General features: G+C 40.8%; 1 protein-coding gene across 1 annotated transcript; it reads right to left on the minus strand.

Moving 5' to 3' along the window:
* Positions 1-21,067: 21,067 nt before the first annotated feature.
* On the minus strand, positions 21,068-115,967 carry COL6A5 (collagen type VI alpha 5 chain). The gene is given in 40 exon segments (XM_090284944.1): positions 21,068-21,101; positions 24,964-25,203; positions 25,902-25,998; positions 27,924-28,613; positions 46,937-47,145; positions 52,428-52,518; positions 55,213-55,872; positions 56,393-56,486; positions 60,053-60,540; positions 61,454-61,465; positions 64,898-64,934; positions 65,049-65,084; positions 67,834-67,896; positions 68,955-69,017; positions 70,402-70,437; positions 70,559-70,609; positions 72,884-72,946; positions 74,533-74,595; positions 75,626-75,688; positions 77,101-77,163; positions 77,583-77,618; positions 81,233-81,286; positions 81,694-81,759; positions 82,408-82,470; positions 84,298-84,351; positions 84,440-84,484; positions 84,590-84,616; positions 84,959-85,030; positions 86,789-86,842; positions 89,100-89,192; positions 89,735-89,877; positions 91,839-91,920; positions 92,033-92,373; positions 94,063-94,638; positions 97,422-97,997; positions 100,246-100,800; positions 103,219-103,779; positions 108,585-109,217; positions 113,705-114,304; positions 115,901-115,967. Coding segments are annotated over 40 exon segments (7,851 nt in total).
* Positions 115,968-144,179: the final 28,212 nt, after the last annotated feature.

The raw sequence follows: 144,179 nt of genomic DNA on the forward strand, positions 1-144,179 counted from the left end.
CCGAAGCAGGAACATATCTGGTGCATTTGAGCAAAGAAAAGAGGCCAGTGTGACTGAAACAGGGCAAGTAAAGGGAGGAGTAGGAGGATGTAAAATCAGAGAGGTAATGGGAAGGGGGGCAGGTCATGGGGAGCAAAGGAGGGTTTTGAGCAGAGGGGGTAACATGATATATGTCATAGAGGATAATAGACTATATGAGGTCAATGATTGAGAGTGATTCCTGGAAAATAGCTGATATTTAAGGGATGAACAGAAGAAAAGGTTGTTCAGGGCAGTGGGAATATAGCTGAAAGGTCATATCCAGGTGAACTTAAGGATATCAAGACCTTAAGACTCTCCAGGACATGGTGACTAGTTGTGAAAGAGTGGCCAGCAAAGCAAGAGGAGACCAGGGAAGAATCTGTCTTGAAGCCAAGGGAGGACAGCTGTGCAGGAAGAGAATCATGAATGAGCCAGGGGTCACAGAGAGGTCAGGAAAAATAAGGCTCGGGGAGCATTTTTGGATTTGGCAATGCAGAGAGCTCCATGGTGGTGGCTACAGCAATCGGTTGGAGGATGTGGGAACCAAAACTCAGTGGCCCATTGAGTGAATGGGAGATGAAGGAGTTGCAGGAGAACAGACTCTTTCAAGAACTATAGCAGAGAAAGAAAAATCAGGGTTGGAACTTCACCAAGGCCTGGTATTGAGGGGATGTTCATCTTATTGATGATAGCAGAGATTTCTTTCTTGGAGACAAGTGGAGGGGAACTTCTGTGCTCAATAAATAGACCAGAAATGGGAAAAGGAACATGCAGATGTCCACACTGCAGGAGTTCTGAGTTTGCAGTTCATAAGGGCACACTAAATAGGCTTATAGCTTACAGTTGGAAAGTGGGGAGAATTATAGGACAATCTCTAATTGTACCTCAGAGATTCTAAAGTAGTACAGTAAAACCCATAGTCGAGTAAGTAGATTTGGATCTATCATCATTGGCGATTGGTTCTTGTCCCCTACCATCTTCATGCCCAGACAAGGACAGGCTCAAGTTCTTATCATGGATGGCAGAGAGGGAGAGAGGCCAGTTAGGGAATGACTGGTTGTCACTGAGGAACTTGCCAGTTACATGGTCAGTTGTAAGCAGTATAAACTTCACTATCTTTGCTTTCACGTCCTCTGACACCTTAAAGAATGTCCAGAAACATTGGTTTTCATTCATCTTGTACTAATGTAATCCAGAATTTTATACAATTGATTTTCAGTCTCAGCTTACCGTACTGTGGCAGGTGTTTACTGGGGTGATTACCTAGGGTGTGTGTTGAATCAGTCAAAGAGATATCTTTTTTCAAGCCCTGGGAGTTTGATTCAGCTGTGACATCAGAGTAAAGGAAGACTTCCCCCCACTCATTCAAATAAATGTTAAAAAGCTGGAGACACTGAGCCAGATGCTCTCATTGTGAGATTTACTCACAATTCTATAAGAGGTCAATTCACTCTTAGAGGTCATTAGGATGTAATTAGAATTCAGCGGACATTTTCAAAATCCTCTTCTCAAGACTGAATGGTATGTACTTCATCTTTAAAGACACAGAAAACAAATGAAGCTCATAGTGAAGTGAAATTTCTCTCATCCTCTGTTAGGAAACCCTCTAGCTCCTATAATTGAGCGAACCATAATCCTCCAAGGATGTCAAGGGAGAGGCAGCTGGACTTTGTGAATCTGACCACTGACCCCAAGATTTATCTTGTTTGTGGGAACTTTTCCTCATAGATATTGTTATCACTCCCAAGTATTTCACCTCAACCTGCTGGCCCCAGAGGAGACTCACAAGCTTTCCCCTAATTTTTTGTTCACAGTCAAGAAAGACCAAGACAGCCCTAAAGGACTGTCTAAAAACTCAGGCAAAATAACAGAGAAATAATAACAGCAACAACAGCAGCAGCAGCAGCAGCGGCAGCAGCAATGACAGCAAATAGTCAATGCCATGAGGTAGGTATGTTTCACAGAAGAGGAAACGGGCACAGAAACTCATGGATGCTGCCCCAGCTTAGTTACATGACTACTAATTACTGAACCCAAGGTTGAAAGTCAGGAAATGAACCGTGAAGTGAACATGGGGATAATACACAACCAACCAAACCATCTGATGCACAAGGTATAGGTGGCCGATTACATTTCTAAAAATGGTTGCAGCAATATCTCTCGTGTTTCTGTCTCTGCAATTTGATGAAATATAATTTCATTGTCTTCTCTGTGCTAGGCATGGAAGTGGTGCTATTGTGCTCTCCCACTCCCACTCAGAAGCAGACCCCTGAGGCAAAGATTCATGTGCAAGTAGTTTATTTGGGAGGTGATCCTAGAAAACACTGCAGAAAAAGCGAGATAGGAAAGGGAAGGCTGCCAATGGAAGAATGTTCTCAAGCAAGTGACCACTGTGGACATCTGGGGCTCAGTTCCCCAGGGGTCTTCTGGGAAACAGTGCAGAACATGCCTCAGTTATGTACCCACCAAATCCCTATGACTTGCTGGCTGAGAGGTGCTCTTAGAAGGATGAATGCTCTGGTCCATCTGTCTTGCCCTGGGAACTAGTAGGGCAGCCATCAGTATATTGGATTGAGAACAGGGGACTGGTGGGGGAGGAGGTGCAGTCAGCACTGATATCTGCTGCAGAGTCTGTGCGCCTGGGTCAGCCTTTCAACTCAGAGAAGAGCAGAACAGCAACAGCAAAGAAAATTAAGATGTGATGAAGGCTCACATTACCCAACATGAGTAACTCTTCTTAGTTTGTGTGCAGACATGCTCCCACACTGGCTCCTGGCACCTTCCTCTCTGTTTCTGCCTGCCTCAAATTGTTCTCCCATTTGGTCCCCATCTGCCCCTGCCAGTCTGCTGCATCTCATGGTGGAAGTGGGCAAACACCTATCAGCCTGCACAGATGTCACTTTAGAAGCATTTACATCTCTGTTTGGGAAACAGATGTGGAAGAAGGACCTCTGCGTTGTTCAAAGAGGCCGCCATGTACTTTGTGCAACAAAGCATGTCAGAGGTTGTTAACTCTAGCTACTGATATGTTTAGTGGGAAATTATTGGAAAAGCACACATCTAAAGCTAGTTAAGAATGTGATTATCCTTTATCTGACCGGAATTGTTCTTCCTGGTTACATGTGAAATCACTCAGTTTGTTGACTGAGTGCCCAACCCAGATGACCAAATGTATCCAAATTGGAAATTATCTAAAAGCTTTGAGAAAGGTCTAAACTCATAATCTGAGTGCATTAATATGTATGTATTTTCTTTTCACAAAGAGGCTGATTTATCTACCATAGTGCATTTGCAAAGGTTTTTTATTTTTGAAATGAAAACACTGATGATTTTGTTCTATTTAAATTTTACGACATGATTCTGAGGTCCTCAAGCATCTGTGAAGAAATCCCTCAAGAAGATAGATACATGATACTCTTTGGAAGCAAACTTTGTGTGAGGTTTCTTATCCCTTTTCAATTATGAGTTTAAGCTAGGGCAAACTGTGTTTTTATAAAGTGACCCACAAATACTGAATTTTCCAAGGCTACAGTTTCACATTAGTAATAATAAATTTTAGATTTCAGGCTTAAATACTGAATAGCCAGGAAGTTTAATATCTCAATCTGCAGGCATATCTTTGAACCATTATTTAAGGACACATAGACAACAGCTGTAATGCGTGATGTAGACAGCATTGCTGATTGTATTGGAAAGCTGTGTCCCCATGTATGTTCACATTCACGTTGAATTTTATTATTATTTTTAAAACCCTCACCCAAGGATATGTTTTTACTGATTTTAGGGGTTGGGGGGATAAACATCAATGTGAGAGGGAAACATCAGTTGGTTTCCTTCTATATGTGACCTGACCAGGGATCAAACCTGCAACCTTTTGGTACAGGGGATGATGCTCCAGCCAACTGACTTCCCCAGTCAGGACTCACCTTGTATTTTTTTTAAGAGGCAAGTAAAAAGCATTGTTAAATTTGGAAGGAAGCTTGTTGTGGTAGGCACATAGTAAAAAGAGTTCAGATAAGTTTTACTAAAATATTGTCTTGAGTTTTTCATGGAGTTCGGGGTGTACACTCTGCTATGAAAAACTTTTACTCAGCCAGAATAGATCCTGTTATTTAAAGTGCCTGAACTAAAGCCTAATTTAGGCATCTGGAGAAGTAGCCCATCTCTGTTGTAAAAAATAAGAAGAAAGTTTGGATTTTCAAAAGAGTGCTTCATTGCTTTAAGAACAATTAACCGTAGGTTTTTTTGGCGTAAATTTTGACTCTTTTGATGTAAAGTATAAATAGCAAACCTATGTTTCTATTAGTACTCTAATAATAGATTGGAATAAGACCAATAAGAAAGTTAATAAATTAAAAACTTCAGTAAACATTTTTTATGGAAGCAAGAGCAATTGACATTACTACAAATGGTAATTTTTCTGTAAGAAAGATTATTGAACGAATATGGAAAACATTTTAGTTTTTTTAAAATTTATTTCAGAAAAGCCCTTTTAAGGAAAAATTTGCATTCCTCCCCTCCCCCCCCCCAAAGTCTCACAAAACTCACCCCATCTTGGATATATTTCTATTCCGAGACCTCATGTTGGACTTTGTTATTAAGCATTATGTGCCTGGGTCAGTGTGTGATACAGTGTTCTTGGATAGAGTGTTCTTCTCCCACGCCTTTCCCTCAAAGCTTTGAAGAATTTTAGATTAATTGTGATTTATCATCTGCCCTCTGGGATCCATGGTGCAGAATTATACATATTCATACACATGCACCAACACACATACATATATATGCAAAGAGTTATATATTCATTCTTCCAATTTGCTGAAGCTGCAGTTTCTGGAGGCAAAAGCGAGAATTCTTCTGTACAGTAGTTGTAAGAGTGATGGAAAAATAGTTAAGGCGATGCATGAAGTCAAAATTTTCCTAAAGGCATGCAATACTCAGTAAATGCATCCAAAGTTCAAAGATTTATTTCCTATGACGTAGGCTTGGGTTTTATCTGGTCAGCATTTTCCTGAGAGCAGGGCCTTGGAGTAATAGCTCCTCTTAATGATGACTCTGGGAACAGAACTTGCTTGCAGAACTCCCTTCCCTCCTGCACACTATGTTCTCACCTTTTTAGCTGATCTCTTCAAGTTAAAACCTGGGAGAGAGGAGGAAATTATACAGGTACATTTTTTCCTGTTGAAATTGTGAACTCTTAAATTCTGAGCTGGGAGTAATCTTCTGTTCCTGGGAAAGAATTCTAAGACATATTTCTTCATTTATTGTTACTAAGGTTCAGAGCAGTTTCTGTTGCTATTGTTGCTAAGAAAACACTGTGCAAAGGTGGAAAATCCATGATTCCCACTCTAACATTTTTGAGGAGTGGATTATTTAATGGGGGGGGTATTAATTAGCAATCAGAAGTATATATCATGGCATTATTTCCATGTTTCCAGGAGCGAAGCTTTTTCTATAGTGGTGCTTAGAATAACAGATAATTAACTTAAAAATACTTTAAATTTATCGAGTCCAACCTCTTTCTTTTTTGCCTGAGGTAATGGGAGTGCAGAGAGAACAGGCAAGGTCACAGCAGTTGGTGGTAGAGCTGAGCCTCAAACTATTATCCCCCTGACCTCTTCTCTATGACCTGCTGCTTCTTACTCAGAGACTTGTTATGCTTTGAAATATACAACCCACAATTGCCTCCCATTCCATGACAGAGTTAGACTGGTTATTATTGCCTTTCTCTCTGTGGGTAGACTTCTCTGTCCTTGGGAAATAAGAAAGCCAGGGCTTGAAGTTCAAAGATATGGCTATTTACTTTTCTCACAAGGAGTGGGAGTGCCTGCACTCAGCTCAGGAAGATTTGTATTGAGATAGAGTGTTGGAGAATTATAACAGCCTGATCTCACTGGGACTCCCTGTTCTGAGCCAGATGTGATCTCCTTATTGGAGCAGGGGAGGAAGCCCTGGATTGTTAAAAGGAAGGAGACAAAAGAATGGTGCCCAGATTGGGAGTTAAGAAGAGAAATCAAGAATTTATCTCCAAAGGAGGACAGTTATGAAATTAAATCATCGCAACCCAAGATGACAAAAAGACCCATAAGCTCTAATACTAAGTGTATGAGGGTTAGAAATAATAGTGAAATCAAATGCTACTTGGAGAGACAACAGGATGGACATTTCAGATCAGTGGTAATAACCTCCGAAGAAAGGTCTGTCTCCGTTTAGTACACAGTTGATAGAGAACCTCAATAATTCACACTGGAGTGAAGGCATGAATCCGAGGAATGTAAGGAAGCCTCCAGGTACCAATCAGACCACATTCAACATGAACGCAGCCCTAATAGGAGAAAGACTCCAAATGTGGAGAATGTGGGAAAGCATCAGAGAATTCATGAAAGAAGGAAAATTAATGAACACAAGAAACATGCCTTTATTTGTGACTCTGAAATTACTCAACTTCAGAGCATTAATACTGGTGAGAAACTTCATAAATGTAAGGAATGTGGGAAAACTGTTCATTCTTGCTTACAATTTATTAAACATCAAAGGATCCATACTGGTGAAAAACACTATAAATGTAGGCGTGTGAAAGGCCTTTCCATCTACCTCACAATATGATTTACAGCAGAGAATGCATACAAATGAGAAATACTACGAACGTTAGGGAATGTGGAAAAGCCTTCACCTGTCCCTCACACCTTTTCCACATCAGAGAATCCATACTGGTGAGAAACCCTATACAGTCAAGGATGTGGTAAAGCTTTTTGTTATGACACACAAAATAGTCTTCATCAAATCATACTGGTGAAAGACATGATGAATGTAAGGAAAGTGGGGAGGCATAAAGTTGTGCCTCACAACTGAGTCGACGTCAAAGAATTTACACTGGTAAGAAACCGCGTAAATGTAAGCAAGGCTGGAAAACACCTATCTCTGAGTCACATCTTCTTTGACGTCAGAGATCAGTGCTTGTCAATGGTCAGTGTTCGTACTGGTAAGAAACAATACAAATGTAAGGAATGTGCGAAGTCCGCTTGTCATGGCTCAGAACTTACTCAACATCAGTGAGCTCCCACTGTTGAGAGACCCCATACATGTAAGGACGGTGAGAAGCCTTGTATTCAAAGGTCAAAATTTACTGGTCACAAGAGAAGTCATAGAGGCGAAAAACCCTATGAATGTAAAGAATGTTGGAAGGCCTTTGGTTGTGACTCAGAACTTAGTCAATGTCAAAAACTCCATACAGGACAGAGGAATCAATGAAGATATATGGGGAGGTTCAGAATTTAATTGACACTTGGAATTCCTACCAGTAAAACAGAAACAAACAAAAACTTCTCTGACGATAAAAAATGTGGGAAAGCATTTGAGAATAACAATTTCATACTGTGGATGTAAAAGTTTTATTTAAGATATAGAATTTATTTGTCATTTGTTACTTATGAGAAAACTTACAAATGTTGGGAAGTGAGAGACTTTGTGTTTCAGAATTCATTTGACATCGGAATTCAATTGGTAAAAAAGTGAAAACTCCATGAATGTCAGGAGAGTGGGAAGGCTTAGGATGACAGCGAATGTGTTAAAGACATTAATCATTTAAACCTTTCTCAACATCAGCATCATTAGCCCTTAGGGGAGATCAGAGGATTCATAATATAAATGGCATATATATGGACCACCTTTGTTCTTGTACATGGTGATAATGTTGGCGTCTCTCATATCCTGGGGGATGTAACCCTCCTTCCAGCAGAGACAGAGTAGATGGTGGAGCGGCTGTAGCAGGACTGGTTTCCCGCTCTTTAGGATTTCTGGAGGGATTCCGTCGCTTCCTGGTGCTTTCCCGCAAGCGAGGCGGTCGATGGCTTTGCCGAGCTCTGCCGCAGTAGGTGGGGTGTCTAGCTCCTCCATGACTGGTAGGTCTGGGATGGCGTTAAGAGCAGTGTCTGTTACGGTGTTCCTCGTCGCGTACAGCTCGAGGTAGTGCTCGGTCCACCGCCACATTTGCTGTTCCTGGTCAGTGATGACCTCACCTGTCTTGGACTTAAGGGGGGCGATCTTGGAGGGGATTGGGCCTGTTGCCTTCTTGATACCCTCATACATTCCTTGTGCGTTGCCTATATCGGCGGCTTCCTGGATGGTTCTGCACAGGTTTAGCCAATAGGTGTTGGCACAGTGGCAGGCGGTCTTCTGGACTTTGTTCCTGGCAGCCCGTAGAGCTTGAAGTGTACTGGGAGTGGGCGTGGCCTTGTAAGCCAGTAGGGCCTTCCTCTTAGCCTCGATCACGGGTTCCATTTCTTCCCAGTGAGCCTCGTACTAGTCAGCGTTCTTCCGCTCTTTCTTCCCGTAAGCAATAATGGCGGAGTTGTATATGGCGTCGCGGAGACGTGGCCAATTGGATTCGATAATGTCATCTGCCGCCATTCCCTCGCCGAGTGCATCTTCCATCCTGTTGATGAATTACTGGGTCTTAACTGGGTTGCTGGCACAACTGGTGTTGATGCAAGAACAAAGGAGACCGCAGCGACTGCAACAACTACCGGGGCATCTCTCTCCTCAGCATCGTCGGCAAAGTATTCGCCCGGGTCGCTCTTGCCCGCCTGCAGACCCTTGCTTCCCGCGTCTACCCAGAGTCCCAGTGTGGCTTCAGAGCTGGCCGATCAACAGTGGACATGATCTTCTCCCTACGCCAGCTGCAGGAGAAGTGTCACGAGCAGCATAAACCACTCTACCTCGCCTTTATTGACCTCACGAAGGCGTTTGATCTGGTCAGTCGAAGCGGACTCTTCAGCTTGCTACGGAAGATTGGCTGTCCACCACATCTGCTTGCTGTGGTCATGTCCTTTCACGACAACATGCACAGCACGGTGTCCTACAACGGCGCAACCTCTGAGGCCTTCCCAGTCAGCAGCGGAGTAAAGCAGGGCTGCGTCCTCGCGCCTACGCTGTTCGGAATCTTCTTCTCCATGCTCCTCCAATACGCCTTTAAGGACTGCAGCGAGGGTGTCTTCATTCACACCAGATCCGATGGCAAGCTCTACAACCTGGCCCGTCTACGAGCCAAGACCAAAGTCAAAGAGGTGCTCATCCGTGAGATGCTCTTCACCGACGACGCAGCCTTGACATCACACTCCAAAGAGGGACTCCAGCAGCTAGTCACTTGCCTTTCCCACGCATGCAAGGAGTTCGGACTAGCCATCAGCCTGACGAAGACGAACGTTATGGCTCAAGGCACGGGGACTCCCCCATGCATCACCATCGACAGATACACCCTGGAGGTTGTCAACGACTTCACTTACCTCGGGTCCACCATCTCGAGCTCTCTGTCAGTTGACTTGGAGGTCAACCGGAGAATCGCCAGGGCAGCCACAGTTATGGCCAAACTGAACCGGCGAGTGTGGAACAATTCCAGCCTCACTGAGAAAACCAGACTGCGCATCTACCAAGCCTGCGTGCTCAGCACTCTCCTCTATGGCAGCAAGACGTGGACCACCTACGCAAGGCACGAAAGGAAACTCAACAGCTTCCACATGAGGTGCCTGCGACGCGTCCTGCATGTCGCCTGGCAGGATAAGGTCCCCAACACCGAGGTGCTGAAGCGAGCCAACATGAGCAGTTTGCATGCAGTTCTTAGTGAGAGACGCCTCAGGTGGCTCGGCCATGTCAAAAGAATGGATGCAGGCCGTATTCCCAAAGACCTCCTCTACGGCGAGCTAGCAGAAGGCCAGAGGATGACAGGGCGCCCAAAACTGCGGTTCAAAGACATCTGCAAAAAGGACATGACACAATGCTCCATCAATCTCAACACATGGGAAGTTCAAGCAGACGACCGCCTAGCCTGGAGGCTCGTGGTCAGGCAAGGTGCGTCACGCACAGAGGCTGCGCACAACGAGGAGGCGGTCCAGAAAAGATCGAGGTGGAAGCAGCGTCAACAGCAGCAACAACAGCCATCTGCCTTCACCTGTAACAAGTGCGGCAGGGATTGTCACTCCCGAGTCGGACTGCACAGCCTTTCTCGGCGGTGCAGATAGACTCTCAGGAAGCTACGCCATCGTCTCTCGAGACGGACGGCTGCCGATATGGGCCACCAATTTGCTTTAGCTAAGAAGTTATTCATTTAATAATTCATACTTGAGGAAGGCTACATTAATGTTAAAATTGTAGCTAATTCTTCTGTCTTGCCCAAATCTTGTTAATACTTGCAAGCTCATTTTTTAAAATGAACTTGAACTGAATAAGAATGGGAAAGTATTTAACAAATGTTTAGTCTCTATTTTCCTTCTCCACTACAACTCAGTTCTTATAGGGCAAATTACTTAACTATATCTAACTTTTCTCTTTTATAAATTATTCATAGCAGTACTCTATTTCTTAGCATTGTGAAAATTAAATAATTACAAGTCTATCCCTTAGAACAGTATCGATTGTATTCAAAATGTGATAGATACAAGCTGTTTTTATTATTGCTTTTCTTTATTTTCATAGTTGTATATTATTAGAAATTATACAAAAGGAAGGCCTTATGTGTTCAGTGACTATATGAACACCTTACATGTCTTTCTTTGTTGAATGTTAGGTAATTCCTCTGGAGAAAAATTAAAAACTGAAACTTAAAAAACAAAAACAAAATACACAACCCAACTAGTGTGCCTTTCCTAGGTAATCTCCCTCCATGTTTCCTATGGTTGAGTCCTTACTGGGAAATTACCTACCTTACCATAAAGAAATTCATAACCCATAAAAGTATAGATTTTATTATTTACTTTAAAGATCACAAGTTACAACTAGGCTTCTATGTTTTTACACATTTTGTCCACTAACCCACAGGGTGAACATTGGGATTCTTCTAACAGAAACAACTGGTTCTCCTCTTTCTTCGCTGTCTCAGGAAGAATAAGGTTCAATTTCTTTGGTAAGTGAGAGTGTCGGACAACAGGTTATTCCACCAAAGATGTGTGTTCTACCTTCCACAGTGTGAACTTGTTACTGGGAAACTAAAAACCACAATTTCCAGACTCCTTTGCATCCATATGTGGATATATGACTAGTTTTGGCCAATACAAATTCAAGTGAAGGTGATGAGTTATTTCCAGACCAGAGAGCTTACGAAACAAATTTTCCTTCCCCACTAACTTTCTCCCTTACTCTTTCCTCATAGAGTAACTGAAGCCATAAGAGGAGGATGGAATCAGATAGAAGGAGGAAGCATGCCTCCTTGAAGCCTCAAAATTACCCAGAAGGCTGCTGGCTAACCACGGCATCAATATTGGACTATGAATGCAAAACAAACTTCTAATGTGTTACACTCTATCAGTTTTCAACTTTGCAACAAGCCATTCCAAAACTTAGAGGCTTAAAATAACAGTAATCATTTATTTTACAGTAGTCCCTTTCTATATCGCGGTTCACTTATCGTGGCCTCACTGTATCGTGGGATTTTTAAAAATATTATATTTAATCTTTTATCCCAAAGTTTTCACTATATTGCTGGACTTTGCAGTACTGTATACATATGTTGTTAAAGTTATGTAGGTTTAAGAGTGTAGAATATGTTTAAGAACATAAGTAGTGTTTATAAAAGTGTGGAAAAGGTTAATAAGGGATTGGGAAAGGTTAATAAGGGACTGGGAATGGTTTATAAGTGTGTGGGAAGGGTTTATAAAGCCTTAAAATATATATAAATATGAAAATAAATGTAAGGTTCCTACTTCGTGGATTTTCACCTATCGCGGGGGGTGGGGGGGTCTAGAACGTAATACCCGCGATAAGTGAGGGAATACTGTACTCACAAAACTAATTTGGATAGGGCTCTGTAAGGACAGTCGTCCCTTGCTTCACATGGCATACGCTGTGACAGAGCCCCTGGAGCACCTATTTCAAGATGGGCCAGTCATGTGATTTGTAAGAGTGCTGGGTGTCAACCAAGAACTCAGCTGGGGCTGAGGGATGCAGGCCTCCAGTTTCTCTCCATTCTGGTCTTTCTCACCACTAGATGCTTGCCTTTCTCAAGGCATAGTGATTCTAAGAGCAAATGTCCCAGGAGACAGATTATAGAAGTTGACACTTTTTTAAAAGTTTGAGACCCAAAACTGACACCATATTTCTTATACCATAATTTATTGATCAAATAGTCATAGATCCCAGAATCGAGCTCACAGGACATAGATCTTACTTTTCAGTGGAAAGCATGTCAAAGAATTTTACAGCCCTGTTTTAAAATCATCCCTTAAAACACTGTGATTTTGGGATGTTTATGGTAAGGCAACTAATTGCTGCATTGAGAGAGAAGAAAAAGTGTCACTTTCTTAACAGTCTTACATGTTTCAATTTGTAGGCCAGCAACCAACAAACAACAATAAAACATGTAGAGAGGGGCCTTTAGCTTTTATGAATTACAAAATGAAGAGATATTTAGGAGTTTACAGTCTGTAAAGTCCTACTGAGTTTAGCTTTAAAATGTGTATGGTTCTTGACTTTTTTCAGTCTGACTTAGTTTGCTTAGCATGATACTCTCAAGGTCCATCCACGTTGTTACAAATGGCAGTATTTCATCTTTTCTTATGGCTGAGTGGTATTCCATTGTATGTATGTACAAAGCAACAAATGAACAAATAAGAAAAACAAACAAAAACTCATAGACACAGAAAATGTTATGGTAGTTATCAGAGGGAAGAGGGTTGGGGGGAGCAAAGAGTAAAGGGGGTCAACTATATGATGACAGAAGAAGATTTGACTTTGGATCGTGGGCACATAATGCCAACATACAGATGATGTATCATAAAATTGTACGCTTGAAACCTATATAATCTTATTAACCAATGTCACCTCAATACATTTAACTTAAAAAATAATAGAGATGGTTAGCATATAGTTTAGTTTATGCTTAGAGATGCTGTTTAAACACCCTTTGGAAATTATTATGGTACTAAATGATGGCTCTGAAAATTGACATATAAAAGGATAAAAATGTACTTGCAGATCTCTTGTAAGTCAAAAAACAAATCAAAACAAATAAACAAAAATACTATAGGATAAAGGGAAATAAGGAATGTGAATAGATGGTTTGCAGAAGAGAAATTAATAGCTGATACAGAAAGACGCTGTCATAGTCATTTCATAGGTTAGCTGCCCAAGATCCACTTTCTCTTGGTAACAACACTCTGATTTCCCTTGAGAAGTAATCACTTTCCTTCTAGCTGTGGTTCAGCGGTTGTGGTTGTAATGAGGGCACTGCCCATTCCCAGCCTGAGGTCAAGGTTGGGCATGTGGCTCAAACTAACTAGGTCAGCTGGAACTTGAATCTAATGAGAGAAATAGAAATCAAAACTATTCAGGTTCCATTTTGTTTCTGTGATGGTGTCCTGAGCCAACGCAATCCAAAGATGTCCTTCTATGCTGGTTCCATTGCTGGGGCACCTGCTTCCTCACCTCCAGAAATCCCAGTGTCTTATGCATTCTAACTCTCTTTTTCCAGCTCCCACTAATTCTGTTGGCTTTTTTTTTTAAGTATATTTTATTGATCATATTGTTACAATAGTTCCAATTTTTTCCCCTTGCTCCCCTCCGCCCAGCACCACCCCTCCCCAACAATCCCCTCTCCAAGTCCATGCCCATGGGTCATACATACAAGCTCTCCCGCCTCACCCTTTCATATATTCTTCTTCTTCTTTTTTAAAAATAATTAATTAATTAGTTAAATATTTTAATAAAAAATAACAAACCCTCCCTCTCAGACTTAAGACCCTTTACAATCTTATAAAGGACAATGGACAAAGGTCTTGAGCTCCTCTAGCTGCTTCAAGCTGGACATGGTCATCGTCCTACCTACCCGTGGGTCAAGAAATACCTAATAAGAGTAGGGATGTGGAGGGGAGGGTGGCCTTCCCACAAGGGGAAGGATCGTGCAGACTCCAGGTTGCTTGGCTGTCTCTGGACAATGGCGTGCTTGGTTTAACAGGCTGGCATCCTTGTTGTATTCTGGGGGCAACAGGGTTAAAGGACATCATTCAATCCATAACCACTAGATGACAAAAGACAGGTATTAATTTTTCAATGTCCCACATTAGGGAAAAGAAGGGCTTCTTTGGAGGAAGGTATGTCAGGTACATATCACCTGTACAAAACCCTTTTGCCCATTATACTTAGTTTGGACTGAGGGAAATATTTTAGGTTTCCCCCCTTTCAGGCCTCTGGGCTCTTTCTGTCCAAGCCATTAGGATAGAAAAGAGAAACTAGTTTTAAAGTGAAGCCCACAGACCACCCCGTTCTTCACCAACCCAGCCACTTAGTTCAGCCAAACCATTGAGTCTCAGGAGGCAGCGATGCAGACAGGATTAAGTGAGGTCTATACGTACAGACAATCACTCAGGTAATGAGATCGTAGGCTTATGCCCTTTGAAAACAGAAAACACGTGTTAATTTATGTAACATAACCCACATACAAGTCTCTAAATCTGTAGGACTGTCTTATTGGAAAGACATCCAGTTGCACGGCATTTGACATTCTTCTTGCCTGTAAATTAAACATCTTTGATAATGCCACAGACATAGTTTAACCTTCAAATGAAAACAAATTTTAAATGAAAAGAAACTTTAAAGACAGTTAGTTGCACTACTTTATAGTCTACCACTGGGCATTGTGATCTTCTTTGAATCGTGATTTTTCTCCCTAAGATTATCCTCCTCGTCATTAAAGGGACTGCATTAACTCCATTTCTAATTTATCCTGTTCATTTGCATAAACACAACAAGAGCAGCAAATGATCACTTATGATCTTTAGTTCTGCTTTGCTGGAACTTACGCAAGGAACATTTAGGGTGACCTTCAGTCTCCCCTTCAAGGCACAGAAGCAGATCCACATACCTGGCATTCAGCCTTGCCTGTAAACACCTGTCTTTTCCAGGTCCTCCTGGTTTTCCAGTGTGCCTTAAGGTCCCATCTAGCCATCTTTCAGGAAAACAACCTTCATTCCTTCCCTGGAAAGATTGCTATGGACCGCTCATCCATCCAAGGTACCAAGCCTTTTATCTCGTGGACTTTTATTACCTTTGAAAGTCAGTCCCAGTTGCTCAGGGCTTTTTGGTAACAACCAGATCCCAATCATGTCTCCTTTAGGCATGACATTCCAGTCAAAGTCTTAGTTAAAAAAGAAAAAAAAAAAAAAACCTCTATTAACAACTGGTCTTATTAGTTTTACGCAAAGAAAGTTAGGTCATTACTTACTTCTTTAGAATGTCAAATTCTGGAGGGATCAGATAGGGAGAAAAATATACAGTGTGAAGGAAAATCCTGTCCTTCTAATATTCACTGAACTTGCATTTCTATTCTTTATATTTTTATTTTCCCCCCACTAAAAATTTTTCTGTTTGTTTGTTTTTCCATTACAGTTGTCTCACTTTTTCCCCCCTCTTGCTTCCCTGCACCCTGCCCCCCTCTTCTTCCACATTCAGTCTCCACCCAGTTGTCCATGTCCATGGGTCATTTATACATGTTCTTTGACTAGACCCTTCCCCTTCTTACCCCTTCTCTCCCTCCCATCTCCCCCTTTGTTACTGTTAGTTTATTCCTTGTTTACATACCTCTGGTTCAATATTGCTCATTTGTTTGTGTTGCTCATTAGTTTCCTGTAACAGGTGATAGCATAAGGTAATTTTCTTTTGTTGCCTGGCTTATTTCGCTAAGCATAATTCTCGCTAGTTCCAATCATGTTGTTGCAAATGGTAGAAGTTCCTTCTTTCCTTCAGTACTTATTCATTGTCATTTTCCCCCTTTGTACTCGTGTTCCTCTCTGTCTCTCTCTGTTTCTTCATTTTCTTAAAGCAGACCCTTTAGCATCTCTTGCAATGCTGGTTTGGTGGAGATGTATTCTTTTAGCCTTCTTTTGTCTTGGAAACTCCTTATTTCACCTTCCATTTTGAATGAGAGCCTTGCTGGGTAGAGTATTGTTGGTTGTAGGTCTTGGTTTTTCATTGCTTGGAATATATTTTGCCATTCCCTTCTGGCTTGTAGTGTTTCTGCTGAGAAATCTGATGATAGCCTTATTGGAGCTCCCTTGTATGTTATTAGTTGTTTCTCTCTTGCTGCTTTTAGAATTCTCTCTTTGTCTTGGAATGTTGGCATTTTAATTATGATGTGTCTTGAAGTGGGCCTGTTGGGGTTCATCTTCATTGGGACCCTCTGTGCTTCCTGGACTTGCATGATTCTTTCTCTCCTCATGTTAGGGAAGTTTTCTGTCATTAGTTTTTCAAAGAGGTTTTCTATCCCTTGCTCTTCTTCTTCTCCTTCTGGAATTCCTATGATATGGATATTATTACGTTTCATGTTGTCCTGCAGCTGTCTTAGAGCCTCTTCAGTCTTGTTCAGTCTTTTTTCATTTTGTTGCACTGTCTGTGAGTTTTTGTCTACATTGTCCTCTAGCTTCTGTTGGCTTTTGATATCATTCCTCTGCCTTCCTCTTGATTTAATCCACCCAGAATTGTTTGTGTAGTTTGCAATGAAAGAATGCCGGCTTGTAGAAATGTTCACCCACAACAGTTGTGAAATAAATATATATAGTAAAGCAATGAGATATGATTTCACTTTTTAAGCTGGTAAAGTCTAAAAATGAATGGTATGACCCAGTTTTGCTCAGGTTTATGACTTTGATCATAGTTGCTGGTGAAAATGTAAATTGGTATAATCTTTCTAGAAGGTGAGGCTGTATAGGTTAAAAAAACTTAGAATGCACACATACTTTGATTGAGTCATAAAAATTTTGTATAAACACCTAGCTGCTAGGGTATTTATTAAAGTGTTGTTTGTAATTGGGAAAAATTAGAAACAGTATGTATTACTGTGGTGACTATATAGTGTGTCATCCAAAAAGAAACACTTTTCAGAGTGAAAGAGAGCACTATTAATAATTATTCCAAGATAAAAGTCAGAAACCAAGGCTGCTTCAGGTAAATAGGAATGATCATAATCACCTTACACACCGATAATCAGGGGGTAGTACCATAAGTGTACATGTAAACAACAGCATTCAGTTGAACTATTAGAAATGCTTGTATATTAAAATCCTACATTTATTTGAACCAGTTTCTGGAACTTTGTATCACTCAATAGATTCATCTATGTCTTTTTGTACCCAATTAAAACAATTATGGCTTCGTGGTATATTTTAACATATGATAAAGCAAATCACCTGCTATTAGAATTTTAAAAACTTCTTCCAGATGAAGTTTATAACAATTTTCTCAAGTTCTATGCCCACCCTCCTCAACATGTTAAATTTTAAACTTTAAAGTGGGAGAAATGACATATTTACATATCCTGTCTTTTAGGAATATAGGGTGTATCTGCTTTATTTCATATTGCTAGTGGAATTTCATAGTTCCTCTACATTTCTTATTATGTTTATGCCTCAGTATTTTACATTGTTGTTATCATAAAATGGTTCCCTCATTCGTTGGCAGCCATCCGTCTCGAGAGACGATGGTGTAGCTTTTTAAGAGTCTATCTGCACCGCCGAGAATGGCTGTGCAGTCCGACTCGGGAGTGACACAGTATCTGTCTCCTCCCGTGTTGAATCGACATCTTGCGATGACGCTGGAGTGTCCCCTCCAGTGAAGCTGAAGCTACAGAGCCTGGGCAGGGTGATATGGAGGGTCTGCTGTTGCCCATGCAGCAGACCCCCCCTCTCTTCGCAGCTGAAGGGTCCAAGGGAAAGACGGAGTCAATACAGCTTGGCTTCAGGTGCGCCGCAGGAGTTGCCGGTGTTGACTACAACGTCAAACCGCCTTAGGGACTCCGGCTCCGGATTTTCTGTTGGGGTTTACTCCCTTAGCCTTTCCCCTGAAGAGGTATGCCACAAGGCAGCGGAGGTTTTTTGGAATCAGAGTTTTCCTTCTCTGATGTGCCCTGACTGGAAGATCGAACCAGTGACACTTAGCTAGCAGGCCGATGCTCAATCCACTGAGCCAAACCAGCCAGGGTAAATTTTAAATAGTAATTCTATCAAAACAAAAGATAAACATTTTTATTGGAAATGCATTTCTATCATGAGATGGGTAGTACTTCCCCCTATTATTTTTACTTATTATTATTTATTTTTAGAGTGAGGGAAAGTTTAATATCAATTCTATTAATAGATAGTCTCACAGATTTAAGCACTGACAAATATTGCTTACTATAGACAGGTAGTTTTTGAAGGAATTTTATTATAGCAATGTCTAACAATTCTTTGACTCCTTTCTCAATTATGTGTGAAAAAGTACCCAGTAGCCTTTCAGAAAGTTTTACCATTTTGGGGAAATATAACAAAAAATGCTTTACCATCCTCATCAAGTGGCTATAAATTATACCAATTACTCTTTCACTTAGAGACACAGGTTCAACTTGAGAAATAAAATGGAGTTGTAAAAATATAATAGTGTTAACTTAAGCATACTTGATATTGCTATCTTTCTTAATAAAATAATATTTTTATAGTCTGTTTTATGTATTTTTTTCTTCGGAACTTGAAGCTGCAACTTAACTCATTTGCTTTATGGGACATATCCCCCATATTGCTTAATTGGCAGAACTAGTCCTTATTGTAAAACCAGTCAACACCTCTGCCTTAGAAAGAGTCTGATTTCATCTTCCAACTGAAATTAGCATGTTACTGAGGGTCTCTGTGATGATGTCTTACTTATGATTCCATTCCAAGCTATGGAGGTGATTAAGGCTCTTGCTAAGATTTTTGGTGCCTCATGAAACTGCTTGCTTTCCACCAGCATTTCTCTTATGTGCTTTTTGCCTTATACTCGTGGAATTCTCACTCAGGGGAGATACATTCTTTGGCAAGAGTTGAGAAATAGAGAGGAGAACAGGCCAGATTACTAAGTGAAATTTATCATCAGTCTTATCATCCTTATTCTATAATATATTTGAGTTTATAACATTCAAAAATGAATTCAAGTACCCCATTTCCAGGGACATACTTCTTTCTTAACAGAAACATGTACATGATGGGAAAGACCTGAAGTCTTAGCTGACTTAAAGGCCGACTACAGATCCAATATCTAAACTGACTCCTTGTTTGACAATAGGCCTCCACTCCCACCTCTCACCTCCCTACATCTGGGCTAAGTACCATAATTAGATTCAGAATAATTGAAAAACGGGCCAGTATTTGTATGATGTGGGGCGAGGGGTATAGACAAGAGGATACAGGAAAGGAGACCCTCCATGAGTCCTCATATACATAGACTCCTTTAAGATTAGTTTTTGGAAATCCATGCACTGGAAAGTCTTTGTGGAACCCCTAGTGCATGCCAGTATTAATAGCCCTGGCTTTGCCCAAACTCCTCATTATTCCAATAAGAAAGTTGAGGGCAATCTGATGACTTCTGGACATCACATAATTAATGACAGAACCAAAACCAGCATCTGGATCTCCTCACTCCCAGTCTGGCATGCTTTCCACCATGGGCATCAGCTCTAATACATCATTTGTCATCATCACTGTTGTTGTCATCATCATCATCATTTTAAATAATAGCTAACATTTACTAAGCTTTTATTCTATTCGAAGTGTTGTTGGAAGCACTTTACATTGATTTACTGTTCACATTAGCCTGTGACGTAGACTCTATTATTATCTCCATTTTACAGATGATGAAATGGAAGCTCAGAGAAGCAAAGTGATGTGCCCAAAGTCACATAACCAGTAACTGCAGAAATAGGATTTGCATACATGTCTGACCCTTGGATCCACTCTTGCAACTATTCAAAATGGTTTCTATAAAACATGAGCCCATAAGATGCTCCCTGGTACAAGATTCTGCAGTCAGAGTGGTTTGACTGCAGTCCGTCTCTCAGAATGAAATGTACATTAGCTCATCAAAGGAACTGAGATGTCTTGTAAAAAGGACACATACTTATCAGTGTTTTACAGGAAAATGATATTTTCCCAAATACCTATTAATATCAAGATAAGCTCCCACATTAAAGAAGACTAATTTAGCTCGATATCTATAACACTTGGTTGGTAATTCTCAAACTCTAGCCTGCATCAAAATCATCTAGAGGACCCAAACCCCAGTGATTACTATTTTGATTCAGTAGGTCTTTGGTGGGATCCAAGAATTTATATTTCTTTCTTTTTCTATTCACTATCTATGGTTTTAATTAAGTTAATGAAGCTAGAGAGAAAATCAGAACTAATTTTCTTATCTGATAGCTTAGTGTAAGTTGTCTTTACATTTATATCCATCTTTCTTTAAAAAAACAAACAAAAGGCTTTTTTGAAGGATGTCACTGATGGACATGTTTATACATGTTTGACAGATATACATTATTCCCAACATAGTACTTTCTAGTTTCTGATACTTATTTACAAAAGCTCTTGGTATTTGTAGGAAATATCTTTTCATTTACATAGTAGAATTTTACAGACATCCTTTAAATTTAATACATTTTTGACTATGTGAGTAAGAATCTGTATTTCCAAATAATCCCTAGATGGTGCTAATTTTGCTGGTACAGGGACCACATTTTGAGAAATAATGAACTTGATGTTGTAAAAATAAAGATTAAGGAACAAGCCCTGGATTGGCATAATGGGAAAATAAATACAGCTGCACTTTTAAAAATCCACATTGAAATCTTACAAATGTACATTATAATAACCAAGCAGAAAATCTTCATGTTAAGTTGATGGATAAAGTAAAAATATTAGAAAAATTAGCAGGTGAAAAGAAAAGCACATTATCTTTCAGAAAATAAAAGATAAGCAAGGCGATATAAAGGCTTATAATTCTTCACAATGTATTTTTATTTTAAATTGTCAAATAAATTACCAGACTTAGATTATTTCTATAGAAATAACACTAGTTGATTATATGCCAGGCATAGTGTGTATTCTGAGTTTCTTATGTACCATCTCCAATCTTTCAATTACCAAGAGACAGGTCTTATTATCACCTTTTCATGGACTAACTTTAAGGTGAACTTGTGTTCTATAAACATAATTATAGAGTATGAATCATTGTGACAAAAGAGTAGTGGATTAGATAATGGTGAATTCTTTGGTAAAACAATTCAGATGTCTGTAGCTTCCATTTTCTTATCCGTAAAAAGATACAGTAAAACTCACTGATTTCTAAAGCCATTCCAGTTTTCAAATTCTAACCTTCCATGATTCCAAGAAAAAAAATCACACTGACATTTTCTGAAGAGACTGACTGCCTTCATGGAGCAGAGCTAGCCAAATGTCACCAAATGTCACTCTCCAAGGGAAATGATTTAAGACATCATCTACTAAAAGATGTATGATATATCAATAGAAAAATGGAGGGAAGTTTTGGAGGAAAGAAATTATAAAGGATGATAATAAACAAGAAAAGTATTAGTAATGCTCACTTGATAGTAATTCTTTTGATTCTACCAATCTTATCATTTCAGCAGCAAACCACCTTGAGATAGCTCAGAGGACTAATTCAATCAGGGTTTATAGCAATTTTCCAAACTGTATGCACACTGGAATTACCTGTAGGGCTTCAAAAAAAAATGGATGCCTCTGTCTCAGCCCCAGAGAATGTGATTTAATTGATGTGCTGTATGGGCTTAGTGATGGAATTGTCAACAAATATCCAGGTAATTATAATGTATTAAAAAGTTTGGGAAATGCTGATTTATGGGGATCTTTCTTGTGATTATATTGTTGATAATGTCTTGTGCTATGGACTGAATTATGCCTCTACCCCCAATTCTTATGCTGAAGCCCTAACCCCCATGTGACTGTAGTGGAGGTAGGGCCTCTGAGGAGGTGATTAAGGTTAAATGATATCATAAGAATGGATCCCTGACTTAATAAAAATGGTGCCATTATGAAAAAGGAAGAGACAGCAGGATTCTTCACCATGAAGGACACAGCAAGAAAGTGGCTATCTGCAAGCCATGAAGAGAGCTCTCACTAGGAACCAAATTGACGCATGCCCTGATCTTGAACTTTCCAGGATCCAGAACTGTGAGAAAATAAATTACTATTGTTTAAACCACCCAGTCTATAGCATTCATTATGGAAGCCTGAGCTGCTGAAGACATCGACTCTTATACCCATCTGCTTTGTCTCTGATCTACCCCAATTACTTCCTATAGTGTCGGGAAAGCACACTGAATGAGGAGTGGCCAGACTGGGTCAAGTCCCAGCAATGCACTAAACCTCTCTGAGCTTCAGTTTCTCTATCTGCATATGAAGGATATCAATTCCTATCTCCCACACAGGGTTTTGGAGGGAACCCAGTGAGATCATGTGTATGAAATTACCTTACAAACAGAATAGCTCTGTACATGGGTAAGCTACATCTGGTTCCTGCCACTTTCTCTTACTCAATCAGCCACACTTCCAATCCCCTACTTTAGCGGTCCCCAACCTTTTTGGCACCAGGGACCGGTTTTGTGGAAGACAAATTTTCCACCATGGATGGGAAGGGTAGAGAAGAGGAACTCAAGCAGTAATTTGAGCAAAGCTCTGCTCACTCAACCACCACTTACCTCCTGCTGGGCAGCCTGGTTCCTAACAGGCCATGGACCGCTACCAGTCTGTGGCCCTGGGGTTGGGGACCCTTGCCCTACTTGATTTCTGACTTGAGTCCCTTCCTCAGTTTTCTCACCCTTCCAGTCCCCAGTCATTTGACCTCCCTCAATCCAATTCCCTGGTTGTCCATTGTAATTCTCATTTAGAATATGTCTGTTGGCAACACATTCTCTTAATTTTCCTTTAGCTGAGAATGTCTTCATTTTGCTTTCATTTCAGAGGGCTATTTTCACTGGATATAAAATTCTGTTCATAGTTCTTTTCTTTCAGCACTAAAATATATATCTATATATCTATATCTATATCTATATCTATACCTACAGTTTTACTGTCTTCTAGCCCCCATGGTTTCCAATAAAAATCAACAGTCATTTGCATATTTGATCTCTTCTTTTGTAACATGTAGTTTTTCTCTAATTGTTTCAATATTTTTCTTTATTTTTTTGTTTTCAGCATTTTATGTGTCCGAGTGGGGTTTTCTTTGAGTTTTAAAGTCTGTAGTTATATCTTTTACCAATTGGTAATGTTTGGCCATTATTTCCTCAAATACTTTTTTTTCCTGAATGACTCTTTCTTTCTACTTTCCCTCTACAATGCTAATGAAACAAATGTTAGACCTTTAGATACTGTTCCACAAGTTTCCAAGGCTCTGTTTATTCTTTAAAGTCTCTTCTCTCTTTGGATTATATGATTAGTCTGTCTTTAAGTTCATGATTCTTTCCTATGTCATCTTCACCCTGCTATTGAACCCTCCCAATGAATTTTTAAATTTCAGATATTGTATTTTTTTTTTTACTTCTACAATTTCCTTTTGATTCTTTACTGTTATCTCAGTTTGTCTTCTGAGGATGTCTATCTCTCTGTTAAATTCAGGTTGTTTATTTTTATCTCATGGAGATTAAATAGCTGGTTTAATGTCTTTGATAATTCCAACATCTGAGTTAGCTTGTGGTTGGCATCAGTATATTGTCTTTTCCTTTGAAAATAGTTCACATATCCTGGTTCACTGTAAGCTGCATAATTTTGGATTCTGTTCTGAATGTTTTGAATACTATGTTGTAGAGACTCTAAGTCCTATTATAATTCCCTATAGAATTTGTTAAAAATTTAAGTAGGCAATCAACCAGGTAGGTTCAGAATGCAGGTGCTGTCTCATGTCTGTGGGCTGTGGTTTCAATCTTAGTTTATCATTCAAAGCCTTTGCTATCCTGTTTTGGATCTTTCCCTACCATGTACAACTTAAGGGAGAGCACATGACTCCTTCAGAGTTCCTATAATTAGAATTAGAGGATTCCCTTCTCAAGTTCTCTTCTCTCTTAGGTTACCCCCACATGCTGACCAACAGGGCCTCTCTTCCTGGCTCCTCTGGCCAGAAAAGTGATTTCTCTTCCACTTTAGCTGTCTGGCTTTTCACTCAGCTCCAAACTATGCTCACCTCCAGAGCAAAACCATGAGAGGAAAAGGGAAAAAACTGGGAATTCCTTCTACCATCTTAGACAAATAGGGGCCCCTGTTCCTAGTCCTTTTGCCCAGAGATATGGGGTCACAACCAAGTTTTGCTGGGGTCTGCCCTCAGCACAAAGCTCCAAAAGAAAAAAGAGAGCGGGAAACTCATACCCCTTCACAATGTATCTGCTTTCGTGTACTTTGCAGAGTTCTCAGGTATAACAGTTGCATTTTGTGTTTTGTCCAGAGTTTTCAGGTGTAATTGATCTGGGGAAGAAAGAGGCAGCATGAGCCTACTCTATTTTAGGATGGAAGTGGGCCGCCCTTGAGCCTACTATAGCTCTCTGTTCTCCATCTTCTATTTCCTCTTTGACTGTAGGTCCATAACCATTTCCTCGTGCAGCCTAAGAAGCCGCCCTCAGCCACCACAGGGATCTCAGAACCACAGCAGCCTTGCTGTCTCCAGACACCACCGAGGCTGGGGCTCAGTCAGGAGCCTGCATCTCTGGCCAGGAAAGCCCTGGTTGATAACTTAGAAGGAAGACTCTGTATGTTCAAAAGCTGGAGGCTCATTGCACAGCTTCTCTTTACCTCCATCCTGCAAAGGGTGTAGGGCGCCTCCTTCTTACTCAGCACCCATGGTCCTTGCTCATGCTCCTCTCACATCTCCATTCCCTGACCCCAACCAAGCATTTTTACTTATTCTAGTTCTAATTTTGTCAACACCACTGACTCCCTTTTTGCCTTTCTGGAGTTTTATCTCTTTTGCTTCCTTATTTGGGGGGACCCCTTATAGCCCTAGATAATAAGCATCTCTATTCTATCATCTCTACCTGTCAGTGAGTTTTCATTGTTCATCTTCTGCCAGGGAAAAATCTCAACAAACAAAAAAAGTACTTCAGGGTCTTCAGTTCTATTGTATCCAAGGTTACCATTTTTTTTTCCTTTTCTTTAATCTCATTGTTTATCATTTGCTGGAGCTGTAATTTCTTCTGAATATGCCTCTTCCTCATCTTTCACAGTCAGTTCCCCAGTTAAAAAGAGCTTGTATAACTTCTGGATCAAATAAGTGGTGGTCCCAGAACCATTACTATGATCGCTCCCTAATACAAAGACGTGCTACTCCTGGGAACCAAATTCACCAAGCAGCTCAGTGTTCTCTGTCTCTATTTCATATACCCCAGGAATAAAGCTGAAGTGACAGAGAAAAAAGATGAGAAGACATTAGCCAAGTCCTAAATGTCAATACAGCCAGATAATACAAATAGAAATCAATTTTAGGCATGTGATTGGAATGGTCCAAATGCAGTGTGTGGATGAAATTTTACTGGGGTAATTTTTTAATATTCTGAAGGAAGTTAGACATTTATATCTGTGGTTGAGGATTCCAAACCAACATTATTTTCATCACTGAATTTTTATTGAGTGCTTGGAGTATAACTTTGCAAAATCAAACTTAAAATACTCCTGCCAGCCTTCATATGGGTTCTGTTTATTAAACAGCAAATGTTTTTGCTGCTTTTGTGAACTTTTCTTTTTCATGTTTTGATCAAACCTTGATATGATAATTTTTCTACTTGGTGTACTGAATATCAGAGTGGTGTTATAGGGTTACTAGTAACATATTTTAAGGGCCTCTTTTTTGTGTGAAAGCAAAAGAAATGGAAACATGGTTCTTGCTAATATGGGTCATATTTGATCTTCTATTAATACCAGATCTATGCTGTCATCACAAACCAGGAGCATTTAACACAGACACACATGCAAACATGCATACAACCCACAAACAAACTTCTTGCATCCTGAAAACTGAAACACCATTTATTTCTAATTATTTTCTTTAGGATTTTCAGCTGCAGTGTTACCCAAACTGTGAACTTGTCAACTTACAGTACAGTGGTTTCTGTGCCAGCGGTCTCTGGGTTGGGAGAGGTGACATTCACACACTTGGGTCTCAGATCTGCAGGAGGATAGTTATTGATGGCACCTGGAGAGGGAATGAGCTGATTAATCTAAATCTTACCCTTCCACACTCTGTTACTCAAAGTCAGTTCATCTCTTCCTGCAGTTGGATGAGTTTTCAAGGACAAATTAATTTTACAAAGGATTCAGCAAAGTGGGCATTCTCTGACAAAGTAATATCTCATTGGAAAAGTCAAGAAGATGCAGCGGTGATTGAGTCAAAAATTCTCATGTTCTGTATGACACAGGCTTGTGATATAATCCAAGGACATCTCTTAATCTCTCCTATCATCTGTTTTTCTCCCTATAAAAGGAGGATCTTTCTAGAAGACACCATTAACAATTGAAATTGCCTGGCCTATTTATCTTGGGGTTGGAAGAAGGCACCATATTTTGCAAGTGATAAGCCTGCTACTAAATATAAATCCTGAGTGCCAAGATTCCTGGGACTTTCCAAGTATCAGAAAATCTGCATCCCTGAGCTTCCCTTGTAAATGTGCAGGAGCTGCAGATGCACATACAACGTGGCCTCAGACCCACTCCTAACCCCCAGCACAGGCCAGCACTGGCTTGCTGCTGCAAGCTCTTAGGTATGCTACTGTCCTATACGCGAGTCTAAAATGACAGCATGTACACAGAGGCTGGGGTAGCCACTCTTGAAGCCTTACTGTGAAGACGCCGTTAACTCTCTTGCCTGGCTATGCCCAAGCCCACTGTCTGGGACAGAGGCTCTAGAAGAGAGTTGTGCCCATGGCTTATAAGAAATCAAGTCAGAGCCAAAGGTAATTTATAATGACAAGATAAAATAAAAGTCCTTGGAGTAGGTGGAAGGTGGTTGGTAGTGGAATATTATTTATTACAGCAGTGTCTCTTGTTAAGGGTTTAGGAATTGAAGTATAGTTTAATGAACAAGAGCACAAATCTTGGGTCAGAATGCATGGAGTTGGGTCTAGAATTTGCCAACTATTGACTATGAACGTCTCAGCAATTTATTTAATGTCTCTGAACCTTAGTTTTCAAACATGTAAAATGGGGATACTGATATTGTTCTTTGAGGGTAATACTAAGGGTACATTCCATTGAAAGAACATTGTACATAGTAAACACTCACAGGTTAGGGTTCAAAGACACTTTTTACTCATTTAGGGCTTTTATAACAAACATATTGATAATGTAGCAGTAAAGTTCAAGGTCGGTAAGACCTGAGATTTTTCTCTGTGGTTTTCTTACTGCCTCTTACTCATGTCTTAAAGTCCACCACTCCTGACTGAAGTGAGAATCATGTTACTAAGACACTTGGAGGTTGTACACAGAGACATTAAATGTATTACAAAAGCAATAGAAGGAAGCAGCCCAAGTGCCTGTCAGTAGATGAGCGGATAAAAAAGCTGTGGTACATTTACACAATAGGATACTATATGTCCATAAAAAAGAAGGAAATTTTACCTTTTGTGACAGCAGAAGTGAAGATTATTATGCGAAGTGAAATAAGTCAGTCAGGGAAAGACAAGTACCATATGATTTCACTTATATGTGGAATCTAATGAACAAAATAAACTCACAAACTAAATAGAAACAGACTCACAGATATGGAAAACAGACCAACAACTGTCAGAGGAGAGGGGGTTGGAGGGCTGGGTACAAAAAGGTAAAGAAATTAAACAAACAAACAAACAAACAAACAAACAAATAAATAAATAAACCTCAGAGGCAGACAACAGTAGGGGGAGGTAGGAAAAGGTAAGCCGGAGATAAATGGTGATGGAAGGAGACTTGACCTGGAGTGGTGCACACACAATACAATATACAGATGATGTATTACAGAATTGTACACCTGAAACCTACATAATTTTATTAAACAATGTCACCCCAATAAATTCAATAAAAATAAATAATAGATAAATAATGTAAAAAAAAAAGCAATAGAAGAGAAAAAGTTTAATGACTTACATCTGATTGAATAGACAAATGGCTTGACAAACTTGATGACATAGTTCAAGTCTGGTTTGTGGGTTCAGCCAAGCTGGACTAAGTGATTATTCAGTGGGTGGCTGGCTAATTCTTCTAATTCCTTCTCATTGTATACAGGACCAAATGAAAACACAAATATGGAGTAGCCCTGGCACTTGGCTCTCGGGGATACATTTCTTAAGACTTCTTTATCTAAGGGGTTCGTGTTTCCAGCAGATACAACAAAGACAACTTTGTTTTTCCGCAGGTTGGGAGTTCCTACAAAGACATTGTCAATCGTCCGCTAGAGGACATGGCCAACAAAAACATTTCCATTGAGCTGTTGAGGAGAGTCTTGGAGATGATGTTTCATTTGGTATATACTGTTATAAGTAACTCAATCAGATTCCAGATAGACAGGGCATTCTTCTGTGTTGGTCATATAGCCTGGAGGAGAGTAGGTCAGGATTGCCACTCTATCTCCTAATGTGGAAGTCAGTGGATCTGAGGCAATGTGAAAGTGATCAAGCACTGAGGTTATGAAAGCTTTCACTTCCTTAAACTAATCATTTCCTATTCTGTGGGAGGCATCAATGAGGAAAGCTACATCCATGTAAAACTCTTGAAGAGAAGCACCTCCAGGTTTGTTGGTAAGGCCTACTTCTTCTTTTCTGCTGTGGTTTTCATGTCCTGTGACAAAATAACTCAAATCACTCCTTTTAGTAGAAGGCTAAACTCAGAACTCCTAGCCAAGGAAGACACAGCATGGGGGTGCCATGCTTCACTCCCACCCATGGCAGACATCACCAATCAATTTCAGCACTTGTTCCCAGATTCACTCTCCATTTATGTCTTCATACAGTGCATGGAGAACCATTACCATTTCACAGGTGTCACCTGAAAAGAACAAACTTATTTGCTACCCCATCCCAGACCTTTGTCATAGGCCTATCAACACACTTAGTTAAAACACAAGAAAAAGCATTTCATAAGTGTCCTGGTAGAAGAGAAATGGTTGACTTACCACGTTGGTGAAATACTTCTTCACACATGCCCATGCTGGAAATATTACTGTCTTTTACTCAGTTTTCTCTTTATATATGAGGAAAATCTCAATTATTTTCCAAAGCACCCAACAGAACTATTTTCTAAAGAGGTGTATTTCACCTAAAAAAATCTCTAAATATAGTTTCTCTACCTACTTATAGGATTAATATGAGACTCTATGAAGCTAAATGTAGATGTTTATTTCTTGAAAACTAAAATTTAGGGAAACATAAGGTTGTGATTATTTTACTTTGAGTCTAAGTTCATCTTATTTAAAGCGACTGGCCCTTCAAAAATACTTTCCTTCAAGAAAACCTGGCAGAAGTGTGAAGAAAATGTACCCGTTGCTCGTAACAATGCTGTGCATTTTCTGGAAATGTCACCAAGCCAAATTCCCTTCTTCAAACTTATGGAAGAATTTCCTGAGAATGGCAGAGGAGAAAGGGCTGGCTCACTTTATTATTGACAAAGCTTGGAAGAAATGAGAAATTTCCAGATAAATTTCCAGGGAAACACCCCCAGAGATTAGCCTAAGTTTGGCCAAGATTTAAGCCACAATGCCAAGTACAGTCCAGTAACTTTAGGGAGAAGCAGGGTGGAAAGGAAATTTAGGGAGAAGAAAGAATCTACAGGACCTAAGCCATTTGGATAAGGATTAAGTATGCTGTTAAGTAGCTATGCTGACTTTCATTGCATTTGTGGGAAACCTCAACATATTCATGAGTTATCCAGCAATAAGCCTTGAAATTTATCCATGGGCCAAAAGTAGCCATGTGGTCTCTCTAGGTAAGCCACATGTACAACCAAGGCTCTGTTATGTGTATGTTTCTTTCCACATGGGTATGGTAGATATTTTTCAAGTTAACCTTTTCAATAAGACATCTCACAAGGTTGATAATGCTGTATTTTTCACTTTTACACTTTCTGAGTATTTAATTGTACATTCAATTCACTTCAGGTCTTATGCTTAGCTCTATGCATGTCTTCTGTCATTTAATCCTCCATGCAGCACTATGAGGGTGGAATTATCATCATTCCCATTTTATAGATGAACAAGCTGAGGCTTGAAGAGGGTAAATGACTTGGCCAAGAAATGACAGCTTGGTAGAAGGGGCAGGATTTGGACACCTTCAGAAGAACTGGTCATCAGATATGAGGGTAGAGTAGATACATGAAGAAGCATATTACAACCTCACCAAAGGCCCTGGAATCTGGTTTGAAGAATGAGTATCTTGGTCAATAGTTGTTACTTCTTATTGAAACCACTAGAGGAAGTTTTCTTCCAAAAGTAGGCAATTTATATGAATTAAGTAAAATTTGTAATTTTTTTCTTCCCTAGGCATTGTAGAGCAGTGGCTCTTAGCAGAAACTGTGGAGTTTGTGTGAGTCCTGTCTGCCATTTGTTAGCTCTGTTGCCCTGAGACTCCTCCTTACCTGTTTTGTTACCTAAAAAATAGTAGTAATATGCAACCTTATAATGTTTTTGAGAGAATTAAATAAAGTTTGCACAGTGCCTAGCATATCCCAAGTAGTTAAAATATATAATTTTAGAGGGCACGAAACAAATAGGAAAGTCTCAGACATCTGAATATCCTGCCCATGATACTATATTTTGCAAATCAGAATTTCCATAAGAAAAAATACAAAGTCAACTGGTATTAGTGGAACACAACTTCTACACACATGTACAAGTGCACACGTGTTCTCAGAAATGAGAAAGCTCATTCTATTGTGTTTACACATGCTTAATTGCAGAGGAGTTGGCAATAATTTACATAGCTCTCCACTTAACACTGCCATCCCAGGCCTCTCCTCTTTTCTGTCTGGCAAAGTCACCAGTCAAGCTCTAAGCTGGGGCAGCAAGGTAGGCAGATACAAGAATGTGTGTCTGACTGCATGTCATTGATTTTATGCCAAAGGGAAATAAAGACACATTTAAACACTTGTTTTATTGTATGATGTCCTAGTTCCACCATTTGCCTGAAGAAGTAGGAGTTACTATTTTGAAACAGATTTCATTCTTGCCCCCCCAAACTTAAAATAAATGTCTTTCTTGATCTAGACTTTTCTAGGTGGCACTGAAGTCTGTAAGACTTGCCCTAGCCATCTCCTTCACACTCTGAAACAACAGTTTGCAGGAGGTACCAGCATATAGAGAAAAAGTGAGTATGCCAGGAGTTATTTACACCCAATACCTTGATTTGAACTTTGGTTTTTATGGTGTTATTCTGTGCTTTGGCCTCTGAATGAATTTATAAGCAAGGATATTTTAAAAATGAAATTTAAAAATTGTACCACCAGAATTATTCTAAAGTAACTCTCCCAAACTATTTTCACATTTGGCAATTGACTATATTTTCTCATTTTTAAATGCTGCCAATGCCATCACCAGGCAACATGGTGTATAGTTAAAAGTTAGCATTTTTGTGTGGTGGGCATGGGTTTGAATCCTAGCTCTGCCACTTACAAGCTGTGTGACTTTGCTTGCTGTTCTTAACTTTCAAGTCTGTAAAATATAAAATGTAATAATAATAATAATAATAATAATAGATTTGGGGGTAAAGATTAAATGAAATAGTGCATATAAAGTGCTTACCAATATGCCTGGCACATAGTTGCACTAAATAAGCAGTAGCTTCTGTGGTTACTATTATTCCTCATGTGTCGTTCAATCATCAAGCAAGACATTGAAGGCAATCCTTTGAGAACTGGACTGTGTGGAATTGATATTGGCCCCTGAAGCACCCCGCCTGTACTTTTTATTGAACTGAGTACTTTCTAGTTTGTATTAGATACTTTCTTGTACATACAAAATATACTTTTGTCAGAATACAAGCTCCTTGAAAACAGGGCCTCTAATTCTTTTGAAACAAGCAATAACAACAAAAAACTTCTCTAACCCCCCAAAGAGACTAACTTATGGTTTAACTCAGAATAGGAGTCGAATACATATTTCCTACATAAAAGGGTACTGGAATAATCATAGGAAAGCCCATGTAATAAGTGCTCACTGAGGTCTGCCTCTGTCACCTCCACCACCACAGTCACTACCATCCCACTCTCCCATCTCTGTTACTACACTATCACCACCACAAATACCTCCCCAGCACTACCATTACCACCATCATCACCACGCACCCTCATATCCCTACTTCTGTCTCCATCATCAATAATATCACTGCTGCCAACATCTCTACAACCTACCTCTACCACCACCATCAGCAGCAGCAAACATCTTCACCATCATTGTCTCTGCTACCATGGTGACCAGCGCCAACATTATCATCACTATCACCCCTACCACCACCAGTATCACTGCAATCACCAAATTACTACTTCAAGTATCCACGTTTTATCCATTAGGAAGTGGTCTACATGATTAAATGTCTCAAAGTCTAGAACATGGCTTTATTAATTGCAACAAATGATTGCACAAGACATGCAGAAGCAAGTTCAGTGTATATTTGAATTCAAATAGTCCACATATTTTGAATTCTCTGTTCACATGAGTCTTGCCCACATGTGAAACCTTCAAAGAAGACAACCAAAACTACAATAATGATACAATAAAATCCTCAAAAATAAAAAATAGAAAGATCATATGATGCAGCAATTCTACTTCTGGGTATTCATCCAGAGAAAACAGTAATGCTAACTCAAAAAAAAAAAAAAATTCTGCATCTCCATGTTTGTTGCAACATTATTCACAATAGCCAAGATATGAAAACAGTAAATGTTCATATTCATCCATAAAAAAATGCAGTCTTGTCACTTGTAACAACATGGATGGACCTCGTAGGCATTATGCTAAGTGAAATAAGTCAGACAGAGAACAAATTCTGTATGATCTTCCTTATATGTGAAATCTAAATTTAAAAAAAAAAAGGTCATAGATATAGAGAACAGAGTGGTGGTTGCAAGAGGTAGGGGGTGGAGGAAGGAGAAGTGGGCAAAGAGGGTCATCAGGTTAAATAAATGAATAAAAGCATATGTACATACATACATACATACACAAATATGAGGTCTGTCCTGAAGGTATCCAGCCATGTAATATGAAAAATAAAGACATCTATTGAAGAAAATTTAAGAAACATTGTACATAGGACAATGATGCCTCATTCCCCTTTAAAATAGGTACCTTGGAACCCCACACAGTTCTCCCAATTTCCATGAGCTTCCCCATCATACATTCCTGAATCTCATCAATGGTCTGAAATCTCTTCCCTTTCAAAGGTGATTTTAGTTTTCAGAAAAGCCAGAAGTCACAGGGCACCAAATCTGGGCTGTAGGGAGGCTGAGCAACCAGGGTGATTTGATGTTTCACAAAAAAATACATGAGATGTGATGCATGAGTGGGCACATTGTTGTGATGAAGCTACCAATCACCAGTTGCCCATAGCTGTGGCCTTCTGAATCATCTGAATAGTTTCCGTGGAGGAATGTTCAAGCTTAACACAAAATTTGATCAGATTCGTTACTTTACTCTCTCAGTCATTTTGAATGCAATGGCCACACAGCATGCATGCTCACTCAACGGCATCTACTGCCCCCACTGACTAGTACAGTGAAGTCATTGTTCATGCATGCACATTCCAGTCCACTCTCCTTGGCTGCCAGGTTACACTGATGTCATGCAAACTGTTCTTGTTATATTAACAATGGTTGGACTTTTTCTGGACAAATCTTGTACATAAACAAATAAGGTGCATTAATGAGCAACAACAAACCAAAAAGAACCTAACCCAAACAATAAAGGACTATTAAGATAATAAAATTTAACTATGAGTTTTGATATAAGAATAAAACAAGTAATTCATAGTCATAATATTTTCAGAATTTTATGTCACATATGAAGCCAATTAAATCTGAGCAGCGTGTCAGGAGTACGTGGGTGAGAGGGAAAGAAAAAAGGGCCCAGCAGTGTTTGGGGTATCTGGGTAATAATGTATTTTGAGTCTGAATTAAACTGTATCTTTGTGACAGTTTTTTAGGACCTTCCAAGTTTTTCATGGTTTCCCTAAATATGGTATCCAGCACTAAAAAATAATCTGTCATTTATCTTACCACAAGGTAATCTAGGCAGCAGCAGAAGCCCAGATAAACCTAGTTTTCATGATTCCCGTGATTTTAACAGCCATTTATAGAATGAAAACAGTGTTTATTATTAAATTAGAATTATATCATAAAATCTATACACTATAAATATGTAATAATTCTAGAATGACCGTGTGACTCCAGTTGTTACAAATAAAATCAGGGTTATAAATGCTCACTATATTGAGGAGTCAATACTTTCAGAGGCTCGGGGTCAAATGGGGCAAAGGTAGTGATTTCTATGAGCCCTTCTCCCAGTGCTAATTCCATGTTTTTTAAAGGTAGAAATATATAAGAATGAGATAACAAAATGGCACTTTCATTAAAAACTTTAGGTGATATTTCTATCAACATCTCATTTTTTAAATTAGCAAGCACAGAAGTGTTCCTGAAATGGAATCATAGAGAAAAATCCTAAGACACCTCCCCCCAATCCCAATATCATAAATTCCCGAGCAAAAGTAAATGCAACAACTCAGTCCACACTTTATTTTTTTTTATTTTTAAATATGTTTTATTGATTATACTGTTACAGTTATCCCAATTTCCCTTCCCTCTGCTCCCCTCCACCTGGTGGCCCCCCTCCCTCCAGTTGTCAATCCCCTTTTAGTCTATGTCCATTGTTTGTGCATAGAGTTCTTCTCAACCTCTTCCTGTCTACTCCATTCCCTCCTACTATGCTTCTTAATTCCTGTACCATCTCCCTCCCTTACCCCTTTACCCCTTCCTGCTGATCTCCCCTCAATATGTTCCCCATACCCATAGTTCTTTTTCCATTCTCGTTACCTATTTAGTTTGCTTTGTTTTAATTCCCTAGCTTCTGTTTTTGGTTCTTGTGATGCAGTTTTCATTTTAATGTTCATAGTTTTGATCCTCATATAATAGTGGTTTGGATCTAATAAACTCTTTCAGTTTTATTTTGTCCTGGAAACACTTTCTCTACCCTTCTATTCTGAATGACATTGCTGGATAGAGTATTTGTGGTTGTAGGTTTTAGATTTTCATTACTTCGAATATTTCTTGCCAGTCCCTTCTTGCCTGCAAAGTCTCCCTTGAGAAGTCAGCTGATAGTCTAATCGGGACCCCTTTGTACATGATCTTTTTCTTCTTTCTTGCTGCTTTTAAGATTCTCTCTTTATACTTTCACTTTTGACAATTTGATTATAATGTGTCTTGGAGTGGTTCTCCCTGGGTCCAGTTTTTCTGGAACTCTCTGTGTTTCCTGGACCTGTAAGTCTGTTTCCTTCCCCAAGTTTGGGAAGTTCTGCTTTATTATATTTTCACTTAATTTTTCAATTTCTAGTTCTTCTTCTTCGCCCTCTGGCAATCCTATAATTTGTATGTTCAGTCTCTTATAGCTGTCCCAGAGGTTTCTTATCCTCTTCTCACTTTCCTTGTTTTCTGTTTCCTCTTTCCGCACTGGTTGACTGTTTATTCCTTCTCTATGTTCTGGTTTGTTGATTTGAACTCTGGATTTTATTTCCTCACCACTTGTCTCGTATGTGCTTTTGTTATTTTCAGTATGAGTGGTTTTCAATCCTTTCTTGTCTTTTTCCAAATCTTTTGTTAATTCTGTAAGCCACCTGATAACAATAGCTCTGAACTGAGCCTCTGACAGGTTTCTTATTTGTTCATCTGTCAGTTTCTTCATCTGTTGCCTGGTGAGCTGCGCCACCGGGATTTCTATAGTTGTCTGCCCCATTTTGACAGATTAGCGTTTTGCTTTGCTTCTTGGGCCGGCTATAGGGGGCAGTGCCTGTGTACTCATCACTACCCAGTGACCCGTGGTGATCCAGCAACCTTTTTCACCGCGCTGTGGTGCTTTGTCGTCACTACCCAGCGGCCGGTGGCAATCCACAACCTATTTCGCGGCGCCATGGTGCTTTGTGTGGGGGCGGGGGTCCAAGATGGATTCCTGCCATTATTCTCCACTGGGAGACCTGTGGCAATGGGGTGGCTGCTTTTCCCAGCGTTGGGGTTGCAAGCTGCTGCGGCTTGACTGCAGCCAGGATTGTTGTCCCTGCCGCTGTCCCTGGTGCTACCACAAATGGCATCGCCCACTTTTGCTCTTCCTACCTGCCCAAAGGGCGCCGCTGGTTTATAACTTTGCACCTTGGGCTTCCGTGTAGTTTTATTTTCTGGAATTTCTAGTTATCTTTTGTTTTGAGGTAGTTGTATTCCTCTCTAGTTGTAGAGGGAGACCGAGCATGTCCGTCTAAGCCTCCATCTTGGCTGGAAGTCTCAGTCCACACTTTAAAATGAACAGGACACTCAGTTTATTTCCCAAAAAGCTTCAAGATAGTTGAGAATTCCTAGATAGTTCCTGAAACATGATTAAAGTTTAGACAATTCCATTGCTGACCTCCTCTTCCAAATGTGTACTGATGATATGGAAGCAGAACATTTAGCTGACGTTCCATGGGTGACTCAGAAGCCAATTCTGCTGCATTTAATTCCAGTACAGATTTAAATTTAGCAGAAGTTAAGCTATATATTCAAGTTCACTATGTGACAGCAAAATTAGAAGCAAGCTACGTGTTCAACAAGAAGTAAATAGTTAAATACATGCATTTATTAAAAGTAACATTATAACGACACAGAAAAATCAGTATGGAGCTTGAAGCAATATGTAAATATATGACAATAATATGTGAAATTTCTGCTCAAGTGTTTTGTATAATTTTGAGTTTTTTTATTATTGTATTTTTTCCATTATCATTTATCCTCCTTATACTTCCTCCCTTGACCCCACAATCATTACACTGTTGTTTATTCCATGAGTCCTTTTTCCTCAAGCCCACCAACCTCTAACACCACCCCTATAGTTGTCATCCTGTTCTCTAGTTGTGAGTCTGTCTCTATTTTGTTTGTTAGTTCAGTTTGTTCATTAGATTCTACATATAAGCACCACTATTTCCATTGCAGCATTATTTACAGTCACCAAGATATGGAAGCAGCCCAAGTGTCCATCAGTAGATAAGTGGATAAAACAACTATGTGATATTTACACAATGGAATACTACTCAGCTGTAAAAAAAGAAAAAAATGTACCCTTTGTGATAGCATGGATGAACCTAGAGAACACGATGCTAAGTGAAATAAGCCGGAGAAGGAGTTATTTTGTTATTATTAAGTTCTAAGAGCTTTTTACATATTCTAAACACAAGCTCTTTATCAGAAGAGTTTTTTGTAAATATTGTCTACTGGTATAAAGGTTATTTTATTTTTATTTTCTTTTTTTTTTTTTTTGTCAGTGAAATCACTTTCTTCATTATTGTTTTATTGATTAAAATATTACATTTGTGCCAATTTCCCTTCCCTCTGCTCCCCTCCACCCGGTGGACCCCCTCCCTCCAGTTGTCCCCCCCTTTTAGATTATGTCCATTAGTTGTGCATCCAAGGTCAATGGGGCTCCCTGAGGGGTGGGACTCCGCTTCTGTGAGTGATTTAGAAGCCAGTCAGTCTCAGAGGGGCTCCTGGCCTGTCTGGCTGGGTGTTTATTTGCATGTTATAAATATCACTGCTGCTCGGGAGCCGGAGCTGGAACGGCCGGGGCCGGCGGCGACGGCAGCGGCACTGAGGGTGAGTCCAGGCGGGCGCGAGCGCGGCGGGGACAGGCGTGACCGGGCGGTCCGATGCGTGGTGCGTGGGTCTGGCTCTCGGTGACTAGACGGTCTGCGGGGACACCCAGTACTTGGGGCCTCCCCTGCCCTCCTCCTTCCACCTCCGCCTCCGCAGTCCTCTCTTCCAGGCTCGGGCGAGAGCCCACGACCTGTGCGGACGCCTCTCCTTCAGGTATTCTCCCCAGCCACGTTGGTGCCCCCACCCTACCCTCAGGCGTCCTCTCTTGCAGACACCCCCCCCCTATATCCCCTCCACGTCGCAGATCTCCGCTTACACCGCTCGCGCCCTAGTTCCTTCCCTCCCTGCTCCCCCGCGTGCCCCATTCCCTGTGCCCCCTCCCTCAAGCCTCCTGCCCCGGTTTCTCGCCCTTTCCACCCCTCCCCCCTCCTTCCCATCCACCCCCCCCTTCTGCCTCTTCCCTCCCTGCCCGTCTTCCACCCCGCTTCTGTTCTTAGTTCCCCATCCTTCGCCACCCTCCCAGCCCCTACCCTCTCCCAGCCTCATCCTGGAACTAAGTCTTTGCAAAAGTACAGGATAAATGTCACGGCGGAAAGTGCCTGGCTTGATCTTTTGCGATTTTCCCTAATTGCATAATTGCTACACATGGTGTCTCCCAGAAGGGGAGAGGGCCTGGAGGTTGAATCAGTCATCAATGGCCAATGATTTGGTCGATCCTGCCTTTGTAATGAAGCCTCCATCAAACCCAAATGGACTGGATTCCAAGAGCTCTCAGGTTTATTTACTGACTACTCTACTCCTGGGACCTGTGTTCCACAGCCAGCCCTGTTCTAGACCTACAGCCTCTCTAGACTCTAGACCAGCGATTTTCCATCAGTGTGCTACTCTACTCCTGTAAAGGAGGAAAGAGGAAGGACATCTCTAAAATCAGAGAAGGAAAACTCTGACTCCAAAAAACCTCCGCTGCCTTGCGGCATACCTCTTCAGGGGAAAGGCTAAGGGAGTAAACCCCGACAGAAGATCCGGAGCCGGAGTCCCTAAGGCGGTTTGACGTTGTAGTCAACACCGGCAACTCCTGCGGCGCACCTGAAGCCAAGCTGTATTGACTTTGTCTTTCCCTTGGACCCTTCAGCTGCGAAGAGAGGGGGGGTCTGCTGCATGGGCAACAGCAGACCCTCCATATCACCCTGCCCAGGCTCTGTAGCTTCAGTTTCACTGGAGAGGACACTCCAGCGTCATCGCAAGATGTCGACTCAACACGGGAGGAGACAGATACCGGTTATAAGCTCATCCGATTGGCGAAGGAAACGAGCGCCAGGGGTCTCCTCTGATGGTGGGAGAGGTCATCGCACCTCACTGGACAGCTACCGTCTCGCCATGGCTCGCCTGCCCCACTGGGTGCATGGGGATCAGAGAGGCGCCTCTCGAAAAGTGGGCCATAAAAAAACCGCACCAGTTAATTCCAAGCAAACAACAAGAAAGAAGCCTCCGGCTCTTCACCTCACTAGCTGGAACATCAGGACCATGTGCCCCGGACTTACTGCAGACCTTCCGTGGATCAATGGTGCCAGGAAAACCGCTGTCATCGATAGGGAACTGGCACGACTAAACATCGACATTGCGGCTCTACAGGAGACCCGGTTGGCCGACAACGGAACTATCAGAGAAACCAACTACACCTTCTACTGGCAAGGGAAGTCTCCGGACCAACCAAGACAGCACGGTGTTGGGTTCGCTGTGAAGAACACGCTTGTTAACTCCATAGAGCCACCCACAGGAGGCACAGAGAGATTACTTACCCTCCGATTGTCAACAACTTTCGGCCCAGTCAGCATTCTTAGCGCGTACGCCCCAACCCTCTGCGCCACCACTGAAGAGAAAGAACAGTTCTACCATGCACTGGACGAAGCGTTATCCAAGATCCCCAGAAGTAATGCTCTTTATCTCCTTGGAGACTTCAACGCAAGAGTAGGAGCCGACCACATGGCCTGGCCCACCTGCCTCGGAAACTTTGGGAGAGGAAAGATCAATGAGAATGGTCAGCGACTGCTTGAGCTTTCGTGTCACCACGGCCTGTGCGTGACAAACACATTCTTCAAGTGCAAAGAGATCCACCAGGTGTCATGGAGGCATCCCCGCTCCCGCCACTGGCACCAGCTTGACCTCGTCATCACCAGAAGAACGGATATTGGCAGCACCCTCCTCACCCGCAGCTACCACAGTGCAGACTGCGACACGGACCATGCCCTCGTGGTAAGCAAGGTGCGCATAATGCCGAAGAGGTTGCACCACTCCAAGATGAAGGGTCGCCCACGCATCAACACCAGTTGTGCCAGCAACCCAGTTAAGACCCAGCAATTCATCAACAGGATGGAAGATGCACTCGGCGAGGGAATGGTGGCAGATGACATTATCGAATCCAATTGGCCACGTCTCCGCGACGCCATATACAACTCCGCCATTATTGCTTACGGGAAGAAAGAACGGAAGAACGCTGACTGGTACAAGGCTCACTGGGAAGAAATGGAACCCGTGATTGAGGCTAAGAGGAAGGCCCTACTGGCTTACAAGGTCACGCCCACTCCCAGTACACTTCAAGCTCTACGGGTTGCCAGGAACAAAGTCCAGAAGACTGCCCGCCACTGTGCCAATACCTATTGGCTAAACCTGTGCAGAAGCATTCAGGAAGCCGCCGATATAGGCAACGCACGAGGAATGTATGAGGGTATCAAGAAGGCAACAGGCCCAATCCCCTTCAAGATCGCCCCCCTTAAGTCCAAGACAGGTGAGGTCATCACTGACCAGGAACAGCAAATGTGGCGGTGGACCGAGCACTACTTCGAGCTGTACGCGACGAGGAACACCGTAACAGACACTGCTCTTAACGCCATCCCAGACCTACCAGTCATGGAGGAGCTAGACACCCCACCTACTGCGGCAGAGCTCGGCAAAGCCATCGACCGCCTCGCTTGCGGGAAAGCACCAGGAAGCGACGGAATCCCTCCAGAAATCCTAAAGAATGGGAAACCAGTCCTGCTACAGCCGCTCCACCATCTACTCTGTCTCTGCTGGAAGGAGGGTTACATCCCCCACGATATGAGAGACGCCAACATTATCACCATGTACAAGAACAAAGGAGACCGCAGCGACTGCAACAACTACCGGGGCATCTCTCTCCTCAGCGTCGTCGGCAAAGTATTCGCCCGGGTCGCTCTTGCCCGCCTGCAGACCCTTGCTTCCCGCGTCTACCCAGAGTCCCAGTGTGGCTTCAGAGCTGGCCGATCAACAGTGGACATGATCTTCTCCCTACGCCAGCTGCAGGAGAAGTGTCACGAGCAGCATAAACCACTCTACCTCGCCTTTATCGACCTCATGAAGGCGTTTGATCTGGTCAGTCGAAGCGGACTCTTCAGCTTGCTACAGAAGATTGACTGTCCACCACATCTGCTTGCTGTGGTCATGTCCTTTCACGACAACATGCACAGCACGGTGTCCTACAACGGCGCAACCTCTGAGGCCTTCCCAGTCAGCAGCGGAGTAAAGCAGGGCTGCGTCCTCGCACCTACGCTGTTCGGAATCTTCTTCTCCATGCTCCTCCAATACGCCTTTAAGGACTGCAGCGAGGGTGTCTTCATTCACACCAGATCCGATGGCAAGCTCTACAACCTGGCCCGTCTACGAGCCAAGAACAAAGTCAAAGAGGTGCTCATCCGTGAGATGCTCTTCGCCGACGACGCAGCTTTGACATCACACTCCGAAGAGGGACTCCAGCAGCTAGTCACTTGCCTTTCCCACGCATGCAAGGAGTTCGGACTAGCCATCAGCCTGACAAAGACGAATGTTATGGCTCAAGGCACGGGGACTCCCCCATGCATCACCATCGACGGATACACCCTGGAGGTTGTCAACAACTTCACTTACCTCGGGTCCACCATCTCGAGCTCTCTGTCAGTCGACTTGGAGGTCAACCGGAGAATCGCCAGGGCAGCCACAGTTATGGCCAGACTGAACCGGCGAGCGTGGAACAATTCCAGCCTCACTGAGAAAACCAGACTGCGCATCTACCAAGCCTGCGTACTCAGCACTCTCCTCTATGGCAGCGAGACGTGGACCACCTACACAAGGCACGAAAGGAAACTCAACAGCTTCCACATGAGGTGCCTGCGACGCATCCTGCATGTCACCTGGCAGGATAAGGTTCCCAACACCGAGGTGCTGAAGCGAGCCAATATGAGCAGTTTGCATGCAGTTCTTAGCGAGAGACGCCTCAGGTGGCTCGGCCATGTCAAAAGAATGGATGCAGGCCGTATCCCCAAAGACCTCCTCTACGGCGAGCTAGCAGAAGGCAAGAGGATGACAGGGCGCCCAAAACTGCGGTTCAAAGACATCTGCAAAAAGGACATGACACAATGCTCCATCAATCTCAACACATGGGAAGTTCAAGCAGACGACCGCCTAGCCTGGAGGCTCGCGGTCAGGCAAGGTACCTCACGCGCGGAGGCTGCGCGCAACGAGGAGGCGGCCCAGAAAAGATCGAGGCGGAAGCAGCGTCAACAGCAGCAACAACGGCCATCTGCCTTCACCTGTAACAAGTGCGGCAGGGATTGTCACTCCCGAGTCGGACTGCACAGCCATTCTCGGCGGTGCAGATAGACTCTCAGGAAGCTACGCCATCGTCTCTCGAGACGGACGGCTGCCGACGACGACGAATATGTGAAAAGCATGATATGCAGTTGAATAAAACTATGTTAACCTATATGCCTAGGGAAAAAAACAAAGCATATATTCCATACCACAAGTGGCTCATCTTGCTGTATTATCTTAGTTGGGATTAAATTTTATATGATATAATGGTACTTTTATAATTTTTAAAAAATTAGCAAATCCTGAGGGTGTAATGAAGAAACATTCCACAAGGTGTAGGACCCACCACTCCTTGCCATTGACCTTCTAGTTCCATGATTGTGGGGGCATGAAGTTTCTTCTAAGAAAAAAAAATAGGGCTCTCTCACTATTGACAGTTCAGATAATTCTTTGTTGTGAGGGGCTTTCCTGTGCATTGTAAAATTCTTAGCAGCATCTGTGGCCTCTGCCCACTAGATACCAGTAACACCCTCCAATTGTGACAACAAAAAAATGTCTCTAGACATTGAAAAGTGTCTTCTAGGGCAGGTGCTCCCAATGAATTTGTGAGAGATGATCACTAAATTCCAGTCTAACTCTAATACCCTATGAGTTATTCAAAGTGAAAAGACATATTGACTTTCTAAAAAGAGCTAATTTGTAGATCAGAATCAGATTAAAGATGGAGAAAAATGTAAAACAGAGCCTGCGCAAAATGCCTTGAGCTTAATTCCAGCCTCACGTGAAGAGGAAAATGTTGCTCCTAATTTCTCAATGAAATTCATTGAAAAGAACACCAGCTGAAACTATCCCAAGGCCGGGGACTGCTTAAAGCTATGAATGAGACTGAGACTGACTTTGGATTAGTATTTAACATTCATTACAAATTATCCTGTCCTTCTTTAATCTTGAAAATAGACTATATATTTTAAATACTGTTTACCATAACATCACTGATGAAAGGGTTAGGCTTGCCACTGGGTCAACAGTTGCAATTTAATTAGAATTACACCACCCATTTTGCCCTGGCTGGTTTAGCTCAGTGGATTGAGCGTCGGCCTGCGAGCTAAGTGTCGCTGGTTCGATCTTCCAGTCAGGGTACATCAGAGAAGGAAAACTCTGACTCCAAAAAACCTCCGCTGCCTTGCGGCATACCTCTTCAGGGGAAAGGCTAAGGGAGTAAACCCCGACAGAAAATCCGGAGCCGGAGTCCCTAAGGCGGTTTGACGTTGTAGTCAACACCGGCAACTCCTGCGGCTCACCTGAATCCAAGCTGTATCGACTCCGTCTTTCCCTTGGACCCTTCAGCTGCGAAGAGAGGGGGGGTCTGCTGCATGGGCAACAGCAGACCCTCCATATTACCCTGCCCAGGCTCTGTAGCTTCAGCGTCATCGCAAGATGTCGATTCAACACGGGAGGAGACAGATACCATGTCACTCCCGAGTCGGACTGCACAGCCATTCTTGGCGGTGCAGATAGACTCTGAAGAAGCTACACCATCGTCTCTCGAGACGGACGGCTGCCGACGACGACACCACCCATTTTTCATTACATAATTCCAAAGAACTATAATACCATTGGCAAGTAAGTAGGAGGGGCTAAATTTTCAAAGGAATTTTTATATTGCAGATGTAGTGGTTAAAATACATGATAGTATCTACAGACAACTTTTATATATCTGGATTTTAAGAAGTGTTTTGTTAGATGTTTGTTTGGATGGATGGATGGATGGTTAGATGTTCAATGGCCTTGGGTGAGTAAAATAATACTATTGTGACCCAGTGCATCAGGAACTCTTTGAGAACAAATTCTCAAAGAGCGAACTTGGCACACCAAAGGGGTGCGATGAGTAGTGGCTCCCAAACTTTAGCCCGTATCAGAATCACATGTGTTGCTTACTAAAATCAGATTGTTGAGCCGCACTCTGAGTTTCTGATTCAGTAGGTCTGGGATGAGTCCTGAGAATCTGCAGTTCTAATGAGTTCGCAGATGGCGCTGATGCTCATGGTTTAGGGACGACACTTTGCAAATCACTGGGATATGGGATCTCAAACGTGAGGACAGCAAAAATCGGCGATGGTGGTTTTAAAGCTTGTAGCTTTCCCCACCATTCACACCTCTAAATGTGGAGCAGTAGTTCTGAGGAAGGCTAAGAAATCTGTGCTTGTGAAGGACTTCCATTCCCAAGTGATTTTGGACAGATAGTCCTTGAGCTGCTGTAAAGAGAGGGAAGCAGTAGAAAAGGTGATGGCATTGAAGATGAACTTGGGAATTAGAGCAGATAAGCAGAGAAGGGGTATTGTCAGAAAAACAGTGGTTGTGTTTCTTGTGAAAGAGGGTGATACACAACTCATCACCAGCCCACACAACTCTAGGAACTCTATAAATTTCTTTAATGGTTATGATTCTTGACTTTGCATCAAGACTCTCAGTTCAAGGGCAGAAAGATCAGCCATTGGCCATAAGAATCACATTATAAATGAGTAACAAGCAGAGCATATGGAGGCACTAATGCAAATTATCAATCTTTTATTTGTGCGATTCATCTGGAACTTATCAATGTGCAACACTTAGCGACTATGTAAAACAGTTGAGCCACAATTTACTCTCCATGAGGACAGCACATTACATAGAAAGTTCTCAGTAGATTTTGGCAGCTGGCTAACGATGATTCTGGGGGTGGAGGGAAGGAACATACAAACTCCCTAGACAATACTTATGATCTGAGACTAAAGTTTATTTTACAGGATAAGAAATAGATACTATCCTTAGGTCTGAGACCCCCTGTTTTCAGGCTGTCACAACCTAACATCATCCTCCTGTGAACTCCCAGCACACTCAACCCAGCAGAAACTTGGTGGGCTGGGGCTAACAGGCAATGTGCATTTTTTTTCTTACTAGAGCCACATACATTTACTTCTTCAGCCAAATTGGATCTTAAGATAGCTACACATATCTTGATTCCTCAACATCTGAAAAGCCAAATAAAAAGTCTTTCTATTATTACTGAACAATGATCATTAAAGATGGTTGCCAAAATGAGTTTCTTTTTTGTCCTTTTTTAACTCTCCAGTCATATCTGTGTTTCCTAAAAAGAGTCACATTTCTGAATTATTAGACTTTAGAGTGCTTACCTCTAACAAAACTATCACAAATGACAATTTGTTATTCTAACACTGCCAAAAATGATTTCTCTCTTTCTTTTTCTTCTTTTTAAACCAAACCATAATAAATTCCTGTCCCTTGAGGGCTGTCGTTATTCTCATATCATTAAAATAAATGCCCTACATTAACTACATCCATTAAAAAAACAAATATTTTATTCTCTCTCCTTTTTTTAATTTTATTTTTTTGTTTTTCAATTAGAGTCATCCCATTTTTCCCCCATTACTCCCCCCAATCCAGCCCACCCCTTCTCCCACAATCATATCCCTCTCCTTTGTCCATGTCCATGAGTCATTTACACACGTTCCTTGACTTTTAAGCTATGTCTATGGGACAATAAAAAAGTTGTTTTAACTAAAAATATACACACTGGAGTACCTTAATGCCATGGTACTACATACATTCAGTCTTACTGCGTATGTCTTCTGTAAGTGTTATTTTTCAACTAACGATTGATTGACTTTTTAATTCTTAATTCTAGCTTATTTTACAGAAATTTATTCCTTTATGAAAAATTCAACTGTTTTAAAGATAAAGTTCAAATATTTATACTTCAGAAATAGGGGGACAAGATAGGGATATTAGTGTTGGACCCAAGGAAAAGAAAATTTATCTAAGGAAGCTACTAAGAATAAACATTACTCATTCTAATGAATAATTGGCATGAAATTGGTCCCTTTTTCTTTTGAACTTGAATATTCTAACAGCACTCATGATATTTATGACATAGTGCTTTGAATGCTGGCATTCTGGGTGAAGGAGAATTTTGGGAGATTCTAGTTGCATAAATGGAATGGCTGAATAGTCTGTTTAGAATGTCATCCTTTTTGATGGAAATACTAATATCATATGCATCTGACTTATTTTAAACAATTAAATCCTGGGTGGGCAGGGTGTGGGGAAGCAATAGGGGAAAAAGTGGTACAACTGTAATATAAAAACAAACAAAAATTTTTAGTGGGGGAAAAAAATGAAAGCAAAATAAATTAATAACTGAGCCCCCAGAAAACAAACAAAAACAAAAAATACTATTAAATTCTGACAAATGTTATTGCAGCTTTGCCATTCAAATGTACAAAGGAGGAAGTGAGAGAGGTGAAGCTTCATCATTTCCAGGTCTCTCAAAAATAACTCATACAAAATCTTGTGATCATGAATTCAGGGGTGCTGGCCAGGCCAAGTTTTAAAGTCATTTTAATCCCTTCTTTGCTTTGATGGTCTCTATATTACCTCCTTCTATATCACACTAACCTTCTAAGTTGTGAAATCCAGATAAACCTTAAATTTGATAATATCAGGGACATTACTTAGAGCTTATATTAGCAATCTCTGTAGTGATACCTGTCACCATTTAAATCTTTACTATCAATAAAAGGAGTAGTTGTAGCTACCACTTTGAACTTGAAAAAAGTTGCTTTAGATACCAGCCTTAATATATTTGATTCTTTACTAGTGTTACAAGGTAAGGACCCAATTATCTAAAAATTTCCATTGTAACTTACCAGAAGAAAGACTTTCAATTTCTTCAGAATCCTGTTCTTTTTCATATTTAATCATTAATTTTGGTGGCATTAACATTTGGCTTGGAATGTGGGCCAAATGGTCAGATCCATTGCCCTCTAACATAAAAGATGAATCTGTCCCAGCACTTAATTCCTGGTCAATGAAGCTGTTCACTTCTGAAAAAGTATCATATGGCTCAGCAGTAAATCTAGAAGGTAAAAAGGAAAGCGTTAGGTAAATCTAGATAACTGGGGGATGCAAATTAATACTGCAGCAAATTAATATAGCTATTTAATTATATCAGAAAAAATAATTGGTAAAAATCTAAATTCATTTCAATCAAATAGTTCATGAAGATTCGTCTTACTTATTATTTAAAATGTATAAATAGGTAAATTTTAAAATTTCCATTTATCCTTCTTTTTCCTCCATCTGCTTATAGCTTATGAAGTACTACTTTGGAATATAGTAGTCCCTCTCTATATTGCGGTTCACTTATTGTGGCCTCACTGTATTGCAGGATTTTTAAAAATATTATACTTAATTATTTATCGTGGATTTTTCACAATATCGCGGGATTTTGCGGTACTATATACATATTTATATGTGTAGTATTTATGATTTTAATAATTTTTGCCTAAAATTTTTCAAAAATATATTAAAAATATAATAAATGATTCTAACATTAAAAGAATATTAAATTGAAACAAAATACTGCACAGTGTTTACAGTATGTATTTTTTTTGCGGATGAACAAATACATTATGCTGAAAACAAGATGTATGCTTGAGCTCATTTGCCTACGTGAGATTGTGCACAGCACACGATTGGCTGATTGATGGAAGGCGACCAACCAGAGCATTGTCTCGTGTATCCTGGGCGCTGATTGGCTCAGTAACCGTAGCATCAGTCTGTCTGCTATCCTGCACTGTGCACATACGTTCAGCATTTTGCTTTGTCCACTTCACTCCTCCCTCCGATCTCTGTGTGTAGTTTTGCTCTGTGGTGTTGTATTTTGTGAAATTTTCCTTAAAGACTGAATTTATTGCAAGCCCTATGATGCCACCCAAACGTTCTGCATCTTCTAAGGATTGTGACAGTGAACCCAAGCACCAGAGGAAGATGCTTACCATAAAAGAGAAGGTGGAACTCCACAACATGTTGAAGAAAGGGAGAAGCTATGCGTCTGTTGGCTGCCATTACGGGATCAATGAGTCTACAGTTCGCTATATAAAGAAGGACAAGAAGAATATCAGGTTTACGGCATCAGTGACTTTCAACAAAACAGCAAAGAGGGTGGTTACTTCCTGTGATAAGATCATTGTGAAGATGGAGTCTGCATTAGCTGTGTGGATAAACGGTTGCAGAAAAAAGAATATCTTGCTGGATACAAACACCATCCAGACGAAGGCCAAGCAACTGCATGATCATTTAGCAGCAAAAAGGGATGATCACAACAGTGATGAGAATGAAAAAGAGGACAGTGATGATGAGGCTGAAGCAGGACCTTCGAGTGCTTCTCCAACCAGACCAACCCCATTCAGTGCCAGCAAGGGCTGGTTTGACAAATTTCAGAAACGCTTTGGACTCAAGAGCATTTCTCTGCATGGAGAGGCTGCCTCTGCAGATAAAGCTGGAACTGAGGAATACGTGAACAACACATTCAAAGACATCATTGAGAAAGGAGGCTATAAGCCTGAACAAGTTTTCAACATGGATGAAACAGGCCTATTCTGGAAACGGATGCCATCTTGCACTTTCATTATGAAGGAAGAAGCAAAAGCCCCTGGTTCCGAGACCCCAAAAGATAGGGTAACTTTAATCATGTGTGGGAATGCTGCAGGCTTTATGATAAAGCCAGGGCTTATTTATAAGTCCAAGAACCCAAGAGCCCTAATAAACAAAAATAAGAATGTGTTGCCTGTGTACTGTATGCACAACCCTAAGGCTTGGATCACAAAACTCCTCACGACTGATTGGTTTCATCAATGTTTTATCCTGGAGGTTAAGGTTTATCTGGCAAAGAAAGGCCTTGATTTCAAAGTGCTTCTGATAATGGGCAATGCTGGAGGCCATGCTATCAACCTGATGTATGATGGCATCCAGGTAGATTTCTTGCTGCCGAACACCACATCGCTCATTCAGCCAATGGATCAAGGCATTATTTACGCTTTTAAGGTGCTTTACACTCGAAACACCATGCAAAACCTCATTGAAGCTATGGACTCGGATCAAGACTTCTCACTAAAGGCATACTGGTGTTAGTACACATTTGCATCCTGTCTCCAAAATATTCAAAAGGCCATAAAGGAGATGAAGAGTGAGACTTTGAATGCCAGCTGGAAAAAATTGTGGCCAGAAGTGGTCCATGATTACAAGGGATTCTCTCCTGATGAAATCCATCACTCTGTGGTGGATAAGGCCATGAAGCTGGCAAAAATACTGGGAAGAGAGGGCTTCAGTGACATGACTATTGAAGATGTAAATATCCTGATTGATGTGCACTCTCAACCATTGATGAACAAAGACCTGGAGGAGCTGACTAAGTCAGCAAGTGAAGAAGAGGATGAGGAACAAGACGAACAACAAGTTGAAGAAGAGGAGATTGGCCAAACACTTGATCATCTTGCAACCATGGTCAGAATGGTCAAAGAACTTCAATGAGTGGCTAAAGAATGGGACCTCCTTATGGTTCATTTGTTGCAGTTTGAAAATTCAATCAACAGTGCCATGTCAGTTTACAAAAACATTCTCAATCAGAAGAAGCAGCAGCACCAGCAACTCCCCATAACTGTGTTCATCACTCGAACAAAGAGGTCGGTTATGCCTATGTCTTTAGCAGAAGTAGAAGTTATGGACGAGGCCAGAGATACTACTGCGCCACCTGAAGAAGCACCTGATGAAGTGGTGCCTTTAGAAGAGCTGTAATGCTCTTCTATGCTGTGCAGTACATGCATCTCATCTTCATCATCATCAGTACTGCACAGCTAATTCATCATCTTCATCATTCAAGTTGTAGTATACTTCACTGGTGCGTACCCATATAAAATTTTACAGTACTGAATATGTATGTTGTTAATGTTATGTAGGTTCAAGAGTGTAGAATATGTTTAAGAACATAAGTAGTGTTTATAAAAGTGTGGAAAGGCTTAATAAGGGAGTGGGAAATGTTAATAAGGGACTGGAAACCATTTATAACTGTGTGGGAAGGGTTTATAAAGCCTTAAAGTATATATAAATACTAAAATGTAAGGTTCCTACTTCGCCAATTTTCACTTATTGCGATTAGTGAGGGATCACTGTAAACCAAATCTGACTTGTCACAGAGTTTTAGATAAATGACAAGAAAGTCAATGATAGGGGATTTGTAAAAGTCAAATATCTTAGAGTGATATCAACACCATAGAAAATACAAAAATAGTCATGTAACTTACCAAGAACTACTCTGAGAAGAATAAGACAATATAAAACATATCTCATTGACATCATACCTCTTAAAATACTCGTAGTCTCTACATATATATTTTAAGCATTAAAGAGTTCCCTATGATAATTTGAAAATAGTTTTTATTTAGATGATGATAGAAAACAAATTCAATATAAATTTATTCTCATTTTATTCATGTAAATAAATCACACAATTTTAATATCCATGTTTACATTTGTATTTGATACTGGTATTTAGCACCCATTAATACTACTTTAACAGTTAAGAGTTAACGAAGAAAGAAAAAAAAGTCAGACATAATACACATATATGAATAATAATTCACGCCAAGTAAAAGCCAAATGATATCACGACGCACAATATGAATGATCATTTTATAGTAGTACCGGTGAAGACAAATGGTGAGGAATCAAGTCCTCACCAACAGAGGTAGGCAAGCTGAAAGCACATTTACCTCTGTGGCATGCGTCATATTTGTCCAACATCATATTTTTTTAGTTTTCGGGAATTCCATTTTGGCAAGGTAGAATCATCCATTACATTAAATTAGTGTTTTAAATTTATGCCTTGTTGCATTTGCTTGGATTTGATGCACAAATTTGTTTTGGTCTGATAGTTGCATAAGAACTATAAGCTATGGTGGTTGAAGCTAGATTTGTTTTTTGTACATGTTTAAATAACATTATAGTATTTTGTTGGCAGTTCTTTAGGACTTGATTTTCCTTTAAATTAATTTATGACTTATTCAATGCTGGGAAATATTGCTTTGCATGACATCAATATTATAATGTCTTTCAGAAGGTGTTGGCTACTAGACACTTCCTTGCTAAACTACCAAGTAAATAAAATATAACACTAGGGGAACATGTACTTGCATGGATTCTAAGGCACCTTCGTCTTGCCATTTTGCTCCTGGATGTTAGAGACCTTATCTGTTCTGAAAGCTCTTTGCTTGACTGCCATGTGAGTGGATGGAGTAATTGGGGCCCTAAATTGGGGGTTTTGCAAGTCTCCAGTCTGGGATCCAAGCTCAGGGAATTAAAGAGAGAAGCAGAGAGCAATCAAATGGGCCACTCTCATTCTGTTTGAGGTTCAAGAGTCATCCAGATTAATTATTTATATTTTTATTTAAGATATAGTTTTAAGGAAAATTATCTACATGTGCAACTCCATTGTGGGGTCTTTTTATGCTATGTGTTGGGGTTGAAACCATGAATCATGCAGCCCCAGACTTCAGTGAGACAATAAATTGTGATAAACTGTAATACTTACCTCAGCAGATGTATAAAAATGTATAAACAGCCCTGGCTGTGTGGCTCAGCTGGTTGAAATATTGTCCCATACACCATAAGGTTGTGGGTTCAATCCCTGGTCAGGGTGAGTATGGGATCTCAGATCTATGTTTCTCTCTTCCTCTCTCTCTCTCTCTCTCTCTCTCTCTCTCTCTCTCTCTCTCTCTCCTCTCCCCTCCCTTCCTCCTTTCCTCTCTGTCTCAAATCAATAAACTTATCTTTGGGTGAGGATTTTTTTTTAAGGTACAAACAAGGAGGAATTATGGATTTTGATTGAAAGTAAAGACAGGCTTCAAAGTGGAGACAGCTTCAGTTAGGGCCATAAAAGATGGGTGGGGTTTCACTGGCAGGAACAGAGTCCTAGTGAGCATGACCAGAGACCCAGCAAAGTGAATCAACAGTTCACACAAGGCAGACAAGAATCCAGTGCAGCTAGAACCCAGCGCTTATGGTGGGAGAGATAGGAAGTGAGGTTGAGGTGGGTTGAGGCTAAATTGTGCTTTCTGTTCTGGGATAAATTTCAATGTGGGGATTTCTGAGGAAACCATGAATTTAGAGGCAAAATTGTAATAACACTCATGAGGATGTTTTAAAAACATCAATCCAGAAAGCATGCTTGATATGTAACTTCTACTACAGAAAATGAAATGCACGCAGGGGCTTTACTTCAGAGACCATATCAGCTTCCTCAGCCTAACAACCTGCCAAGTGTCCATTAACAGTCCCTTGTAAATGGAAGAGCTAACTCACAAGAGACCATTATTTTGATTGTCCTCTTTTTGTGATTTGATGAGTTTACAGGCATTCTCAAGCATCCGTGGTGGGTACTGATTGAATCCTCCTATTGAGAAAGCATAGTTATAGTTAGATTTTTAAACTAGAAATCGTGTATTCTAGGTAAAGAGAATTCCAACAGGAATCTTCTTGAAGCAATAAATGTCACTAAAATATTTCAGCAAAATTTGGCTGGGGTGAAAACAGAAAATAGTAGTAACTAGAAACAGAATTTAAAGCTTGATTTTAGAGTGGTTTGCAGTCAAAGAATTACCAAGATCAGGGAAATAGACATCCTCAAATTGTTCATTGAAGGGTTGATTGTGATACAGAGATCCATGGCTTCTATACACTCAGGTTAACATAATCTAGGGGAAATTTGATTCTGACTCTGTAAAGCTTTTTCAGTCAGACATAATGCTAACAAAGCAAATACAGAAAAGGTAATATTTTATTATATGATTCTATTTCTGTGCTTCTGCACCAATTAACACTCATTTCTAGGAAGAAAATAATCGCAGAAAGGTTTTTAGCGTACTGACCTAACTAAGTCCCTTTACCCCCTTCCCATTGTTGTTCTACAATCTGTGAAATACTGAGGAATATATCATTTCACCCCTCATTCAGGAAAACAAATAAGTTTTTATTTAAAGGCCTTTGATCATTGAATGATCCAAGACTCCATGAAAATATATCAGAGAATATTTATAATTTTACAATAATCATATTTCTCTGGCTCTTAGATGAGCAGTTTTTTTCTATTTCTTAAAATGAGACTATGTCTCCTAATCAATTGCATTTGACAGTTGCTGTTAGTGAGGCAGGAATTGTGAGGCAGTTGTTATTGTCTGTGCATGTGGGAACAGCATACGTGCCAGCACCAAAACCTGTGGAACTGGCGTCAGTAGTTTAAAAAATTCCCAGATGTATTAGGAGAGGAGTCTTTTAGCCCCTACAAACCAAGTGGTTATGGGAACACAGTGAACTGGATATTTTAACAGCATCACTCAGGTGGAAATCAAAATGAAGCAAGCTCTACATAATTACAAAGCCACTTAAGAGCCCAGTAAGTCCAGCTTTGAGTTATTTTATAGTCTTTTAAAAGTGCTGCATCAATATCAATCTTAATGGCACGAAGAACAACAATGAATGGGAAAAGGTGACTATCAATGACTCTGAGTCAAGAAATAGCTCACAAGACTCAAATTCTGAATAAGAAATTCGAAGGATGCCTTAACCAGTCTATTTCGTGGCACAAGTGATATATGATTGTCTAAAAGAACTCTTATAATTGCTACAAAATAAAACACTCTTTAAAAAGTTACTATCAACATTTAATTGGAAGCATTTTTTCTTTCTTTTTACTTAAATAATGATACATCATACCATTTAGAGTTAAAGGAATAACATGATGTTTCCTAGTGGGCTTTTTCAATCGAATATGGACCAAAGGAGAAAGGTGGAGCTCTCTCTGCAGTGAAAAACAAAGTTGCAAGATACGGTCACTATGGTGGTGTTGGAGAATCCTTAAACACCAGGGCAACTTTGGAATTCTAGGGTGGTGGCAATGGTTTCAGCAGGACCTAACTCTAAACCTGTCAGATTCCCAGAGAAATGGGGGAAAAATGGGACAACTGTAATTGAAAAACCAAAAAAAAAAAAAAAAAAGAATAGGTTCAGCTCGGATTCTGTGGAATCCTCTAGAGCCAGGTTTCTCAACCTCAGTGTTATTGCAGTTTGGGGCTGGACCATTCTTTGCTGTGGGGGCTGAGAGGGTGTATTGTGCACTGTAGGATGTTTAGCAAATCCCCGGCCTCTACCCACTAGATACCAGTAGTATCCTCTCTCTCAATTGTGACAACCAAACACATCTAAGACATTTACAAATGCGCTCTGAGGGGCAAAATTATCCCCAGTTGAAAACCACTGCTTTAGAAAGAGTGTTTCTCAAACCACTTGTGGTGAAGGGTAAAGTATTTTTATTTCTAATCCTTTGCAGACTGATACTTTTGGTTATCTTATTCAGTAAGACAGGCCCCATTGTTCATGCCCTTGTATGCCGTGGCAATGGCCAATTGCTTTAAAAGTTTCTAGATGCTTACTTGCAATTTCTGTATTTCTCTCTTCATAGCTCAGTTTGTGAACTAGGATCTACTCAATGGGGACACTGTAGTGCCTTGGCCTAGAGCCTTGCTACTCAAAGTGTCATTCTTGGTCCAGAGTATCATCACAGGGAAAACTGTTAGAAATGTAGAATCTCAGCCTCCACCCTAAACATACTGAATCAGAACCTGCATTGCAGCAGCCATGTGTTGTATGCTCACGCTCTTTGGGAGCAGCACAGGACTGACTGTCTTTGCACCCTCACCTAGGTCTCCAGGGTGGGCCATGGCTTGGAAAAAACCTACTGGAACAGAGAAAACTTTTATTTAAGTGTCATCCTGAAGACCTTCTAAGAGTGGTTAAAATTTCTTTAGGTTGAACGAGTGTGGCTCAGGACAGCTCCAATGACTCTGTGCTTTCTAAAGTGCTATGATTTTGGCTAAGAGACATTCTATCATGAAGAAAAAAAAAAAAAAAAAGGCCTCACCACATGATGACCAAGATATAAACAAAGTATAATCCTACCCCTTTTCCCAACTCACTGGCAGTCTAATTCATGTATTTGGGTTAGCTATAGATACAGAACCATGTTAGGTTATCAATATTATTAACAAACTAATTTGTTTAAGCAAACAGGAAAAACAAAATAATGACTTACGTCTGATTGTGTATACAAATGGCTTTAAAAATTTCACAATATAATCGAGATCTGGTTTATGAATTCTCCCAAGCTGTATCAGATGGTGATCAAGTGGGTAGCTGGCTAACTCCTCCACATTGTCCTTATGTGGAGAGCCCAAGGAAATCACAAATATGACATAGCCTCGACACTGGGCCCTCAGAGCCATCTTCTTTAATAATTCCCTTCTCTCATGGTTTTCTCCAGCTGAGAGTACAAAGATGACCTTATGTTTTCTCAGGTTGGGTGCTTCTGGGAAGAGATTCTCTATGGTCCACAGTAGGGCTTGGCCAATGGTGGCTTCTCTATTTAGCTGATGAAGGGAATTCTGGATGTGGTTCTTCATTAGGACTTGGTTGTTATAAGTTGTAAATGTAAACTCTGTTTTTAATGCACCCCTCTTTCTCCTAGAGCTATCCCAAGGAGAATAGCTCAACAAGGCAATCCTATCACCAGAGTCTGAGATTAAAGGATCTGAAGCAATGTTGAAGTTGTCAAGCATTGAGGTCACCAAGTCTTTCATAGCCTTAAAATGATCACTTGCTATATTCTGAGAATTGTCTAAGAGGAAGGCTACATCCATGTGTGAATCTTCAGGTAAAAGGATCTCCTTGATGCAAGCATTTGGAAAACATTTATCTGAAAATACATAGAGAGACACATCATCAGTTCAACTTTGGCACAAGACTGTTGTTTGAGATCTTCAAGTGATTCAGTGACTGATAATCAAGAATTAATAATCTGACCAACACTTCTTTAGTCTCACATCACTTAAATTAATGAGAAATTTTCAATGTCCCAACATTTCTGTAGCAATTAGCAGACAATTTGAGGAGGCCTTTGTTAAAAGCAGATGTGGGTAGCATATATACTTGAAATCCACAAATCACATCCAAATTCAGAAAATATTTTCAATACTTTAGAGGCTTTTGATACAAACTACCAAACTGTCTCCAAGAAAACACACATTAATTGAAATCTTCTAAACCAATTTTCCACACTCTATGGAAACTGCAAACATTACAGAAATTGAAACCCTGATATATGTTATTGAAAAACAGGAAAACTTAAAACAAAATTTCCAATCAAAAATAAAATCTCTGATAAAGCCTGACTTAATAATTCATTGCAGCACAATGAATTCTTCCATTGGACTTACCATAACAAAGTGTACAGCGCCAAAGTCTTTCTAATGATTCATGTTCCCCAACTGAAGGAGCTGGAATTACATGAAATGTTCCAGTGTTGTCAAACTGTATTGAAAAAACAAAAAGCATGTGCTTATTTGCTCATTTTCTTTAGTCATTATCAGGAAGCCATTGTGCACACACATTAGGGATTAGTTTAAAAAACATCCAACTAATTACCATTATCTTTTATTATAGTCCTTTGCTCTATTCAGTGCATCTTTACACATACACACACATTCCCTCTTTTATCTTAAACATAACCCAAAGAAGATTATAGAACAGGTGGCAGTATCCCTATTTTATGATGAGAAAACTGCCACAAGATAACCACCAGATTCACCGAGTGGGGCAGGTATTAAAATCTCACTCTTATTTCCAGGCCTGCAATTCTGCACTGAATTTTTACATGTTTCTGACTATGCTCCAACTGATTATACACCACACATCAGCTTCTTAAGGTGGGTCCTACAGAAACTTTACACTCACAAGTTTTCTTTGGCCTCTTTAAGTAGTGATCCCAACTATTTCCACCCTGATCACACTATCTACAACAACGTACACCTGTCAGATGTCCAGCGGACATCCAACTCACAAATTCCAATTAAAAATCTATTTCAAAAGGCAGCAGATAGAAGACACTAAGTCTATGCAAAACTCTTGTTAGTACACTGTCTTATTTTGTGTTTCTGGATTATATTTTTTGCTTTAATACCCAATGAAATGGATAATACATAGCATTTAATTGATTAATTCATTCATCCATTGAGTAACTGTTTATTGGGCAGTTACTATGTGAGGCACCATACAATGAAATAAACCTATTGTTCCCACATAGTGATGAAGGTATCTCTCAACCCACAAAGATGCTCATGCTTTTTCTTCATCTCCATTGGGAAATTAAAGGGTTAGGGAAGCCACACCCTCTGTTCCTCTGTAAAGTGTGAAATGAGCATTTAGAAATATTATAATCATTCCAGCCTTATTGCTAGAAAGTAGTTACTACATTTCTACTCTCTACTTTTTATGAAACTGGATGCTTTGGGTGTTATTTTGTATTTGATCTTGTTGGTCCTCCATGTAAAGACTAAATGCTGCCTTGGTAAGTCAAGGAAGTTTATCCATAGGAGTAAGCCACAAGTTCTTCTTTAATTGATTTATGCAACAAATATTTATTGAATGCCTATAACTTATATGTACTGTTCTAGGTGCCAGGGGCACATAAATTAATAAAGCAGATAAAACATCTACCTTACATGCTTGTTGGGGGTTATATACTATAACATAACAAATAAATTAATTATCTAGTATGTTGGGAGATAACTATATTTAGGGGGAAAAAAACGGACTTCCTACTATCCTTTCTGTCAGAATATATTATTACTCTCCCGGTGGCTCCTATTTCTAAAAAATTCTTGGATATGTTATGAACAGATTGATTCTCCCAATTATTTTTTAACAGTAGAAATATGAGTATTTGTATAAAAATAGAGCTTTATAGCCTCTTGGACAACATGATGGCTTTACATGGGTCCAGAAACATGTATTCTTAGATAATTTGAATATATTTAAAAATAGTAGAACAATAGATGGAGAAGTTCTTCATTTTGGGGGGTAAGGAGAGGGAAGCATATATTTCATAAAAACCTACGGCTCCAAAAGGGAAGGAGCCTCTACTGAGAATAATGTTCATATACATCAAATGTTTTATACAACATTGGTTGTTCAAAGATTCCCTAAACTCCATCCATCACAGGTTAAGACCAGCTGTCCAATGAGATACAGGGAGCAGATGACAGGTTTGAGAAACAGACCAGCAGAGGGCTGGTAGAGCAACACATTCACAGCCTTTCAATCAGACAGACCTGAGTTCGAATCTTGTTTATCCATTTAGTAGCTGTACAAAATGGAAAAAATCATTCAGATTCTCTGGGCCTCGGTTTCTTCATTATAAAACAGAGATAACTTTGTAATCTGATACTTTAATTACATTGGCACAACCCCACCTTGGCTGCTTCTCTAGTCCCCATCTGGCCTTCATGTGACATGATTGAACAGAAGCTCACCAGCACTGCTCTGGCCAGGGGTATGTTGATGGTATTACATGGATTGGCCATGGCATCTGGGTACCTCTGGGAAAGGGTGTAGAATATGCCTTAGAGTTATAGCAACCAGGAGTGAGGAATTTACAGTATTTATATTCCAATTCCCCATCTATCAATGTTCTTAGGTTCATTAACTCTGACACCTCTGGTTTAGCCTGTAAGCTTGCTCCCTGTCGAGGAAGAAAGCCTGAAGAGTCACAAGTGGTGTCGGTCATCAGTGAGGTGAATGCTGGGAGGATGTGGATGGGGCACCAACAGTGTGGGCTTAGAGCTTTGCCAGGAAACCACACTTCATGTCCAAAGAAGCAAAATAAGATCACTCTGACATTGCCACAGAGGGCAGAATGTAGCAAAGAAACAGATGCAAGATACGGAGCTCTTAAAACAGAGATATAAATGAAGTGTAACAGGATTGTGCACATGAGATATAGGAGGGGATGAGAGGGACAGGAAGAGACACCCTTTGCTGAGTTTAAAACAACAACAACAACAACAAAAAAAAAAAAAAACAATTCCAGCAAGCACTTTCTAAACCTCCTTAGCAATCTATTCATAATGACTTGGTACTTAAAATCAACTTTGAGAAATTTCAAGTCATCTTGGGGCAAGGACACCATGAGATAAACAGAGTCTGGGACAGTGAAGGGAACACTTAAACTAGACAAAGAGAAAGATGATTCTTTTAACCCCCACCTGGTGAAAAGTTTTCATCAACTCCCTAGACAGGAGAAATTGGAAGGTTATGTAAGAACCTCGCAGTACATTTTTATAGTTTACACTATATTTTAAATGAACCCCAATCATTCTCAACTACTTCTAAGATTTTCATATAAAGTCTTGAGTTAAATAACTTTTGAAGCATTATTATTCTATCAGCGTTATTCTATCTATCTATCTATCTATCTATAATACATTCTTTTATTCCAAAAGGTAAACTACTGCCCAAAAGGTGACTAAGAGCTCTGGAGTCAAACTTCTTGCATTTGAACCCCATTGTTACTGACTGCCAGCTGAGTGACTGTGAGCAACTTTCTGAACTTTTCTGAACTCCTGTTTCCTAATCTGTAGAATTGGGAACATATCCTGTAGGAATGTGATGAAGATGAAGTGAAATGCCTGGCATATTATGAGTGCTCCATAAACATAGGTATTTGGTAGAATAATAGTTCTGGGAAGCCTTCATTATGGAAGTCAAGGTTCTGTGCTTCAAATAAATACAATTCATGGAAAAAAAAAAACAGAGATAACAAATGCATTGACTTCAAAGAGTTGTGACAATGTGTGAGTATATATGTACATCTCAAAGGACAGTGCCTGGCACATAGCAAGAGCTAAGCAAATGTAGCTGCAATTATTACTGACTGCTGTTATTACTTGATATTAGAGTTAATGTGCCCTGGCAACAATACACCTGTGTAAACTGCAGAGGGACTCAAGAGGCCACATATCCCCCCCTATTTCCCACCATTCCCATCCTGCCAGTAGTACCACTATTTTAAAAATGAAATTGCCAAGAGAAGTTCTTACCCCAAAAGCCTCATTAAGAAAATCCCTTTCATTAAAAGCAAAGACTGTTGGACTGATATCCAGGGCACTGAGCTCCATGGTGGCCGTGATGATGGATGACTTTGTGGATGCTTGTCCATTGCTAAAAAACACAGCAACTCTCCTCACATTGGGTCCCGCAGAGGTCCGCTTGAAAATGTTCCGAGCCACAAACTTCATCGCATTACCAATGTCTCGGGCTGCTGTGGGGACTTTATGTTTTATTTGGGAAAGAAGCTGGAGGAGTTGCTTCTTGCTATGGTAGTCAGACCAACGGATGAGATAGCTGGTGCCTGAGTCATAGGAAACCACAGCAACTCTTGCTCCCACAGGGCAATTATTTCCCCTGAGGTTAAGGTCATTGACAATAGAAGTGATGACATTCTTTATTTCATTAAATTTCTGTTTTGTGATACCGTAGGACTGGTCCAGGGCAAATACCAGCTCTGTTGGATATACTGGACACTTTCCTACAAAAATGAAAAACAAAAGTATTAAGTTCTATCACTGGATCAAAAGCCTTTCCCAATCCCTTTACTCTAGTAAGGTCAGTTCACACCAAGGTCTAGGAAAATGCAAGTGTTACATACAGTGCTAGAACTGGAGGTACCTACATGTTAGCCTGAAGGTGTCGCCTAAAGGTAGAACATTAAAATTTGGTTATATAAAGTGCAGACTTCGCAGCCTCTCTTTCCCAGTACCCAGCAGGGTACCTGGTAGATTTAATTTTAATTCGTAGAGTTTCATAGGGCAAAGTTTTTGTTTTGTTTCAAAATTAAAGTGCATGGTGCCGTACTTGGTGATAAGCTCAGACTCTGCAGGTTTACTTCATCAGGCCAATTGGAGACCAGAAGCCCTTGAAGCTGTCATAACTGGCTTCATTGGCAATGTTATCCAAGGGTGACATTGTGGTATAGGCCCTGGGAAAACCATTCACAGCAGGGTCAGGTTGACAAGTGGAGGGTACTTAGTGACATGAAAGGTGGGTACATGGTAAGATGAAAGGTGTGGATCAGAGGAAAGAAAGGAGATACCACTTTCTTAAACAGGTGGTATCTATGCAGTCAGGCAACAAATAGAGCAATGGAGTATGACCAGACAGAGAACCCTGTCACTGAATCCCTAAGCAACTCAGGGCCTACTCCAAGAACAAACTGAGTTGTAAATTATGTCAGAACCTAGAAAGAGCAATAGTGTGATGGGCCCATTTTACAATCAGGTCAAACACCACATGGACAGTTGTAGCCCAAATCAGAAGATAGAAGTGTCTGCATAGAAGGAAGATGTCCTTTTTCCCACAGGGGTGAGATTTTGTTTCACATCGGTCTTTTTGGAACACAGTAATAATTTCAGCAACAAACATAGTATGGTAAGAATACTCACCTTTCCAACAAGCTATAAAAATGAGGGAGGAGGGGGAGAGAGAGAGAGAGGAGTCAGTCACACTTTATCCTTTTGGAATACAGACTAAACATAACCCAAAACAACACAATTTCAACAAAGCTTAATATTTTGTCTCTAACTGCACATGAGGCTAATGCCTAAGTTACAGGAAGCCAAGCTTGAAAACTTGAGAAAGACACACAGAATTTTATTGATTTGTGAACCTTTCTGACCTTTTCTCCTTGTGAGTCATGGCCTGCTGCAGACTTCAGCAGAATTTTGGTTGAAATCTGAAACACTGATCACTTGTCTTAGAAGCAGAATAGATGAACTGGTTAAAAGGCGAGATAGCTAAAATTCAATTTGTTTTGTATCTCTTCTTATAGCCTTTGGAGAGTCATTCAGCAAGACAAGGCTAAAATATGGGGTTTTATCTTCTTCCCTGATGAACACCTTGGGAACCTCTATTTTCCTGCAGTCCTGGGAGGACTGCCAAGTGAACTTTGTCTCTGCTACATATACAGCTCCTGTGTTTGAGTCATCTTCCAATCTAGACAGAGAAGGGAAGCCTCCTCTCCAATGGTTTCTCCTGAGCAAAATAGCATCTGGTTTCTCTAAACGATTTACTGTCAGATGAAGTGGGGAAATCTTTAAGTAAGCACAGGCCTGACAATATTTATGCTTATTTTATTCAATTCTTAGGAAGCAAATGAGTCACTCTGATACAATGAAAGGTTTTATTAGCACTGACAACAAACTGGCCTTCCATCCTGCTGTGCCCAGCAACACTCCCCTCCCAACAACCCTATTAACATCTTTCATCTTTAGCGTTAGTCCGCCAGCAGACAGCATATATAACCCATAGCCTCCTCTGCATCTCAAAGCTGAAACAGATGCCTTTTATTCTGACAGAGAACTTTTTTATCTGTCAACCTCCAACCCAGCTGTGAGGCTAGAAGCACAAGTGCTGGAAATAGACACACCTGTCTGGGTTTGAATCTGGGTAACTTTGGAGAAACTAGGTGACCTCTTTAAGAGTGTTTCTTTTAAAATTTATTTTTTTCTAAAAACCCTCTTTAATTATGCCTCTCCTTCCAAAACTCTAATAATTTGGGTCCTCTTGTTTTGTTTTCAACTACCCTCATCTCTTTTATTCCCCCCAGCTTCCTACATGTCTTATCTTATTCTGGGGTTAGGGTCCCAAGTCCTCAATCCCTGTGTGGCAGAGAGCTGCTGCAGGGTTTGAAGAGCAAACATGTTACCAGGAGTCTGATCTTGCAGGTCCTCAGTGATGTCATCATAAAATGATGTCATCTGAATTAGCTCTAAAGGCCTGTCATCCAAATCTTCATCTAAGATCCGAACTCTGGAATTCCATGCTCACTTATCAGCACCTGTCTGGTTTTAGAACTAGCCACTTTCCCCTGGCTCCCTAATTTCCTGACTAGCACCTCTCATTCAATGTTGGAAAACTGTCTTCAAATCCTAAACCCTCTAAACCTGCCCAGTTCTTTCTGCCTCCTTTGTTCTTCCTCAGGAAGTCATCATTTGATTTCACGGAGAACCAGCAACACCTGGAAGGGAGTCTGCCCACACACTCACCTCCCCTACTAGGGCTCTCTGTTTGTCCTCTCCCTGTGACCCCAGGCCCATTTCCCTCCTCTGCCCTGTGGTAGAGAACCTTTCTACTTCTCAAGCTATGCCTTTCACAGGTCCCCTTCCTTTGAATCCTTCCTCCATGAGTTTCTTCTTATTCCTTTTCAAGTTGCCCATAGTTGACAGGACTTCCTCATCTCTGCAATGCCATTTTCTGTCCTTTGGTCTTCCTGGGTTTATCCCTTGGGGTTCGGTTCTGTTTCCGCCTCCCTATATTCCCATTCTTTGGAACCTCATCTGTCCATGTGGCTCTAAGAACCACAAACCCTTGAATGACTTCAACATCTGACTTTCTTTCCCTGACCCTCACCTTTCTTACAGCCCCATTTCATCAGCTGCCTGCACTTCACTTCAAGTTAGGGCCTACACTCTGTCCCTGTACCTCTAAAATGTTCAAAGTCATCACGATTTTCTACCAGTTGATCTCCCTTCACAACCCATCCTCTGCCTCCTGACCCACAGCGATACTAAGCCTCACCCCATCTGGCCTTAAAGGGATCCTAAACTCAGTGTAGTTGTTCCCTCCTTGCCACGTGCTTGCAATGGCTACATTTTCATCTGGTCTCCTTCAGTAAAGTCTCTGACTTTTCCCATTTTACATTTTTCTTTTTTTGTTTTCTTAATTTAATCTTTATTGTACTTTTCCCCATTACCATTTAGTCCCCTTATACCCACCTCGCATGGCAATCACCACAGTTGTCCACGTCCATGTGTCCTTTTTCCTTTTTGCTCAGTCCTTCCACCCCCTGACCTCCTCCTCCCAAATAGCTGTCACCTGCTCTCCATCTACAAGTCTGTCTCTGTTTTGCTTGTTAATTCCGTTTTTACATTTTTCTGATTGTGATTCCATAAGCATGATTATAAACCACAATGCTAACATGAAGATTAATCACCTAAGATTCTACTACCCTAACACAAGTTGTTACATTTTTCTATCTTCATCTCTAGTATTTATTTCTATGTAAATATATATTTACCTATATGTAAAAATGCAGATGTAACTTAATTTTATGCTTCTTATGGCAATATTTTTCATATTTTGATTATCTTCATAAAAACCATATCTGCTTAATATTTTATCAGATGATAATGCACCATAATGTAACTATTCTACAAGTGTAAAGAATCTGAGTATACAGTTATTTTGCTCTAACGAATATTTCAACATTCATCTGTACCTATAGTTTTCCCCTTGTTTTGCTTTATTTTCTTTGGATAAATTTTCAGAAATGAGATTACTGGGTGTTTTCTACCTTATTTCTCTCTTTCATAACCAAAGACAACCCCTCCATTTGTTGACATCTGCTTTTTTCCTTTGCTGAAACTATTGTCCTTCCGCTGCCCATCACTTCCTCATAGTGGGGATTCAATTAACCAAGGAGCCTTCATTAACTAAGTCATTAACCAACTAACCCCAAACCCCCATATTCATCTCTTTAACACCATGTTCTCTCAGCCCTTTGTACATAATTGTTATATGAATGTGTGAGCTAATTCACAGATCATTTGAGTTGGCCTCTAATTGCTTCCCATAGTCATGTCTTCTCTCCTGAATGAGTTGCACCTCATGAGCTAAGTTAAAGTACATGTCATTACTTATATCCCTTTTCTCCCACCTTTGATGTGAGCTGTTCCCACAGCAGGCTCTCAAGACAAGCCTGTGGCAGAGAATGCCTGCCTTTTCCACCAGTGAATTCAGCCCACTTATCCCGCATGCCCACATCGCCTTCATCCTAAGTGCCCTCACCAGTCACTGATGCTCATCTTCCCTGACACACAGATACTCACGACTATGGTCCCGCAGGAACTGGATCAGGTCACATTGCTATAAATAAAAAAAGAAAGAGAATAAAAATGTAAGCACAGTGACCTCTGAGTGACCATAGTTATTTTCCAGTGGACTGGTTGGGTTTTCTTTTGTGAATGAGGAGATACATACGGAATATAGAGGTGTCCCCGCCATGCCTTTAGGGCCCTAGGAAAACAAAACCAGAGCAAGGTATTGGTACATGAATTGGAATCTTTAAGGTCAAAACAAAAGCAAAGGGAAAGAAAAATCTTCATTCTCTCTCTCTCTCTCTCTCTTTTTTTTTTTTTTAGTTAAAGTTGATGTTTTAAAATGTGTTTATTTTATTTCAGAAAGGCAGAAATCTCTGGATTTGAATGACCCCAATTTGGTTCTTTCTGGGAAATTTCCCAAATAATGAAGGAGTACAAATGTTTGTCACCATGTATTATTCACAATGGCCAAGACATGGAAACAATCCAGGTGTGCTTCAGGAGATGATTGGATAAAGGAGATGCAGGACATATATACAATGCAATAGAAAAGGTGAAATACTGCCATTTGTGACACCATGGAGAGATCCTGAAAATAAATGAAATCAGTCAGATAAAAGAGTCAAGAACCATATGCTTTCACTCATATGTGGGTTATAAAACTGAAAGCAACAAATGAACAAAAAAGACAAACAAACAAAAACTCACACACAGCCAACAGTGTATTGGTTACCAGACAGGAAAGGGGGTGGGGTGTAGAAAAGGGTAAATGAGGTTAAATATATGGTGACAGAAAGCCTTCTTTCTTAAAAGCACAGCTGGTAGATTACAATGCTCTTTCCCCATTTAAATTTAGAGTGTCAAGTTTATTGTTTCAGCATTAGAGCAATAAAGCTAAAGTCTGCCCAGAGCAAACTGAATTATCTTATTTCTTAAAGATATTTACACTAAAAATATAACACTTTAGATGGCACTTCTCATTAGCAAACTTAAAATTGTAAACAGCAGACTTCCCAAAGCATGGCAGGAAGGAGAGGAAATTATTGAGAACTCAGAGGTACAGATTCATTACAAATCAAGGAGTTTCAAATGCAAGCAGCAGCCCATAGCCTTTACACATGTAGAAGGACCAAAGACAATTGTGGAGGAAAATGAGTGTTACACAAAATAAAAGCAGATAACCTAATATCATAAATGCTGACAGGTTATAAGAGAAAGCAGCACAGGTAATTAGGGAGATGACTCAAGAAGTTTCCTGGAGAAAGGTATTTCTTGACAGCTTCAGCTTTTCTCTTTTCCCCATCTTCTTTCATTTTATGAGGATCAGGCTTTCTTTTCCCCTTGGCAGCTGGTTCTTAACATATTTGCGCACATGGTTCCCTTTGGGCAGCTGGTGAATGCTAGGATGCTGGCTTCAGGAAATGCTGTTACAAGCTCATACTCAAGTTCACTGGCTCCCCAGCTGCTCAACCACCAATGTCAGTGCAAGAATCTTTGTTCTAAATGGCACTGGGTCATCTGTGCATCCATTCATTCAATAACTAGTGAAATGCCTGCTGAATGCTAAAGTGCCCCTGTATGCTACTGGTGTTAACCAGAACTGTCGTTTGCATCCATGATTCTACCCACGGGAAAATATTTTCCTTCTGACCCAAATTGTGAAATTATGCATCTCACTAATGATGCTGACTCATGTCCTTCCCTTTACAACTTATGGCAGGGAAGAGAAAAGAATGCACAGCCACATAAACAGAGAGAGGAAGAGCTTCTGGCCAATAAATAGAATAAGCAGCCCAGACCTTACGGAGGATCAGACTGCAGAGAGTATGTTCTAAAGGACTTAACTGTAACTTTGAGCAAGTTTTTAAGCAGAGGTTGAGGATCAAGGGCCTGAGACAAAGAAGCCACATTCTACCAGATCAGCAGGGTCAACTACAAGACCAGGAAAATTATGGGATCCCCCCCCACACCACAACGAGACCTTCGGAATCTGGACAAGAGATAAGTCCAGATTGGATATTGGTTCACAGACTAGCTTCTCACCCACTTAACTCAGAATATTTACCAGTTAAAAGAAATAAAACACTGTATCAGAGAATCCATTATAGGTAATTGATTCTCGTTCTACTATGGATTCAGTCTTCCACAAAACACCCACATTTTTTGTTTCCCTTATAAACTCCCAAGTTAAAGGACTCCTTCAGGTAGTCAAAACATATTCACAAAGCACAGAACAAGGTAAGCAGTTTCTCCTCTCCTTACAAATACTGCCTGTGCGTCCTGCATATAGAACAGAAATGAGGGCACTTTTAGTTCTTACCTGACTGTGCTTGTTAGGAGAGAGAGATATGTAAATAAATCATTACAATAACATAAGAAAGACTAAAATAGAGGCACAGATATTTCATCAGAGGGAGATGTGCCTGACTCTGCCCAGGAATGCTTCCAGAGGTGACATTTCTCTTACAATGCAATCATAGTGGAAAGTTGCAGTTATATTTCCAAGTTTCTCTCAAGTTTAAATTTTGAGGATAGGAAGGCAATATGAATGGTTTTGAGAAATTCTATTATTTTACCTAGCATAATGGAACTTTGCCAGGATATTGTTATGAAGCTTATGCAATCACTTCCTTATTTTTTAAACTTCAGTAAAAAAATAACAGTAACAGCTAATATTGGCATTGAACTTTAGAGTTTACAAAGAGTGCACACTTGTGATTCTGTGATCTCCTCAGCTACCTTTTGGGGTGGTTAGCACAGGATAGGTCATCTCCGTTTTAGAGGTAAACTGAGAGACTCAGGGACTGGCCCAAGAGCACACAGCTAATAGGAAGCAGAATCTGGACTTGAACCCAGGGCTTCTGACCTTAATTCTGTGACCGTTCAATTGAACATCCTAGAAACCAGGATACTATATGTGACTTAGTTCTCATGGATATACTTACTCTCTGTCCAGGAGGTCCGTGAGGTCCTTGAGATCCATGTACACCTTTCAAACCTACAGTGCGCTATGGGTAGAAATATGTGTTACTTTCCACATCATCTAGACATGGCACTACTTCAGTTTCAATGTGACTTTACAACTAAAAATAATTTTCTAAAGAAAGCAACTATTAGTTCAAGTTAATTCCTTGCTTGTAATATAAAAAGCCATCCTTAATCACTGGAAAATATCTATTTCCCTCTTAGCCTCTTCATTTAGTGATATGCTTTGCTCTGGCACTGGCTGTGCATTTAAATTTAAAATAGTTATAAGCTAGGATTGGTGCTAAAAAAAAAAAAAAGAAAAGAAAAGAAAAGAAAGCCAATATACTAGGGTGCACAGAAATCTAATAAAAAGTAAGCTCGCAACTGCAAAGGGCCAAATACAAAATATAATTGCCCACATACATAAGAGGACATGAAAGGCCTGCATCATTCCCATATGTTAAGGTGATAGGCATGGATGCTAATGAAATATATCCAGCCAGACGGAAAGTAACTGTTGAATTGCATCTCTTTCACGTTGATAATGACTACTGATACAACACTCAAACTTTAAAATGAAAGGACACTTGTCTCAGCATTTTGTTTTTAAGTAAATATAACATTTTACTTTGCACTTCATTAATTAGAAGATTTCAACAGCTTTCCTTTTAAGGTAATCCCAGATGACCTTGGTTGTGGGTAGTGAAATTGTCAGAAAACCCACAGGGACACAGTGGAAAGATGTCAGCTTTATTTTCACTCACAGGATCAATATTCTGGGCTGTCATGTGTACCTTAGAAAAGACTGGAAGACACTGGCAATCCTTGGAACAGCAAGTTATCAATCTGTAAATCTTTATACTAGTCCAGAGTCATGGAAACGTAGGTTTTTAGAGCTGAAAATGACCTTTCATGTTATTAAGTTCACCTCTCAAGTTGTAGAAACAGAGACCCTGAGAAGGTGTGTTGAAGATCAGAGCTAGGAAGTGACATTTCAGATGTCCTTGGGATGGAACAATAATCCACATTTATTATTATAACAGAAGAGACAGAGTCTTTCAAAGAAAAATGTTTGATCCTAGAATTATATGCCACTTACCCTTAGTCCCCTAAATCCTTTGTGCCCGGGTGCCCCAAGAATTCCAGGATTACCAATTTCACCCTGAGGATTCAGATATAGGAAATCAATCTTTAATCATATGTTAAAATATTTGTTGTGAAAGAATAAAAGTATTTCTCTTCAATCTAAAACCTAATTGGTCTTATAACTATACCAGATATTAAAGACTAAAAGTCATCTTCTCCTATCATTTGGAACAAAATCATTGATATACTTAGATATTCTATAAACTATTTTAAATTTTCTAAATTTATTTTAAACACGTGTAATGGCTATCTAATAAAAATATCTAGGAAAAATGCTTGAAAATCAGGGAAAACATGTTGAACATTGACTACATAAAATACTAAATAGTGCATTACTTCCTAAGTTTATGAATCATTTCTGAAAATGTTGAAGGTAAAAAAATAATAATTCTGACATTGGTAGGACTAATTTTAGCATTTATTTATCAATATGTTAATTTCACATTTAACCCGACATAGGAATTGCTGTTTTTCTCTTTTTATCAGTAAATTAGAAAATTGGTTCTCTACTATGGGAACTCTTGTTCTAACAGTTATTTATCTAGTCCCCTTTTGTACACTTCTCTACATAAGAAAAGAATTTCTTTTGGTAATTTACCAATTAAAAGCACTTTTGTTTTTTTTCTCTAGGCCCTTCCCCTTCTTACAAAAAGCACTTTTAAAAAGATTAAAATATTGTCTCTTTTCCTATAGTTGATTTGATTTTCTTAATTAGGCACCTTTTAAATCCATATTTTAAGCTTTAATTTGAACAACAAATTAAAAATGTGGAAGATACTCTTCTAGGCACAACACTTTTTTCAAAAGAAAACTTTATTACGTAACTTCTGTATATAAAACAGATATAACATGATCTACTCTGGTTGAAATGGATCTACTCTGGTTCAAGAGCATGGAGATGGATTTCAGTCTGGGAGGTGATGGGAAATTTTGGAAGATGTTTGATCAGAAGAGTGACAAAATTAAGGCTATGCTTTGGGGGAAAACATCAAGCGACAGCAGTATTCGGGATTAACTGAAGCAGGAAAAAATGGGAAGCAGGAGATCAATGAGAAGAATATTGTAATCTTTCAGGTGAGAAGAAATAAAGGCCATGAAAATGAAGGACAAGCTTTGAATGAGATCACTGTGGCAGAGAAATCAAGAAGAGGACAAAGGACTAAACTTGAGAGGATAACTAGAGTTAGGGTTTTTAAGAAAAGGGACATGAGGCAAGGAAGAACGGGACGATCTTCCAACTTAAAGATTCATAGTGTTAAGTGTGGTCCTTTTTCATGAAGCTCAGGTAAAACAACTGTCCTGCTTTCTGTTTGTTTTATTGAGGTCTACAAGCTTATCTCAATTCTCAAGTAAAAGGGTAAGATCATGGTAATTTCAAAAGAAGGTCATGTGCACAATACCTTTGGCCCCACTTCTCCGGATAATCCTCCTAGGCCCTATAATTTTAAGCAGAAAGCATAAATAAATCAACACAACACTTCTAAAGTATGATCATTTATTCTGGTATTATTTAGGTTTGATTCATCAATTAAGGAAATAATTGTTTTCCATATTTACCTTTACTCCTTTTTGTCCCACGTGACCATAGCCTGGAATGCCATAATCTCCCTGTGAACATATCAGTTCATTTTAATTTCTCAAAACTCAAAATTAATTGCAGTCTATACTGGGGAGGTTATAATGCCAGGGGAGAAGCACTGGGGACTTCCAAGTAGAGGGGGCCTTATCAGTGACCTTGAACTCTGGAAACATGCTTGTTGTTGGATTTTCTTCACTTCCTGTCATGCATCTGGCACGTTTTTGGCCTGCTCCACTTTGCAAACATTGCAGGAGACAGAGGGGGTGTCATTTAGGACTTAGAAAGTCAATGGCTGTGACTTGCCTGGAGAGTTAGCAGCTGATCCAAGGGACCGAGGTGAGGAATTTCCCCCAAAAGAATTATAAATGGCCAACAGACATGGGAAAATGTCATCCTCACTAGTAACCAAAGAAATGCAATTTGAGACAGTAATGAGATACTATTTTTTTGTCACTAAAATTGGTAAAGATAAAAATAAGAAAGTGACAATAGATGCCACCTCACATCGATCAGAATGGCCACCATTTACAAATCAACAAATAACAAGTGCTGGTGAAGATGCTGAGAAAAGGGAATCCCAGTGCACTCTTGGTGGGAACACAGACTGGTGTGGCCACTGTGGAAAACAGTACGGAATTTCCTCAGAAAACTAAAAATGGAATTGTCTTTTGACCCAGCGATTCCACTGCTTAGAGTATACCCTAAGAATCCTGAAACACCAATTCAAAAGAATCTATGCACCCCTATGTTCATAGCAGCACTGTTTACAATAGCCAAGTGCTAGAAACAGTGTAAGTGCCCATCAGCAGATGAGTGGATCAAAAAACTGTGGTACATTTACACAATGGAATACTATGCAGCAGAAAGAAAGAAGGAACTCCCACCTTTTGCCACAGCATGGATGAGACTGGAGAGTATTATACTAAGTGAGATAAGTCAGACAGTGAAAGACAAATACCATATGACCTCACCTATAAGAGGAACCTAATGAATAAAACAAACAAATGAGCAAAATAGAACCAGAGGCATGGAAACAAGGAAAAGACTGACAGCAACCAGAGAGGAAGGGGAAGGGCATAAAGGTGGAAAGAAGGGGAAGGGACTTAGTCAAGGAACATGTATGAATGACCCATGGACATGGACAATAGGGTGGAGATTGTCTGTGGGAGGAGACGGTGGGCTGGGCAGAGGAGAACAAAGGGGGGGGGGTTGGGACAGCTGTAATATGACAGCAATAAAATATTTATTTAAAAAAGAAATAAAGTTGAAGGTTTTACCTAAAAGAAAAAAAAAAGTGACAATTGCCATTGTTGGTACAAATGCCCTGATGCAAGCATGCTGCTGCCTAACACAGGGGTGCATATATAATTGGAGTTTTCCTAAGGGCACTTGGCAATCAAGTTCAAACCTTATTTAGATCTGTATGTAATCTTTGACCCAGCTGGGGTACATCTCAAAACTTCCATGTAGAAATAAATTATAATTTTGTTCAAAAAAATTTAGTTAGATACAAAAATGTTCATTTCTGTTGCTGTTTACCACAGTGAAAAACTAAAAACAAACTAAATACCCAATAATAAGAAATTGGTCAAATGAACTAAGGTACATACATTCAACAGAATATTTTGAAGTTATTAAAAGTGACATTGTGGGGGAAATGCAATGACATGGAAATATGCTCCTAATGCATTGTTAATAGGAAAAATAGAGGAATTTTTTTTTTGTATCTCTATAGGATGTTAATGATAGATATCTCAAAATGGTGGGATTATAAGTAATGTTTTTCTTCCCATTTCCCATCTTTTACTCTTGGTAAGTTTTTAAAATAATATCCATGCATAACACTATTTTTTTTAAAGGAATAAAAAGATTGTTCCAATATTCGATGCTCCATTGGTTGAGACCCTTGTACAGCTAGAGCCACTGAAACAGATGCCCATTTCTTGGCCCTGTTCCCGTCTGCTTGTTATCACCTTATAGATTTGCAAGAAGGGGAGAGAAATGGGCGGTGCTCTTTTTTAGCTGACACGTGTCTATATGGCCATATTGGTTGTTAAAATATTGAAAAGGCCTGTTCTAATTTATCCATTACCCCCTCTGGATGCCCCCTTTCCCTCTGGCTGCTCTCCCTTCTTTAACACTAGCTATAAAATGATAGCTGCAGGGGATGGGAGAAATGTCCCCACATCTTCCCAGGAGGTGCTGAAATGCCTTCACAAACCCTGATGGTGTCAGCCTCCTTCTCTTTGCCCCAGACTGAGCACTTGGATCTGGGAGAGGGTCAGGGTCCCAACACCTCATACCTCTTTTCCTTGCTGTCCAAGTTTCCCCACTCGCCCAGGATTCCCAGGAGTTCCAGGTTCTCCCTAGTAAATGGGAGAAGAGTGTCAGATTGGTAAAATCAAACCCAGCTCCCACTATAGGAAGGCCTGTCCACTAGAAGGGAAAACAGAGTTCTCAATGCTTGTTAGGAGATGGGGTATAGAAAACAAATAATGGTCCTCCCCAAAACAGACAGAAAACATCAGCAGAACCAAGGCTGGACTTAAGTACTGCTTCCCCAGTGTTATAGAAGGCCCGAAGTGGAAGGCAAAGAATGGAAAATTTAGGGGAAGTTATTCATTTGCGCAAGCAACAATTGTTTATTGTTGTAGAAAATAAACCATTGAACCAGATAGGTGTGGTCCTGGTTGGAAAGAGAGACAGATAGACTATACTAAGCCTGTGTAATAAAGTTCAGGGTGCTACAACAGCAAAGAGAAGGGGAATCTAAATTAGATTTCATTGGGCTGGGAGGCTGGCTGCCTGGAAAAAAGGAGTATGGATGCTGAGGTTTGAAGGACGAGTTGTGTGCGCTGGAAGAAGGATCAAGGCATGAGTGAGAAAATTCCAGGTAGAGGGAAGGCATTGGTGAGAAGCCTGGGGTAGGCACACAGGAGGGAGAGGAGCTATGAAGCCTTAGAATTAAATAGGGTCAATCAGAAAAGGGTCTTCTAAGCTACTTTCTAGCCTGGAGATTTTCCTAAGGGCCCTGGGGAAGTTAAGGTTGGCTTCATAATCTGTGGGGCTCAGAGTAAAGTGAAAGCACAAGCCTCTCGTTCAAATATTAAGACTTTCAAGAAGCTTATTGCACAGCATTAAACCAAGCATGCAGCCCTTCCAAGATAGGCCTGCTATGTGAACGCGCAGGTTCCAGGTCCCTGAGCTGGCCCTGCGGGAGGGAACTGCTGAGAGGTTTGCGAGCAGATTGGTGAGATATTGAAAAGGCCAATAGTGTGCTCTCGACAACCTCCAACAGAGCCACCTCAGCGAAGGCAGGCTGAGTTGAACAGAGACCTACTTGCACAAGTAGATTTGAGTTCTGACCCTCCCCCACCCTTGGCCCAACTCTGCCACCATGTGCACTCATGCATCCAGGAAAACAGGATGTTGAAATGATTTTTCAGAGTTGTTTTATGATGAGTGAGATCACGGTGTCTCCCCTAGTGAAATGGGGCAGCTTCAGGGAGAGGTAAGCAGTTACCCTCAATGGGAGGAAAAGAATGTATTAGGACCACATTATTGTCTGGGTCGATGAATTATTTTGTTTGCTTGCTTGTCACCAGAGGAGAAGGATAAGAGGGTCAAATATATGGCGATGGAAGGAGACTAAACTTTGGTAAGCACAAAAAGTAATACATAGATGATGTATTATAAAACTGTAAACTTGACACTTATATAATCTTATTAACCGATATCACCTCAATAAAGTTAGAAATAAGTAATTAAATTAATAAATAAATAATAAATAAACAAATAAAATTTAAAAATCCCATCAACCTATTAGCAGAAAGCTGATGGGTGGTTAATGGTGCCTGGATTCAAACATGTGAAGAATGAACATGAAGATCAAGAAAAAAAAATGGAAATAGTTTTCCTCTCAGTATTTGAAACCTATAAAAATAACACCTACCTTTTTCCCCACAAGCCCAGGTCTTCCAACATTCCCCTTAGCTCCTTTTGGCCCAGGAGAACGCTGAAAGAAAATAGAAAATGGTAATTTTGGCGCTGCAGCAATTCTTAGAAAACCCATTAGATCAGGTCTGCTTTTCTTCATGTCATTTCCAACAACTCCCTGATGCTTTCTTAATAAGGAACCCAGCCTCCCAGGGGAGAGAGACGTCTGGGCTGAAACCAGGACTCAGGCTACAGTCCTGGTAGGAGGACCACATGTCTTCATCTGCAAGGACACCACTGTCCACATGGGGCCTTATGAGAAACAGAAAAGGTGCCTTGGACTTTATTTCTGAAAACGGCAAATGAGCTGTAATGCACTGATTTTGTTAGAACAAGACAATGCCCTGTCATCGGCACGTATGTGCACTGCACTGTGCACACATGCAAAACAGCTTGCTGAGTGTGTTTCAGTTTCCTAATCAGGCAAAACGATCTTCCACAAACATGCCAGGAAGAGAACTGAGCAAACGCTGGTATCCCTAGCCTTCTGTACTCTCACCAGCTGAGTGGAAGACTTGAACAGATTCAGAACATTTTTCATATGATTCCCTCACCACCTAAATTCTCATTACTCATTGTCAGAAACTCGGGAACCAAATAGATCCAGAGGGTGAATTCAAAGCTGAACTTGGGAATTAAATACATTTGAGTAGTAATAGATCTTTTTAGAGGTGATTTCAAAGATCTACAGTGGATGGAAATTTGCATGGTCCAGAGAATTCTTAAAAGTTAGAAAAACCAGAATAATGTATTAGGTTTTGAAATGTCCATGAGTCAGCAAGATTTGTACTCGGCCAAATGCTTTCCGCAGGCTGATACAATGGGTCTGTGCTTTCTGTATGAAACCCCAGTGGAGGAGAAAGGGAAGTGCTTAAGCTATGCACAAGGATTCTGAGCTATGCTAAACACCTGTCCCAAATTTGTCCTGAGTTAACCCAAAAATGAAATACTCCCTATGCAGACAATATAAAATAAACTATATGTGAAGATGTTTCTGAACTAAGGAGGAAATAAAGATTGGAGGCATCTAACATTTCTGAGCCACTCACCTGAGGTCCTTTAAGCCCCTGGCTTCCCTTCTCTCCTCTGGCGCCAGGAACTCCATTTGGCCCCTTTTGTGGTAACAAAAGAAACACAGTGCAATGAAGTCCATGAGAACTTACTTTCGTTAAGTGTGCTTTTAAAATGTCCCCATGTTAAAGCATGGAAAAGCCATGGTCTAACCCTTTCAGCAGCCTTTTCACACTCAGATTAAGCATTGGTTAGAAAGGAATTGAGTAGAGACCCAGCCTCAGGAGTACAGATCTTACTGAGGAACTCCCACCTTGGGTATAAAACCTTCATCCCTCACTGACAGGGAGAATGGAAAAGAGACTGAAGAGAGACATTAAACCCACAGAAGAAGGAAATAAGACACAAACAATGGTTAAACAGCTCGTTTTATGGGACAGGTTTCCTGGGCCAAAGTGTTTTCAATGTGTAAAATAGAAAGCAAAATCATTTCAGGTTAGCACAAAAGGACATTTTAGCAGAGACACCATCAGAGGAATTAAAGCACATTTTCTGCCAGGTTTACCATCAAATGCATGGTTCTCCTATGGTTCTACCAGAAGGAAAACTAAAGGGCTAGCCTTGAGTCACTGCCAAAGTATCAGGACCCTGGAGCAGCTGAGGTAATGTCACCCCTCTCCTCGAAAGGCCTGGGGATGGATCTACATTGGTCTTATGGTTATTTAATCTAGGGGACCTGCTTCCTGGTGGTTTGGTTCAGGGACTCCAGACCAACTCAAGAGAATCCCAAATTCCATCTTAGCATTAATAATCTGGAACTTTCTAGAAGAAAAATGAACTCTTGGGAAGGTCTTAGAATGGACCCATCTACACAGGCCCTCCCAGACAAGTTCTGGCTTAAAGTGGACTCCAGATGGTGATGAAAAACCTGCATGTTACAAAGCCATTCTCTGGGAATGACCCTAGCATCTTTCTGACATGGAAGAGAGAGACAGACATACTCTGGCTCAGATGCCCATTTCACTAATGATATGACTAAGAAAAAATACAAATGGCTCACATAAAGCCCTATTAGTGATATTCCCAAAGTGCTGTCACCCCTATGGAGTTAGCTTTAGGTGAGTTGAATAACAGCTTCTAATTCCCAGCTTGCTTTCATGGGAGCCTGACTGCAGGGCCTCAGTTAAGGAAACTCAATTTTTTTGATCCTGACATTGATTACTAATATAATATTAAGGTCCTAATAATTCATTATTACATACATACAGACATAATACCAGATGAGCACAAGAGCATGACTTTATCCATGACTGCAAATGTAGGAGTAGGTTAGATGGAGCAACCCCCGCCCCCACACTGTGATGGGAAATGGAGAATTCCAGAGACATGTACCATGGGGAAGGTGGGGGCAGATTACAAATTTCTTAGTTATTTTTATACAGAACGACTTGCCATCTTCCCATCAGAACAACTCAGCGTTGTTCATCAATATTTATGAAATATTCCAACACACCTGTGGGCCTTGTAATCCTTCAGCTCCCTGGGGACCTGTAGGTCCAGGATTTCCCGGCTTCCCCTGATGAATGAGAGTTTTCAGTATAAAGCTTTTCTTCACATAGTTCCCATCTAGAACTTCTCTTGATAGTACCTAGTACTACGGTACACAAAGGTTGTTTCCTATTCTAGTAAAAAATTTTACTCTATTGCAGTCCATTCCCAGTGCACATACAAAACACTCAAGTGCACAGCATCGGGGATTGCACGGGTCCTCTTTGCTCTGAAGTGTCTGTGAAGAAGGCTTTGCCATACTTCAGGCCCGTCCTGTTCCTGGCCGTTGAACTGATCTCCTCCCCATTCTCATCAGGAGGAATCATGTCCAATGCTCACACTTCCTACAACATCCTTGTCAAATGCTCACTCATTCCCAGTGCATTTGCATGTGAGAATCTCCTTGGCCTCATCTACCAGAGAGAACAGGAAACAGAGAATACTCACCGGGGTACCGGGATTCCCCCTTTGGCCTTCTCTTCCCTGGAAGAGAAAAAGCAAAGTGTTAGTGTATGGATGCCCGGATGGCGATTCCTTAGAGGCAAATCAGCCTCCTCATCCTCTGATAGACACATACGTAACGAGCAGCTCCAAGTCATGGCTTTCTTCAGGCCCTTTCCGAAGACCAGTTTTCATGAGGCAGGCTGTTATGAATTAACATTTGGGGGATTGATTGCAAACCAATCTAACAGTCATTATAGACCCCGCTTTAGTCTGATAGCCTCTGATGATGATCCAGGAGGCTGTCTGGAGAATCAAATCATCCTGATGAACCTCTCTTCCCCTTTTCCTCTCCAGCAAACCCCACAAAGCACTGTCTGCTAATCAGTGTCTGCTAATCAGTGTCTGTTAATCTGCTTCCTGTGTGAGAACAACCTGTGCCACACCCATCTTTCCATCCTGGGCCCCTGACTATGTCTTGGGGAAGAGTAAAAGTTGTTAGATACAGTGCTCCCTGTGGAATTCTACAGGGAGGAAATGGCTGATGGGGTCTGTTCAACCACACTGCCATCCAAATGGCATTTCCAGGTTCATCTGAGAAAAGATGGCTCATCTCTGAAACTGAAATCAGTCTGCATTTACCCAGAAGCGATTTTGTGTTGCCGGCTCAGCTCTCCACCTAGTGGCTGTCTTGGCCACATCCTCTCCTTTCCAGAGAGTAGCCAAGCTAGAAGATGTTTCAGGTCCCAGCTCTTAACTTCTTTTTTCTCAAACAGCAACTACAAGGTTCACACCCTCACCTCCCTACCTACGAGCCCTGCCTCTCTGAAAGAGCCATGGAACAGCTCAACCACCAATTTACTTTGTGTCATGATAAACAACTATGATCACTTTAGATACAAAACAGTATTTAAAAAAACTCTATTCCCTCATTCCTTCATTCCTTCATTCATTCAGAAAGGAAGCTGTGGGAATTGTTATTTCAAAAGGCTGACCACCTTCTGAAGTTCCTTAGAATAAATTACCTGACCAAATACCACCTCCACCAGGTTTGCTGATGATTAGAATGCCTCCATTGAGGTTGTGTCCCTTAATTCAGGTACTCTTTGCTTTGTATTGTTTTGTTCTGGTTTTTGGTTTCTTTCTGTATTCATTCAAGTTCTGTTTCTTGTTATTCTATTACAGTTGTCCCAATTTTTCCCCCTTGACTTCCTCTGCCCAACCCCACCCCTCCACAGTCAATCCCCTCCCTGTTGTCCATGTCCATGGGTCAGTCATACATGTTCTTTGACTCGTCCCTTCTTCTTTCCACCATTATCCCCCTCCCATTTCCCCCCTGGCCACTGTCAGCCTGTTCCCTGTTTCCCTGACTCTGGTTCTGTTTTGGTACTCTTTGCTTTTAAAATGCAAATACTCTTGGGAGAAGGACCCCATTATTCAGTTGTCAGCTGTTTGTACCTTGATGTGACTGACAATAGAGCTCTTGGCATATGAAAGCAAAGAAGAAACAGTAAAGACATGTTGAGGCTATTGTTTCTATGATGTCATAATTCTATCTCCATTAAAAAGGAAGGACTTAGCATACTCTGCATTCAGACAGTTTTGTACAATGGTTGGGGGGTGTCCCTAGCATTCAGGCAGTCTTGAGCTCAACCCTGCCCTTTCTAGCCTGTGTGCACAGAGCATTTGCACAATAAACTTCAGTCAGGGTGGTTAGGAGCCCAGACTCTGGAGAAAAGAGGTTACATAGGAGGATGTAGATGAGTGGAAGAGGAAGGTGGAGAACCTCCTGTCCTTGGGGTGACTGAGAGTAGCGATCTTCAACCTTTTCCATCTCCTGGCACACATAAACTCATTACTAAACTCATTACATTGCCAGTGCACATAAAAAGCACTCAAGTGCACAGCATTTGGGATTCCACGGGTCTTCTTTGCTATGAAGTTCTGTGGCATAACAAAAATCTATTATATTTTTTGCGCATCCGACAAAAAAATAGGTATAATTCTTATTGATTTACAAAAAAAAAAAAAAAAAAAATAGTAATTACCTATCCTTTTTGCTCCAACGTGACTTTTTAAAAAATCAGGTGTCTATACATGTATATAAGGATTTCTGGTACCAAAAATTAACCAGTCAGATGCAACCTTATTATGCGACATGACCAATAAGAGGTGACTCTATTATATGACCTATATATTTATGGTTCAAGACAGGGCATTCATATCAGGTGCCTATTGTCCCTTTGGCTGTTGTCATTTTTAATTTGGCAATCTAAGTGGAAAAAGGTCAGGTATCACATATTTTAAAAATTCTTGCAGCAAACCAGTTGAAAATTGCTGACTTAGAGTAATTAGCTGGTGCATCCAAGTAGTAATCCCCTGCTCCAGCCCTAGGATCTCTTTTTAAAAAGTCATCTACAATAGTGTCACCAATAAAAATAAAGTTAAACTTAAAAATAAAGAATAAAAATAAATAAAGCCACGAAAAAATAGTTCCTGGTTGATAGGGAATTATAAAGTTATTTCAAACTAAAACTATTTTCTCTTAAACCAACAAAAATACATTTTTAGCTTTACAATTTGTAGCATTTAGTGCATCTCACTGCTCTCTTGCTTCTTCTGATTAATTTTAATTCTCTTGTGTAGAAAAGAGGGCAAAGTCCCAAAGAATTTCACCGGAAGCACTGGGAAGACTGAGCCATCCTACTGTAGTTCCTTTGCCTTAAGAACTATGATTCAAGATAAACAAAGGCAAGAGAAAATAAAAACACGTTTATCCACTATCTATCCTGAAGAGAGAGGCAGTCAGCTCCAGCCTTCTAAGTGATGAGAAGATTCCAAGGTTGTAACAAAAAAGAAAGCCAAGTATTTTCCATTCCCTCTTGAACAAAATTCAGGGCTACATCTAGGACATTGTACATTATTCTCTTTTTAGGATCTCCATTCTGAGAATGTGATAAAGGGGTATAAGTATCATCTCTCACTTTAGTAGTCCACAAAGAGAAAAGTTATTTCTTGGTTTTTCCTTAAAAAGAAGGGAAAATCTAATATTATTGTTTCAGGCTTGATTTCACATGAAATGCTATAAAGTTACAATAGGATCTTGAGATTGCCACTAATTGCCAGTGTTTGGGTTCACTCAGGAAGAGTTTTGCTGTTTCTTCTTTCCCCTGGCCATATATGAAGAGCATCTACCCAGTCTGTAACATTTATATATAAGCCCAAAAGTGCTAAGCTACTGGAGGAGGACTTTTGCATTAAAGTCATTGACTCTCTTCAAAGACATTCAAAAGCTTTTGGGAAGTAGAAAGGAATAAGCAAACTGTCACAGTGGTTCTCAAACATGGGCGATTTTGCCCCCACCCTACCCTCCACCATCTACCATTGACATTTGGCAATATCTGCAGACATTATTGGATGTCACAACTAGGGGGAGGAGGTGCTACTGGCATCTAGTGGGTGAAGACCAAGGTTGCTGCAAAGTATTCTCTAATGCACAGAAGAGCCCCTCATAACCAATTATCTGGCCAAAAATGTCAATAGTGCCAATGCATCAGCCCTGGATTAGCTGACTCTGCAGCAACAAATATTCTGAATGCCTCTGTGGCATCTTCAGGTGATAAGGAGGAGAAATAAACATCCATAAAAATACTTACCCTCATTCCTTTGGAATTGCGGTTGCCTTGTGTCCCTTTCTGTCCGGGTCTGCCCTAGAAATACAACAGTTTCCCAACATCATAAAGCAAAGATACTAAATAAATTACAACAGCATCAGCATCAAAACCTCAAGCACTATTAAAACAGCAGACCTAAAGTGTCATACTATAATCTTTCTGCATATCAACACCATTGGTTATATATCCACTCAAGAGGAAAATGGTACAGCAGCATGTGAGGCTACTCCCAGTTTCCCCATATGTCATCTGCCAGAAACAATAATTTTGCCCCTAGAAATGTAACCTACTACAGACATAAGGCACTTTTCAATGTGAACTTAAGGGTGTTTGTTCCATTATAGAGGGATTACATATTTTATTAAATATTTAATTTAGACTTTTTGAACGCCTCAGCTCAGAAACAGAATTAATCAACTCATATGTAAAACAGATCCAATTACTTGTCTTCCTTGTTCTCCTTTGGAGCCCTGTTGTCCTTGGATGTCATTGTTTTGTCCGAGACCACCCTAGAGGAAGATGTAAAAAGTATTTTAGAATAAAAGAAAGATTAGCTTTTTATTTTTATTTTTGTACAATGATACAATGTTCAAGTACGAAGGTAACCTGGATTAAATAATGAGAGGTGGGAGAAAATCCTCCATATGTGAAACGCATAGATTTTTGAAAAAATGAAAGTAACAGTTGCCCAAATTTGAAGGGGGCTTGGTGATAAATGATGAATTACAAGAGGGCGTGTCGAAGCCGTGGAGAATTGTCTTTCTCTGGTTGGCAGCTTCACTGATGAACTAGTCCAAACATGCTTATGCCACTCCCTCAAACATGTAGTAAGATTCCTCTGTAATCAAGTCTACAAGAAGAGAAGCTGCAAGATCAGAAGCCCAATTAGCAAAACTATGGGAATTTCCCCTCCAAAAGAACTTGAGTCTCAACACACCATAAAGATGAATAAGATGGAACTTTAGTTCTCAGTTCTGAAGTTTGTATGTAATCAGCCCAAATCAGATGCAGACAAATTTTTCCCAAGCAAATAAGCCTCAGTCAACCTACTTCACCACTCCCAAGACAAGCCTTTGTCTACAAGTTAGCAAGAGACACAAGGGAAACAAAATAAAAACAACAAGAAATGCAGAGCCAGCGGGGCCCTCGTAACTTACATAATCCCCTGGGAAGCCCTTCTCCCCATATTCCCCAGGGGGACCTCTGGAACCTGGGCTGCCCTGAAAAAATAAAACAAGTTTCTAAGTAAGCTCGTAGGAGGGTTTTATAATGATATTAAAATGTCAACTGTTGGCATGTGTTTGGAGGAGAGGAAAACACTCAGATAAAATGATCCACATTCTTTTATCCCAGCCAGGTTCCCTCAGACTTCTCAAGCAGAACTAAGTCTAGTTTTAAGCCAATGGTTTGGATGATCTGTAGAGAGGCTGAGAAATGGGAAAAATTTTCATAGTATAGCATAGTGATGTCCAATAGAACTTTCAGCAGTGATGGAAATGGTCTAGAGCTGTACTTTCCAATATGGTAGCCACTAGTCATATGGCTAGTGCAACCGAAGAGCAGAATTTATCACTTCAAATAATCCAACTTTAATAGTCACATATTGCTACTGGGTACTGGATTAGACATCCCAGCCAGTCTAGCAACTTCTGTCATCTACAATTAAATTACCAACTGGAAACCTCTACAGGGATGTTCCATTCTTACCTCAAACTCATTTTTTTCCAACTGACCTTGCCTATGCCACGATCTTTACAGGCATTTGGACTGACTCCTAATTTCCTTCTCCTCTAGTCACCTAGATCTGGAGCACTTATGTCCCGAAGCCAGAACTAGGATGAAATTAGCAAATCATTCATGGTGCAAAATCTAGGGAAGCACTCTCTGTGTGCATAATGAGGGCTTCCCTAAATTGTGCACATTAGGTGCTCACTTCAGTCCAGGTCTGCCATGTCCTTAACATGTCTGATTTCTGTTCTTACTGTCAGTGCTTTGCCTGAAGCCTTCATCACTTCTCACCTTGATTCTTACAAATTCACCTCTCATCTTTGCCTTGCTTCTGTGTCACAGCCAACACATTCTCCACACAACCGCCAAGTAATATTTCTAATGTGCAAGTGAATTGTGATCTGCCTGCTTAAAATCTTTCAAAGGCTCCCTATTCCATAAGGGTTAAAAGCCCAACTCATCTGCATGCCTCATCAAAGCCTTCCCAATCTCTTCCTACCACCTCTTAAACCTGACCTTCCTCTACCGTGATTCCAATACTCCCACCAGGCAGAACAGCTGCAGTGTCCCCAAGCCTCCTTGTCTTGGCTTATGTGGTTCCCTCTGTCTGTAATGCCCTTTCCCCATGTCTTGCTAATTCCTATTCATCTTCGGATCAGGGACCATTTCCTCCAGGGGGATTTCCTGAACTCCTTTCTCATTCCGCTGAGTTAGGACCCTTCTCTGGACTCCGATGGAGATGCCTGCAATATGGTCCCAATCACATCCTGTATTGCTATTAGCTATTGATATGTCTGTCTCCCCAACTACACAGTAGAATTCTTGAGGATAAGGACAGTGTGGTTCATTTCTGATTCTTCAGCATGTATAACTAAGTGCCTGGCACACCTCAGGTATTCAAAAATATTTGATAAATAATATGTATCACAACAGAAAAGCAGAGCTGCTTGGAACTAAATAGGCACATATTAATGAATGAGTATTATTGAAATGATTTTGTTTCTCTTTCTTGCCTTTTGTTTTTTCTGATGCAATAAGGAGAATATGAAAGCTGATAGCAGGTTTCATATTCCTTTTCAGACTTCTGCAAAACATGCCCATAGAGGATCCTTGTATGCTTTGAAATTTCTAGTTGGAAATTCTTGCAAATTACAGTTACCCATTTGCTCCAAAGTAGAATGCAGCATCTATTCAGTGTTAAAAGGCCTTCATTGTGTTAAGTCAGCTGTCAGTTTTATCCCTAATAACCACTGACACACAGCAACGAAGACTACCTCCATCACCAAGTTCTTCTGCTCTGATATACTGAAAAGTGTTACCTGAGATCCTAGATCACCTTTTTCTCCCTTTTTTCCAGAAAATCCATGAAATCCCTAAAAGAAGACAAGGAAAACAAAATTTCCATTAAAAAAAATATCAACCTTATGCTGATTTTATGGTACTTGAAGAAAAATGGCTTACCTCTTCCCCATTGAGTCCATCAGTCCCATCTTCTCCCTGTTCTCCCTGAGAGACAACCACAAGCAGCAATCAGGCAACAAGAGCTCTGCCACATGCTTATTGGGAAACTCATCTCATGAGGACATGCAATTTGAGAAGAAACTACAGTACCTTATCTCCAGGAAGTCCTTTGATCCCCTGCAAAAGAGTAAACATCTCTCAATGACATATTAGAGATAGAATGTGGATCCCAGACTGCTGGATCAAGAAGGGGCTGCCCCCCTAAAGGCAGTGATTCTATTTCTGTAGTTGCTCTAGGCTCTACAACCACAAAGAGGTTATAGATAGAATTTAATTAATGCGCAAATCTATCTGAGATTACTAATAGAAATAATCTGCAGATAATGAAACTGACATGTAATTGCAGAAAGGGAATGAGGGAGGGAAAATGAAGACAGAAAATGAGGGAGAGAAGGAATGAAGGACAGAGGGCAAGGTCGATGTGCTGAATTTAAAATAACATTTCCAACAGAGCCTTACCTTTTGACCCAATTGCCCTGGACATCCTGCAATCCCTTGATCTCCTGGGAATCCAGTTTTTCCTCGAGTTCCCTAAGAGAACATACCCAAACAGGTAGCCAAAGTGATTCTTTTGCCAGAAACGACCAGCAGTTTACTTTTTGAAAGAGAAGCTAAAGCACATGGGCACTCCAAGCTTTAAACAAACACATCCTCCCACAAATTCATTTATTTAACTCTGCTTTTCCCTCCTAGTCAAAGATTTTCCCTGTCAACCTCAGGGCTTCCTTTCAGATCCAAGGTCATGCAAAGGTGCAGGGTGAGCTCAGCCACTTCACGGCCTCATCACACAGCACTGCCAAGGGTTCAGAAGTCACGTCCCCTTCCAGCCACATTCCAAACACTCAGGCAAGACATCTGGCCCTGACATGTTGTCCAGGGGCTTAATGCTTCTTGGAAAAGTCAGCCTGGCTTTGATATGGAAGCAAGTCAGTGCCAGGGGACTGGGGCTGATGGAAGCAGTTGATGCGAAGTGACACTGGTCTAAGCTAGTACTCATGGGAAGGCCCACCAGGTTAAAGATCCCCAAAGTGTGACCAGCCGTGTAGGAAGAACACTCATGGTCTGACCTGTGCATCTCCCGCCAATCCAGCTTCTCCCAGGAAATATTTAAATACAGATAAAGGCTAGCCTAAAATGAATCTCAAGAAAGACAATGTTGTTCTCCTTGGGAGCAGGAACCCCTGACTGTTTCTTTCCCCATTGTGTCCCTCATGGCTGACTCAAATCTGGGCACACAGCAGGTGCTAAAGGGGTTTACTGGATGGATAAATAATTTTTTAGCAATGAATTTAATTCTCCCCTTCTTGGTAGGTGAGAGGAGAAATGATTTTCTTCTCCCCTGTTTTGCTTTCTCTATTCTGAGGATTACTCCTAGTAAACTAGGAGGCCTGGCCTGTGGCCACAGGTTGCTGAGAAGTGCTGAAACATTCCAGCTTCCCATTGACTGGACTCTCAGCCAGCTATGGGCTCACAGCCAGGCAGCAGCATGACATAAGTCGCCACACTCAAATCCCTCTTTGTTAACTGGGTGGACTCCAAGAGCTCTCTGCAGGTACAGGGTGTGTGGCTTACAGCACTCCTCTAAGTGTTCATTTTGTAAACTACAGTCTTAGAGGACTTCATAAACGTTTACAGATGAGGAGACTGAAGGTCAAGAAGTTCAGTATCTTGTTAAGTTTTCACATCTAGGTCAGCCCTTGACTGTCTGATCCAGACACTGTTCTTTTAATCATAACTTGTTTCCCAGATGAGGAGCTGCCCTTGATTCTAAAGATATGGAGATGCAGGCTGGATGCTTCCTGAACTTTTCCCACCCCAATTTGGAGCAATTCATGTGGGTTCAGTTCCTCCAAATCCATTTTCAACATTGGATTGATGAGCCAAATGAGCATTCTGGTTTTAGGGTCAAAGACTGAGATGCGAAAACCTCTGTGAACCATGTGACCCTGATTCCATACCTTGGCTGCTCTGCCTGTTTCCCTTTCCATGTACGAAGCACTGTGTGGGGGTAGAGAGGAGCATGTCCAGCTCCCCGCCACCGATAAAAGTGTGCCGAAAACACGTAAGCTTGCTCCCTCCCTTTCTCTCCCCTCCAAATAGGTTTAGCAAGTGCCTTGTGAGTCAGACAAGAAAAATGAAAAAGAAAAGCAACCACCCATTTCCCCCAAACTACAAAAAATAGATATAAACAAAACTCAACCACTTTTCCTATAAGGCAATAAAGCTCTCTATAGAAAACAAAATCAGTAAGTGTCTGTGTATGTGTGTGTAGGGGTCACAAAAACTTACAGGTTCTCCGTCATCTCCCATGTGTCCTGTGGTGCTTTTCAGACCTCGAGGACCCTGGGAGGAAAGAAAAATAAATAAATTTTAACCATCTTCCATCAATTCAAACTCGTGAAATCACTGGGCATTTTGGGTAAGTCCTTCCCTTCAGCTTGGTTGTAGTTTTTGCAGGTGTGGCTCTGAGTTTGGGGAAAATCTGACAACCTCTGCAGCCAACTTTGGTCCTTGCACCCACCTCTGCAGGCCTCTGCAGATGGTGGCCCTCCCGATACCTACAGGAGACTGACCTTTGGAATCCCCCTTACAATTCAGAGTGCCAGGGCCAGTCCTGTGACTCAGAGATTTGCTCCGAGGGCAGCAGTGGCCACCACAACTCTTTTAGCAGGCAAATCAATAGTATGTCCAAACAGATCATTTTATTTTCTTCTACTTTTTTGAGAGTTCAAGGAAGAATAAGTATCTCTCCCAACAACTAGGTTGCATATACTTAAATGGCGACCATCTCTCCCTCTGCCATGTGTGGATTAACTGCCTCATGGCTTGTTTGTGACAAGAATTTCAGTTGAGGTTTTCTTTCCTTCTCCTCTAACACAGGCCCTAGCTGTCTCCTCAATATACCAGGGGAGCTGTGCTCTTGGAATATAATTCTATCCATGATCAGAGCAAAGTAATGAGAGAGGAAATGGTGCTAAATGAAATATCATAACTCAGTAAAATGTCCAAGATAAATTATCCTTACACAATCAGAGACAATGCTGGACTCAGGAACAAGCATTGTAATTGATCTCTTAAAATAAAATGAACCAACCCTGGCTGCTGTGGCTCAGTGGATTGAGTGCTGGCCTGGGAACTAAATGGTCGCTGGTTGGATTCCCAGTCAGGGCACAGGCCTGGGTTGCGGGCCAAGTCCCCAGTTGGGGACAACCGATTCTTTCTCTTGCACATCAATGTTTCTCTCCCTCTCTTTCACCATCCCTCTCCCTCTTTCTAAAACTAAATAAATAAAATATTTTTTAAAAATTTTTTAAAGTAAAACAAACCAGACTCTTAATTGTGACCTCTAAAACCTATTTCAAAAAGCACATAAACATAAATAAAATATCAAGGTACAGCTTAATTATTATTAATATCTGTGTAGCCACTACCAGGCCAAGAAAAAGGACACGGATGGTCCCCAGACATGGTGCACATCCCAATCACAAGCCACTCCCACCCCCACTCAAGGGAGACTACTCCAGATTTTTATGAGACTACTTCCTTGCCTTTTAAAAAATATTTCATTACTTAAATATTCATCCCTAGACACTACAGGTTAATTTCGCCTGTTTTCAAAAATTTTATAAATGGAATCATTCCATATATATTCTTCTGTGTTTTGCTTTTTTTGCCCATTACTGTGTTTGCAAAATTTATTCATGTGTGAGTAGTTGCTGTTCATTCATTTTCAACACTTGAGAGCATTCCATTGATGAAAATACCATGATGCACTTATCTATGTTTTTGTTCTGCAATTGCTCTTTTATAATTCATTTTCCTAAAGGGCGATTAATCTGTAATACTATGCTTTTGTTGCAGTTCAATCACGTTCCAACACTGATGAAGTACAACCTTCCTTACTATTTCTAACGCCTCTTGCCACCTTTTAAAATTGTAATAAATTTATTGGGGTGACACTGATTAATAAGATTATGTAAGTTTCAAGTGTACAATTCTATGATACATCATCTGTATATTGCATTGTGTGTTCACCATTCAAGTTAAGTTTCCCCCTTAACAGCACATATTGTGTTGTCTGTGTTTATGAGCTTTTTTTGCTTGGTAACTTGCTACTTTCTGTTTTATATCCCATATATGAGTCAAATCATATGGTTCTTATAACCAAATGGGGGAAGGTATTTGCAAAAATAATATCTCTGTAAGTGGCTAATATTCAAAATATATAAAGAATTCATATAACCCAACAACAACAATCAGACAACCTGATTTAAAAATGGGCAGAGGACTGAAAAGACACTTCTCCCAAGAAGGTATACAAATGGTCACCTTTCAGACTGTCTAAAGTGGGTAAAAAGTATACATTGCAAAATCAAGATGCAATGTCACCAAGGAGATAGAAGAGAAATGGGAGTTATTCTTAATAGCAGCATAAAAAGTAAGCCTTTCTGAACTGGTTCCTACACCACAGAAATCACACAAAATGCCCAAGACAGTTATGTCAGCATCAAATGCAGGTTGCAAATCCAACCACTCAGCCTCGGCTCCACCCACAGCAAACCAAGGCCCATTAAGTAAAATGGTTTCAACCGAATGACACCTGTAAGCCTTGTAACCCTTGGGTCCCATGAGGTCCTGGAGTCCCTGGACACTTGCAAAATGTGCAGCAGCATGTCCTCTCCGCAATGTTTCCCTGTAAAATGCAGACTTGAGTGAGCAACAGTTGTCAGGAACTTCAGTACATGTGAACAGTATTCACACAAATCATAATCCACCACCCACAAGCTCATGCTCTCCCTCTGGGTGAGGCACTGCAAAGAGTAAGAGGGGCTTTTGATCGAACACCTTATAGAGGCTGCCAGGTTAGCAACTGTGTTCACAACAAACTGTCCAAGGAAATGACCTCTCTTTATAGGAAGGGTGCGTGCCACATGGAGGGCCATAGACCAAGTTTGCAGAAGACTGGTTGGTTCCTAATCGACAGTCTCCTGTTTCCTGGGATTTCTGTAGCATACCCAAGCATTCATTTTTTGAAATAACAAAGGCTGAAAGGGCAAGCAAAAACAAAAATTCAGTGCTCTGGTCTTTCACACTTTTTTATATACTAAAGTCCATGTACTGAATTTAGGGCAAACAAGGAAGTCTTTGGAAATATTTAGCAAGATTCCAATTTTGTTCCCATGGCATTTTGAATAACTAGATTTTTGTTGTTGTTGTTGTTGTTCAAAAACTCACCAGATACTGTGATAGTGTTTTGCCCAGGTCTCTCTTTCCAATGGTCAGGTGAGTCCTGTAATCAAATCCTTTTCCAAATTCAAAGCTGGAAAACTCATCAGGAGCATTTGGGTTTAGGGACACCACCAGCAGAGCATCAAGTCCTATGCAGTAAAAATGACAGATATAAAACCAAAGAAATTGTTCATGAAAAGAAAAGAAAAGAAAAGAAAAACTATTCAGTGAACATTATGCAAAGAATCAGAATGGGGAAAAACGTAAGAGGAAGCAATACTCTTGACACATGAAGAATGCAATAGCAGGTTTGCCTGCATTGTCAATACACACACTAGTAACTCATTGATCCCTGACTATAGTATGAAATGTCCCAAGAAAAAGTATTTACAAATCTTGTAACAGAAAAGTATTTAATATCTCATCACCAATCTTAAGCATTTGAAAGCAATTTTTAAGAAAAGGCATTGTTCTTGTTTATCATCAGGGTTTTTCTGAATGTGACTGAATGTGAATTAGTGATAATTCTCAAAGTCCTCTCTATTGCCAAAGACCCCTGGGAGCCCAGGCCCTCAGAGCCTGAGGAAAGTTCAGGGTAATTTTAGTCTTTTCCAAACTCTTGGCCATCCCCAGGAGTTCATTTATTCACTCATTCACTCACTCACTTATTAATTCATTCACTAATTCATGCACTCCACCCATTCTTTTATTAAACAAATCCTTGCTTATTAGGAGCCTGTTATGTACTAATCATTGTACCAGGGATACAAGATGAATAGGATAGGCATGCTCCTTTCCTTCACAGAGGTATGGTCTACTGGGAGAGGTGGACAGGAATCAGATAGATGCTCTGAGAAGTGATAGGTGCTCTGAGAAGTGATAAGTGCTCTGAGAGGAAATGTCAGGGTGCTATGAAAGCCTAAACCAGAAGCTTCTAACTCAGTCTTGGAAAGTCAGGGAAGGTTTCTGCAAAGAACTGATGTCTAAGCTGTTCCTAAAAAGTGAATTGAAGTTGGTCAAGAAAACAAACCAGAGATGTGAGGTGGAGAGAAGATGGGATGGGGGTCCAGAGCTGAGAGTGGGAAGAGTTCTAGGCAAAAGAGAAGAGTCTATGCAAGAACTGGGAGGATGGGGCTGTGAAGTACATTGGAGAAAAGGTGGAAAAGATTCTGTATGCCTGGAACACTGAGTGTGAGGAGTGAGGTAGAGCTGGAGTGGGGGGCAGGGCCAGATCCCGCAAAGCATCATGGGCCATACTAAGGAATTTGATATCCCAAGATCAGTGAAAAGGTGTTGAAGGGATCTGAGAAGGGAGAGTGATATAATCCATCAATAAAGCAGGGCATTTTGTGGCCTTTAGAAAAGTTTCCCACAGAAGCTGAACCCCAGAAGACAGTATGGGCTTACACCCTGCGAGTCTCAAATGATATACCCCATCTGACACTCCACGGAGCCTCTCATCACTTCACATTACTCTCAACTTCTGCAAATAGCTTCTGGCTCAGCCTGAAACTATGACATGAACAGGAAATATAAAGTGAGATGTGCTTTTCAAAATCCATGTGGCCATCTTTCACATGAAAAATCAAAAACAATAAAAAACATCTTAGGTCAGGTTCTCAAGCAGCAGAACCTGAGAGAGGAATTTCTGTGTATGTGGTTTACTGAGGGAGAGAGAGGGAATGAAGATAGGGAAGGGGAAGTGATAAACAAGGGTGTGTCTCAGTGAAGTCTTCACCTTAACCTGATTCATGAGGGAATAAATTGTATCATAGTTGACCCCTATATCAATTTTTGTATCCCTATATCAATGATTGCCTCCCTTCCACTCCCAGGTGGGATATGATACAACCCCCCCCCCACCCCCCAAGCATCAGGTCAGTCAAGGACCCATATCTGTGGAAAGTTACTGTTGTAAGCACTTGGCCATAGCACTTGCAGCATTTGGGGGGTGAGTGTGTAGGCTGGTCAAGGGGGTTTGGGCAAGGCACCAACAGAACAGCATCTGCTACAAATGGCCAGATGGCCAAGATCTAGGGCACCTAAATAGGATAGGGATTTGTTCAGCACATTCCATGCTTCATCATTTAAATTTTCAACCAGTACATACCTGCTTCTCTGAGCCTGTTGGATTGATTTTCAAGCATTGTGATGCTTTCATCCCCGAGACCATCTGAAAAGATGAGTAGCACCTAGGGAAAGAAGGAGGCAGAGAAGAGGCAAATGTGAAAATGAAATATATAATTCGGAGGGAAAAACATACAAAAGCATGTGGAGATGGGAGGTAGAATGTGACGTGGATACCTGTCCTTGGGATGCAGATTTATCCTCAAATGTGTTCCAAAGCTGCTGCAAGAACTGTGCGTTCAGGTGAGTTGGCCCATCGACAGTGACTTGCAGCAGGTTGAAAAATGTTGTTTCCTGGTAGATTTGGAACATAGCAGGGAATTTTTTGTCATTTTTCACCTTAAAGGCCACATTCACGTGTGTCTCTGCACCTGCCCCACAGCTTGCTCCCCTGATGGAGGTGATGTCCTTTAAGATGCCTGGGAGGTATAATTCCAGTCGGGGGTGGCCATGGAACAACAACTGCCCAGGACGGTGAGTGGAAATGTCGAAGCCGACCACTATGTTCACAAAGCAATCTGGAGACCAAGGGAAACAAGACCAGATTAATGAGTAGATAGAAGCAAGGAAGACAGATAGGGCAGAAAAAGAAAAGCGATCATGGCCCAGGGGTGTGGGGCTTCTAGTAGCCAAAAAAGTGTCCAAGAAGGAATATACTGGCTGCTCAATCAACATGTAATATCAGTGTTTCCTCTAACACAAGTTCCAATTGCTATTTGAAGTCCCAGTCATGGTTTAGTCTCATTATCAGTAGCTGGCTGGCTGTGTGTGTGTGTGTGTGTGTGTGTGTGTGTGTGTGTGTGTATCTTTTCTTCTTTTAATGATTACTTATTATGATTCATATAATCATAAAGTTAAATATTTGAATTGTCCTAGGGGATTCTTTATTCCACATGTCACAAACTCAAAGGCCAGGCAGGTAATGTAATGTAAATGAGCCGAGTGGGCAGAGAGTGAAGAAACTGAATGGGGACCAGTAATCCATCTGTTCACTGTTCAGCTCCAGCTGAGAGGAGCCATGTGGGAAAGGAGGCTCAGTCTTGTCAGATCAACTGATTTTTCAAAGAAAAGCCTGAAATCTAATGTGAAATCTCCAGCTTTTAAGAGCCGTAAACTAATTTAACAAGTTGTCAGACACTGGAAGGACAAACACAATTCAGATGCAAGTTGCCATTTGGTCACCTCTGATCCTGTCCACTTGCTCATTTTACATGTGTGGAGAGAGCAATTTACGGAGATTGCTGCAAATAACGAGAGTTAGAACCCTGGCTTTCTGATTCCAGGGACAAGGCTCTGTCTACCATCGTAATCTACCTCCAGTTGAGCACCAAATGGGAGATAAAAGAATCAGACAGCTTGGAAAGACAGTACATTATGTGAAAGAAGTGGCTTCAATCCTAACAACTCTAGAAATAGAAGCACTCTGAGGACTATCTGCATGTTGTACAAATTCCTCAAAATGTCATTCACTGCTGCTTCCTGATGCGCTGTTCTCCCAACTCCAAGCCCTGAGTACAGAACCTAAGTCCCACATGGTTATTTTCAGGGGAAGCTGAATACTGACATTCTCACCAGATGGGTCATTGCTCTCCATTCATTTTTCTTCACCCCCTGCCCCCTTGACTCACTCACATTACCCACCTGGCCTCGGCAGCCATTTGTGCTTGTGACCTCTGGAAATTAAATCATGCCTAAGGACAATGCAAATCTTTACTATGTTAGGATTATATGAATGCCATCATTAAAAGAAGAAAACACGTGTGTCATGCTTGCACACACATACATAGAATCCCTTACAAGATAGTTTAACCAGGTTAAAATAGTAAAACTTCCCATCAGCAAGTACTTATTTTACTTAGTTCCTACTGAATGCAAGGCATTGCTCTAGGACTTCCAGAAGTGGAGAGAGAGAAATAGGAGACCGAATTCCAGGTGCTAAGAGAAGCACACATACTGGATTGCAGTGAGGGGACAGGGCTGACCAGAGGACAACCCAGGACCTCCTCCAGCCTCTGCAACCTTTTCCTTGTCTCTGAGGGTGGTTGACTGATCCCAAATTTCCTGGAAGCAGAGGAGAGGTCTAGTCTCACTGCACACTCTTCTAAAAATATGTTCTTCTTAGAGTGGACCCATAAGACACCCTGGGAGATTGAGAACTGGGAAGATGCAATTAAATAAAAACAAATAAAAAGCAAGGGAACACTTACTGGTTTTCCCGTAGCTCTGGCAGATTTCCCGGACAATTCTTTTTTTCACCTCCACATTCTTTAATTTATTAAAGTCTTGAAAGGTGATTATTTTTTCAGAGTTGCCTGTTATTGGCAGGAGCTGTGCCTTATGAACGTCTCCTATGCCCAAAACCAGGACATGAATTCCAAGGTCTTTCAGGATTTTTCCTGCATCTGCCACATTATCTTGGGGATCTCCAGATGTGATCAAAACCAAAGTTTGAGGGACACCAGCATTTCTTCTCCCACCAACGGATGGATAAAACATAAAGCTCACTTTCTTAAGGGCAAAGTTGATTTGCGGAGGCCCATTGCTCTTGATGATGTTTTGAATTTGAGTCTTCCACTCGGTTTTGGTCAGAGAGTTTTCCAAGTCAATAATTTCTTTGTAGAGCCTCCCAAATTCAGCCATCCCAATTTTTATTCTTTGTGACTCGATGTCAAAATTATCAATTAAGTCTGACAAAAAATCTGTCAGGGTAACAAAGTCTGAATGAGATACCATGTCAGAGCCATCACAAAGGAAAATCACATCAGCTTCTCGAATGTTGCAGGCTGCAATTGGAAAAAATATGTCAATTATTTCCCTCATGAATCATTCTAAATTTTCCCTTTACTCAAATGCTCAAATTGCTTTACTAAATATCCACATTAGTAGTAAACTGAGACAAGTTAACAGAAGAGAGAATCACCAATTGGCCCCCAAAGAGAAGGAAAAATAGCAAGATGGAGAAAGGTAAAAGACTTTGTTTCAAATTTTATTAATACCATCCATTTAACAATAAAAACTAATAAAAGAAAGAAAGTTAAATGTTTTGGCATACAGTAACAGTTAATATCCATGACCGCCTTATGAAGAATTATTCTAAGCTTATAGATACAGAAATGGAATTCAGAGATTAAGTAATTTGCCTTAATCTCTAAATTCTGTAAGAATACACAATTACTAAACAGTGTGGCTGGTACCTGGACCTCTCAGTCCTTTTTATCCTTAAACCCATTACTTTTTCTGATTGTAATTTTTAAAAAATAATATCATCACCCAATTACTAAAACTTCATTGAACAAGTGCTAATGGCTAGTCAACAGGGCATGGGGTTTTCTTCCTAAAGTCCAATGTGAAACGTCCCATAACCAAGGAATGATCTTCTATATTCAGTTCCAATCAAACACAGTGGCTGGGATAGGGGTAGCACTAAAGTAATTATTAAAGGTAATCAAGACAGTGAAATGTCTACTCTCACACAATTCCTTGTAAGAACAGTATAGTAGACACAGCGACAGCTGGCCCAGATAGACCTTCAAGGAAGGACCTGCTGCCTGGCTATGGGAGTACGGTCAGCAGGCAGCCTCTAGCTATCAGCTCCTTCAGGGTCAGCCTCATTGCAGAGTGAAGACTTGCCAGAGGCCATGTCCTTACCAGGGCTTCCTACATCTGGGGGACTAAGTGAAAAGAGCATATAAAGACCTTGTTATTTTAGTCTGAGGCAACTCCGATGGGCAACACTCACTCCAGAGCTTCCTGCCAGGTTTGAAGCTTTGTCAAGCACGTATCACCGTTTGCTGAGCGTCCTGCTTGCCCACTGTTTGCTGACCATCCTGCTTGCCCCCTTTCTTTCACAGGTGTGAATCCTTAATAAACTTCCTGCATCCTGATCAGGTAGACATGGGAGATGAGAATAAAACAGACCCCATATTGCTAAGAAAAGGCTGTAGTCCTTGCAGTGTACTCGATTTGGTGGGGACCCAATGAAAAACAAGAAGCCAAGTCTTTCCAAGAAGCTCATAATCTTCTGACAAATACAGAAAAGGAAATAGTAAATGTGTGTTATGTACTACCACCAGGCAAAATAGAAGGTACAGGAGGTGGGGGACACAGTGAAGACACTGTCAAGTGTTGGGTCAGGAAACTAGCAAACAAAGGCTGGAACATATCAGACAAGCTAACTGTAGCCAGGGGAAGTGGTGGGCTGGCATGTTTGTGGTGGGTAGAATGGTACATGCAAAAATGCAAAGGAATTCCAAAATAACAGGAGATTCTGAAGAGGGGAAGGACAACAGATAAATTAGAGAAGTGGGCTTCTGCCAGATGGAATTCAGGAGTTTGGAATTGTAAACTGTAAGCAGAGCAGTGACAGTCCAATGTCTATTAGAAAGCTCACTTAGTGTTGAGAGCAGGCTGGGAGCTGGCAATGGGGATGGTAAGGAGACCAGGTTTGGGGGTGTGAGTCTTGGGACAGGCTGAAGCGGGCAGAAGAACTGAGTGGTCCCAGTTCCTTGGAAAAACTCATACTTTTTCTTAAAGATGATACCATCATTCAGTGTCTGGCATCACAAAGATGAATTTATTGCTTACCTAAGTAAGGCAGAGCTAGGATGGTCAGACACAGCTTCATTCTGCACAAATGCTGACCTGACACAGGATTGGGGGGAAGGTGTTGTTTGGAGTTGGACTGCTTACAGAGATGGGAGGTGGGTTAATGTCAGTTTTAGGAACATATTTGTGTTGAATTCAAAAGTAGATTTCAAACTGGTAGAGAGTAAAACAGAAAGAAGAAAGGAAGAAGAGAAGGAAGTCCACAGGAAGGGAGTGAAGAAGGGAGGGAGAAAAATATTAGTTGATTGATACATTTGCCAGTTTGAAGGACTGGGCCAATACTCGGCCAGGAGTCTCACCTTCCAAGGAGGCCTCCCTAGATGACTTTTCGATCTCTCTCTGCTGCTTTAAGCTCAAGTAGCAAATCTCACTCAGCTGTGATGCCTGCAGCCTCCCCTAACCAAATGGTACCTCATGGAATCAGCTCAGGCCCCTTCCTTCCTTGTTCCTAGCAGCCGGTCTCCATCATCACACACTGAACTCCCATATTCTTCCCTCTGCACTAGTGACCCTCATCCAGAAAAACACATTAGACCTCTTGAACTTCCTATGACCCCATAGAATGCCTATAATCCCATTTAGATGGCCCCAGATCTTCGAAGACAAAATATTATCTGTTTAAACCATGAAACTCTTTGGCCTCAATCTGATGCCCAGTGGCTGCATTGAGGCCATTAAGCAAATGAAGCATCGCATAAAGGCCAGAAAATGGGGTAAGGTGAGTATGATCTAAAGGAGAGTTCCCTTCTGCCAACTAAAAGGCAACACAGCAAGACAGAAAGAAGTGCTTCAGAAACTTTCTAACACCTCTTCAATGCATATTGTGGAGGGAAGGAATCTTTAGGATCTTGCTCAATCAGTGCATTTCTTTTAGAGATGAGAAAAACATGTAGCCTAAGCCAAGAAAGTAATTGGAAGCCACAACGTAAGCCCCATAGAAAGTTTAAAAATTACAACTTACCCTCTTGTGCATTGATACACATACTTTCTTGTAGAGGCAGGTAAATATCTTTTAGTTTGTCAAAATCACCTACATGAATAGTGTTGTTTTTATTCCCTGCCACAGCCTCGAGCTCTTCTTGGTTGGCCTGATCTACACCCACTGCGTAGATGATGATGCCTTTCTCTCTTAACTTCAATGCTGCCTCATTGAGCATACTTCGGTCATCGGACACCCCATCAGTGATGATGATCAGCATCTGCTTCACGGCTTGCTTGATTCGGCTGCCATATTTCTCTGTGAACAGGATGTCTGTGTGGTTGAGAGCCCTGGCAGTGAAGGTCCTGCCTCCGGTGTCCCTGCGCCTCCTCAGATTCTCAATGACTGCTGATCGGTCCGGGTATGTATTGAGGTAGAAGAGCACCTCCGGCTCTTCAGAGTATGTGACGGCTCCAAACTGAACTCGGTCCCTGCCAACATCCGCTTTATTCACCAAATGGACAGTCAGGTTAATCATGCTTTCTTGCTGTTTTGCATTTATGCTGCCGGAATGATCTAGCACAAACACAATGTCTAACTGTCTGGTACTTTTGCAATCTGAAAGAAGAAGAAAGCAGGCATCACTAAATTTCCATAGAGCATTCTACACTGACAGCTGGGAAGGGGAGCAAACTTAACATTTGCCATGAGCCTTCTATGTGCCAAACACTGTATCTCAGTTCTTCAAGGCAGCTGTTGCCATCTTACAGAGAAAGAATCTGTGACTCGGAGGTGTACAGCTTGCCCAGCCCGTGATTCCAAGGACATTTAGAACCTTATCTATGCAACTCTACCAGTGGTTGTTCTTACGACACACACCACTCTGTTTTGCTATATCTCATTAGGATGTGAAATGCCTTTTGCTAAGTAGACTCTCAACTGGAAGGAAATGTCAGGAGGTAGTTGGTTCGAAGTCAATATAATGGTGAGGCATGACTGATGTTTGCCACACTGGCCTGCTGTTTCACAGAGCTTAGGGGCTCACTGCATAATCTGGGATTTTTATCCTACTCCTCTGGCTGCAGCTACCTTCTCAGCTTCTGACAGGCGAACCTTCCCATGTGCACCATGCCTCTCCACATTTATTTGTGCTCCTCTCCCTGACCTCCTGAATTACAACTCAGAAAAGGGGTGGCCCCAAGTTGGGGTAGACCTAAGGCTCCTATCCCCTCATCCCTAGCCCCAAGCCCTCCTTCCTGCACATTAAAAGCCAAGTGGCCCTGACCAGTGTGGTTCAGTTGATTGAGCATCATCCTGCAGAGCAAAAGGTCACCAGTTCAATCTGTGTTCAGGGCACATGTCTATGCTGTAGGTTCAGTCCCCAGTTGGGGTGCATAGGAGAGAGGCAATCGATCAGTGTTTCTCTCTCACATCGATGTATTTCTCCTTCTCCTTCTCCCTACCTGTCCCCCTTTCTAAGAAACTTAAATAAATAAGTTTTTCTTTTAAGCCAAGTGAGCATTCAGGTTGGATCTCCAAAAAAGTGCAAAGTATGGACTTTCTCCCCTCTGTTTTCCCTCCCTCAGTAATGTAAGCACATGCCGTCCCAAGGTTGGTTTTCTCCGTTCCACCTGCCCATCACACCTCCAATCCTTATTTCTGGCAAAGAGGTCTCAGATTTTCAAGTCAAAGACACTGTGGATGAGCCCAACCTGTCTATGTCGGAACCCAGGGCAATAACCTGGGTTCCTTCAGATATGACTAGGCATGACTTGATAATATTTTATGAGTCCATCTTATGTATGAGTTAGCTGAAATTTCACCTTATGCTACAGACAGGGCCTCCACAAACATTACGTTTATCAAAATGAAGAAATGCCAGAAAGAGCCCTGTGGATTTCAAAGGTAGGGCTGTGGTCTGAAGGGAAGCTTTTCTTAGAATGTCTCAACCAAGAATTTTAAAATTACTGCCATTCTTAGAGAGAGAAAAAAACTCTAGTTATGTGAGAACTCTTAGCACCACTGTCTAAAACTCAAAGTTTATACTGAGACATTTTATTTTTTATCTTCCTAAAACCTTCACACACATAATTATGAAGAATGAAACCCAGAGGAGGTCTCTGTGTATCCAGGGGAACAAGCTACAGCAAAGTTCATGAACATTTTGGTTTATTTTCTTGTATCCAAACGCACATACTAGATTTAAAAGCTCAGGTGTTTTCAGTCTTAGATGTAGATTTATATCAAGTTCTCATTCAAGAACCATTAAAGTTGATGATTCCCCCAAGCAATCATAAAAAGGGTAACAAATTTAAAATTTCCAAAGAGATAGATACATGAACAGGCAAATATAAAATATCTAGCTGATAGAGGTTAAGGATAATAATGTGAAGTAATGAAAATACATATTATACCTTTAAAATACAGAGGGGCTTGGGGGAGAGCAGGTGCTTAGGGTACTGAATTTACTTTAAGAGGAAGATAAATCTGTATTTCTAATTATTTCCTGCTTAACCAGGGTTATAGAAATAATTCTGGGGAATTGCTTGGTATTAAAAATTGGCTCTGGAAAATCTAGGTATGCCAGTACTAAGGAGTTGGAAGTTTAATGTAAAATTCTGCAACCTTCTTAGAATGTATTTGAAATCACCAAAGCCAGATTATTCTGTTGCCCACGTAGCTGACAAAATTGTTAGTCTGGAATATCTTTGGAGGTCATGGATATTTCAATATAACATAGGTAAGACCAAAACTGAACACCAAAGTCCAGTTAGAGGCCAAGCCCAGAGTACAATCCACTGTTCACCCCCACTATATAGCCAACAGCTCATACCCTTGAGTCCTGAAGGATAGCAAGGCCACTTACCATAAAGAGCACACACGTGAAAGATGAGTTTACTTTCTATTGCTTTTAGATGGTCAAACTTCTCCACATGGAAGACCAGGCTGCCATCCCCACTGATCTCCTCCAGCTGAGTCCTGTTGGCGCCATACACCCCCACAGAGAAGATGGTCACACCCTTGTTCCGAAGAGCTCTAGCAGGGTCTCTCACATTATCCTGTGCTTCTCCATCCGTGATAAGAATAAGAAACTTTCTGACCCCAGGACGGGCTCCCTTGAGATGGGTGAAATAGTCATCTACAAAGGTTAGCGCACTTCCAGTTGAAGTGTTTTGATCAATGGCAGACATTCTGTCTATTGCATCAAAAATTTCTTTTTGTGTAAAGTATTGATTCATTTGGAACTCTTCCTTACTATAACTGCTGAACTGAACGACACCAATTTGAGTTTTGTCCTGGCCAATTTGAATCTTAGCTGACACATTTTTCATGAAGTTTTTCATTTTCTTAAAGTTTCCAGGTCCTATACTGCTAGAACTGTCCACCAGAAACATGATGTCAGTCTTCATGCCTTCACATCCTGCATGTTATCAAAAGGATCAGAAACAACTCAGGTTGGCAAGCTTCTCAGAATATGTAGAAATAAAAGCAATAATTACAAAACATTGGAAATTAACTCCAACAACTACTATTGCATTTGCAAATTTCATTCACCTCTTTAATAAGTCTGCTGATTAGAACCCTAAATCAGAAATCCACTGAAGATTATCCAAGAATTTTTAAAGAAGAAATGTAATTTCCAACATGTCTATTCATTTATTCATGTATGCATGCATTGTTCATTCATTCATCATTCATTCATTCATAGTCCTTTCTTTTTTTTTTTTTTTTCTTTTTTTCATAATTCTTGAAGTGCAGGAAATGCCAAGGTCAGGCTATGTGTTAAAGATGCAAGTGATAAAAAAAAGTAATCAGAGGAAAAGTAATCCATTCCCTGCACTCATGGCAAATGTTCCAATGTTTTATGTACATCTCTAAAGAAAACTTCAAGTAATGTTTATATAGAATTATTTTCTGGAATAATTTAAAGTAATTTGAGAAACACTGTAAATCAATATTAGAAACTGGAGTGAAAAGCTTTTACCAGTGGTAAGTGCATTAGTAAACACATATTCATTCAATGTGGACTTTTTTTGTTTATACAAAAATTTGTAGAAACACTGATGGGAATTGGTATACACACACACAGGACCAATTTCTATAAGCCATAGAAAAAAAAGTGTTATTAATTCATGGTACAGATACTGTATGTGTGTATAAATATATGTATATAAAATACATTGTCTTTAGCATGTATTTATTTAGTCTTATTCCTTTTGTCTATCTCTTATCACTGCCATTCTCTCACCAGCCCCTCTCTCAATATTCAGTCTATGCCATACTATTTGAAAATGAACAATTAACATCAGTCATAGAAGAATGAAAAGATGCTCATTATTTTTAAATCACTAGTGTTGTATAAAGCCCACCACAAGAGATTATAACCATCCTTTGAGACCCTAACCTCCCTGGACCGTCTTGAAAGTCATAAACAAGGAAGTAGGTGAAGATGTCTGTGGCCTCGGCAAAGCCCTACTGCTGTGAAGTCTGGAAGGCTCTCTCACTACTTCCTAAGAAGTAGACTTTTACATGTGATTTAGTATTCACAGGCTCTATCTCCTTGTATGCATTTGTAACAGAGACTATTTCTTGTCCTCTAACATCTGTTCTTCTGTTCTATGATAATCAAGTTTCAGCTAGGTAGATGGTTGCCTAGGTAAAGACTATACTTCCCAGCCTTCCTTGAAGCTAGAGTATCCTATGACTAAGTGTGGGCCAGTAGACATAAGCAAGAGTGATTTGACCACTTCTGGGTCTTAACATTAAAACAGTTAAGCATGGCTCCCCTGGCCTTTTTTCCCTTTTCACAAATGGAAGGTCATGAGAACTTGGACTTCACTATGACCTAAAGATGGAAGCTATGTACTGAGTATGAAACAGCCTCTCTACTATATCTGAACTGCTTACTTGGACTACTATGCAAGAGAGAAATAATATTCTCCTGTAAGTGCTCCACATGCATAATTACCTTCAAGCTTCGCAATAAGGGCTACACACAAGGGACCAAGGCAAGTAGACAGTAAGTAACGTATTACAGGCCCACAACTAAGTAATAAAGCTGGGGTCTAAACTTGGACTCTTTCACTCCAGCATCCCATCTCCTATGCTTCTCAGGAGACAATGTTTTCATGTGCTAATACTAGTAATCAATGCATACCATCTTCAGTTAGTAAGTGGCTATTATTAAGATAAATAATAATCAGGTACAGGAATCTGAAGATTTGTTCTTCCTAACTTTTGGTACTTAATTTGTAGTCTGAACAAAAATGCAAATATGTGTTACAAATAAGAATAAATAATAATAGTTGCCCATATATTAGGATATGCATTCATAATAAAGAAATAATGGTGGGTGTCTGTTATGCTAAACCTTTAAGAATTCTCTGGTGTGGGTATTATCCTCACAGAGGAGGAAGTTTGAAGCTCTGGTAGAAAAATAAGTGGAACCCTAATCTATCTAAAGCCAGAGCCCATTTTCTTTCCACTGTATTCATCTGCCTCAATTAATGCAAGTGCATGCATACACACACACACACACACACACACACAGAATAGAGTCTCTTACACACCACAGCAATGGGCTTTGTCAAGGTCACAACATTCTTAGCAACCTTCCTACTTCTGACTTTCAAAATGGCCCCAGGGCAACTATCTATTATAGAGAGATTCTCCAATCTTGACTAGTTTAAAGTAAGGGCTGAAGCCTTCCATGGTGATAAGGGAAGTTAACAAAATGTTAACCAGACAACTGGTCACATCACCCCATGTCTCAGCCTATTGGTCTGCCTAAAACAACTAATGAAGTGCAGAAAGTAAAGCCTTTTTTTGTTCTGCTTACCTTTATCAGTGCAGATGCTGCGAACAACTTCATTTTTGATGCTTTCTAAAGAATCAAAGTTCCACCCAAAGTTAACCCTTTCTTCTTTCCCAGCAATTTGTAGCAGTTGTGTTTTGCTAGCCTTCCCAATGCCAATGGCATGAACGATGATTTGTTCAGCTCTTAGTCTCTCAGCAGGTTCCAGGACACTGTCCTCAGACATCCCATTAGTCAGCACAATGAGGTGACAGGGAACTTGGCTTGACCTATGCTTCCTTCCCTCCCTTATTATTGGCAGCATGAAATCCAAGGCTGCCCCAGTAGTAGTTCTGCCTTTGAGTTGCTTGAGGTTTAAAACAGCATGTCTTAAGTCCACATCATTAGTATGACTATGGATATAAAATTCCACTTTTTTCTCATGCGAGTACTGCACAGCCCCAACTCGGACTTTGTCTGGACCAAGGCTAAACATGTCTATCACCCCCAACATAAATTTCTTGATTTCATTTAAGTGCTCTTTCTGGATGCTGGTTGAGCCATCAATGAGGAAATAGAAATCAGCCTCTTTTGTATCCATACAGCCTGCAAAAGAAAAAAAGAAAAAGAAAGAAAGAAAAATAAAAAATGAAAGTGCATTATTCATTAATTATAGAGAATCTGGAGAGAAATTTGCAAGCAGATTTTGTAGAACATGAGGCTGCGAAGGTTCTAAAGAATGAGGATGCTTCAGGTTGGCCCAGAACCTGTACATTTCATCGATCCTATTCATGTCCATTTTCTCCTTTGAAATTTGTACTACTCTCATGAGGAAATCAAAACAGAATGAGGCCCAGTGGTTTGTCTAAGGCCAAAAACACAAAACCAGTAAACTGAAGAATAAGAACCAGATTCCCAAGTCTCCAGGCTGTAAGTCAAATAGTTTTTCTAGTATTGACACCTGCCTTTTAGACAGTTATGCCTTATGGTTTCTTGAGAAACAGGGTGAAACAAATGACCTCCTGTTCTTACTTCCCCAACAACCAACCTCCTCTTCCCAGAGCAACTAGGACAATATATTTAAAATTAGAACCAGATCATAGTATACTTCTATTTAAATGATTTATCATTGCATTTAGAATTTAAAAATAAAGAACTGGCCTGATCTTTTCCCCTGCTTTCCTCTCTGACCCTATTTCCAGGAATTCTTCATCTTACTCACTATACTCCAACCACACTGGGCTTCTTTCTATGCTTTAAATGTACCACAGGCTTTTGCACTTGCCTTCCTCTCTTCCTGGAATATTCTTTCCCCCAAAGGTTCACATGGCTGGTTCCCTCTCATCTCATCATGGATGTGTCCACTCAGATGTCTGTTCCTCAGAAAGACCTCTTCCTTTTCTCCAGCTAAAGCACATCAATTATTGTCTCCCCTATTACCCTATTTTCTTTACCATACCCTTTTCTTTCTGAAATTTTCTTATTCATTTGTTTACATACACAGCCTACTTTCTGCCACAGAACATCAGTTCCATCAAGGCAGAGACTTGCCTAGTTCTCCGCTTCTGCCCAGTAGGCCTGGTACATCGCATGATTGCAACAAAAAATTTTAAATGAAAGAGCTCTCAATGTTCCTTCCTTTGTTGAGAGCAGATTCTATGAAAAGGTGCTTTCACTTCCCTAATAGTCTACATACAACCCTATCTAGTCGTTCATTGGAATCGGGTGGGAGGAAAAGCATACTTTGAAAATTTAAGTTATTTATGCAATTATCTGGTTGAGTCTGTGAAAAGATCTGTAAAACATAAGACAGTTTAGTCACTTCAAAAACATTTTCTTTCTTGACAGCTTTTTGGGAATTTATAGCTATTGACAGTACTTCAAGCTATGAGGACTTGGTCCTTAAGAAATCAGAAATATTGGAAATAGTGTAAGTTTGACCTTGAGAATTAAACTATGAAATCAACACATAAAGCATCAGGGCAAAGATAAGTAATTGTTTGCAAAAGACAGATTTGATCTTAGGCCAGCAAAACTTTACGGCAAACAGCATTAATTGATTTAATTGATTTGTATACTTAATAAAGAAGAATTAGGTGTTTTTCAGAAACAAGACAGTGGTGCTCATCAATGATAGAGAAACAAATGAGTCACAGTGGGTAACCATGGCGTTGCCCATCCATCCCTGCCTAGAGTTGGGCTGTCCAATATACTAGCCACTAGTCACATGTTGCTATTAAAATGTAAACTTAAATTGAAACTATTTTAAAATTTAAAAAAATTTAAAAATCAGCTCTTCGGTCACAATAGCCACATTTCAGATGCTAAACATTCCCATGTGGCTAGTGGTTATCATAATGGACAATGTAATTATAGAACATTTTCATCATCACAAAATGTTCAATTGGACAGTGTTGAATGTATCCCCTGACCCCAAGAGTTATCTACAGTTATATAGAGAGATAGATAAAAATATTCTCTTATATATAGAGAGATAGAGATCTATATGTTTGATTTTAAAATACAGTCATTCACTCAATTGGATGCCACTAGACATTTTGATGATAAAACTAAATCTCTTATTGTGATCCCACAACCTCTGGCAGCTTTGATTATAATTCAGCTTCTTATTTGGCATGGCTACAGGGAAAGAATGTACTTCTCAGAAGGCATGAATGTCCAGGCCCTGGGCATTGATAGTTTTCACTATAAAGATATTTATCATTCAATTTCTATACATTATTCCCTTGGTTTTGCTAATGTGAGTCTCCCCTTGATTTAATGAAGTTCTATTTAATAAATTGGATATTACTGTGTTCCAGAAGTAGTGGATATGGCAGGGACTAAGTCAATACATACTGCTTCTCTGTGTTTGGCCATTTTGAAATTACAAAATTGGCAACCACCCTCTTAGCCCATAGCAAATTCACTAAAGCAATGGCTCTCAAACATTGCAATCATGAGTTCACTGGGGAGCTTACTAAAATGCAGGGTGCCCAGAACCTACCCTCAGAGACGGACTCATTAATTTAGGGTAGTACTTGGGCCACTAAATTATTTATAAGCTCCTTGGGAAACTCTGATAAATTTATAGCATATACTGTTGGTGTTCTGCCTGTAGCCCCTCAAATTCTTTACCATTTTCATGCACACTGGTTTCTAGTGCTTTTGTTCCAACAGCTAGCACGAGTGTGTGTTTGTGGGTAGGCTGCTCCTGACACTTGAACTAGAAGTGTCTAAAAATTTACATTCACTCATGTGTGCTGGAACTATACATGAACTACATTGCCCCTGACTGAGACAACTCTAAAGTTTAACCGACATTGTCTTTAGCACAGTCCCATGGAATTGACCCTCTATGGAGCTTTGCTTATCATCCTTCCTTCCTGCTCCCACTTCCTCACTTCCCTACCAATCTCCAGTTTTTCCTGGGTATATTTTCTAATACATTAGTTTCACATAAATGTTTGTTGGGTTTCTGAGGAACCCAATCTAAGTCAGGTGTTGATTTGTGAGAGTCATTGAATTAATCAGAAGTCACCTACTGAGGTTTTATAAAAATTGCCATCCCCTTGTATGGCCCTAGGCTTGGTCCCATCTCTTCCTACGTAGAAATTCTATAATGACAATAATAGTTTCTTGTCACATCATTGCAAACTCCCCAAGACCACATTACACATTCCTCCTATGCCCTAATGGTTGGTACTAGACCAAGCTGGCTGTCACTCTGAGGGAGTCCCCTATCACTCAGGAGGTAATAGCAGTCTTGTTTCTTGCTGCTGCCTTGTAATGTATACGTGCCAGAGGAAATCCAGGGCTAGCTCAGGATGCATTCCTTAAACCTTCAATGGACTTCTCTGAGTTTAAAATTAGCCTTTAATGTCATTTTCCAGTTGAGTGCTGCCAAATTTCAGTTTCCATTGTTTGGAATCACTTTATCTGCAGAGAAAATGTGTGAAGATAGAAGATATCCTAGAATTAGATAAACTCAAAGTCACATCAAGTATCTTTTGGCATGTACCTTTGAAAAGGGTTCAGTAAAACTATAACAGATTCACAAAGCATCTTAAATAGAATATCCTTCACTACAATGATGGAAGAAAAAATTTTAAAAGATTTAAAAGTAAGAAAAGAATCATAGTTGTGCATAAGGATGATCCCTGGAAGACTTTTGTAAGAGCAAAACATTGGCAATGACATATATATATATAATCTCCAACAATTTAGGATATATTAAGCAAATTATGTTATATCTATGTGATGGAATATTATTCCCAACTTTAAAGAAATATTGCAAAAGAGTATTTAAGGAAGACTACAAAAGTGCATGACACAGGTTCATAGGATAATCATTATCCCCAATATCCATTCTCTCCCTCTTCTAAACTAATTGAACGCCCAATTTTTACCTAGGTAAAAATTTTACCTTGGCTGCTCCAACTGAAGATTGCATTTTTAGGCTCACATTTTTACATCTGAGGGTGACATGTGATAAAGTTCTGGCCAGCGGAATGTAAACAGAAATGGTATATGTAATTTCTGAGAATATTCTTGAAGAAAAGGAGGCAGAAGCCTGCCTTTCCCTTACCTTTCAATTTTCTTGCTTGCTGGATGTGAATGTGATACTTGGAGCAGTTAACCTGGACTATGATCCTGGGAACAAGAACAACCAATAGCAAAAAAAAAAAAAGAAAAAAGACTGCGTCCCTGGCACTGTGGTGTACCACACCAGCTCAGTCTGCCTACCCTGGGGCTTATTTAATTGTTTGTTTGTTTGTTTGTTTGTTTATTTATTTAATTTAAAATTATTGTTAATATTGGCCCTGGCCAGGTAGCTCAGTTAATTAGAGCATTGTCCTGATATGGCAAGGTTGAAGGTTTGATCCTCTGTCAGGGCACATAAAAGAAGCAACCACTAAATGCATAAATAAGTGGAATAATAACTCTCCCTCTCTCCCTTCCTCTCTTTCTCTCTAAAATCAATAAATAAAAATTTTTTTTAATCATTGTTATTTTTCTTCTGTTAGGTGCAGCTAAATGTCATTGTAACTGATATAACAAGTAACCTAAAAGACAAGAGAAATAAATGTTAAGAATGGTTTTATCTGAAAAATGGATTACAGGCTATTTTATTTTCTTCTTTATGTTCATCAATACTATTTTATAATTAACACATTTAAGTTTTATTGAGGTACAATTTACTTCCATGTTAAAAAATTCACCCATTGTAATCATTAAGTGATTTTTAGTAAATTTATAAAGTTCTGCAGTCATCACCAAAATCTAGTTTCAAAACAATTTCGTAACTTCTAAATTTCCCTTATCTAATTACAGTCACTCTCACTCCTGCCTCCACCCTAGGCAATTACTCATGTAACTTGTATAATAAGAAAAGTATTTTTTTAACATACCAGTTTTCTCAAGATCCATTTGTTCAGCACGAGTATAAATTTGGGACCATATTTCATTCTGGACCTTTTTCAGGAAGTTCTTACTGTAAATTTCCAAGTCTGCATAGGACTGCAGCATGGAAGCCATCTGTCCTGGAGGGTAAGATACTATTTCTTCTAACTGGGTATTGTCAGCCCCTTTGATGCCCATGGCAAGTACGGTTACGTCCTCCAGACGAAGTTGCATTGCAGCTTCAAGCACCTCATCATCTGAGGGTCTGTGAGTGACCAGAACTGCGATCTGAGGCACTCCCTGGGCCCTTCTGCTGCCACTTGACTCTAAGAAGCCTTCCCTCCTCAACTTCTCAATGGCAGCCCCAGCATTGGATTTCCCAGCCCGGAGAGAAAGCTTCTGGATTTGCTCCTGAAATGCAGATTGATCTTTGCTTGACTTCAGAAAAGAAACAGTCTCAGCTTTATTGCTGTAACTCATAAGTCCAAGCCTCATGCAGTTGTCCTTCACATCCATGGAGGTGGTAATGTTCTTCAGGAAGCTCTGCAGATTCCTTAGATTTTCTCTGGTCCCAACTGCCTCATCCACCAGGAACACAAGGTCAGCCAATGAATCCTTCTCACAGGTCATGGGGAAGGAAACTGTGGAGAGAGATAAAGTAGGACAATCAGCACAAATCACCAGCCCAGAGTGAGAAAGGCACTTTACAAGTTGCCAAAAGGCATTAGTGAAAATAGAGGTAGTCATGACAGATGAGGTTAGCATTGTTTTATTTTAACAAACAGAAGATAAAAATTCTGAACAAGACTTACAAGGTCATTTACTTCAGAGGTTTGGTGTTTCTATTCCCTCTATCTGAAGAATGCTTCTCGCCCATTTTTTTGTTACATCTCCCCACCACCATGATCTTCATGACTGCCATCATCACCACTACGACTACTACCACCACCACCTCTACCTCCACTACCACCAGCTAACAATCCCCAACAACCGTCATCAACAATAACAACAAACCAACCACCCCCCACCACCCCCACCACCATCACCACCTCCTTCACCACCACCTCCATATCCACTACCACCATTCTCAAGCACTGTGATACAGGGATCAGGTAGGAATATTTCTGACCTTGGGGAGCTCACAATCTATGGGAAGGACACATAACTAGATTATATTATTTCAGACACTAGTAAGTGCTAGTAAGGAAATAAAACAGGTGACTCAAATGAGTGACTATACTGGAGTGTAGGGTGGGGACTAACTTCTCTGAGACATAAAGAGGTCAGGGAAGGCGTCCCTGAGAGGATCACATTTGGGTGGAGATATGAATAAAGAGGAGGATTCAGCCACATGTCGTTCTGAGGGAAGAGGAATTCTGGCAAACAAACAGTAGAAGGTGGGAACAAGTAAGAAGCCCTGAGTGGCTGGAGCCAGTGAGTGAAGAACAGTGATGGATGAGGTCGGGGGGAGGTAGGGACCAAATTGTAAAGATGTCACATGATCTTATTTAAATCTTTTAAATGTCATCCTAGTCACTGAGGGGAAATAATGAATTCGGGAATCTCAATTAAGAAACAGCTGTCCTAGTCTAGGAAAGAGATAATGGTTCTTGAACAAGGATAGGAGTTGATAAATGAAACAAGGGTAGTTTTGACATGTGAATTAGAGGTAGAACAGAAAGGACTTGATGATAAATTGAATGCAAATGCTGAGAGACAAAGAGGAAATGGTGAAAACTCCTAGTTTTTTGACCTGAACAGCTGAGCAGATGTTGATGGTGTATTTTTCCAAGATAGGGAAGATAATAGGAAGAAAAAGTTTCAGGGAGAACTCAAGAATCCCATTTCAGACATGCTAAGCATGGGGTACTATTGCAGATGCCAGATAAACAGTTGGTTATATGAATCTGGAGTCAAGGGAAGAATACACCATATGCACATAAAATTCCTACTCTAAGCACAGGTGGAGAAACCACAACTGAGGAAAGTGTAGCCAAGCGATACGCTCAGTCTTGCCAAAAACTACCCATTAGGATTGTGAGCTCTAGAAGCCAGATGGCACATCTTACTTATCTCAGTCCCTACTGTACCTGGTGCCTGGTGGGAATCCAAAAATATTAGTGAAATTCAAAACAATTCTCAATGATCTATCAATGTACTCTGAACCCCACACAGTTGGCTAAAACAAACCCTCAGCATGATTGTCCAGGTTAGTGTTTACTTGAAAATTATTAATAGTAGTAACCTCTATGCCAAATGCCATACAAGCCATCTTACCAATATCATAAGGTAATCACTTTTATCCTTACTTTATAAGTAAGGAAACTGAAACTTAAGTAGCCTACTCAAGGTCCTGAAGTTTCAAGCCAGGGATTGACTCAGACCTCCTGACTCCAAAGCAAAGCCTTTATTCCTAACCTGTAAAGGCAAGGAGAACCTTGTTGTACCTATACATACTGCTGTGAAGCAAATTAAGAGGATTGAGAGAAGCACATTCAGTGCACAGAACCATCTAAGAAAGTGGAGAAGCCCTATTGGCCTGGAGACCTCAGGCTAAGTAGCCACCTAAAGGTTGGAAAGTCTCCAAGGTCCCCAAGGTGGAGGGTAACAGGAAGGTTTCCTCTCTGGGAGAAGATTCACACATGCCATAAGAACTTTCTATTTTTCCTAAGACAGGAGGAGTGAGGGATGAGGACAGTGGAGGGGAAGGGACTCCCTGGCACCTCAAGGACAATACTAACGGTGGCAGAGCCTTCTAGATACTCACTAAAGTCCACTTCCTCCTCTTGGGCTTAGAGCTAGACCTGATTTCCTAGCCTCTCTTGGAGTTAGGTAGGACCATGGGACTAAGATCTGGCTAATGAAATGTGAGTCTCTTCAAAGCTTAGCACATAAAACTTTCCCATAAGTGACCTTCTATCTTTCTTCCCTTCCACAAGTTCTATACTAATTTCCAGGCACCTTGGAAGTCATATTTCAATATAGAAGAGCCACCGCCAACCTAACTATCTGAATAGAAGAAATACAACTAGTCACCTGGAGCACTGGCCCTATGATATTACAAGAGAAATAATAAGCTTCTTATTATTCAGAAAGTCTATGAGTTATTAAGGCCTAGGCTTGTATGACCACAAAATCAGCGCATAGCTATAGTCATTGAATTGATGATTGGTAGAACAGGAAGGGAGTTTAAAGGTCACCCCCACTCCCATGTCTTACATATGAGGATGCTGATGCAAGGCTCAGAGAGATGACATTGCTCTCCAAGTTCACACAGCCAGCAAGTGGCCTTGTGTGGATCTTTTGACCTTGTGTTCTGGGCACTTTGTATCACACCAGGTGACTTCTTGGAGTCTTAGAGCCAGATAGCACCTGCTCAAAATAGCCTATCATGGCCAACTGAGCACAGAAGCAGCCAGGAAAATCCATTATGCTGGGGACTCTTTATACCTTACTCTGGAGAAAATGACTGGAGCCTCTCATCAGTACAGCATACTTACTGAGGACCTCCTTTAAGCTGTACTGGCCTGTTTTACCTGTTCATCAATACCACATGTATAGCTTCCTGTCTTATTTTGTCTATTCCATACTAATGCTTCTTGGGATCAATCACTTCCCAAGGGAACTATCTGTGCTCAAGAGTCCTCTGTTTTGGAGTCTTCGTAGAAAACTTGCTTAAGACACAAATAAAGCATTTTTAAAGTGAGAAATTGGAGGTATAAGTAGTTCTCCTTTTGGCCTCAGGTATCAAGAATGAAAGTGGATGAGGTCATCTACTTTTCTGCACAAAATACAGGGATTTCCCAGGGGCTGAAAGGAAGGCAGTTGTGGCAACTGGCAGTTCTGGTGGGTGGAAGCTTAGAGATCATAACTGGCTGTCTGGCCTGGGAATCAGCATTCCCCCAAAGGAAACCAGCTACAGTGACTGGGATAAGGTGTTGCTCTTAAGCAGCCCTGTAGACACAGACATCAACATAAATAATGGTGCCTGGGAGGACAGGTCTGTGCTGTCACTTGAGACATTCTTGATGGTGCTCAGAAAGTAAGTTGGGGAGAATTTTATGTTGGGATAGGACAGCTGAGGACAAATTATATACGTGAAGGTACTGAGTCAGTTCAATTTGAGCTGCTTTTAATTGATCTCATTCACCCATAAATTGTCAGAAATATTTCCAATAATTCTTCAATTCCAAGAGCCTGTCTACTGTAGGATACACTCATATGAAATGGCAGCTCTTCAGAAATTTTTTTAAAAGCACAACTGAAAGGCACATCCTAATATAAAAAATGTTAAAATGTGTGTCTTGTATGTGAAAAATATAAGCACAAAAGTACTCCAGGGCTGGGAGTCCTGATACTCATTAAGGAAAAGATAAAGAAGGAGGGGATGAGCCAGTGCAACAGATGTTGGGCTCAAGACTGCAGCTTTCTGCATGGCGCTACTGTACAACTTCTCTGCCTGGCCTCATTCTACGGATATTGTTCCCTTTTTGTGTTGCTATCAATAATTGCCTGGTATTTATTGAATATTTACTGTGTGGCTCACACTGTGCCAGGACTGTGAGGAAAAGAGAACAAACAAGGATCTTCTGTCCTCACCTGGAAGACTTTCACATATTCACTCAGTAAGAACTAGAACACCAGCTCATTGTCAGGCACTGTGTAGGCCCAAAGAACATAGAGAAAAATACAGAGAAGTTGCCAATTCTTCCTTCAAGTTGCTACCAGTTCATTGGTGGGGATGGGGGTGGAGACAAAGACAGAAAGGGGTAATTACACAGCATGGGAAGTGCTGCTGCCGTCAAGTGTGCGCAAGGCACTGTGAGACCCAAAAGGAAATTTGAAAGGAAAGGCTTTCAAGATGATATGACTGCATGGTTGAGATTTAAATGATGACAGAAGTGATTCAAGCTCTAAGAAAGCAGAGGAGAGCAAGAGGACTCCTGCCAGAGAAAATGGCACAAGCTAAAGGCAGAAGTGAGTAAGAGCAGACTGTGATGTGTAGAAATTTCCAGAACTTAAGTCTAGTTAATTATGAAAACTAGAAGAGGAGAGAAAGAGATGAGGGTGGAGATACAGCTCTGACCACATGGGGACTGGGCCCGACTCAACCAAAGGGCTCTCTTACCGTTCATGTCAGCATCAGCTGCTCCCTCCTTGTACTGAATCACATCCTTAATGATCTGCGTCATGTTCTGGGAGAATGCGCTGAGGTCTCTGATCGTCGGGAGCTTGAAATGAAACTGAGCCGTGGCCATGGCCTTCAGGTTCTCCTCAGAAGCTTTCTGCAGCCCCACAGAGATGATTCTCACCCCATCTTTCCGCAGAGCCTTGGCAGCCTCTTCCACGTCATCCTCAGATTTGGCCGAAGTGAGGACCACCAAAATGGGGGGGAAGAGTTTCCTATCTCTCCCATTGGCCGGTCCAGAGAAGTAGGTCCTGTGAACCTCCTGGAGAGCGTTTCCTAGTCTCAGGGAACCACCCATGAAAGCGAAGTTCTTCTTGAGGTGGTTCAAAATGGGGTTCTTGCTCTTGAAGGTGCTCAGCTGGAATTCACTGTGGAGACTGTCACTGTACTGGGCCAGGGCCACGCGGTGTTTGTTGGCCTCTATGGGGAGGCTGTTGATCATCTTGCTGATGAATGTTTTCACAAGAGGGAAGGACTTAATTCCCAGGTGATCAGAGCTGTCCACCAGGAACACGACATCTGCATACTGAGGTCCTGGGTCTATGAAAATAAAATGACAAACCCCAACAAAGAGGTTATTCAGCCTTTACATTTCAGACCACAATACTCATTTGAGACTGTGTTCTAGTTAATAGTAAGGGCAACTTAGAATGCCAAGAAAAGTGTCTTCTGGATGTCAAACAGAAGAAACTGTACTTGTTTTTACTAAAATGTCGAATAAAAGGACTTTAGTAAGTTAATCAATAAATTTTGCTTTTTCAACTCTATGCCAGAAGGAATAAACTTTTTTGTTTGTTTGTTTTTGGTTGCCAAACCCCAAACTCTGATATTGTACTAAAGAATAAACATGATACCAGAAAGTCCCCAAGTGGTCTGTGGAGAGTAATGGCAACTTTTAAAAACAATATCAGGTCCTGGGTGCTGTGGCTCAGTGTATTGAGCACCAACCTGCAAATCAAATGGTTGCCAATTTGATCCCAGTCGGGGCACATGCCTGGGTTGTGGGCCAGGTCCCCAGTTGGGGGCACATGGGAGGCAATCGCACTTTGATGTTTCTCTCCCTCTCTTTCTCCCTCCCTTCCCCTCTCTCTAAAAATAAATAAACACAATCTTAAAAAAAAAAAAAAAAGAAGTAGTATTGAGTAAGCAGCTGTCTTGGATTGGAAGCATAGAAGCAAATCTGAGACAGAGGTTTGGGGGAGGGCTTGACTGGGGGGGAAACAGGGTAAGGGAAGCAGAAGAGGAGCAAAGCAGGATCTGTACCCTTGGCCTGATTGAAGGGGGCTTGGGCTTTGGGGTATCAATTATACTAGAATATCAATTATACTTTGAGACAAGAGGGGCAGTTTTTTGCATTCTCCTATCAGTCACATTGGCTGCAGACCATCACAGGGAATTGGAGGGAAGGAGCAGGGGGTTATGGATACAACCTCCTGAGTCATGGCTCTGGGAAAGGTGAGAGCAATTCTCCTGAGACAGTGAAGTACAGCTGTGAGGTATTGTTGGCAATATGGCAATATTTATAGCAGCTGGTAGTGTGGAGCGAGGGTGGAGGCCTGGTGTACCAGCCTGATAAAGAGTCTGGGCCAGGGGATGCACCCCTAGCGTCTACTTCAGCAGTCATGGTCAGCTACCTGCACTCTCGAAATTAGTGATGTTCTGGTTAATGTCTAACAACCTTCTTTCAAAGTAACTCAGAAATTCACTAGGAAATTCGAGGGTGTTAGGAGAGTAGAAAAATGTAGCTTTTATAGTCTATCTATTTATCTATCTGTTTTATCTATTTATCTATCTATATTTATTTATTAAGGCCAATATGGAAACTGACCTACAAAACAAATGAGTTGACTCTATTCTTAGGGACAGGAAATACTAGAATTTAAGTAAATCAGTGAATAACTAGAGCTATTCTAGTCAGGTGTAGCATAATTCATGACTTTTGCCCATGACTTTCTGTCATCTCTTAAGAGATTAAGTTAGCTTGATATCATATACCTCCAACTACAACTAAGTGCTGTGTACTATGATTTTTCAGTAAATAAATACATTCGTTGTTTCTATTTACTAAAGATTTGTTGAGGCATAAAATTGTTTATTTTACTAAATAATAATAATAAGCTTAAAATATACGGGTACCTGGGCTCTGATCTGTAAATGTTTCAGTCCAAAGGACTAGGACAAATGCAATTAGCCAGTTCTTCATTTTGTTAGTGAAGATCTCTTGCTTTTATTCTGTAAAAAAAGAATGTTATTTATATTTGAAAAATCTCATTGTATAATAAGGAATTACTGGGAAAGTTGGATTAGAACACAATACACTGTACAAATAAGTATTTGTCAAGCAATGCTAAGTGTATTTAAAACATTCATCAGGCACTTGGAGTACTTGTTGAAAATAGATAATGCTAATGTTTGTTGAACCCTTACCACAGCTCAGACTTTCTCAGTGCTTTACGGCTATCATCTAATTTAATCCTCACAACAGCCTACCAGGGAGGTATAATTACTGTTGCTATGTGACAGACAGGAAAATAGGCGAGGAGTGGCTTGCTAAGTGGTGGAGCCAGGATCCTAGTCCTGAAAAGGTCATTGCAGAGCCCAAGTTCTTACCCACAGTGCAACAAGCCTGATGCAAAATCTGTGTCCTCACGAAATGTATGCAGTCGCTATTCTTTGCCCTCTATTTTTATGTCAACATTGACTACTATATATGTTTATAAGTTGGCTCAAAAAAAAAAAGCCAACAGCTATCCATGTGTCTCCTTCATTGAACCCTTGTGAAGCTGTTCTCTCATTTATGGTTGTAATCAGTTTTACGAATTACTTTGACTTCAGCATTTCTCTCCGCTCAGTTTACAGTCAATCAGAAATCTCCATGGGAAATTACAATTTTACAGAAACTCCACCAAACCTGAGCTGTTTTTTTATAAAAAGGGAAATAGGTGAAATGACCAATACTAAAAAATATAGCTGCCTTAAATGAAATACCAAAGGTATAAAGGCTGGTTTTTACTCTAGAGTTGATTTTTCCAGTGTTCCTTTGCAGTTGCTGATCACCCAGGAAATTGAGAGAATCACTGGAAACTAGATTTGGAAGAGACCCTACAGATCGTTTAGACTAAACCCTTAATTTGCTAAGGAGGATCCACTAACTAGGCTCCCCAGTAGTTACTGCCTGAGACACATCGACAATGACTTTAAGATCTGTATTCATTATATTCTAATATACCATGTATTTTACTTATTCATTAATTTTATTATTGGGGTATAATTCACATACTATAAATTTTACCCTTTCAAAGTGTGTAATTCAATGTATTCTAGTATAGTCACAGAATTTGTCTCCATTATTACTAATTCCAGAACATTTTCGTGACCCCCCAAACAAGCCCCATACCACTTAGCAGTAACTTCTCATTCTCCCCTTACCATAGGCCCAGTCAACTACTGATCTTCTTTCTTCTCTATGGATTTGCCTATTTTGGACATTAATATAAGTTAAATCATGTGATATATGACCTTTTGTGTTTGGAATCTTTCATTTAACATATTTTTAGCATTTTTTCATGTTGTGACATATATCAGTATTTCAATCCTTTTTATGACTAACATTTTATTGTATGGATATACAACATTTTAAAAATCTGTCAGTTGATAGACATTGAGCTTGTTTCTACTTTTTGGCTATTATGAACAATGCTGCTATGAACATTCACATACAAGTCTCTTTCGTAGACATATGTTTTCATTTCTATTGAGTAAATACCTAAGAGAGGAATTTTTCGTTTTATGGTAAATTTGTTTAATATTTTGAGAAACTACCAATTAGTTCTCCAAAGTGTCTGTGACATTTTATATTCCCACCATCAATGTATAAAGGTTCCAACTTGTCAATATTCTCACCAACGCTTGTTATTTTCTTTTTTTAATTATAACCACTCTAGTGAGTGTAAATGGCATCCTACTGTGATTTCGATTTGCATTTTCCTAATGGTAAATGGTGTTAAGCATCTTTTCATGTATTTCTTGGTCATTTGTATATCTTCTTTGGAGAAATATCTATTAAATAATTTGACCATTTTTCACTGTCTTTTTATTGTTGTGTTGTAAGGGATTTTTACATACTCTGGATATTAAATTTTCTTGGCACCCAAATGCTGTGCTGCTGAATTTGGTTTGCTAGTATTTTGTTGAGAATTTTGCATATATATTCTTTAGACCTATTGGCCTGTAATTTTATTTTCTTGTAGTGTCCTTATCTGGCTTTGGTATCAGGTAATGCCAGCCTTGTAAATGAGCTAGGGAGTGTTCCTTCCTCTTGAATCCTTTAGAAGAATTTGAGGATTTGGTGTTAATCCTTCTCTAAATGTTTGGTAGAATTCACCAGTGAAGCCATCTGGACCTAGGCTTTGTTGTTTTGGTTACTGATTTGATATTTTTCCTCATTATTGGTCTGTTCAGACATTCTATTTCTTCCTGATTAAATCTTGGTAAGTTATTTGTTTCTAGGAAATCACCCATTTCTTCCAGGTTATCCCAGGTGTTGGCATAATTATTCACAGTAGTCTCATGATCCTCTGTATTTCCAGGTGAATAATTCCACTGCCTAGACTCAATGTTTAGGCTTGGCCACAGTCTGGGCTTCACAGTAAATAGGGCTATGCTCTGCAATCAAGCAGAGACAAGGCTGTACCTCAAAGTTATGAGGTCGCAAGCTTCACAATCAGGTAGGTAGTCTGCTAATTGTACTCCACTATTGAACGATGTTGCTGCTCAGACCCTCTAATTGAACAAGTCTGCCACTGTATTCTGCAATTGAGGAGACGATGCACTGAGATTGGGCAGCCACTGTCCAGGCTCCCTGGTAGGTTAGAGCTGCAGGCTCTACCCTGTGACAGACAGAGCAGGGTCACTGGCTGGGCTTCCTGCCTGGGAAGGCTGTGTCTGGCAATCAGGCAAGGCTATAAGTTGGACTCCACTGCTGGGTGGTACTGTGGGCTATGTTCCAAGGCTGGCTAGGGTCACTGTTCAGGCTCCCCAATTGTGTGAGGCCAGAGACTATGCTCACCAACAGGACAGGGATGCTCCCTTAGTTTCCTGCCTGAGCAGAGCTATAAGATGGGTTCCATAGCTTCCTAGTTTCTCTGGGCCAGGCTTTTAGCATACAGGACTAGTTGGGTGGGGCAGCAATTTTCTTCCTTGCTGGGGTGAGGCCATAGAATGGTTTCCACAGCCAGTGTGGCCTATTAGTTGGGGACTCAAACCAGACAGAATAGCCAACCATGCTCCCTGGCCATGCAGGCCATGGAGTTGGCTTTGTAGATGAGCAGAGCCACTGGCTGGGATCTCTGCCAGGATACTGTTGCAAGCAGGAATGTGGTCCATCAAGATCTAAGCCCTGGTTGCTATAAGCTCCATCCCCCTTCTCCTTCTCTATCTGGTCCCCAGTGGTCAAGTCCTGCAGATTCCCCAGTGATCCCCATGAGGTGAGTCTTGAGTGGGCCTCCTGGGAAGTGTGCCACAATGCTGGGAGAGCTGGGTGTCCCCTTAGGCTCTTTCCCCACAGGAGGAACCAAAGGCCAGGAAATGGGGATGCTGTCTGTGTGGGTGCTGCTCCTCTTAGCCTTTGAATGTGGTCCTTCTTGTTCTCTGCGGTCCAGGGGTTGTTTCTGCCTCACCCCCAGGTTCTGGGATTTTCACAGTGGTGTCTTGCCTATGACTATTTCCCACCATAGCTAATCTTTTTGTGAGGGGGACTGAAGTCAGGAACAACCCATGTTACCATTTTAATGAGGTCACCTCCAGGGGTTCCTAGAGTGTGCTCAAGAGGGGCTGGAGCTGGTTCACAGGCCATTTCAGGGTCTGCAGGTGGGAGTCACTCCTCCTGGGTCCCGTGGCATACGGTGCTGGTGACAGAACCAAAGCCAAAAGGGCATGTATCTGAGCCCTTGGGGATATGAACCACATTCAACAAGTCAACTACCTGGGCGTGAGCCTGCCTTTTCACAATGGGTCTCCTCAGTCTTGAACTGCATCTGGTTTCACAGTCTCCTACCGGGTTCTCAAAGCTCCCACAAAGACACTTGCATTCAGAGAGAGATGCCAGGTTATTGTTGTTGAGGAGGGTAATGAGTGAGAGATGTTTTATTCGGCCATCTTGCTCATGTCTCTTACTTTACCTTCTTATTTGCTAATTTCATTACTTCTGCTTCCTTTAGTGTAAGTTGTCCTGATTTCTTTATCCTTCATATTGCTTATGACTTAAAGGGAAATCTAAATGTTGAGTATGTGCAAGTTCATTTTCTATTCCGTTGGCTAGTAATGTATTCCCAAGGGTAGGGTGAAAGCTTGTGTTCCTCCAGAAAAGATGGAGATAAGAGGGCAGCCCCCCATGATAGGAAACCTCCAGTGCTGTAATCTAGGCTCACCATTCCCAACCCCACTCCCAGCCTACCTCTTATCCAAGTACTTCTACCCCAGACCCTGTGGTTATATTCTTGCTCAGCTAACCTTGGTTAATTATCTATGGCTCTTGGTTCTTTGACGGCTCAACTTCCTATTCTCTGCTGTGGATCTTGCCATTTGGTACAGGAAACTAGTGGTCAGTATTAAATTGCCAAGTTTTCCAAAATAAACAAAGAAAAAGGAAAGGAAATATTGGGGTGTAGTGGTCCTAAGACATCAGAGTTGGGGGAGCCAGTACTTATGAGAGGGTTGAAACACATCTCTTGAGGTGGGTCGTCCCCAACGCCCTTGGCTCAGTGGAAGCTCACTGCCCAGCAGTGGTCTCAGGATCATGGATGAGAGATAATAAGTAACCCAAACACTGTATTTTGTCTGGGAGGAGGAAAGATAGCTGATCTCTCTAGTGGAGAAGAGCCCTGATCATGCCTTCTAAGTTCCTTTTATTAAGGAGGATATCCAGGAGATACAGAGTCAGGATATACAAATCATCAATCAATTTCAAACACTTGGATTACTGTTAACAATCACTGGTTACTGATAACAATGTAAGGAACACAGTGAGCATTCTTGGTCATGGTCTGTTAGACAATCTGGTACTATGTAAACATCAGGTGCAAAGCTTCATACACCTTCCAGGCATTTGGTGTCACACAGGGTCTATAGCTAACTTAAGAGATGAGAAAAAACAAAGCAAGCTTCAAAGCAGAAGATGCATTCTTTAAATCCAATTCCCATGGGAACCCCCTGAATGGACTTTCAGGTCATGCCTGCCTCCAGCCTTCCTGGTCTTCTGGTCAAGACTTATAGGCCTCCTGGGGGGGGCCTAACTTGCAGCCAGGCTACAATTCTCAAAACCACACATGGAGGGCCCCTATAATCTCTAAGGTTCCTCCTTACCCCAAAGCCTCTCATCACTTGATGCTATGATGAAAGGTCCTGAAGCAGAGAGTGGCATGAACAATGATACATTGGGGAAGTTAATTGGCCATTTGGGAGGATATATACTCCAAACCAGACTTAGGGCACAGAAAGGTTCCAAGATCAAGTAGTTACCAAGTGAACTAAGCTGCTCATTCTCACATTTTCAAATGCTCAAAATCTCAGAGGCTGATGGAATTCAAAGCTAGTATCTCTGAGGGAAGGGCACCCCAAACCCACTTCTGGGGGAACCAATAGCCAAACTGCACATCTGGAGAGAAGGCTCGACATGTTGAATACTGGGCAGCAATCATCTGGCCTTGCCATTTCCTGTGAGATGTTCAGTACATGTAAGCCAGCTACACAGAGATGGGAACAAAACTCCACAGCCATTGCCAGGACACAAACTTAGAGAGTAATAAAAGAATAATGACTAATCATCCCCTTTCTTTTAATTACATTCTTTTGATCATAAATGTCTGGGAAGACAAACCTCATCCATTATGAATGGTAAACTGTATTTGCTATGGGGCAGTCTGTTTTATAATATAAGACATGAGTTCTAAAGGTGACTTGGTAAAGCAAGAAAACAAAAAAGCTTAATTTAGTGAAATACAAAGCTTGCAACCTTCTGACAGGTTCAAACACTGAAAGACAACAGTGATTATTTAGTAAGTTATAAAAACACACCAAAGGCACTGCTGTTAAGTCTTAAGCCACTGGATTGGTAATAACTATGTAAACAGTTTATTGGAGGTTTACTTCTAAATCCTAAATCAAACATGGCATGAATAGCACACTAAATCTATGAAGTTTAATTTCTCTCAATCTCCCCTTTTACAGGTCCCGAAAGATGATAAGAACTCAAGGGCAAGTCTTCTCCCCACCTGTACTCCACAAAGACCTACAGTTTCTGAGGTCATCTTGCCACCATGAAGGAGAACCCCAAGATCAAGAGAGACATGTTTGATGACATCAAAATCTTGATCAGTCTGACCAGTCCCTGGACTTTTTTAGGTATCTCAGCCAATAATTCCCATTGTGTCTGACCTAGTTTGATAATTCCTGTGCAAAAGAATCCTGTCCAGAATACACGTGGTCACCTTTGATGGTGCTTTGATACCAGACCTGCTGGGCAATCCAAGATTGGGGCCTCTACAATGGCTCCTTCCTGTTGCAACTTTCCAGAACTCACTGGAGAGCTCTCAAAATCCCTGTTGCTCTGGAGCTGACCAAACACCATGGTATCCACACTGTTTTTTCCTCTGCGTGAACAGTCCTGTCTTATGCACAAATTCAAATCCCAACTACACTTTAAGAATTGCCCAGCCTACTCCCTGACTACTGTAGCCACGTCCACCTTCCGTGCCCCCATCTGTAGCAACACTCAGTCTATACCACTACTTTTTAAAAAGCTGAGGTATATATTTTACTCAGCTGTATTCTTTATGTCTGTGTACATGTTTCGTCATCCATCTTCAGTATAAGTTTTAGAAAATGGACCATGTTTTCTTCTATTTGGGATTCTCCTGATAAAATGCCAAGCAAGTAAATGCTTGCTAAATTTTATTAAATGGATACAGTAATTCAGGGGGTAAATGCATAGTTGAGCATATAAAGTATGATTCCAATTTTTAAAAAATGTCAAATGCATTTATTTCTACGATGTACAGTTAAGGATATTTTCAGTTTATTCTTAAATTAAGAATTGTATTTTCCTGAGTAAAACGATATAAAATTGAGGAGAAAAAAAATCTCAGATATATGATGCGGTTTCCCAGGACAATGCCAGTATATGACTTTTGCCCCAGTGTAATGATTAACAGTACCTTGACTGTCTCTTAAAACTGTCCTTATTATTTCCAGTGTCCGATCTGGCATTTAAGGAGCTCGGAAGTCAACACTCCATCCTCCTAACAGCAGGTAAAAAGTGGAAGAAACAAAAAATCATCAACTTTCTCCATATATGCATCAGAAGAGAGGTCACAGGGTAAACCACTGTCCCCAAATCAGAGACACACAGGCAGATATGGAAAATCACAATTTAAAGGAGCAGAAACCTCTGTGAGAATCAGTGCTGGATAGAAAAACCTGAACTATAATTGAAAATTGCTGGAGGTTCAGTGGAGGTTCAGTGTGGGCAGAGCTGAGAGTTAAAAACTCTAGACCATGTCCAGTGTTAGGGTGGCACCTACACTTTTGCAAGTTTTACCTGCCAAGTTCTCACAGCAAAGATCTGAGAAAAAAACCCAGTGCTTCCAGCAGGGGGAGGAGAAAAGGACCCTTTTGAAATATGTATTCCAGTGAGGCTTCTGTCCTTCTTAACAAGACCTGCCCTCAGGTGAAATTACTTTACCAGAGCCTAACCTAGTGGGATTTTATTAGAGCCTAACCAAGCTGAGGGAAGGGAAAGACTCAATACAGTATTCCCTCACTTATCGCAGGTATTAAGTTCTAGACCCCCCCCCCACTATGTAGGAGCCTTACATTTATTCTACACTGTTAAACCTGCATAACTTTAACAACATACATATACAGTACTGCAAAATCCTGCGATATAGTGAAAAATCCGCGATAATTAAATACAATATTTTTAAAAATCCCGCGATACAGTGAGGCCACGATAAGTGAACCGCGATATAGAGAGGAACAACTGTATTGTCAAAATGTCAGTTCTTCCCAACTTGATATATAGATCTAACACAATCCTAATCAAAATCCCAGCAAGTTATTTGTGGATATTGAAAAACTGATTATAAAACGTGTACAGAGAGGCAAAAGACCCAGAATAGATAACACAATATTGAAGGAGAGGAACGAAGTCAGAACCCGACATTGCTGACTTCAAGACTTTCTATAAAACTATAATGATCAAAACAGTGTAGCCCTGGCTGGTGTGGCTCAGTGGATTGAGTGCTGGCCTGTGAACCAAAAGGCCACTGGTTCATTTCCCAGTCAGGGCACATGCCTGGGTTGTGGGCCAGGTCCCCAGTTGGGGGCATGTGAGAGGCAACCACACAATAATGTTTTTCTCCCTCTTTCTCCATTCTTTTCCCTCTCTCTAAAAGTAAATAAATAAAATCTTTTGTAAAAAAAAAAAAGACAGTATAGTATTGATAAAAGACTAAACAAATAGCTCAATGTAACAGAATAAAAAATTACACCCACACAAATAAAGTCAACTTATCTTTGACAAAGGAGCAAGAGCAATACAATGGAGAAATGATAGTCTTTTTTTTTTTTAAGGTGCTAGAACAACTTGACATCCATACGCAAAAAAAAAAAAAAAAAAAAAAGGATATAGACACAGACCTTATACCCTTTGCTAAAATTAAGTCAGAATGAATTAGAACCCTAAATGCAAAATGTAAAAGTATTAAACTCCAAGAAGGATGTAAAAGAAAATATATATAACCTTGGGTTTGAGGATGAAGTTTTGGATTCAATACCAAAGACAAGATACATAAAAGAAACAACAGATAAACTGTACTTAATTAAACTTAAAATTTCTGTTCTGCAAAAGACACATCAAGAGAATGAAAAGACAAGCCACAGACTGGGAAAAAACGTTTGCAAAAGATATATCTGATAAAGGACTCATCCAAAACATACAAAAAACTCTTAAAACTCTACAATAAGAAAATGAATAACCTAATTTAAAAATGAGCAAAAAATCTAAACAGACACCTTATCAAAGAAGCTATACTAGAAGGGAAATAAGCATATGAAAAGATACTCCACCTTGCAGATTAAAACAACAAGCTTTCGCTACACATCTATTGGAATGGTGAAAATCCGAAACACTAATGATCAAAATGGTGGCAAAGATATGAAGCAATAGGAGCTCTCATTCATTGCTGGTGGGAATGCAGAACAGTATAGCCATTTTGGAAAACAGTTTGGCAGTTTCTTACAAAACAATACGTATTCTTACCATGCAATCCAGCAATCGTGCTCCTTAGTGTTCATCTAAATGAGGTGAAAACGTATGTCCACACACACACACGCACACACACACACACAAACTGCACACAGATGTTTATGGAAGCTTTGTTATATTTTTATATTGTTATTGATCTCAACATTATCTGATATAACATTGTAACCCCTGTTTTCTCTTGGATAGCAAATCATTAATTTCAACTATCACACCTCTTTATTTTAGATGTATCTCTGGTAGAGAGCATTTAGCTGGATTCAGCTTTTTGATCGATCCAATCTGTAAATCTTTTGTTTTTTAAGAGGAGAATTTAAACTCTTTATTTTATACTATACAATATATGTTTGGGCTTACCTCTGTCATCTCTATTTTATATATTATCCTTTACTTTTTCTTATTGTTTTTGTTGTTGTCTTTTTAACTTTTTTGGCTTGTCATTTATTTTTTTAAATTTTTCCTTCATTAATGATTAATTTGGAAATATATATACACCATATTTTTACTGAGAGCAAACTAAGTAAAAGTATTTGCAGATAAAATGTTTTAAGTTAAATTTCTAAATTCATCGACTTTAAAAATAAGACAATAGTATTTATGACCCCCACCTATGAAAGATAAGAAAATTAGTCTGCTTACATTTCCTTCCTCTTCTTTAATTTTTTGTGTGCATTTTATAGGGGCAAGGGAAGCTTCCCAACCTATTATCATAAAATTATCTTTTAAACTTTAGGCATTTTATACTGTAGGTGTTTTTCTCAAGAATTATACTTCTTGCTTTGTGATTGCAATACCACAGTTATTTACATTTTATTTCTAAGTTTAAAGAACTGTAGAATTCTTTAAGTTTATAGAATTAATGTATCCTACAAATCCATATACATTCTTGGGTTCTTTATTTTGATTCTTTCTTTTGCCATCTAAAGCAACCAGATCAGCACTGTCCAATAGAAATACAATGAAAGACACATGTAATTTAAAGTTTTAGTGGCTACATTAGCAAAGAAATAAATGACATTAAATAATATATTTTACTTAGCTTGATACATGCAAAACATTACCATTTTGAAATATAGCCATTTAAAAAATATTAAGACATTTTGCACTCATCTTTCTTACTAAGTCTTCAAAATCTGGTGTGTATTTTACTCCTGTAGCACATCTCAATTCAGACTCGTCACATTTTAATTGTTAAATAGCCACAGATGGTGAGTGGCTACCATATTGCACAGCACAACTATAGATCACTGTACACACAGAAAAGGACAATGTTCTTTAGCTCCTCAGCCCAAGGTCTGCCACCCCACAACCCAGGCTAAGGAGATCAAAAAGCCTCAGCATATCTATAGTCCATAAAACACACACCGGTTAAGAAGCCCTGGGCTAGATGACTTTCAGGAAGTGGTTAATTAAGATAGTGTTTCTCAAGCTTTAATGTGCACAAAAATTACCTGGGCATCTTGTTAAAATGCAGGCTCTGATACCATAGGTCTGCAATGGGCCCTGAGTTTCTGCATTTTAACAAGCTCCTAGAAGATGCTGGTCCTCTGAAAATATTTGAGTGGCAATAGGTTAGGCTTATATGTACTGTGCTCTGGCATAACTAAGAATGTCTTTGTGATACCTTTTCAACTTGACATCTAGAGCAATCTAAATCAGTGCTGCCTAATAAAAGTATAATACAAGCCATTTACAGAATGTGGCTATAGAACTCTTGGGTCTCATTTTTTTCATTTTCCTTCTAAGCTTTTTTATCATTGTGTTCTGGAATCTGATGTTGCTGAGATAATTTATATGACCAGCCTAACTTACTTTTTATTTTTTCTGCCCAAATAGTTTATCTTTGTTCTTAAATAATGCCATGTTAATCTTTATTTATTTACTTATTTATTTCTGAAACATGATGAGATTTTTGGTCTACCAAGTCTGTTTTTTTACTTTGGAAAGCCTTTCATCTAATTCTATATTTCTTCAGTCACAAATTTTCTTTTTCATATTTTAATCTTTCTCAAACTGAGAAATGTCTTATTTCATTTAATATATTTTTTATCCTTCCTTTTAATTCCCAAAAAGATATCTTAAAATCAATGGTGCAGTCTTCAAATTAATGATAATTTGAGTTCAAATGCAATGTTTTTAGTTCCTTGTGTTCTTTGTTTCTTTCTTTTTTCCAGAAAGACCATATAGTCCTATGCCAGTTCTCTGTTTTCCATTATTATTATTATTTATCACCATTTTTGTCTTTGTTCTTATCCTCTGAATTCTATGAACTTCTTCCCAAAGCTGTCCTCTAAGTCAAAACTCAATTTTCTACAAGATTGACTTGTACCCAGCTGCTAATTTGGGTTTTCATTTTGTAAAGGTTTTATTTTCCTTCTGTCCTTTTGTTAGCTTTGTCTTTCATTATCTTTTACATTTCTTTTAAGCCCTCGTTTTATAAAACCTGTGTTTTCTAATGCTTTAGAGTTTGATGTAATTCTTCTTTGTTTCCTGGAATAATTCTTAATCTTTGTTTGGCATACAATAAGTGCTACCCTTTTTATTAAAAGTATTTTTGCGTAACAACCATACTGGTGCTTTGGGTCTTCTGTGCCACTGTTGAATGTGCATTTGGGGCAGTGAAGAGAATGAAGTTCGGGCACATGGATGCAACAGAAGTTGGTCCTACAAATTTCACATTTATAGTTCTCTGCTATTTTATACTTTATTGCTATCAAGAATGACATTTTCCTTTCATTATACTTTTAGCTGCTTGTTACTACTTTATAGAAAAGCTATTGATTTTTTTTTTCTGAATTTATTTTGCAGTCAGCTATCTCAATTCAATTTTCAATTGTTCCTCTTAACTATGGTCTAGCTGAAACAGCAAACACATGTTTCTTATTATGTGCCCATCACTATTCTTTGTTCTTTGTCCTTAAAAAGTCTCTGTGAGATGAGTACTACTAGCCCATGAAATAGAAGAAAAAAGTAATGTTAGCACATTGTTGGCTGGCAATTTTATACAAAAGCTATCCCATATCACTGGCTATTTCTTCATAATTGAATATGAAAATGAAACCATTTACAAAATTTTTTAACAAAATCTTCTATTACTCTCTGTTTTAAGAATTGTATAAGCTAATGTAAGTGCAAACACAAGTTATCTCCTTATCGGTCAACATTTGGGCTTGAAAACATGAGTTTTTTCATGAGTGGTCAACAATGTGTTAAGTATCTTACCTCACCCAAGTTCACACAAGCTAGTAAGTGATAACGTGCTGATTTGAACCCAGATAGATGGGCTCTTAAATCATTACACTATTTGCAAAATTTGATTGTCATCTCCCTCTTTCCAAATTATGTTTCTTAGATTATGGCAATGGTTAAAATAAAGTATGCAAAATTGTCTTTATCCTTTCATTTCTTCTACAACCTTCTTTTGTTCCATTAAGGAAATCAGCTGGGGGTCAGAAAAGCTAAGGTCTAGAGTAGCTCAATACTAACTGAGCATGAATTCTTGGGCAAGGGTTTAATAATTCTGAGCTTCAACTTTTTTATCAATGAAGTAGTAATAAACACATCTTTTCTTACCTTTCAGAATTACTGTCATATTTAAATATAACCATGTACATAAAGTGCTTCAAGACCTAGATAGAGATACCAGTATTACTACAATTTTGCACCCAGGCACCTGTCTGTTTCAGGAGCCTGTCTGCTTGGCTTGAACATCCTCAAGCCATCCACTTACCCAGAAACTTGTGATTATTATCTTTTCTCTACCATTTTCTATTCTCCAATGCACACACATGTACACACCATTAACCACCATAAGCACTGTCACCTGCCATTCTCCTAAGAACCATTCTTGCTCTGCATCCATGTTGCAGAGACTTCTAGTCACCAATTACCCAATATTCCCTTATTTTTTTAATCAGTAAAACCACTATATTAGTGGATGGGGCAATGTGCTCAGCTATGAAAACTTATTTCCAAGCCTTCTTTGTAGCTAAGGTTAGCCAATAAAATATATTCAGAAGGTGAATGATCCAACAAAAAAAAAAAAAAGTAGGTCTGTGTATGTTCATACTACTGATGAAGAAAGTGGCTCAGATAAGTAGTATGGCTTGCCCAAAAGCTTGCAGTCTATCTACTGCAAAGCTGATATTCTTTCCACTGTTCTATTGCCTTTATAAAGTTTTCATCCCATTATTCTGGTCTCTTTGTGTGTCTTATTATCTTCCAAGATAATTATTGGTTAACCATGCTAAGGAATAAGGCTCAAGGTGCCACCTGGGCCCATTAACGAATGTGGAATTTTACAGTGGCCTCTCAGAGACCAAGTATTAATGACAGTAGCCCCCAAAAAGTGGCTTGAAGGATCAGAATTCAAACAGGTCAGAGGAATCTAGAGCAGTACTAGAGGGTACTGACAGAGGTGACAAAAATGCAAACAAACGCTAATATCCCACCAGCTAGCCCTTCCTCATAAGGTAGGCATGTATTTCATTGTATCTTATATCCCAGCTTTGGCCAGTGCCCACCTCCTCCTATTCTGTACCTACTCAGAGAAGACCTGGATCTGAGATCCTACAAATTGACAGGGGCATCCTGAAAGCAAACTGTAGTGCCATGAAAGGGTCACATCTCCAGTGAATTCCTGTCCTCCACTGTCAGAGTGAGTGGGTTCTGGGTAAATGTTTCAGGGATAAAAATCATTTCCTCTTGGAAGATGATTTGAACTTGAAGGAGGTATAACACAACATAAAATAACCATAGAAACAAGACATATTTGTAAACCTTATCCTTCATTACAGAACGCTGAGTGTATGCCCTTTCATTACTTATGAACAAGATCTGTGTGCATCTGTGATTCAGGATCAGGATTATTAACAGTGGCAGACTTTATTTTCATAGGCTCATGACATTTCTAGCAATTTTACCAACATTTCCAAAGTTGCTTTCAAACACAAGTTAGTCTTCAAAATCTCTGAACAAAATCTTTTAGACATTTTAACTTAATACATGCATACAGAATTAAATAGATCACTTTACTAAGTATTTTTTTCTCCTTTAACCTGTTAATAAAGATTCACCACTGTAACCATACAGCAGGTAGGGAACTCTGGGGAGAAACTTGGGACTAATGTTCACAGGTGTCACATCAAAACCATGCATCCTGCCTCCACTCATTGAAGAGAAGAGAAAACTGAGAAATATCTGCAAAGATGTGCTCCAGAGTCTCAGAATGAGTCAGTAGTGGAGTTAGATTTAATATTTAAGTTAAGCTACCAAAGGAGAATAACAAAAAATAAAAAAAAAAAAAACACAACTGACAGCAAACCAGTCATAAAACCTTCATCATCAACTATTTCATGAGTAAGTCCTCCCAGCAGTGAAGTGCCTGCCTCATCCGCAGGAATGGTTCAGAACCTTGGGGAACAGGGAGCAGTCAGCATAACTTGGATCTGTAGCAACTGATTGCTTCTCAGAGTTCATATGAGCTAGCAAGCTCTGGCACTGAACTCCTCAGAGCAGGTGACAAATTGTCTTTCTCACTTTGATTTATAAGAAATCTCAGGATCCCTATTTATTCTGCTTGTAAAATGCATCACGTAAACATCAATACAAAGATTTAAAAATATATCTTAGCAATGTGAATTTTTTTTTAAGGATTTTTGTTCAGACCTCACAAAATAAAGATGTCTCTTCCAAAAAAAAAATCAATCTGCCATTCTGAGTTAACTGCAGCAAATGACAAAGATCCTAGTTAAAGGAAAAATATATTTATATGCGACCAGTTTGGAGATTTAAGAGTATGTAACTCCTTCCTTCACTTTGAAAGAACCTTACTTGAAGCCATGAGTGCTGTTTCTGATGAAATTTCAAAGACCAGGTCACAGTTAGAAACAGAACAGCAATTCCCACAAACTATGAGCATTTCAAAGTTTTTATTATATCTGAATAGACCCCAGTATCTAATGCCTTATGCTCTCTGTCTACCCACCCATTGCTGTTTATATTTGAGGTGTCCTGCAGGGGCTGAGAGAGGGGCCCAGGTGTTAGCCTAAGTGATCTCTAATTAAGTCTGTGGTTATCAAACTTTAACTGCAGGAGAATGTTCTGGAGGGTTTGTTAAAACACATTCCTGGGCCCCGTACCCAATGGTTCTGTTTCCAGTATGTCTAGGATGGGACCTATGAATCGGTCCCAGGGGACCACGCTTTGACTAGCACTGCTCTAAGGTACTTTCCAACTTTAAGCCTATCCTTTAAAAACCTAGTCTCACAGTTGGCAGAATTCTCTACAGTCCGGGATTTTCCGCAGGTGCAAATTCACCAGAAGGGATAAGGCAGAGGCACACCTGCACACCTACCCTCAGCTCTCTCTTCCGCTCACCTCTGGCCCTAAGCCCCGGCTGCGTACACTCACCAAACTGTCCCCGGTGTCCCGGGACTCTAGAGACGGTCCCCAGCGCTCCAGAGTGCTGCACCACGCTCCTGAGCGCTGCAACCTGTCAGCGTCCAGAGCGCAGCAGGAGGAAGGGAGGGAGGGAAGGAGCGCGCGGGAAGCTGGGGTCCACGCTGCGCAGCGGCAGGTGGGTACCGAACACTGGCAGCCTTTATGGGGCGGCTCTTTTAAGCCAGCGTTGACCCTTGACTGTGGCCTGGCTCTGCCCTGCGAGCTGGGACTTTTTAACTCTTTGCGGGGTTTTCCAGTGAGTGTCCATAGATGTTCCCGCTGCCTGCTGGCTTTTTCCACAGCGGCTAGCGTGGGTTTGGGGCGTAGGGGTAGGTGCAGGCTGCCAAAAGAACTTGATACAGTGGAGTTCCTCAGAATCCGGGGGGCGGGTTGGGGGAGGGAAGGGACAGGCTTTATCTGCCAGACAGTTGAGCTGAGGTCACTGCTGCTGCTTGGGCTGAGGAATCGCTATTTAGCGCCAAAGGTTTGCTTGGCAATTTCTTGAGAGACAACCAGCGGAGAACCAGAGAAAATTCCCATAGAGGGGCAATATCCAATATCGGGGGAAGCTGGGGTTGGAGAGAGAGAGAGCACCCATGCTCAGGGTAGCAGGAGTTCTCTCCAGCAGCTTCCAAGGAGGGCAGGGTTGGGAAATGGAGCAGGCAACAAAAATGAACATATGATTTAGCAGAGATCGCAATGAAGAACTTGGAAAGCATTGCCTATTCTTAGATGAATGTCTTATTTTTTGTTTGTTTGTGGTCTTGTTTTTCATGGACATGTACTCACAGTTGAGTTTTATAGATAAACATGGTCCAGGCTTGTGCCATTGAATTCAGTCTGTGGGCTTCATGGGGCTGTCCATGAAGAGACATGCTACAATTACTTACACTGATGAAAGCTTATTAAAAGATCAAGAAGAAACATGATGGGAGCGACCCCTTGCTCATCAAGGACTTCTGGGGCACCAAGCCTCTTGATTCTGGGACTGCTTCCGAAGTTAATTAGAAAGTTTCCACATTTGTTTCAGAAGGAATGGGGTTGGAAGAATGGAGAGAAGTTGAATGAAGGCCATCAGGACTTTTTCCTTTTATTATTATTTTTTTTGACATAAACACCAGAAATTTTTTTTTCTACATTTCTGGGGATAGAAGTCCAAGATTAAGGTGTCAGCAGAGATGGTTCCTTTTGAGGGCTGTGGGAGGGAATCTGATCCATGCCTCTCTCCTAATTATTCTGGGAGTTTGCTGGCAACCTTTGGTGTTCCTGGGCTTGCAGAAGCTTCACTCAGTCTCCGCCTTCATCTTGATGTGACATTTTCCCTGTGTGCATGTCTGTGTCCAAATTCCCTCATTTTATAAGGACATCAGTCATATTGGGTTAGGGCCCATCCTAATGACCTTATTTGAACTTCATTACCTCTGTAAATAGGGTTACATTCTTAGGTATTGAGCATTAGCACTTCAACATATCTTTTGGGGGTTCACAATTCAACCCATCACGGAGAGACTTTTTGAGCACCTGAAGGAAAGGGATGTTTAATAATCCAAGAAGCAGTCGATCTGAGTTATAGTCAAATGAAGATGAGGATATTTTAGAACAGCTGGTGAAAGGAGGAGTACTGCTAATGCTTTACAATTTGCCCACTTTTCAAGCACTCGGGGCTTTTTCCATTGTAACCTCCCCATCAAGCAGACGTTGAGCATTTGTGCATATATTATTGAGACTGTCCATCTGATAAGAATACAAAGTTTATGATCATTGATTTGCAAGTCCAGATTTTCAGTTGACAGGACTCAAGTTTTAAACTGCTCGCTACTGTGGAGGTTATTGTATAGTGATCAGCTGTCTCAGCCCTTCCAGGTCTCTGGCTTCATTGCTTTCAAATCTCCTCCAAAAAGGGCCTCTACCACAAATCCCCTGAAAACTAGATGTCTATTTCGTAAAGAGTTGGAGCGTCTGCCATATACTTTGCTAAAAAATTAAAATCAAAAAGTGTTCCAAGCTTAAGTCTTTTTTTTTTTTTTTTTGGTTTTTCAATTACAGTTGTCCTATTTTTCCCCCATTGCTCCCCCCCACCCAACCCACCCCTTCTCCCACAATCATATCCCTCCCCATTGTCCATGAGTCATTTATACACGTTCCTTGACTAGACCCTTCCCTTACTTATCCCCTTTCTCTCCCTCCCCCCTCCCCCCTACTGACTACTATTCTACTCTTTGTCCTATTTAGTTCATTTGTGTTGTTCTTTATTTTCCTGTATTAGGTGATATCATGTGGTATTTTTCTTTCTTTGCCTGGCTTATTTCACTAAGCATAATTCTCTCTAGTTCCATCCATGTTGTCGCAAATGGCAGGAGTTCCTTCTTTCTTTCTGCTACATAGTATTCCATTGTGTAAATGTACCACAGTTTTTTGATCCACTCATCTACAGATGGGCTCTTAAGCTGTTTCCAGTACTTAGCTATTGTAAACAGGGCTGCTATGAACATAGGGGTGCATAAGTTCTTTTGAATTGGTGTTTCAAGATTCTTCGGGTATAATCTTAGTAGTGGAATCGCTGGTTCAAAAGGCAGTTCCATTTTTAGTTTTTTGAGGTAATTCCATAGTGTTTTCCATAGTGGCTGCACCAGTCTGCATTCCCACCAACAGTGCAGTAGGGTTCTCGTTTACCCACATCCTCACCAGCACTTGTTCTTTGTTGATTTGTTGATGATGGCCATTCTGACTGGTGTAAAGTGGTATCTCATTGTGGTTTTTATTTGCATCTCTCTGATGGCCAATGATGTTGAGCATTTTTTCATGTGCCTATGGACCTTCTTGTTTTCAGCTGAAAACAAGAGTACAGGAAGAAGCAAGAATTGAAAAGAAAGTTGAGGGGAAGGCGATGAGCAGCTATCTCAGCTACCTAAGCCAACACAAGGGAAATCATCAGGTAGAATTCTGACTCATCATTTTTCAAATGCACCACATTTTCCAGTGTGTAGTTGGCCTGCGAGCTAGGTGTCGCTGGTTCGATCTTCCAGTCAGGGCACATCAGAGAAGGAAAACTCTGATTCCAAAAAACCTCCGCTGCCTTGCGGCATACCTCTTCAGGGGAAAGGCTAAGGAGAAGGGAAACTCTGACTCCAAACCTCCGCTGCCTTGCGGCATACCTCTTCAGGGGAAAGGCTAAGGGAGTAAACCCCGACAGAAAATCCGGAGCCGGAGTCCCTAAGGCGGTTTGACGTTGTAGTCAACACCGGCAACTCCTGCGGCGCACCTGAAGCTAAGCTGTATTGACTCTGTCTTTCCCCTTGGATCCTTCAGCTGCGAAGAGAGGGGGGGTCTGCTGCATGGGCAACAGCTGGCCCTCCATATCACCCTGCCCAGGCTTTGTAGCTTCACTGGAGAGGACACTCCAGCGTCATCGCAAGATGTCGACTTAACACGGGAGGAGACAGCGGTTATAAGCTCATCCAATTGGCGAAGGAAACGAGCGCCAGGGGTCTCCTCTGACGGTGGGAGAGGTCATCGCACCTCACTGGACAGCTACCGCCCGCCTCAAGCTGGGCAGCCCCCAGCCAATTAGGTGCCGTCTCGCCATGGCTCACCTGCCCCACTGGGTGCGTGGGGATCAGAGAGGCGTCTCTTGAAAAGTGGGCCACAAAACACTCGCACCAGGCAATTCCAAGCAAACAACAAGAAAGAAGCCTCCAGCTCTTCGCCTCGCTAGCTGGAACATCAGGACCATGTGTCCCGGACTTACTGCAGACCTTCCATGGATCAATGGTGCCAGGAAAACCGCTGTCATCGACAGGGAACTGGCACGACTAAACATCGACATTGCGGCTCTACAGGAGACCCGGTTGGCCGACAACGGAACTATTAGAGAAACCAACTACACCTTCTACTGGCAAGGGAAGTCTCCGGACCAACCAAGACAGCACAGTGTTGGGTTCGCTGTGAAGAACACGCTTGTTAACTCCATAGAGCCACCCACAGGAGGCACAGAGAGATTACTTACCCTCCGATTGTCAACAACTTTCGGCCCAGTCAGCATTCTTAGCGCGTATGCCCCAACCCTCTGCGCCACCACCGAAGAGAAAGAACAGTTCTACCATGCACTGGACGAAGCGTTATCCAAGATCCCCAGAAGTAACGCTCTTTATCTCCTTGGAGACTTCAACGCAAGAGTAGGAGCCAACCACATGGCCTGGCCCACCTGCCTCGGAAACTTTGGGAGAGGAAAGATCAATGAGAATGGTCAGCGAGTGTTTGAGCTTTTGTGTCACCATGGCCTGTGCGTGACAAACACATTCTTCAAGTGCAAAGAGATCCACCAGGTGTCATGGAGGCACCCCCGCTCCCGCCACTGGCACCAGCTTGACCTCGTCATCACCAGAAGAACGGATATTGGCAGCACCCTCCTCACCCGCAGCTACCACAGTGCAGACTGCGACACGGACCATGCCCTCGTGGTAAGCAAGGTGCGCATAATGCCGAAGAGGTTGCACCACTCCAAGATGAAGGGTCGCCCACGCATCAACACCAGTTGTGCCAGCAACCCAGTTAAGACCCAGCAATTCATCAACAGGATGGAAGATGCACTCGGCGAGGGAATGGCGGCAGATGACATTATCGAATCCAATTGGCCACGTCTCCGCGACGCCATATACAACTCCGCCATTATTGCTTACGGGAAGAAAGAGCGGAAGAACGCTGACTGGTACGAGGCTCACTGGGAAGAAATGGAACCCGTGATCGAGGCTAAGAGGAAGGCCCTACTGGCTTACAAGGCCACGCCCACTCCCAGTACACTTCAAGCTCTACGGGTTGCCAGGAACAAAGTCCAGAAGACCGCCCGCCACTGTGCCAACACCTATTGGCTAAACCTGTGCAGAAGCATCCAGGAAGCCGCCGATATAGGCAACACACGAGGAATGTATGAGGGTATCAAGAAGGCAACAGGCCCAATCCCCTCCAAGATAGCCCCCCTTAAGTCCAAGACAGGTGAAGTCATCACTGACCAGGAACAGCAAATGCGGCGGTGGACCGAGCACTACCTCGAGCTGTATGCGACGAGGAACACCGTAACAGACACTGCTCTTAACGCCATCCCAGACCTACCAGTCATGGAGGAGCTAGACACCCCACCTACTGCGGCAGAGCTCGGCAAAGCCATCGACCGCCTCGCTTGCGGGAAAGCACCAGGAAGCGACGGAATCCCTCCAGAAATCCTAAAGAGCGGGAAACCAGTCCTGCTACAGCCGCGCCACCATCTACTCTGTCTCTGCTGGAGGGAGGGTTACATCCCCCAGGATATGAGAGACGCCAACATTATCACCATGTACAAGAACAAAGGAGACCGCAGCGACTGCAACAACTACCGGGGCATCTCTCTCCTCAGCGTCGTTGGCAAAGTATTCGCCCGGGTCGCTCTTGCCCGCCTGCAGACCCATGCTTCCCGCGTCTACCCAGAGTCCCAGTGTGGCTTCAGAGCTGGCCGATCAACAGTGGACATGATCTTCTCCCTACGCCAGCTGCAGGAGAAGTGTCACGAGCAGCATAAACCACTCTACCTCGCCTTTATCGACCTCACGAAGGCGTTTGATCTGGTCAGTCGAAGCGGACTCTTCAGCTTGCTACGGAAGATTGGCTGTCCATCACATCTGCTTGCTGTGGTCATGTCCTTTCACGACAACATGCACAGCACGGTGTCCTACAACGGCGCAACCTCTGAGGCCTTCCCAGTCAGCAGCGGAGTAAAGCAGGGCTGCGTCCTCGCGCCTATGCTGTTCGGAATCTTCTTCTCCATGCTCCTCCAATACACCTTTAAGGACTGCAGCGAGGGTGTCTTCATTCACACCAGATCCGATGGCAAGCTCTACAACCTGGCCCGTCTACGAGCCAAGACCAAAGTCAAAGAGGTGCTCATCCGTGAGATGCTCTTCGCCGATGACGCAGCCTTGACATCACACTCCGAAGAGGGACTCCAGCAGCTAGTCACTTGCCTTTCCCACGCATGCAAGGAGTTCGGACTAGCCATCAGCCTGACGAAGACTAACGTTATGGCTCAAGGCACGGGGACTCCCCCATGCATCACCATCGACGGATACACCCTGGAGGTTGTCAACGACTTCACTTACCTCGGGTCCACCATCTCGAGCTCTCTGTCAGTCGACTTGGAGGTCAACCGGAGAATCGCCAGGGCAGCCACAGTTATGGCCAGACTGAACCGGCGAGTGTGGAACAATTCCAGCCTCACTGAGAAAACCAGACTGCGCATCTACCAAGCCTGCGTACTCAGCACTCTCCTCCATGGCAGCGAGACGTGGACCACCTATGCAAGGCACGAAAGGAAACTCAACAGCTTCCACATGAGGTGCCTGCGACGCGTCCTGCATGTTGCCTGGCAGGATAAGGTTCCTAACACTGAGGTGCTGAAGCGAGCCAACATGAGCAGTTTGCATGCAGTTCTTAGTGAGAGACGCCTCAGGTGGCTCGGCCATGTCAAAAGAATGGATGCAGGCTGTATTCCCAAAGACCTCCTCTACGGCGAGCTAGCAGAAGGCCAGAGGATGACAGGGCGCCCAAAACTGCGGTTCAAAGACATCTGCAAAAAGGATATGACACAATGCTCCATCAATCTCAACACATGGGAAGTTCACGCAGACGACCGCCTAGCCTGGAGGCTCACGGTCAGACAAGGTATGTCACGCGCAGAGACTGCGCGCAACGAGGAGGCGGTCCAGAAAAGATCGAGGCGGAAGCAGCATCAACAGCAGCAACAACAGCCATCTGCCTTCACCTGTAACAAGTGCGGCAGGGATTGTCACTCCCGAGTCGGACTGCACAGCCATTCTCGGCGGTGCAGATAGACTCTCAAGAAGCTACGCCATCGTCTCTCGAGACGGACGGCTGCCGATGACGATGATGGACCTTCTGTATGTCCTCTTCAGAGAAGTGTTTGTTCAGGTTCTTTGCCCATTTTTTAATTGGGTTGTTTGTTTTCTTGATGTTGAGTCGTATCAGCTCTTTATATATTTTGGAGATCAGTCCCTGTCTGTGATATCATTGGCAAATATGTTTTCCCATATGGTTGGTTCCCTTTTCATCTTGCTGATGTTTTCTTTTGCTGAGCAGAAACTCTTTAGTTTGATGTAGTCCCATTTGTTTATTTTTTCCTTTATTTCTCTTGCCTTAAGAGATGTATCCATGAAGACATAGTTACATTGGATATCTGAAATTTCCCTGCCTATGTTTTCCTCCAGGACTTTTATGGTATCACGGCTTACATTTAAGTCTTTGATTCATCTTGAGTTTATTCTTGTGTGTGGTGTAAGTTGGTGGTCTAGTTTCATTTTTTTGCATGTCCCTGTCCAGTTCTCCCAGCACCATTTGTTAAAGAGGCTCTTCTCACTCCATTCACTCCATTTTATGTTCCTTCCTCCTTTATCAAATATTAGTTGACCATAGAGGCCTGGGTTTATTTCTGGGCTCTCTATTCTGTTCCACTGATCTATATGTCTGTTCTTATGCCAGTACCAGACTGTTTTGATTGCAGTGGCTTTGTAGTATTGTTTGATGTCTGGTATCATGATTCCTCCTGCTGTGTTCTTCTGTTTCAAGATTGCTTTTGCTATTTGGGGTCTTTTTTGGTTCCATATAAATTTTTGGAGTATTTGTTCTAAGTCAGTGAAATATGTCATTGGTATTTTAATAGGGATTGCATTGAATCTGTAAATTGCTTTGGGTAGTATGGCCATTTTGATGATGTTGATTCTTCCCATCCAAGAACATGGTATTTGCTTCCATTTATTTGTATCTTCCTTAATTTCTTTCTTCAATGTTATGTAATTTTCAGAGTACAGGTCTTTTATCTCTTTGGTTAAGTTTACTCCTAGGTACTTTATTTTTCTTGTTGCTATAGTAAATGGTATTTTCTTTTTTGTTTCTGTCTCTGATGTTTTATTGCTGGTGTACAGAAATGCCTTAGATTTCTGTATATTTATTTTGTACCCTACTATTTTGTCAAATTCACTTATTAAATCGAGTAGTCTTTTAGTGGAGTTTATAGGGTTTTCTAGGTATACTATCATGTCATCTGCATATAATGATAGTTTTATTTCTTCTTTCCCAATTTGGGTGCCTTTTATTTCTTTTTCTTGTCTGATCGCTGTGGCTAGGACTTCCAACACTATGTTGAATAGAAGTGGAGAGAGTGGACAGTCTTGTCTAGTTCCTGATTTCAGGGGGAATGCTTTCAGTTTTTGTCCATTGAGTATGATGTTGGCCTCAGGCTTCTCATATATAGCTTTAATTATGTTAAGGTATGCTGCCTCTATTCCCATTCTGCTGAGTGTTTTCATCATAAATGGGTGTTGTATTTTATCAAATGCTTTTTCTCCATCTATTGATATGATCATGTGATTTTTGTCTTTCATTTTATTTATGTGATGTATTATATTTATTGATTTGCAAATATTAAACCATCCTGCATCCCTGGGATGAATCCCACTTGATCGTGGTGTACGATCTTTTTGATGTATTGCTGGATCCTGTTTGCCAATATTTTATTGAGGATTTTAGCATCTATGTTCATCAGTGATATTGGCCTGTAGTTTTCTTTCTTTGTTGTGTCTTGACCTGATTTGGGGATTAGGGTAATACTGGCTTCCTAGAAAGAGTTTGGGATTTTTCCCTCTTCTTTAATATTTTGGAATAGTTTGAGGAGGGTAAGAATTAGTTCTTCCCTAAATGTTTTGTAAAATTCACCTGTGAAGCCATCCGGTCCAGGGCTTTTGTGTGTAGGGAGATTTTTGATTACTGTTTCAATTTCCTTCTTTGTTATTGGTCTGTTGAGACTCTCTACTTCTTGATTCAGTTTTGGAAGGTTGTATGTTTCTAGAAATTTGTCCATTTCTTCTAGGTTGTCAAATTTCTTGCCATTCAGTTGTTTGTAGTAATTTCTTACAATTGTTTGTATTTCTGTGGTATCAGCCGTGATTTCTCTTCTTTCATTTCTGATTTTGTTTATTTGGGTCCTCTCTCTTTTTTTCTTGATGAGCCTGGCTAGAGGCTTGTCAAGTTTGTTTATTTTTTCGAAGAACCAGCTCCTAGTTTTGTTGATTTTTTGGATTGTTTGTTTAGTCTCTATGTCATTTAATTCTGCTCTGATCTTGATAATTTCGTTCCTTCTTTTTGCCCTAGGCTTTGTTTGTTGTTGTTTTTCTAGTTCTTGTAGCTTTAGGATTAGATTTTTTATTTGTGATTCTTCTATCTTTTTCAGATATGCCTGTATTGCTATGAACTTCCCTCTTAGGACTGCTTTTGCTGTGTCCCATAGGTTTTGGGCTGTTGTATGTTCATTGTCATTAGTTTCTAGAAATTTCTTGATTTCTTCTTTGATGTCATTGTTAACCCATTCATTATTTAATAGCATGTTATTCATTCTCCATGAGTTTGGGTGTCTTTGATTTTTTTCTCTGAGGTTGATTTTTAGTTTCAAGGCATTGTGGTCTGAAAAGATGCTTGATATGATTTTAATTTTCTTGAATTTGTTGAGGCTTGTTTTGTGTCCTATCATGTGGTCTCTCTTTGAAAATGTCCCATGTGCATTTGAAAAGAATGTATATTTTGCTTCTTTGGGGTGGAAAGTTCTATATATATCAGTTAAGTCCATGTGGTTTAGTGTGTTGTTCAGTGCCTGTATATCCTTGGTGTTTCTTTGCTTCGATGATCTGTCTATTGTTGATAATGGTGTGTTGAAGTCCCCTACTATGAGTGTGTTGTTAATATCCTTCTTGTGGTCTTCTAGTATTTGCTTTATGTATTTGGGTGCTCCTGTGTTGGGTGCATATATGTTTATCAGTGTTATATCATCTTGATGGATTGTTCCTTTAAGTATTATGAAATGTCCTTCTTTGTCTCTTTTTATTGCCATGGCTTTGAAATTCATTTTGTCTGATATGAGGACTGCTACCCCAGCTTTTTTTCAGGTCCATTTGCTTGGAATACTTTTTTATATCCCTTTACTTTCAGTCCATGTAAATCTTTTGTTTTGAGGTGTGTTTCTTGTAGACAGAAGATATGTGGGTCCTGTTTTCTTACCCATTCTGTTATCCTATGTCTTTTAATTGGAGCATTTAATTCACTTACATTTAAGGTTATTATTGACATATATTTATTCATTTCCCTTTGTACCTCTGTTCCTCTACTCTTTTTTCTCTTCCTTTTTCTTAGAACATTCCCTTTAGCATCTCTTGCAATGCTGGTTTGGTGGAGGTGTATTCTTTCAGTCTTCCTTTGTCTGAGAAACTCCTTATTTCACTTTCTATTTTGACTGAGAGCCTTGCTAGGTAGAGTATTCTTGGTTGTAGGCCTTTGTTTTTCATTGCTTGAAATATTTTTGACCATTCCCTTCTGGCTTGTAGTGTTTCTGTTGAGAAATCGGTCGATAGCCTTATCGGAGCTCCCTTGTATGTTATTTGCTGTTTTTCTCTTGCTGCTTTTAGGATTCTCTCTTTGTCTTGGAATGTTGTCATTTTAACTATGATGTGCCTTGGCATGGGTTTTTTTGGGTTCCTCTTTATTGGAACTCTCTGTGCTTCCTGGACTTGCATAACTTTTTCTCTCATCAGGTTGGGAAATTTTTCTGTCATTATTTCTCTTATCAGTTTATCTATTCCTTGTTTTTCTGATCCCTCTTCAATTCCAGTGACTCTGATATTGTTCTTCCTTATGCTATCCTGTAATTTCCTTACCTCTTCTTCATACTTTTTCAATCTTTTTTCATTTTCCTGTATCTTCTGAGAATTTTTTTCTACATTATCTTCTAGCTCACTAATCCAGTCCTCTGCTTTGTTTAGTCTGCTTTTGACTGATTCTACTGTGTTTTTCGGTTGAGAGATTGCATTCTCCATTTCTTCCTGGTTCTTGTTGATAGTTTCTATGTCTTTTTTTATGCTGGTGTAGTTCTCTGCAAGTTCCCTGTAACTTTCTTGGAGCTCTTGGTAACTTCCTTGGAGGTTGTCATAGTTGTTTTTAAGGTTCTCGAGTATATTGAGCTTCTTCACCACCATTGTTTTGAATTCCGTGTCTGACATTTGGGCTATGTCTGTTCCATCTACCTCTCTTTCTGGGGATTCCTCTTTTCTCTTCATTGAGAGGTTATTTCTGCATCTTACCATGTTGGATTCTTCTTGTTTATGTTTGTTTTTTGGGTTTGTCTGCTTTGACTTCCCACCTTTGTGGTATGAGATTCTTTATGGGAGATCTGGGGGTTTCCAGTGGTGCAGTCTCTTTGATCTCCTGAGCCTGATGTTCTTGGGGTACCCTTTATGTCGTTTGTTTATGTTGTCTGGTTATATTTCAGATGCTCTTTGTTAGGATCTTCCCTCTGGCTAGTTGATTGAGAGTCACTCTATCCACTTTGTCTTGAGTTCTTTTGTGGAGATGCTGTTAAAAACATAAACACACAGCCCAGGCAGGAGACCCGCACCCTCAAAAATATCCCCCACCCTCTATCCCGCTATCGTCAGCCAATGAGCCAGTATTAATATAAATGTAGAGAGATTAGAGCTTTTATACTATAGGAAGAATAGATAAGAGTTGTTTTTAGGGAGGAAAAATATTATTTTTGAGAGAGGGGATAATAGATTAATAATAGTTGAGACTGTGCAAGACAGTAGGTAATATTTACATTGTATGTTAATAACTATAGAAGAAAAAAAGGGAAGAGTGCAGAATATAGTAGGAAAGTGGAATTGTATAGTATTAGATTTATATAGTAGTTATATTCTATTTATTTAGAGTGAAAGGGAGGCTAAACTAGACCCACAAACAAATAATCAACAATTAAAGAGGAAGGATGAGAAGGAGAGATTGTATGAAACAAATTAGAGATATAGTTTTTTTGTTGTTGTTGTTTTTTTTTCCCTTCCCCTCTTCCCTCCTTCCCTTCCCCTTTCAGGAAGAAAAAGGAAAAGGTAAAAAGAAAAAAACAAAAAAGGAATGTTTTTACTCAGTTCAGCCTTTGTGTGTCTTCTTTTTCTGCGTCCACAGCTGGTCTAATGTGGCGGGTCAGAGGTTCCTATTCCTAGCAGTAGCGGTGTGTGCGCAGTGGCCGGCACAGGGTGTTCCTTTGGCGCCTCTTGGAGCTAGCTGAGGTGCCCCTGCGCGCAAGGAACCCAAGAGCCCACCTCAGGCCTGCCAAGCAGCTCTACGGGAGTTGGTCTCTCACCTCTTAGGGCGGGGCCCCGGACACTTGTGCTCAGTAGAAGTGAGTGTCTGTGTGTCGCTGCTGCCCGCTGTTCCCACGCCGCAGCCACCCACCGTTCCTGTGCCCCCCTGGGCAGGCATGAGCAGAGCCTGAGCAAGTGCTCTGCGCTCCAGCCTGGCACTCCGGCCTGGCGCCCACTGGAGCTGGCTAGGGGCGACTGCACACAGTCTTCTGTGTGTCCAGTGGGCCCTCCCTGCACCTGTTGGGGTACTGATCTTATGTCTGTTGTGGTGTGTCTGAGGGGCACCTGGACGCACAGCCCTGCGCACCTGGGCCAGTGAATGAGGGCACTTCCCTATGCACACCCACGCGACCCAAGGGGAGGGTTGGGGAGTGGGCGAGCGCACTTCTGTGCCTGCGCTCCTCAAGAATGTCCTATCACCCCCAAACTT

Source organism: Furipterus horrens, unplaced genomic scaffold, assembly GCF_987537825.1.
Source record: "Furipterus horrens unplaced genomic scaffold, mFurHor1.1.pri manual_scaffold_7, whole genome shotgun sequence".
Lineage (NCBI taxonomy): Eukaryota > Metazoa > Chordata > Mammalia > Chiroptera > Furipteridae > Furipterus > Furipterus horrens.